Consider the following 144,179-nt stretch of genomic DNA (forward strand, 5'->3'; position numbering starts at 1 on the left):
CTCCCAATTTCGCCTATTTTCTTGTGTTATAGTCCACTATCTTTTTTGGTAATCCAAAATTCCGACGATTTTTTTGCCAAAAATTTGCCTGTACGTCCGTTAATTCCTTATTGATGGAGCTGGTTGGTCTTTACGGCCAAAAAGGTCCATTTTCAAGCTCAAACGAGCCCAGAGCAGGTAAATCTCCTATTTTATTGATTTTCGTGTGCTATGATCGAAGAAATTCTTGGTCATCACGAATTTCGACGTGATTTTTGCAGAAAATTTACATGGACTTTCGTTAATACCTTATCTATGGAGCCAGTTGGTCACCATAACAAAAAGATTCATTTTCAAGGTCAAACGATCCTAGATAGGTAAATCCCCCTATTTTTATCAATTTTCGTGTGCTGTAGTCCATTATCTTTTTTGGTGATCCAAAATTCTGATCGTGATTTTTGCCAAAAATTTTCATGGACGTGCGATAAGACCTTATATATGAAGCCACGGTAAAAACAACCCAATTTACAGGTCAAACGAGCCCAGAGCAGGTAAACCCCCAAATCATGCCAATTTTCATGTGATATAGTCGACCATCTTTTTGGTGATCATGAATTACAATGTCTTTTGTAAAACAATTTACCTGTACGTACGTCAATACCTTAGCTATGGATCCGGTTTGTCACCTTGGACAAAACAACTAATTTTCACGGTCTACGAGCCCATAATAGGTAAATCCCCCATTTTGTTATTTTTCGTATGATAGTCAATGAGTTTTTTGGTGATAAAAAATTCTAATGTAATTTTTATCAAAAATTTACATAGACGTCCGTTAAGACTTTATCTATGGAGTCAATTAGTCACCATGACAAAAACAACCTATTTTAAGGTCAAACGAGCCCTAGAATAGGTAAGCCCCCATTATACCAATTTTTGTGTGCTATAGTTCACCATCTTTTTTGGTGATCTGGAATCTTGACGTGAGTTTTGCCAAAAATTTACATGGACGTCCGTTAAGACCTTATCTGTGAAGCTGGTTGGTCATCACGGCCAAAACGGCCCACTTTCAAGGTCAAACGAGCCCTAGATCAAGTAAACCCCCAATTTTGCCAATTTTCTTGTTTTATAGTCCACGTTTTTTGGTGATATGGAATTCTAAAGCTTTTTGCCAAAAATTTACATGTACGGATGTTAAGATCTTAGCTATCCGGTTAGTTACCACGGCTAAAACGACCCATTTTAGAGGTCAAACGAGCCCTAAAGCAGGTAAAGCCCCTATTTTGCTCATTTTCGTGTGTTAGTCCAAAGTCTTTTTTGGTGATCCGAAATTCTGAAGTCATTTTTACCAGTAATTTTCCTATACGTCCGTTAAGACCTTAGTTGTGAAGTCGGATAGTAACCATGCCAAAACGACCCATTTTCAAGGTCCAACAAGCCCCAAAGTAGGTAAACTCCCCATTTGGCTAATTTTCGTCTGCTATAGTCCACCATTCTTTTTCATAATATGGAATTTCGACATATCTTTTGCCAAAAATTTACCTGTATGTCCGGTAAGAACTTAGCTATGGAGCTAGTTGGCTCTACGAACAAAATGACCCATTTTCAAGTTCAAACGAGCCCAGAGAAGGTGAACCCCCCATTTTGCCGATTTTCATGTATTATAGTCCATGTGATTTTCGGTTATCCAAAATTCTGATGTGATTCTTACCAAAAAAATTAAATTGACATCCATGAAGACCTTATCTATGGAGCCAATTAGTCACCATATTAAAAACGACCCATTTTCAAGGTCAAACGAGCTCTAGAGCAGGTAAACCCCCCATTTTACCGATATTTTATGTGCTATAAGACATTGAATTTTTGGTGATCCATAATTCCAACTTGATTTTTGAAATTTACATGGACGTCTGTTAAGACCTTATCTGTGGAGCCAGTTAGTCACGATGATGAAATGACCCATTTTAGATGTCAAACGATCCTAAAGAGGGTAAACCCATATTTCGTCAATTTTCGTGTGTTATAGTCCACTATCCTTTTTGGTTATCTGGCATTCCGATTGGAATTTTTACTTAAAAGTACATGGATGTCTATTAAACCCTTATCTATGGAGCCAGTTGGTCACCATGGAAAAATGACTCATTTACAAGATCAAACGAGCCTTAGAGTAGGTCGACCACCCCATTTTGTTGATTTTTGTGTGCTATATAGTCCATGGGTATTTTGGTGACCTAGAATTTCGACGTGATTTTTGCCAAAAATTTACATGGACGGGCGTTGAGACCTTATATAGGGAGCCAGTTAGTCATCATGGCCAAAATGGTCTATTTTAGAGGTCAAACGAGACCAACAGTATGTAAACCCCCCATTAAGTCGATTTTCATGTGTTACAGTCCACCACCTTTTTGGGTGATATATAAATCTGACATGACTTCACAAAAAATTTACATGGGCGTTGGAGAAAGTTGGTCACCACGGCTAAAACGACACATTTTAGAGGTCAAACAAGCTTAGAATAGGTAACCCCCTCCCCCACCCCCTATTTTGCCTATTTTTGTGTGCTATAATCCACAATATTTTTTGGTTATACAGAATTTCGACGTAATTTTTGTAAAAAATTTACATGGACATCTGTTAAGACCATATATATGCGGCCAGTTTGTCACCATGACAAAAATTACCCATTTTTAAGTTCTGACGAACCCTAGAGTAGGAAAACTCCATATTTTGCCGATTTTCCTCTACTATATAGATGATTGAGTATTTTGGTGAACTAAAATTTCGATGTGATTGTTGCCAAAAATTTACACGGACGTTCGTTAAGACCTAATCTATGGAGCCAGTTAGTTAACATGGCCAAAACGACCCATTTTAGAGGTCAATAAAGCCCTAGAATAGGTAAACCTCTCATTTTGCCAAGTTTCATGTGCAATAGTATATCAACTTTTTTGGTGATTTCGACGTGAGTTTTTATCAAAATTAACATGGACGTTTGTTAAGACCATATCTATGGAGACAATTGGTCACCATGGCCAAAACATCCCATTTTAAGGGTCAAATGAGCCCTAGGGAGGTAAACCCTCATTTTTCGATTCTCGTGTGGTATAATACACCATCTTTTTTGGTAATGAAGAATATCAATGTGATTTTTATCAAAAATTTACATGGACGTTCTTTAAGACCATATCTATGTAGACATTTGGTCACCAAGGCCAAAACTGCCATTTTAGAGGTCAAACGAGCCTAAAGAAGGTAAACCCCCCTATTTCGCTAATTTTTGTGTGTTATAGTCCACCATCTTTTTGGTTATACGGAATTCCGACGTGATTTTTGCCGAAAGTTTACAGGGATGTCTGTTAAGATCTTTTCAATGGGGTGAGTTGGTCATCACGGCAAAAATGACCTATTTTCAAGTTGAAACCAGCCATAGAGAAGGTAAATCCCTATTTTTTCAATTTTTGTGTGCTATATATAGTCCATGAGATTTTTGGTGATTCAGAATTATGCGTGATGTTTGCCGAAAATTTAGATGGATGTTCGTTAAGACCTTATCTATGGAGCCAGTTGGTCACAATGACCAAACTGACCCATTTTAGAGGTCAAACGAGCCATAGAGCAGATAAACCCCCTTCCCATTTTACTACTTTTCGTGTGTATTGTCCACCAACTTTTTTGGTGATTTAGAATATCGACGTGATTTTTGCCAGACATTTACATGGACGTTCATTTAGACTCTATCTATGGAGATAGTTGGTCACCGCGGCTAAAACGACCCATTTTAGGGATCAAACGAGAAAAAGAGTAGGTAAATTCCCCATTTTGCCCATTTTTGTGTGCTATAGTCCACCACCTATTTTGGTGATACGGAATTTCGACGTGATTTTTGCCAAAAATTTACATGGACATTTGTTAAGACCATATTTATGGGTACAATTGGTTACCACGGCCAAAACAACTCAATTCAGTGGTCAAACAAGCCAAAGCAGGTAAACCCCCTATTTTGCCAATTTTCTTGTGTTATAGTCCTCTATCTTTTTTGGTTATATAGAAGTTCGACGTGATTTTTGCCAAAAATTTATATGAACTTCAATTAAGACCTTATCTATGGATTTAGTTGGTCACCACGGAAAAACAATCCATTTTCAAGGTCAAACAACCCATAGAGCAGGCAAACCCCCATTTTTTACCGATTTTTGTAGGTTATATAGTATATGGGATTGTTGGTGATCCGATATTCCGACGTGATTCTTACCAAAAATTTACATGGATGTGCATAAAGACCTTATATATGAAGTGAGTTTGTCACCACGACCAAAACGACCCATATAAGAGCTCAAACGAGCCCAAGAGGAGTTAACCCCCCCCCCCATTTTGCCGATTTTCGGGTGCTATAGTCTACCATCATTTTTGGTGATCCAGAATTGTGACATGATTTTTGCTGAAAATTTACATGGATGTTTTTTAAGACCATATCTATGGATACAGTTGGTCACCACAACCAAAACGATCTATTTTAGAGGTTAACTGAGCTCAAAGCAAGTAAATCCCTCTTTTTGCTAATATTTTTATGCTATAGTCCACCATCTTTATTGGTTATACGGAATTCCGATGTGATTTTGTCAAAAATTTACATGGGTGTTTGTTAAGACCTTATCTATAAAGTCAGTTGGTCATCACGGAAAAAATGACCCTTTTACAAGTTTAAACGAGCCCTAGAGCAGGTGAACCCTATATTTTGCAAATTTTCATATGTTATATAGTCCATGACATTTTTTGGTGATCCAGAATTTCGATGTGATTTTGCCAAAATATTAAGTGGATTTTTGTTTGGACCTTATCTATGGGCCTAGTTGGTCACCACGAAAAAAAACAATTTTAGAGGTCAAACGAGCCTTAGAGTAGGTAAATCCCTTAATTTTTTTTTATAATTTTCATGTGTTATACTCCACCAAATTTTTTGGAGATCCACAATTTCGATGTGATTTTGCCAAAAAATAACATAGACGTTTTTTAAGTCCATATCTATCGAAATAGTTAGTCACCATGGCCATAATGACCAATTTTAGAAGTCAAACGAACCCAGAGAAGGTACACCCTCCGTTTTACCAATTTTTTTGTGCTATAGTTTGCCATATTTTTTGATAATCTAAAATTTTGACGTGATTTCTGTCGATAATTCACATGGACCTTCGTTAAGACTATATCTATGGAGATTGTTTGTAACCACGACCAAAACGACCCATTTTAGAGGTCAAACGAGCCCAGGGCAGGTAAACCCCAAATTTTGCCAATTTTCGTGTGCTATAGTCCACCATTTTATGGTTATATGGAATTCTGACATGATTTTAGCTGAAAGTTTAGATGAACATCTGTTAAGACCTTTTTTATGGAACTAGTTTGTTACCACGCAATAAATGACCCATTTGCAAGGTCAAACACGAGCCCTGAAGGTAAACCCCTCAATTTTACCTATTTTTGTGTGTGTCTATGGGATTTTTGGTGATCTGGAATTTCGACGTGATTTTTACCAAAATTTTTCAAGGACATGCGTTAAGACCTTATATGGAGACAATTAGTCACCACAACCCATTTTACAGGTCAAATCGAGCCAAGAGCAGGTAAACAACCCATTTTTCTGTTTTTTGTGTGTTATATTCCACTATCTTTTTTCAGTTATATGTAATTCCGACATGATTTTTGCCAAAAATTTACATGGACGTGCGTTAAGACTTTATCAATGGAGAGAGTTGGTGACCACGACCAAATGACCCATTTTAGAGGTCAAATAAGCCCCAGAGCAGGTAAACCCCCCATTTCGACGTGATTTTTGTGGAAAATTTACATGGACGTATGTTAGAACCTTATATAGTGATACAGTTGGTCACCACGGAAAAAATGACTCATTTTCAAGTTCAAATGAGCCCTAGAGCAGGTAAACCCTCTATTTTGCCAATATTCGTGTGCTATATAGTCCATGAGATTTTTGGTGATCCTGAATTCCGACGTGATTTTTATAAAAATTTTACATGTATGTTTGTTAAGACCTTATGTATGGAGCCAGTTGGTCACCATGACAAAGAAACTCATTTTAGAGGTCAAGCGAGACCAGAGTAGGTAAACCCTCAATTTTGCGATTTTCGTGTGCTACAGTCCACCATTTTTTTTGTGATTCGGAATTTCGACATATTTTTGCCAAAAATTTACATGTACACCCTTTAAGACCTTAGGTATAGACTCGATTGGTTACCACATCCAAAATTACCCAATTTCAAGATCAAACGATCTAGAGCAAGTAAATCCCCATTTTACCGATTTTCGTGTGATATAGTCCATAGGATTTTTGGTGTTCAAAAATTTAGACTTGATTTTAATCAAAAAATTACATGGATGTATGATAAGACCTTATTCTATGCATCCACTTGGTCTACACGGCAAACGACCCATTTACAAGGTCAAACGAGCCAAGAGCAGGTAAATTTCTCATTTTGCTGATTTTCGTGTGCTAATAGTCCACCATCTTTATTGGTGATCCAGAATTTTGATGTGATTTTTACCCAAAATTTACATGGCCAAAACGGCCCATTTTAGATGTCAAACAAGCCCCAGAGCAGGTAAGCCCCCAATTTTGCCAATTTTTGTGTACTCTAGTCTACCATCTTTTGATGAATTCGAACATCTTTTTAAATTAACCTAAATACTTAGATATGGATCTAGTTGGTGACTTCACCAAAAAGGCCCATTTTAGAGGTCAAACGAGCCCAGAGCACGTAAATCCCCCATTTTGCCGATTTTTCCTGTGCTATAGTTCATGGAAATTTTGGTGATCCGGAATTATGATGTGATTTTTGATAAAAATATACATGGACTTCTATTAAGACCTTATCTATGGAGCGAGGTTGTAACCAAGGCCAAAACGTCCCATTTTAGAGGTAAAACGAGCCCTAGAGCAGATAAACTTCGCATTATGTCATTTTTCGTGTGTTAGTCCATCATCTTTTAGGTGATCCAGAATTCCAATGTGATTATTATCGAAATTGACATGGACGTCTGTTAAGACCTTGTTTATGGAGTCTATTGGTCACCACGGCTAAAATGACTCATTTTAGAGGTCAAACGAGCCCTAATGTAGGTAAACCCCCTATTTCGCTGATTTTCGTGTGTTATAGTCCACCATCTGTTTTGATGATATGGAATTCCAACTTAATTTTTGTCAAAAATTTTAATGGACGTCTATTAAGATCTTATTGGTGGAGCCAGTTTGTCACCACGGCCAGAATGACCCCTTTTAGAGATCAAACAAGCCACAAAACAGGTAAAACCCCATTTCGCCAATTTTCATGTGTTATAGTCCACCATCTGTTTTGGTGACCTAGAATGCTGACATCTTTTTTGCCAAAAAGTCACCTGTACGTCCATTCAGACCTTAGCTATGGAGTCGGTTGGTCATCACGGATAAAATGGTCCATTTTTAGGATAAACAATTACTAGAGCTGGTAAACCCCCAATTTTACCGATTTTTGTGTGCTATATAGTTAATGAGATTTATGGTGATCCGTAATTCCGACGTGACTTTTGCCGAAAATTTACATGGACGTTCGTGAAGACCTTATATATGGAGTCAATTGGTCACCATGGAAAAAACGATCCATTTCAAGGTCAAAGGAGCCCTAAAGTAGGTAAACCCCCTATTTCAATTTTGATATGTTATATATAGTCCACCATCTTTTTTGGTGATTAAGAATTTGGACGTGATTTTTGCCTAAAATTTACATAGATGTTCAATAAGACCTTATTTATGGAGTCAATTGGTCAACACGGTCAAAACAACCCATTTTAGAGGTCAAATGAGCCCGAGAGCATGTAAAACCCTCATTTCACCAAGTTTTGTGTGTTATATTCCATCATTTTTTTTGGTGATCCAGAATTCTGACATTTTTTTGCCTTAAATTTTCATGTACTACTTTTAAGACTGTAGCTATGGAAACAGTTTATCACCACGGCCAAAATGACCAGCCCAGAGCATGTAACCCCCTATTTTTCCGATTTTCGTATTCTATAGTACATGGGATTTTTGGTGATCCGAAATTTCAGCATAATTTTTACCGAAAATTTACATGGACATCCGTTAAGACCTTATTTGTTGAACCAATTTGTTACAACGGCAAAAACGACTCATTTTCAAGGCTAAATAAGTCCTAGAACAAGTAAACCCCCAATTTTACCAATTTTCTTGTGTTATAGTCCACCATCTTTTTTGGTAATCTTGAATTTCGATGTGATTTTGCCAAAAATTTACATGGACGTATGTTAAGACCTTATAAATGGGGTCATGTTGTCACCATGTCTAAAATGGACCATTTAAGAGGTCAAATGAGCCCTAGAGCATGTAAACACTCGAGTTCGCCAATTATCATGTACATAAGCCACCATTGTTTTTGGTGATCCAGAATTTCGATGTATTTTTTAATCGAAAATTTACTTATCATCCGTTAAGACCTTAGCTATGGAGCAGGTTGGTTACCATGGCTAAAACGACCCATTTTCAAGGCCAAATGAGCCCAGAGTATATAACCCCCCATTTTACTATTTTTTGTGTGCATAGTCCACGGATTGTTGATTATCCAGGATTACGACCTATTTAAGAGGTCAAACGAGCCCCAATGCAGGTAAACCCCCTATTCCCCTAATTTTCGTGTGTTATAGTATACAGTCTTTTTTGGTGATCCAAAATTCTGAAGTCATTTTTACCAGTAATTTTCCTCTACGTCCGTTAAGACCTTAGTCGTGGAGCCGGTTGGTCACCATGCCAAAATGACCCATTTTCAAGGTCAAACGAGCCCCTTTTGCAAATTTTTTTGTGTTTTAGTCCACTATTTTTTTGGAAATCCGAAATTCCGATGTGATTTTGCCAAAAATTTATATGGACATCCGTCAATAGCTTATATATGGAGTCAATTTGTCACCATGAACAAAATGACCAATATTAGAGGTCAAACGAGCCCGAAAGCAGGTAAGCTCCCCATTTGGCTTATTTTCGTGAGGTATAGTCCACCATCCTTTTTCATAATCTGGAATTTCGACATATCTTTTGCCACAAATTTACCTGTACATCTGTTAAGAACTTAACTATGGAGCCGGTTGGTCACTACAACCAAAATGGCCCATTTTAAAGGTCAGACGAGCCCAGAGTAGGTGAACCCCCCATTTTGCTGATTTTCATGTATTATAGTCCATGTGATTTTTGGTTATCCAATATTTTGATGTGATTTTTACCAAAAAAATTAAATTGACGTCCATGAAGACCTTTCTAATGGATCCACTTAGTCACCATATTAAAAATGACCCATTTTCAAGGTCAAACGAGCTCTAGAGCAGGTAAATCCTCCACTTTATCGATTTTCATATGCTATATTACATGGAATTTTTGGTGATCCATAATTTCGACTTGATTTTTGAAATTTACATGGACATCTGTTAAGACTTTTGCTATGGAGCCAGTTAGTAACGATGATGAAATGACTCATTTTAGATGTCAAACGAGCCTTGAGCGGGTAAACCCCATATTTCGTCAATTTTCGTGTGCTATAGTCCACTAACTTTTTTGGTTATTCGACATTCCTATGAGAATTTGTACTTAAAATTACATGGACGTTTGTTAAACCCTTATATATGGAGCTAGTTGGTCACTTTGGAAAAAATGACTTATTTACAAGGTCAAACGAGCCCTAGAGCAGGTCAACCACTCCATTTTGCTGATTTTTGTGTGCTTTATAGTCCATGGGTGTTATGGTGACCTAGAATTCGACGTGATTTTTGCCAAAAATTTACATGGACGGGCGTTAAGACCTTATCTATGGAGCCAGTTAGTCATCATGGCCAAAACGGTCCATTTTAGAGGCCAAATGAGCCCAACAGTATGTAACCCCCCCCCCCCCCATTAAGTCAATTTTCATGTGCTATAGTCCACCATCTTTTTGGGTGATCCATAATTCTGACATGATTTTTACCGAAAATGTACATGAATATTCATTAAGACTATATCTATGGAGAAAGTTTGTCACCATGGCTAAAACAACACATTTTAGAGGTCAAACAAGCTTAGAGTAGGTAACCCCCCTGTTTTGCCTATTTCTGTGTACTATAATCCATAATCTTTTTTGGTTATAAAGAATTTCGATGTACTTTTTGTCAAAAATTTACATGGACATCTGTTAAGATCATATCTATGGACCCAGTTTGTCACCATGACAAAAATTACCCATTTTCATGTTCAGACGATCCCTAGAGTAGGAAAACTCAATATTTTGCCGATTTTCCTCTACTATATAGTCCATGAGATTTTTGGTTTACTAAAATTCCTATGTGATTATTGCCGAAAATTTACATGGACGTTCGTTAAGACCTAATCTATGGATCCAGTTAGTTAACATGGACAAAACGATCCATTTTAGAGGTCAATAAAGCCCTAGAATAGGTAAACCTCTCATTTTGCCAAGTTTCATGAGCAATAGTATACCAACTTTTTTGGTGATCCGGAATTTCGACGTGAGTTTTTATCAAAATTAACATGGACGTTCGTTAAGACCATATCTATGGAGACAATTGGTCACCATGGCCAAAATGGCCCATTTTAAGGGCCAAACTAGCCCCAGGGAGGTAAACCCCCATTTTTCAATTCTCGTGTGGTATAATCCACCAGTTTTTTTGGTGATCAAGAATTTCAATGTGATTTTTAATAAAAATTTACATGGACGTTTGTTAAGACCATATCTATGTAGAAAATTGGTCACCAAGGCCAAAATTTCCCATTTTAGAGGTCAAACGAATCTAAAGAAGGTAAACCCCCAATTTCGCTAATTTTTGTGTGTTATAGTCCACCATCTTTTTGGTTATAGGGAATTTCGACGTGATTTTTGCTGAACATTTACATGGACGTCTGTTAAGACCTTATCAATGGAGTTAGTTGGTCATCACGTCAAAAATGACCTATTTTCAAGTTGAAACGAGCCATAGAGAAGGTAAATTCCTATTTTTCCAATTTTCATGTGCTTATAGTCCATGGGATTTTTAGTGATTCAGAATTACGCGTGATGTTTTCCAAAAATATACATGGATGTTCATTAAGACCTTATCTATGGATCCAGTTGGTCACCATGACCAAAATGACCCATTTTAGAGGTCAAACGAGCCATAGAGTAGGTAAAACCCCCTCCCCATTTTACCGACTTTCATTTGCTATAGTCCACCATCTTTTTTGGTGATCTAGAATATCGACGTGATTTTTGCCAAAAATTTACATGGACGTTAGTTAAGACCATATCTGTGGAGACAGTTGGTCATCACGACTAAAACAATCAATTTTAGAGATTAAACAAGCACAAGAGTAGGTAAACTCCCGTTATGCCGATTTGTATGTGCTATAATCCACCACCTCTTTTGGTGATACATAATTTCGACGTGATTTTTGCCAAAAATTTACATGGACATTCGTTAAAACCATATTATGGATACAGTTGGTCACCATGGCCAAAACCACTCATTTTAGAGGTCAAAAAAGCCTAGAGCAGGTAAACCCCCTATTTCACAAATTTTCATGTGTAATAGTCCACCATTTTTTTCGGTTATACAGAATTTTGACTTGATTTTAGCCAAAATTCATATGGACATCCATTAAGACCTTATATATGGAGTTAGTTGGTCACCATGGGAAAAATACCCATTTTCAAGGTCAAACAACCCATAGAGCAGGTAAACCCCCACTTTTTTATCGATTTCTGTATGCTATACTTTTGGGATTTTTGGTGATCTGATATTCCAACGTGATTTTTACCAAAAAATTTACATGGATGTGCGTAAAGACCTTATATATAAAGTCAGTTTGTCACCACGACCAAAACGAACCATTTAAGAGGTCAAAAGAGCCCAAGAGGAGGTAACCCCGTCCCTCCATTTTGCCGATTTTCGTGTGCTGTAGTCCACCATCATATTTAGTGATCCAGAATTGTGACAGATTTTTGCTAAAAATTTACATGGATGTTCGTTAAGACCATATCTATGGATACAGTTGGTCACCACAGCCAAAATGGTCCATTTTAGAGGTTAACTGAGCTCAAAGCAAGTAAACCCCCTAGTTTCGCGAATTTTTGTATGCTATAGTCCACCATCTTTATTGGTTATACAGATTTCCGATGTGATTGTGTCGAAAATTTACGTGGATGTATGTTAATATCTTGTCTATGGAGTCAGTTGGTCACCAAGGAAAAAATGACCCTTTTACAAGTTTAAACGAGCCCTAGAGCAGGTGAACCCTATATTTTGCAAATTTTCATATGTTATATAGTCCATGACATTTTTTGGTGATCCAGAATTTCGATGTGATTTTGCCAAAATATTAAGTGGATTTTTGTTTGGACCTTATCTATGGGCCTAGTTGGTCACCACGAAAAAAAACCAATTTTAGAGGTCAAACCAGCCTTAGAGTAGGTAAATCCCTTATTTTATAATTTTCATGTGTTATAATCCACCATGTTTTTTGGAGATCCAGAATTTCGATGTGATTTTGCCAAAAAATCACATAGACGTTTTTTAAGTCCATATCTATCGAAATAGTTAGTCACCATGGCCATATTGACCAATTTTAGAAGTCAAACGAACCCAGAGAAGGTACACCCTCCGTTTTACCAATTTTTATGTGCTATAGTTTGCCATATTTTTTGATAATCTAGAATTTTGACGTGATTTCTGTCGATAATTCACATGGACCTTCGTTAAGACCATATCTATGGAGATTGTTTGTAACCACGATCAAATTGACCCAGTTTAGAGGTCAAAACGAGCCCAGGGCAGGTAAACTTCCAATTTTGCCGATTTTCGTGTGCTATAGTCCACCATTTTTTGGTTATATGGAATTCTGACATGATTTTAGCTGAAAATTTAGATGGACATCTGTTGAGGGCTTATTTATGGAGCCAATTTGTCACCACGCAATAAATGACCCATTTTTAAGGTCAAACACGAGTTCTAGAGCAGGTAAAACCCTCTATTTTATCCATTTTTGTGTGCTATATAGTCCATGGGATTTTTCGTGATCTGGAATTTCAACATGATTTTTACCAAATTTTTCAAGGACATGCGTTAAGACCTTATATGGAGCCAATTGGTCACCACAATCCATTTTAGAGGTCAAACCGAGCCAAGAGCAGGTAAACAACCCATTTTTCTGATGTTTGTTTTCTATAGTCCACTATCATTTTTTGGTTATATGTAATTTCGACGTGATTTTTGCCAAAAATTTACATGGACGTGCATTAAGACTTTATGTATAGAGAGAGTTGGTCACCATAGCCAAATGACCCATTTTAGAGGTCAAATGAGCCCTAGAGCAGGTAAACCCCCCATTTCACCATTTTTCTTATGCTATAGTCCATCATCTTTTTTGGTTCTATAAATTCTGACGTGATTTTTATTAAATTTACATGGACGTCTGTTACAACCTTATCTGGTGATCCAGTTGGTCACCACGGCAAAAACGACTCATTTTCAAGTTAAAATGAGCCCTAGAGTAGGTAAACTCTCTATTTGCTAATATTCGTGTGCTATATAGTCCATGAGATTTTCGGTGATCCTGAATTCCAACGTGATTTTTATCGAAAATTTACATGTATATTTGTTAAAACCTTATGTATGGAGCCAGTTGGTTACCATGACAAAAAAGACTCATTTTAGAGGCAAAACAAGACCAAAGCAGGTAAACCCTCAATTTTGCGATTTTTGTGTGCTACAGTCCACCATTTTGTTTTTGTGATTCAGAATTTCGACATATTTTTTGCCAAAAATTAACATGTACACCCTTTAATACCTTAGGTATATAATCGGTTGGTTACCATGGCCAATATTATCCAATTTATTGACCAAACGAGCACAGAGCAAGTAAACCCCCATTTTGCCGATTTTCATGTGATATAGTTCATCTGATTTTTGGTGTTCCGGAATTTCGACTTGATTTTTGTCGAAAATTTACATGGATGTATGATAAGACCTTATCTATGTATCCAGTTGGTCTACAAGGAAAATGACCCATTTACAAGGTCAAACGAGCCAAGAGTAGGCAAATTTCCCATCTTGCCGATTTTCGTGTGTTAATAGTCCACATTTTTTTGGTGATCCGGAATTTTGATGTGATTTTTACCCGAAATTTACATGGACACCCATAAAAACTTTATATTTGGATCCAGTTGGTCACCATGGCCAAAACGACCCATTTTAGATGTCAAACAAGCCACAGAGCAAGAAAAACCCCCAATTTTGCCAATTTTCGTGCGCTCTAGTCTACCATCTTTTGGTGAATTCCAACATCTTTTTTAATTTACCTGAATGTACGTTCAGACCTTAGACATGGAGCTAGTTTGTTACTTCGTCCAAAACTGCCCATTTTAGAGGTCAAACGAGCCCAGAGCACGTAAACCCCCCATTTTGCCGATTTTTCTGTCCTATAGTCCGTGGAAATTTTGGCGATCTGGAATTCTGATGTGATTTTTTATGAAAGTATACATGGACATCTATTAAGATCTTATCTATGAAGCGAGGTTGTCACCAAGGCCAAAACGTCCCATTTTAGAGGTAAAATAAACCCTAGAGCAGATAAACTTCGCATTATGTCAATTTTCGTGTGTTAGTCCATCATCTTTTGTGGTGATCCAGAATCCAACATGATTTTATGGAAAATCGACATGGACGTCGTTAAGACCTTATTTATGGAGTCAATTCGTCACCACGGCTAAAATGACACATTTTAGAGGTCAAACGAGCCCTAAAGCAGGTAAACCCCTATTTCACTAATTTTCGTGTGTTATAGTATATAGTCTTTTTTGGTGATCCAAAATTCTGAATTTATTTTTACTAGTTATTTTCCTTTACGTACGGTAAGACCTTAGTCGTGGAGCCAGTTGGTCACCATGCCAAAACGACCCATTTTCAAAGTCAAACGAGCCCCTTTACAAATATTCGTGTGCTATAGTCCACTATTTTTTTGGAAATCCAAAATTCCGACGTAATTTTGCCAAAAATTTATATGGACGTCCGTCAATAGCTTATATATGGAGTCAGTTTGTCACCATGAACAAAACGACCAATTTTAGAGGTCAAACGAGCCCCAAAGCTGGTAAACTCCCTATTTTGCTAATTTTCGTTTGCTATAGTCCACCATCTTTTTCATAATCTGGAATTTTGACATATCTTTTGCCAAAAATTTACCTGTACGTCCGTTAAGAACTTAGCTATGGAGCCGGTTGGTCACTACGACCAAAATGGCACATTATAAAGGTCAAACGAGCCCAGAGTAGGTGAACCCCCCATTTTTGCCGATTTTCATGTATTATAGTCCATGTGATTTTCAGTTATCCAAAATTTTGATGTGATTTTTACAAAAAAAATAAATAAATTGACGTCCATGAAGACCTTATCTATGGAGCCAATTAGTTACCATATTAAAAACGACCCATTTTTAAGGTCAAACGAGCTTTAGAGCAGGTAAACCCTCAATTTTATCGATTTTCATGTGCTATATTCTATGGGACTTTTGGTGATCCAAAATTCCGACATGATTTTTTCCAAAATACATGGACATCCGTTAAGACCTTATTTGTTGAGCCAATTTGTTACAACGGCAAAAATGACCCATTCAAGGCTAAATAAGTCCTAGATCAAGTAAGCCCCCAATTTTACCAATTTTCGTGTGTTATAGTCCACCATCTTTTTTGGTAATCTTGAATTTCAACGTGATTTTTGGTAAAAATTTACATGGACATACGTTAAGACCTTATATATGGGGCCATGTTGTCACCACTTCTAAAATGACCCATTTAAGAGGTCAAGCGAGCCCTAGAGCATGTAAACCCTCGAGTTTGCCAATTATCATGTGCATAAGCCATCATTGTTTTTGGTGATCCAGAATTTTGACGTATTTTTTACCAAAAATTTACTCATATGTCCGTTAAGACCTTAAATATGGATCCGGTTGGTTACCATGGCTAAAACGGCCATTTTCAAGGTCAAATGAGCCCAGAGTAAATAACCCCCATTTTACTGTTTTTCGTGTACATAGTCCATGAATTCTTGGTTATTTGGGATTACGACGTGATTTTAGACAAAATATTTACAAGGACGTCCATTAGACCTCATCTATGGAGTGATTTTGTCACCACGACAAAAACGACCTATTTTTAAGGTCAAACGAGCCCGGAGCAGTAAACCCCCAATTTTGCTGATATTCATGTGCAATAGTCTACCATCTTTTTTGGTGATCAAGTATTTTGATGTAATTTTTGCCTAAAATTTACATGGACATCTTTTAAGACCTTTTCTATGGCGCCAATAGTTTACCACGGCCAAAATGACATATTTTAGAGGTTAAACGCGCTCCAAAACAGGTAAACCCCCCATTTTGCCGATTTTCATATGCTATCGCCCACAATCTTTTTTGGTAATCTAGAACGTCTTTTTTTGCCAAAAATTTACCTATATGTCTGTTAAGACCTTATATCTGGATTCGAATAATCACTACGGCAAAATGGTCCATTTTCAAGTTCAAACGAGCCCCAAAGTAGGTAATCCCCCCATTTTGCCAATTTTTGTGTGCTATAGTCCATCATTTTTTTGGTGATATGGAATTTTTGAAGTGATTTTTGTCAAAAACTTACATGGACGTCCGTTTAAGCTTTATCTATGGAGCCAATTGGTCACCACAAGCAAAACGACTCATTTTAGAGGTCAAATGGGCCTAGAGAAGGTAAATCCCCATTTCACTAATTTTCTTGTGCTATATATAGTCCACTATCTTTTTTGGTGATCAATAATTCTAATTTCTTTTTTGTCTATAACTTACCTGTACGTACTTTAAGACCTTAGCTATAGATTTGATTTGTCACCACTACCAAAATGACAACAAGCCAATAAAGGTAAACCCCATATTTTGCTGATTTTCCTGTGCTATAGTCCATGAGATTTTTGGTCATCTTGAATACCGACGTTATTTTTGCAAAAAATATATATGGATGTATGTGAAAACCTTATCTATGGAGCCAGCTGGTCACCGTGGCAAAAATGACAAATTTTTTAGGTTAAACAAGCCCAGAGCATGTAAATCCCCTATTTTGCTGATTTTCGTATGCTATATTCAACCATCTTTTTTGGTAATCCAGAATTTTGGCATTGCCAAAAATCTACATGGACATACATTAATACCTTATATATAGAGCATGTTGGTTGCAATGACCAAAATGACCCAATTTAGAGGTCAAACGAGCCCCAAATCAAGTAAACCCCCAATTTCGCCAATTTTCGTGTACTATATTCCACCATATTTTATGCTGATCCAGAATTCCGACATATGTTTTACCAAAAAATTGCCTATACGTGCGCTAAGACCATAGCTATGGAGTCGGTTGGTCACCACGGTTAAAACATCCCATTTTCTATGTCAAATGAGCCCAGAGTAGGTAAATCCTCCATTTTGTCGAATTTCATGTGCAATAGTCCATAGAATTTATGGTGATCCATAATTCCAACATGATTTTTAGCAAAAATTTACATGTACGTCCGTTAAGACCTTATAGAAGGATCCTTTTCGTCAACACAACCAAAATGAACTATTTTAGAGGTCAAACGAGACCTTGAGAAGGTAAACCTCCATTTTACCAGTTTTTATGTGCTATAGTCCACCATCTTTCTTAGGGATCCGTAATTACGACGTGATTTTTCTCAAAATTTTACATGGACGTTCGTTAAGACCTTATCTATGGAGCCAGTTGGTCACCATGGTCAAAACGGCCCATTTTAGAGGTGTAATGAGCCCAGAGTAGGTAAACCATTTTGCTGATTTTTGTGTGCTATAGTCCACCATCTCTTTTGGTGATCAGGAATTCTGATGTCGTTTTTGCCAAAAATTTGCATGGACGTCCGTTAAGACCTTATATATAGAGTCAGTAGTTAAACAAGCTCAAAACATCCCATTTTATAGGTCTAACAAGCCTAGAGCAGGTAAACCCCGTATTTAGCCAATATTCTTGTGTTATAGGCCACCATCTTTTTGGTTATCCGAATTTTTGATGTCTTTTTTGTCATAAATTTACATGTACGTCTGTTAAGACCTTAGATATGGAGCCTATTGGTCACCACGGCCAAAACAACTCATTTTCAAGGTTAAATGAGCCTTAGAGAAGGTAAGCCCCCCATTTTACCGATTTTCGTGTGCTATAGTTTTTGGATTTTTGCTGATCTAAAATTTTCTGACGTGATATTTGTTGAAAATTTACATAAACGTTCGTTAAAACTATATCTATGGAGCCAATTGGTTATACAGAAAAACGTCCGTTTTAAAGGTCAAATGAGCCCTAGAGTGGTAAACCCCCCATTTTGCTAATTTTCGTGTTCTATAAATCACCTTCTTTTTTGGTGATTCATAATCCGAAGTGGTTTTTGGAGAACATTTACACGGACTTACATTAAGACCTTATCTATGGAGTTAGCTGGTTATAATGACCAAAATTGCCCATTTTAGAGGTCAAACGAGCCCTACAAAGGGTAATCCCCTATTTTGCCGTTTTTCTTGTGCAATAGTCCAATATTTTTTTGGTGATCCAAAATTACGACGTCTTTTTTTCTGAAAATTAACATATATGTCTGTTAAGACCTTATCCATGGAGTTGGTTGGTCACCATGGCTAAAACGACCAATTTTCTAAGTTAAACAAGCCCAGAGCATGTAAATCCCCTATTTTGTCGATTTTCGTATGCTATAATCTATGGGATTTTTGGTGATCCAGAATTCCGACATGACTTTTGCCTAAAATTTACATGGTAGTCCATTAAAACCTTATATATTGATTCAGTTGGTTAACATGGCAAAAACATCCAATTTTCAAGGTCAAACGAGACTCAAAGATGGTAAACCCCTGATTTTGCCGATTTTCATGTGCTATAGTCCACCATCTTTTTGGTGATATGCAATTACGACGTGATTTTTATTGAAAATTTATATGGACGTCCGTTAAGACCTTATCTATGAAGTCAGTTGGTCACCATGTACAAAGCGACCCTTTTAGAGGTCAAACGAGCCTAGAGCAAGTAAACCAACATTTCGCTAATTTTCGTGTGTTATAGTCCACCATCTTTTTTGCTAATCCGGAATTCCAACGTCTTTCTAGCCAAAAATTTACCTGTACCACCATTAAGACCTTAGTTGTGTAGATGGATGGTTACCACAGCCAAAACGGTCCATTTTCAAGGTCAAACAAGCCACGAGTAGGTAAATCACTCATTTTGCCAATTTTCGTGTGATATAGTCCATGAGTTTTTAGTGATCCAGAATTCTAACGTGATTATGACAAAAAATTTACATGGACGTCTGTTAAGACATTATCTATGAATCCAGTTGATCACCACGGCCACAACAACTATTTAGAGGTCAAACGAGCCCAGAGCAGGTAAGCCTCCCATTTTGTCAATTTTCATGTGCCATAGTCCACCATCTTTTTTGGTGATCCAGAATTCTGAAGAGATTTTTGCCAAAAATTAACATGGATGTCTGTTAAGACTTTATCTATAGATCCAGTTGGTCATGACGACCAGAACAACCAATTTTAGAGGTCAAACGAGTTGCAGAGCAGGTAAACCCCTTATTTTTGCCAATTTTTGAGTGTTAGTCAATGGGATTTTTGGTGATCTACAATTCCGACGTGCATTTTGCCGATAAATTATATGGACTTCCGTTAAGACCTTATTTTTTGAGTATAGACCTATTTTAGAGCTCAAAACGAGCCCAAAGAAGGTAAACCCCTTATTTTGCCGATTTGTGTGTGTTATAGCCCATGGGATATTTGGAGATCTAAAATTCCAACGGTATTATTTCCACATACTTACTTGGATACCGCTAACAGCATGGCCAAAATGGCCCATTTTATAGGTTAAACGAGCTCAAAAAAGGTAAACCCCCCTATTTTATCAATTTCCGCGTGCTATAGTCCATAGGATTTTTGGTGATCTTCAATTCTGATATGATTTTTTACCAAAATTTACATGGACGTCCGTTAAGACCTTATATGTTGCTAGTTGGTCAACAAGGCCAAAACGGTCCATTTTAGAGGTCAATCAAGCCCCACAGAAGGTAAACCCCTCATCTCGCCAACTTTCGTATGTTATAGTCTACCATCTTTTTTGGTGATACAGTATTCCAACTTATTTTTTGCCATAAATTGTCATGGATGTCCCTTATGACCTTATCTATGGAGCCAGTTGATCACCACGATCAAAACGACCCATTTTAGAGGTCAAACGAGCCCCAAAGCAGGTAAAGACCACATTTTGCTGATTTTCGTGTGCTAAAGTCAATCACATTTGGTGATCTCGAATTTTGATATGATTTTTGCAAAAAATTTACATGGACATCAGTTAAGAACTTATCCATGTATCCAGTTTGTCAACACAGCCAAAACTGCCCATTTTAGAGGTCAAACAAGCCCAAGATAAGGTAAACCTCCCATTTTGCCAATATTTGTGTGCTATGGTCCACCATCTTTTTTAGTGATCCGGACTATCGACTTGATTATTGCCAAAAATTTCTATGGACGTCTTTTAATTCCTTATCTATGCTGTCGGTCTGTAACCACAGTAAAAAAAGGTACATTTTCAAGGTTAAACGAGCCCAGAGCAGGTAAACCCCCAATTTTATTGATTTTTGTGTGATATAGTCTACCATCTTTTTTGGTGATCCAGAATTACAGTGTGATTTTTCTAAAAATTTAAATGAACATCCATTAAAACTTTATCTATGGTGACAGTTGGTCAACACAGCCAAAATGGCCCATTTTAGAGGTTAAACGAGCCCCAGAGCAGGTAAACCCCCAATTTCGCCAATTTTCGTGTGCTATAGTCCACCATTTTGGGTGATCCAAAATTTCAACATGATTTTTGCCAAAATTTCTATGGATGTACGTTAATACCTTATCTATGGAGTTAGTTGGACATCACTGATACTCTCAAACTTACTTCTCAAATGAGAAGTAAAGCGGTCGCGTCAAGTAAATAACCCAACTAGTGAGGTTGGGATCGTTCCCACGAGGAAAATAGTCTAGACTTAACTTTAACTTGTTATTACTATTGTTCGGTTGTGACTTCCTTAGAAAGTAAAAGCATAAAAGGGGGGTTTGTATTTCCTAATGAGCAAAAATAACTAACGAACTTGAAAGAGACACTTAACAGCTTTTAATGTTGGGTTTTAATCAAGTAATCAAAGTAACTAGGGTTTACGTGTTCCTCACAGGTTCATAACTTGATAATTCTAACTATAACAATTCTTTCCTAGTATCTTGAATGCAAAGTGATAAGTTATGTATTTCTAAATCCTTGGTCTGGCATCTAGAAAATCTCACTCCGCACCTTGGTCCGGCTACGTGTGTTGCTTTCCTAACCCTTATCCTTACCTCATATTAAGCATCGTATTCGATATTTGACTAAGTTATTACCTCGTACCAATCAATACTAGCCTATTAGATAGTATACACTAAATCTATGTTAATAATTCTTTTCCTATTATCTACCTCCTTGGTCCGGCAAGTAGCATTAAGGCGAGTTCTAACGTTGATCATCCGTTAAAAGACTTCTAAGCAAAAGAATTATTAACACATGCAAGACACGATTCTAGAATTGTTATTTTAGCTAGGGTTTATCTCATTATTTGCCTATGGTTCCCACAACCCTAGTTATGGAGTTTAGTTCCTCATAGCCATAAACACAATATTCAAATATGTTAAACAAGAATTCATGTACTTACTTCAATGAAAAATAATAAATTCTGAAAGTTTGCTTGATTAATCACCAAAAATCACTTGTAAGAATCTCTCACAATCAAACACTCAAAACACAAAGTCTAACAATATAATGTTTAATATCACAGAGTCTAACCTCAAAAACGAGGTTTTTCGAACTATTTATAAAAAATAAAAAAAAACTAATTAAACAAGGACTCTAATTACTGGAAATCTGTCAAAATGCGGCTGGGTCGACGGACCACGCGACGGACCGTCGTGGTCATGACGGACCGTCGTGGACTCCATCGTCCCATACTTGGTGCAATTCTTCTGTTGCTTTCTTCATTCCCCTCGACGGCAAGTGTGACGGACCGTCATAAGCTCAACGGTCCGTCGAGGGTCTCGTTTCAAAATACTTCAACTCTTGGAATCTGGGTACAGGGATCACTTCTCTGATCTTCACGACGAACCTACAGGACGGACCGTCATAGCCATGACGGACCGTCATAGCCATGACGGACCGTCACAAGCTTCGTAATCCCACACTTGGTCAGACTTCCCCATCTTCCTTCAGCAGCTTCTCTACGCTGCCACCTACGGACCGTCACAGGCACGACGGACCGTCATAAGCTCCGTAGGTGGTCTCTTCTTCATTTTTCGCTCAAAATCTCTGCATTCAGCTTTGGACAGATTTCCTGCAAAACAAAGAGAAACTTATATCAAAATTAGCACAAAAAGGGCTTTCGGACACACTAAACTTAAGGAAAAAGTATTAATTATACCGAGAAACCACGGTATATCAACACCCTCAACTTAAATTCGTTGTTTGTCCTCAAGCGACGCACTATGACTCACTACACAATCTTTGTACAATAGTATTCATGTTTTTATCCTTTGCAATCATTTGGCTATCAATCCCGATTAATCTCATCAAATCTATGCATGCTATCACTATTAGGCTTGAATTTTGTGGGATTCGAACATGACACAGACTCACCACGCACTAACACCTATCCTCTTCAATTTCTCACCGAGGTGCTAACAATTCCGGTATAGCAACTAGTGTCCTCACTTTAGAACAAAATCCTCATTTTTCACACAATGATTTCAGTTTGAGTATAAGGATTACATCGCTCTCAGAACAAAGTCACACTCATTCATACCTATTGCCATAAGCTTGCCCTTATTTTCACTGCCTTAAGTTCGCTATACAACCCTTAGGATCACGATAGGACTTTTTTTAGCTTGTAACGTAGGCTCAGAGTCAGGTAGGGTATATTTAGGTATACTTTAGTGACTTTTTGCCCTCCTTGACATATCGGCTAAACCTTCCACTTTCTATCACTTTAACTCGCCCAGTTTCTCCTATTCTTTCGCCTTGCTGTTTCCCTTCTTTCTTCATTTGTGTAAGTAACTCTTTTCTTTTCTTGTTTGTAATTCTTGAATATTTCTCTTTTTTCTTTTCTTTTTTTCAACGAGTTCTTGAGTCACTTTACTTTTGTTCTTTCTCTCTCTTTGTTCTTTCAACCCCACTTTCCAGAGCATTCCTCAAAACAGCCACCCTCAACTCATGGCTTTGCCATGAGTCAAGGTACACAATATCCAAAGTCGGGTCAGGGCCATAACGAAGGTTGTTTATACATTAGCCACCCTCAACTTATGCTTTTGGCATAAGATGAGGTGCACATGTCCAAGGAGGGACCAGGGCCAACATATTGTTCCCAGAAAAGATCAGTTGGGGTGAAAAAGAAAGGTCTAATTTTAAGCTCAAATTATTTGGATCAAAGAAGGATAACTTTCATTTGGTTTCTTTTATTTAGGCTAGAAATGGGCTATATTGAATAAGGGCCTATGATCCTTTCCTAATTGTCTGTTACAGCTTACTTTTAGTAGGACTAACCAGGCAAGTTCTAGCTCAGTATCAGTAGTGGACTATTCAACTTTCCTCACACTCACTTGACATCTCATCACTATACCAGATTATCAGACACCTAGTTCGACTTGAAGATTTAGGGTAGTGCAATGGTGTAACTCTTATTTCATGTTTAGAGCCACACAATTATCAGTTACTACACCTTTTCATGCAACATTTTCTAATTTTATCGGGATATCATTTTAGCCATCATGCTTTAGAGTTAAACTATGTACAAAAGATATAACGTGCCGGTTCAACAGAAAAAGTAATCAGTCTTTTGGGGAAAAAGAACACAGGCAAGAAAACCCCAAAAGAGGATAATGAGTTGGGCTACTCAGACTTCACCCTAACACTCACTTTCCATTTACCCCACCCCCAACAAAAAAGCATGCAATTGTCCCCAATGCATAAAAAAAATCTAAAGATTAGAGGGGTAGGTGAAGCAAACCTGTGGCGCATAGCGCCGTCGATCAACAAGCTGGTGGGTCTGGTTTCCCAGAACCCACATCCTCTACAATCTGGACACCCTCAGTGGTGTCCTCAGCAATCTGGACACCCTCAGTGATGTCCTCAGCCACAACCGCACCATCAGTAGTGCCTCCTGCTGTCTCTACAGTGCGGGAGCTAGACGCTCTAGCCGCTATCTGCGATGCTCTGATGTGGTGTGCCTCCGCCTCAGCAAGTGAGGCTCTCCTCGCGGCCTCCATCTCTCGGCGCTCCTTCTTCCTCGCTCGCGCCTCATCCTCTGATCGACCCCTCTGCCTCTTGGCACTCTCTCTCGGGGAAGGTGGGGGAAGTTCTGACGTAGCAAACAGGGCCGCCAATATAGTGTCCTCAATAGGCTCGACAGGCTCCGGCACTCTCGCCTCTAGGATCGTGTCGATGTCTGCACGAAGGCTGTCGACTGCAGCCTGGAGAGTCGACACATCTACCGGAGGGGCTGGACGGGCTAAGACTCTCATCTCAAATGCATCGAGGCGCTGGTGAACCTCAGTAATCTTGCGCTGCATCTTCCTCTCCATACGCGCTTCAGACTCAGTAATAGCCTTCTGCATCCATGGCTGGATATGATGCAGAAGGGTGGCCATTTATGCCTCCAATTTTCGGACCCTAGCCAGCGGGGCCGGTAACGGTAGAGGAGTTGTACGAGATGAGCTCAGGGCTGGGCTACTACCCGGGATAGACTCCACCGGGGTAGTGTCAGTGGACGCCTGTGTAGCGGTGCGGGCCTGGGCCACCGTGTCCACAAGATCATCAGCAAGTGGTGGCAGCTCTAGACGGGGCCCACGACGTGGGGCCAACTCATTGGCCTCGTCTTTGATGAGGTCGACATCAACGGTGCCCTGTGGGGTCTTCAACTGATTTATGTGCCATATGGGCACACCTGCGGTCCTGCAAAGAGCAAAAATCATACACAGGAAGGGGTAGGTAGTAGTGACCTTGAACGCCTTCTCGTGCATGACTGCCTGGAGAAGCCATGCGAAGTCGATCTCGAATCCGGCTATCATCGCCGCTATCAGCACTGCTCGATCCCAAGTGACGATGTTATCAGCAGCTGTGGGGGAAAGGCAGTGACGGACGAGCAGCCACAAGAACTTCGCGACGAACGTGAGGTTGGCCTTCTTGATGGCCCCCTTCGGCTCAATGACCCAATCTGCACCCTCTCCATCGACTGATAGATGCAGGGCCATCCAACTCTTGGTGGTCTCTCTCAGTGCCTGCTCGCGCAAGAACTGGCCATCCTTCACGATCTGCCAGCGGTAGTCAAACTCGGCAGTGTGGGGGGTCCGCGTAGCATCTGCACTCTCGCCGTATAGGAACCGGCGGATGGCTGGCAGGGAAATGTCAACCTGCACGCCCCGGACTCGAACCTGCTCCAGTGGGGCCTGTTTAGCGGGAGCAGCCCGCCTATCGATCTGTGATCGAAGAGTCGCTACGTAGTATGCGTAGAACTCTCGGACCACTTCCTCGCTGTATCATCCCAACGGACGGGCTGTCCACTCTAAGCGATGCCTGGTGAATATGTTGTGGATCTCCGGCATCGATGGGAGACTCCCGATAAGTACCCGCCGCTCCAAGGTGAGTGTCTGAGTCATTACCCCTTTATCAGTAAGGAATTTTGCATTGGAGTACACTTGAAACTGGCCTTCGACGCACCACCGGTTTGGCTGGTCAGAGGCTGGGGTGGGGACCTGGGCTGGTGCGCCGGATGTGGAGTCTGAACTGTCAGCCTCATCAGACGAGGCCGACGTTGCAACAGTGGCGGGTGCGGGAACCTCAGCAGATCCTGAAGCTTCCTCGGACCAGGAGACTCCTAAGGAGCCAGACGCTCCTTCCTCGTTTGTGGCTGACCCAGAGGGTGTGCCGGTCAGTGTGCGCTCCTCATCAGACTAGGAGGCAGTGACTACGCCGGACGCCACCGTCTTGGGTGTGGCTCTGGGGGAACGTGCAGCACGGGAAGGTGCATAAGTGCCTGGAGGCACATATTCAGGGTCCCGCTCATCATCAGACCCGATGATCAAGCGTGCAGACGGGGCAACAGACTTGGATCGCCCGCGTGCGTAGGCTCGGTCTTGCTTGGGTGCCATAGTAGATAGTACCTGAAAAGGATCACTATTAGTACGAGTAATGTCAAACAAGACAAGCAAGCCCATACAACATAAAACATTTAACATAGTGTGTTAGTGATAGTGAAACTGTATCACACGACGGGCTGGATGACGGCTCGTCGTGGATACGACGGACCGTCATGAGGTCCGTCGTGTTGTACTTAGTCAATGTATATAGAAAGAACCCTGAAAGAGGCGTCTCTGACCATCATGACGATCAAGCAGGACGGACCGTCGCTGGGACGACGGTCCGTCGTAGGACACTTAGAAAATGTTGGGAGACCCTTATCAGAGGGGTCTCTGACCATCATGACGGTCAAGCAGGACGGACTGTTGCAGGGACGACGGTCCGTCGTAAGAGTCCGTCGTAGGACACTTAGAAAATTTTGAGAGACCCTTATCAGAGGGGTCTCTGACCATCATGACGGTCAAGCAGGACGGACCGTCGCAGGGACGACGATCCGTCGTAAGAGTCCGTCGTAGGACACTTAGAAAATTTTGAGAGACCCTGAAAAACAGGGTCTGACAATCATGACGGTCAAGCAGGACGGACCGTCGATGGGACGACGGTCCGTCGTAAGAGTCCGTCGTAGGACACTTAGAAAATTTTGAGAGACCCTGAGAAACAGGGTCTCTGACAACCATGATGGTCGTGCAGGACGGACCGTCATGAAGACAACGGTCCGTCACAGGCGTCGTTGGGTAGGGTGCTAGGGCTTGTGCGACGGACCCTACGACGGTCCGTCGTGTTTACGATGGGCCGTCATCGGGGTCTCGTTCTGAGTAGCAGTGTTAGAACTGGGGGTACCCTACGCATCCCCGATGAACCCACATGGTTGTGTAGTGTTGTGGACCTATATGTGTCTATCCCAACGACCTAAGAAACTACCAAAGCAAAATCACCTATGCCTAGGGTTATCAACATGGCACATACGAACATTTTGAACCTAGGTTTAGACATAAGCATATAAAGGAAACAGTATACGACTAAGAACTAAGCTAATACTAACTACAAAACCAAAATGCAAGATAAATAAGTATAAATGTAGAGACACATACCTTGGAAATGGAGAAGAAGACAAACGGAGGATGGTTCTGGCAAGGTAGACACCGACAGTAGCAGCACCGACAAGTAGATGATAATGATAAGGCTTAGGTGGTTTTTTTTGGGAGCAATGACCAGTGAGGGGAAGTGTGGAAGTTGAAAAGAGAGGGGAGATGAGGGGAATAAGGAAGTAATGGAGTAGAATATGGAGGGGGGAAGTATAAACGGTCAGATTTTGAAAAGGGTCCAGCCGGGTCGGGTCGGGTAGATTTCATTAATCGCGCGACGGTTCTCCGACGACGGTCTGTCGCACTTGTGACGCCCCGTCGTAGGTTCCGTCGTGTGTGACCTAATTTCAAAAATGACAGAAATACGTACCTGGTGTGACGGATGCCTACGACGGTCCGTTGCATTCGCAACGGTCCGTCGTTGTACCGTCAGTGGCTACTGCGGAGTAGTTTTCTGCAGAATTTCCTGGTGATGTGCCTGCAAATTTAAAACCCATTTATAGAAAAAAATGCTACCATTATTAAAAAGACGATAAGTATTGGGTTGCCTCCCAATAAGCGCCTGATTTAATGTCGCGGCACGACTGGGGCCACTTGATTACTCAGACTTCATCAAGATGGTATGCCTCAATCACTTCATTCACCGATTCAGCATGCCCTAGATAGATTTTTATGCGCTGTCCATTCACCTTGAACCGCACACCCTCCTTCGTTTCCAACTCAACTGCTCCATGAGGGAATAGTTGGGTGACCGTGTAAGGACCAGTCCATTTGGACTTGAGTTTGCCTGGAAACAAGCGCAATCTGGAATTGAATAGAAGCACTAAATCCCCGATCATAAACTCTCGTTTTTCAATTTTGTTGTCATGATACTTCTTCATCTTTTCTTTATATAGGGCTGAGCTTTCATAGGCTTTCAAGTGAAATTCATCAAGTTCATTCAACCCATTTAACCGTTGCTCTGCAGCTTCGCTCCAATCCAATTTTAACTTCTTCATAGCCCACATGGCTTTATGCTCTAACTCAACCGGAAGATGACAAGCTTTCCCATATACAAGTTGGTATGGAGACATACCTATGGGAGTCTTATAAGCTGTCCGGTAGGCCCAAAGAGCATCATCAAGCCTCCTTGACCAATCTTTTCTACTAGCATTCACTGTTTTGGACAATATCTGTTTGATCTCCCGATTCGATACCTCAACTTGCCCACTAGTTTGGGGGTGGTAAGGATTGGACACATTATGGCGAACACCGTATTTCTCCAATAACCCCTTGAACAATCTGTTGCAGAAGTGGGAGCCCCCATCACTAATAATGGCCCTTGGAGTGCCAAAACGGGAGAATATATTCTTTTTCAAGAATGCAGTGACACTCTTCCCTTCATTGTTTGCGAGGGCTATGGCTTCGACCCATTTAGATACATAATCAACTGCTACAAGAATGTACTTCATCCCATGAGAACTCACAAAAGGGCCCATAAAGTCAATACCCCACACATCAAATAACTCAATCACAAGAATAGGGTTTAGAGGGAGCTCTTGCTTTCTTGAAATACCACCATCTCGTTGACATTTGTCACATGATTTAGCAAACCCATGAGCATCTTGATGAAGAGTTGGCCAATAGTAACCACATTGCAATATCTTGTGAGCGGTTCGGATACCACTGTGATGTCCGCCCAACAGGTGAAGAATGGCATGCCTCCAATACACTCAACATTTCACATTCTGGCACACAACGCCGAATAAGCCCGTCGGCACAACTCCTATACAAGAATGGTTCATCCCAAAAGAACTTCTTCACATCGTACATGAACTTTTTCCTTTGATGAAAGTACAAGTCTGATGGAACAATATCACTAGCCAGATAGTTTGCAAAATCTGCGAACCATGGAATCAAGTCTTGTGAAGCAGCCAATACATGTTCATCGGGGAAAGTATCATCAATGTCAGTCTTATCCCCTAACTCTCTCATAGCTTCATCCTCTAGACAAGACAAATGATCAGGAACTTGATTTTCAGTCCTTTTCTATCCAGCACTTCAAAGTCAAATTCTTGCAGCAGTAATACCCAACGAATCAGCCTTGGTTTCGCATCCTTTTTCGCCATCAAATATCTCAATGCTGAATAGTCAGTATGCACTATAACTCTAGTACCTAGCAAATAGGAGCGAAATTTCTCAAAAGCAAAGACTACCGCGAGAAGTTCTTGCTCAGTCACTGTGTAGTTCTTCTGGGCTTCATTTAGGGCTTTACTAGCATAGTAAATTGGGTGAAGGATTTTGTTTCTTCTCTGTCCCAATACTACACCAAGAGCCACCCCACTAGCATTGCACATTACCTCAAATGGACTGTTCCAATCCGGAGAAATAATGATAGGCGCAGACACTAACTTCTCTTTTAGCTCACCGAATGCTTTAAGACAGGATTCATCAAAACAAAATTTACATTCTTTCTCCAGCAATTTGCACAATGGGTATGCAATCTTTGAAAAGTCTTTGATGAATCTCCGATAGAAACCTGCATGCCCAAGAAAGCTTCTCACACCTTTCACAGAGATCGGCGGGGGAAGTCTCTCTATTACCTCAACTTTAGCTCGATCAACCTCTATGCCCTTTTCTGAAATGCGATGACCCAACACAATACCCTCTTTCACCATGAAATGACACTTTTCCAGTTTAGTACCAAATTGCAGTCTTCACATCTCTTAAGAACCTCCGATAAATTGGTCAAGCATCGCTCAAATGAATCACCAACCACAGAAAATTCATCCATAAAAACCTCTATAGTATCCTCCACCATGTCAGAAAATATTGACATCATACATCTCTGAAAGGTTGCGGGTGCATTGCACAACCCAAACGGCATTCTTCTGAACGCAAAAGTCCCATATGGACAAGTGAAAGTGGTTTTCTCTTGAACTTCTGGTGCGATAGAAATCTGATTATACCCCGAATACCCATCAAGAAAACAATACCACCCTTTTCCGGCAAGTCTATCCAACATCTGATCCATGAAGGGCAAAGGAAAATGGTCTTTTTCAGTCCATGAGTTCAGTTTACGGTAATCCATACACACCCTCCATCCAGTAACCGGTCTCATTGGAACAAGTTCATTCTTTTCATTGGGGACCACAGTCATTCCCCCTTTCTTAGGTACACACTGAACCGGGCATACCCAACTACTATCGGCGATTGGATAGATTACTCCAGCATCCAACCACTTGATAATTTCCTTCTTCACAACCTCTTGCATAGGAGGATTCAAGCGTCTCTGGTGCTCAATACTCGGCTTATGATCAGGCATGAGTTGGATTTTATGAGAGCAAATACCAGGAGGGATCCCAATAATGTCCGCAATGGTCCACCCAATAGCTCTTTTGAACCTTTTTAGTACCTTCACCAAACTCTGAACCTGTTGTTCATCTTGGTCTGATGCAATGATTACCGGCAAAGTGTCACCATCTCATAAGAATCATACCTAAGATGAGGTGGGAGAGCTTTTAATTCAACTTTTGGAGCTTCCTCTATAGATGGTTTAGCGGGTGGGGACTCGCGATTCTTCATATCAAGCTCAAATTTCTTCGGTTTAAACTGAACATCACCTCGGTCAAGAGCCGCGACTAATGACTCATACTCTTCAATGCAATCGCTATCAAAGTTCATTATCACTGCCGCTAATGCTTCGACACCTAGACGTTCTATTTGTGTCTCAAAGGTCTCACCCATGTTGTAGGATATAGCAGATGCCGATTGGAGCTCACCACTCTGCCTCATGGACCTACAAATATTAAAGGTCACTTCCTCACTGTTCAACCGAAATTTCATCTGCCCCTTTTCCATGTCTACTAAGGCTCTTCCCGTAGCTAGGAATGGTCTCCCAAGGATAATAGGCACTTCAAAATCAACCTCACAATCAAGAATAACAAAATCGGCCGGAAAGATGAGTGACTCCACTTTTACTAGCACATCATGAAGTATCCCTATGGGCCGTTTTACTGTTCGATCAGCCATCAGTAGCCGCATCGCAGTGGGCTTTGGGTCACCCAAACCCAACTTCTTGTAAATCGAGAGGGGCATGAGATTTATGCTTGCCCCCAGATCACATAATGCTTTCGCAAAATGTAATAGCCCGATTGTATAAGGAATAGTGAACGCACCCGGATCTTCTTTCTTTTGGACTAGAGATCTTGTAGCAATAGCACTACAATGCTGCATTCTATCATCATCCTCAAAAGTAACCGATCTTTTCTTTGTGACCAAATCTTTCATAAACTTGGCGTAACCGGGCATTTGTTCTAGAGCTTCTACCAAAGGGACATTGATAGAAAGTTGCTTCAACATTGTTATAAAACGCCGATATTTGCCATCCTTAGTCTTTTTCACTAATCTTTGAGGAAATGGGGGTGGTGGCCTAGGCATGGGAGTTACCTTTTTAGGCACTTCAGCATCTTTTGCACTGTTATCTTCTAAATTAGCATCAACATTTACCACTGTATCAGAGTCTTTTGTCACCTCATTCTCATTAGATGGCATAGGTGGGTCAATGGTTTGCTTGCCACCGCGAGTAGTGATTGCCATACAATGTCCATCATTTTTCGGATTTTGGACAGTGTTGCTAGGAAGAGTGCCCGGTTGCCGTGTGTTCACAGTTGCAGATAATTGGGCCAATTGTAACTCAAGTTGCTTAATCGATATTGCATGTGTATCAACTTTTTGCCCAATACCCGCTAGATCATTCCTCAACTCTTTATTGTGCTCATCACTAGCATCGAACCTCCTCATCATTTTATGCAACATATCCTCAACTCGCGACATACTACTTCCACCATCCCTAGGAGTAACTTCACGATTTTGAGGAGGAACATAAGGTCCATTTCTGTCGTTTCTGTTACCATAGCTACCCCTGTTGAAGTTCCTGTCGTGATTGTAGTTTCCATCTCGGACATAATGACCCTCACGATTGTAGTTACCATAGTTCCGACCTTGGTTCCCTTGACCTTGGCGCCAATTTTCGTGATTAGAGCCTTGGGCACTTGGTTGGAAACCCCCCATCTGTTCATTTACTGCATAGGAATCCTCCTCATAATAACACTCATCGATTGGAGGTGGTGGTTTAGCCAAGTAGTTGACTGCATTAACCTTTTCTGCACCCCCAGTGACATTTTTTAGTACCAACCCAAGCTCAGTTCTCATCTGAGCCATTTCTTCACGAATATCATCTGTGGCTGGGTTGTGAGTGGACTACACTGCGAAGGTGTTTCTCCCTGTATCGAACTTCATAGTACTCCAAGCTTTGTTGTTACGGGAGATTTTCTCTAATTTCTCAGCAATCTCAGCATAAGGGCATTCTCCATAAGATACACCTGCTATAGTGTCCAATACCGCTTTATTGTTATCATCTTGTCCCCTATAGAAGTATTCCTTTAGTGACTCATCATCAATACGGTGATTTGGGACACTTCTCAAGAATGAGGTGAATCTATCCCAAGAACTACTAACTGACTCTCCTGGTAGTGCCACAAAGTTATTCACCCTGTCTTTGTGGTTTAATTTCTTGGAGACCGGATAGTAGCGTGCTAACAAGACATCCCGTAGTTGGTTCCAAGTGAAAATGGAGTTGTATGGGAGCTCAGTAAACCACATAGCAGCCTCTCCCGTCAGTGAGAGAGGAAACACTCTGAGACCTATTACATCTAGATCCAAATCAGGCCTCCCCACACAACTTTTACACACTACCCTTACCTTAGCTATATGGGCATGTGGATCCTCAGAGGGTAGTCCTGAAAACAAACCTCTGGCAGTGAGCATTTGCATCAGACTACTAGTTACCACAAAAGTGTGGCCTGTGGGTAGAGGAGGCAAAACCAGTGGCCCATCCGAATCTGCTATGTTATCATAGCCTCTGTAGTATGCTTGGGGCCGTGGAGCGGGATTCTGTCCCCTCTGTTGATGTTCACCCGGAGCATCGGGTAACATCTGAACATGAACATCAGCCGGAGCTGGGATGTTCTGGTTTGGATCCTTATCATTGATTCCCAAATTACGATTCATGTTCCGCAGTGTACGCTCTAGCTCGTGATCGTAGGGGAACAACGGTTCTCTTCCTCTCTGTGTATTTGGCATACAAGGAGGATAGTTCTGAAAAGAAATCAAAAACAATAAAACAAAGTAAAATCAAGAAAATATCAACTAAACCATAGTAAGAAGTTCAAGTTAATCTAAAAGCTAAATTCCCCGGCAACGGCGCCAAAATTTGATACGCTCAAACTTACTTCTCAAATGAGAAGTAAAGCGGTCGCGTCAAGTAAATAACCCAACTAGTGAGGTTGGGATCGTTCCCACGAGGAAAATAGTCTAGACTTAACTTCAATTCGTTATTACTATTGTTCGGTTGATGACTTCCTTAGAAAGTAAAAGCATAAAAGGGGGGTTTGTATTTCCTAATGAGCAAAAATAACTAACGAACTTGAAAGAGACACTTAGCAGCTTTTAATGTTGGGTTTTAATCAAGTAATCAAAGTAACTAGGGTTTACGTGTTCCCCACAGGTTCATAACTTGATAATTCTAACTATAACAATTCTTTCCTAGTATCTTGCATGCAAAGTGATAAGTTATGTATTTCTAAATCCTTGGTCTGGCATCTAGAAAATCTCACTCCGCACCTTGGTCTGGCTACGTGTGTTGCTTTCCTAACCCTTATCCTTACCTCATATTAAGCATCGTATTCAATATTTGACTAAGTTATTACCTCGTACCAATCAATACTAGCCTATTAGATAGTATACACTAAATCTATGTTAATAATTCTTTTCCTATTATCTACCTCCTTGGTCCGGCAAGTAGCATTAAGGCGAGTTCTAACGTTGATCATCCATTAAAAAGACTTCTAAGCGAAATAATTATTAATACATGCAAGACATGATTCTAGAATTGTTATTTTAGCTAGGGTTTATCTCATTATTTGCCTATGGTTCCCACAACCCTAGTTATGGAGTTTAGTTCCTCATAGCCATAAACACAATATTCAAATATGTTAAACAAGAATTCATGTACTTACTTCAATGAGAAAGAATAAAGTCCAAAAATTTGCTTGATTAATCACCAAAAATCACTTGTAAGAATCTCTCACAATCAAACACTCAAAACACAAAGTCTAACAATATAATGTTTAATATCACAGAGTCTAACCTCAAAAACGAGGTTTTTCGAACTATTTATAAAAAATAAAAAAAAACTAATTAAACAAGGACTCTAATTACTGGAAATCTGTCAAAACGCGGCTGGGTCGACGGACCACGCGACGGACCGTCGTGATCAAGACGGACCGTCGTGGACTCCGTCGTCCCATAGTTGGTGCAATTCTTCTGCTGCTTTCTTCATTCCCCTCGACGGCAAGTGTGACGGACCGTCATAAGCTCAACGGTCCGTCGAGGGTCTCGTTTCAAAATACATCAACTCTTGGAATCTGGGTACTGGGATCACTTCTCTGATCTTCACGACGAACCTGCAGGATGGACCATCATAGCCATGACGGACCGTCACAAGCTTCGTAATCCCACACTTGGTCAGACTTCCCCATCTTCCTTCAGCAGCTTCTCTAAGCTGCCACCTACGGACCGTCACAGGCACGACGGACCGTCATAAGCTCCGTAGGTGGTCTCTTCTTCATTTTTCGCTCAAAATCTCCGCATTCAGCTTTGGACAGATTTCTTGCAAAACAAAGAGAAACTTATATCAAAATTAGCACAAAAAGGGCTTTCGGACACACTAAACTTAAGGAAAAAGTATTAATTATACCGTGAAACCACGGTATATCAATCACGGCCAAAACAACCCATTTTAGACGTCAAACAAGCCCTAGAGCAGGTAAATCCCCTATTCAGCCAATTTTTGTGTGCTATTATCCACCATCTTTTTGGATGATCTGAAATTTCAACGTGGTTTTTTCCAAATTTTTTATGGATGTACATTAAGACCTTATGTATGGAGCTAGTTGGACACCACGGTCAAAATAACCTATTTTAGAGGTCAAACGAGCATCAGAGCATGTAAATCCCCCATTCAACCAATTTTCGTGTGCTATAGTGCACCATCTCTTTTGGTGATCCCAAATTATAACGTCTTTTTTGCTAAAAATTTACTTGTATGTCTGTTACGACCTTATTTATGGAACCGGTTAGTTACCATGGTCAAAACAACCCACTTTCAAGGTGAAAGAAGACCCAGAGCAGATATAACCCCTCCCCCCCCCCCCCCCCCCCGTATTTTTTTGATTTTTGTGTGCTATAGTCCATTGGATTTTTGGTGATCCAAAATTTTGACATGATTTTTACCAAAAAAATATACATGAACGTCCGGTAAGACCTTATCTGTGGAATCAGATGGTCACCACAGCCAAAATGTCCCATTTTATAGGTCAAACGAGCCTCAGAGCTATGGTCCACCTCTTTTTTGGTGTCCATAATTGCGATGTATTTTTTGCCGAATATTTACTTGTACATCCGTTAAGACCTTAGCGATGGAGTCAGTGGGTCACCGCAGACAAAATGACCCATTTTCAAGGTCAAACAAGCTGTAGAGCAGGTAAATCCCCTATTTTGCAATTTTGTTATGCGCTATAGTCCTTGGATTTTTGGTGATCCAAAATGCCAATGTGTTTTTTGCCTAAAATTTACATAGACGTCCATTAATACCTACTCTATGGATCCAGTTGGTTACTACTGCCAAAACGACCCATCTTAGAGGTAGAAAGAGCCATGGAATAGGTAAACCACCTATTTTGCCAATTTTTGTATGCTATAGTCCACCATCTTTTTTGGTGATCCAAAAATCTGACATGATTTTTGTTGAAAATCTACATGGACATCCGTTAAGACCTTATCTTTGGAGTCAGTTGGTCACCACGGCTAAACAACCCATTTTAGAGGTCAAACGAGACAGACCAGGTAAACCCCCCATTTCGCCAATATTCGTCTGCTATAATTCGCCATCTTTTTTGGTGATCTGTAATTCCGATGTGTTTTGCCAAAAATTTACATGGACGTCCGTTACGACCTTATCTATGGAGATGGTTGGTCACCACGACAAAAACGATCCAATTTCTACGTCAAATGAGCCCTAGAGTAGGTTAACTTCCCATTTTGCTGATTTTTGTGTACTATAGTCCATAAGATTTTTTCTGATTCGAAATTTGGACGTGATTTTTGCAAAAAAATTACATGGACATCCGTTAAGACCTTATGTATGGAACCAGTTGATCACCACAGAAACAAAGACCTATTTTTAAGGTCAAACGAGCCCAGAGCAAGTAAACCCCCCCTTTTGTCGATTTTCATGTGCTATATTCCACCTCCTTTTTATGGTAATCTGGAATTCCAACATCATTATTCGCAGAAAATTTACATGGACTTGTGTTAAACCTTAGATATGGAGCAAGTTTATCACAATCGCCAAAACGACCCATTTTTGAGGTCAAACAAGCCAGAGCAGGTAAATCTTCAATTTCACAACTTTTCGTACGCTATAGTCCACCATCTTTTTTGGTGATATGGAATTTTGACGTCCTTTTTTCTGAAAATTCACAAGTACTTCCATTAAGACCTTAATTATGGAGCTGCTTGGTGCCCATGTCCAAAACGGCCCATTTTAAAGGTAAAACAAGTTCCAAAGCAGATAACCCCCTTATTTTGTCATTTTTCGTGTGTTATAGTCCATAGGATTTTTGGTAATCCCGAATTTCGATGTAATTTTTGCCGAAAATTTTCATGAACGTCCGTGAAGACCTTTTCTATGGAGCAATGTTGTCACCACGGCAAAAATAACCCATTTTAGAGGTCAAAAAAGCCCCAGAGTAGGTAAATCCCTCATTTTATCAATTTACGTGTGCTATTGTTCACCATCTTTTTTGGTGATCCGGGATTCTGACATGATTTATGCAAAAATTTACATGGACGTTCTTTAAGACCTTATCTATGGAGATAGTTAGTCACAACGACCAAAACAACCAATTTTAGATGTCAAATAAGTCCAGAGAAGGTAAACCTCCCATTTTGTCAATTTTCGTATGCTATAATACATCATTTTTATAGGTGACGTGATTTTTGTCAAAAACTTGCATGGATGTCTCTTAAGATCTTATCTAGGATATAATTGGTCACCACGGAAAAATGATCCATTTTAGAGGTCAAACGAGTCCCATAGCAGATAAACCCACTATTTCGCCAATTTTTGTGTGTTATATACCACCTTATTTTTCGGTGATCCAGAATTCCAGCGTCTTTTTTGCTGAAAATTTACATGTATGTATGTTAAGAACTTTGGTATGGTGTCTATTGGTCACCACAGCCAATACGACTCACTTTAAAGTTAAACGAGCCTAGACAGTTAGAACCCCCGTTATGTCGATTTTCATATGCTATAGTCCATGAGATTTTTGGTGATCTGATGTGATTTTTGCAAAAAAATTACATGGAAATCCGTTAAGACCTTATCTATGGAGCCGGTTGGTCACTATGACAAAAATGACCCATTTTTAAGGTCAAACTAGCCTAGAGAAGGTAAACCCCTAAGTGTGTTGATTTTCATGTGCTATAGTCCACTATATGTTTTGGTGATCCGCAATTTCGATGTGTTTTTTTCCGAAAATTTTCATGGACGTCGGTTAAGACCTTATTTATGGAGCCAGGTTGGTCACCACGGCCAAAATGACTCATTTCAGAATTCAAACGAGCCCAGAGCAGGTAAACATCTTATTTCACCAGTTTTTGTGTGCTATATTAGTCTACCATCTTTTTTGATGATCCATAACTCCAACATCTTTTTTGCTAAAAACTTACCTGTACGTCCTTTAGACCTTAGCTATAGAGTCGATTGGTCACCACGGTCAAAACGGCCCATTTTCAATGTCTAACGAGGCCCAGAGCAGGTAAACTCCTCGTTTTGTTGATTTTTGTGTGCTATAGTCCATCATCTTTTTGGGTGATCTATAATTCAAACGTGATTTTTATCGAAAACTTACATGGACGCCTATTAAGACTTTATCTATGGATTTAGTTAGTCACCATGGCCAAAACGGTCCATTTTAGAGGTCAAACGAGCCCAGAGCAGGTAAACCCCCAATTTGTCAATTTTCGTGTGCTATAGTCCACCATCTTTTTTGGTGATTAAGAATTCCGATGTCTTTTTTATCAAAAAATTACTTGTACATCCGTTAAGAACTTAGCTATGGAGCCAGTTAGTCACCACGACCAAAACAACCCGTTTTCAAGGTCAAACGAGTCCAGATCAGGTAAATTCCCTATTTCACCAATGAGATTTTTGGTGATATTTTTGTAATCAATTTGATTGATTAGTATTTTCGATCTCTGATTATTGACTAATGTCAAACGTTGATCTAAATTCACTTAAACTTCCAACCCAAAAGCTCAAATTCACATAAAGACTCCAAATTTGAAACGACAACATTTTCTAATCAAATTTTGCATTCTAAAATTGATAGAATTGATCTAGTTCTAGTCTGAGATTCGTAGTTCAGGATGTTGACTAGATTCACTTATGTCAATTTAAGAGTCTCCAAATCTCTAAAAGTCCAAAAAATACAACTTTTCAATTGGTTACAAAACAAGCTTTATAAACAGATCCAGCATGACTCGGGGGACCTATCGAGAGGGATAAAATGATGATTTTTTAAATATTTCCAAAAATGACCTTTAGGATCATCAAATATACCCAATTCCTATTTCACACTTAATTAGAAACTGTGTTTGGCTAAAAAAAATTCTCCCACCTTTCTCTCAACTATACTACATGTATTTCTCTCATAGTCGTGATTCCAACAATTTAGCACGATTTACTTTTAATTTTTTCAAGTTCAAATAAGAAATTTCCTTAAATTTGTGTTTTTTAATATTATCATTCATATCAGGTAAATATTTTAATTAATGATAAGTGTATCTACATATTTCTTCTTGCAATTGAAAAGACTATTACTAAAGAAAAACCGACCAAACATAAAACATCAAAGAGGTATATGATTCATTAATGTATCTACTATATCATGATACATCGTGTATCAAAAAGATGTTATGATACATAGTATATCAAAAAAGTATCATGATACATTATGTCTCAAAAGATTATCATGATAAATCATGTCTCAAAAAAGTATCATGATACATCGGGTATCAAAAAGGTATCATGATATATCGTGTATAAAAAAGTATCATTATGTAATATGTCTAGAATGTATCATGGTATATCATGTATTAGAAAGGTATTATTATGTAATGTATCAGAAAAGTATCATGGTACATTAATGTATTGAATATGTATCATTATATAATGTATCATAAAGGTATCATACTACATCATCTATCGAAGATGTATCATGACATAATGTATCAGAAGTGTATCATGATACATCATATATAATAAATGTATCATGACATCATCAATTACATAATCTAAGCAATTATTCTTTGTGTTCCAAATTCCAGAATGTCATATCAAAACTTGAATGCTTGACTAGTTGATACACATAAACAATAGATAACTTTGATACTTCAATCCACAACCCCAATAAATAAAAAGATAAAGAAACCAATGAAATAAATAAAATTTTATTTTTGAATTTATTTTGGGATAAATTGTTTCTAGTATCTCATTTACAATTTTACAACAAATCAATAACGTAATTTAGTAAATCAACATAATTAGCCACATTATTCTGTTAATTATTCGCGTCAGTTAAGGAGTTGTGTATTTAATGGCAACAACATGAATTGTATATTTGATACAATTGTGCCAGAACTGTGATACAAAAAAGAAGAAGTGATATTGTTATGTAAATAACAAAAGTCTCAATGAACTACATAATATACACATATATTATAAACTTGAATGAATTTTCTCTTCAATCAAAACATACATATCAGTCTTTTTTCGATTCATTCAATGAGAATAGATTCAATTGATTACTCTCTTCTTCTTTTTTTTAGCGTAGAAGCTTTTCCCTTAGGATTCAAGGTCGTTGTGGAACTTTAGAGAAAGTAAGAATGAGTGTAGTTTTTATGACTAACACCACTGGTATAGTGGTGAAATTGCTCCACTCATAATCAGTCTTGATTCAAATCAAGAATTGGATTTAGTCAAAGCACCAATAATACTAAAGAAAAACTACATGAATTAATATATTTTTAAAAATAATTACTGATTTTAGCGATACTTTTTGTTTATTATCATTTATAGCAATATTGTATAAATCTGAATATGTATTAAAAGTGAATTATGTATTCAATATATTTGAATTATAATTATTTTTGAAATATATTATGTTTGTTTGGTAAAAAATTGTTACATTGTATCATAAGTGTATTAAAATGTGTGATAAATGTATAATCTATCATTAAAACTTGTATTATATTTGAATAATAAATTTATCTTTGTAATATGTATTAAACTTGTATTACAAATAAATTATAAGTGATCAAGTGAAAAGAAATGTTATTGCTATAAATGGTAAATATTTTTTTGTTATAATATATTTATGTAAGTTTTCTAATACTAAACACCAGGTGGAAACCAATTTTTTTTTTTAAATTTTTATGATTGTTTTAAGAATGACTCATGAGTGACATGTGATACCCACGATAGTTTTTAGTCAATTTATGTAAGATCAAATATGAGTATTTTAGCCTAAGAGACTAAAACTTATATTTAAAGGACAAAAATAAGTCAACCCAAGAAAATAAATAATGTTGTCTAAAAACTCAACATTTCAAATCATTCAAGAATGGTCATCCTTCTAATCAGGCAAAGGTTTAGAGAATTCTTGATGACCATTATGTTTTCATTATTGATTTGACCAAAAGTAGAAAGACAAACAAAAGACAACAACTAGGGTCAATTTTTTTCTTCTTCCAAATTCATGTTGGGAACATTATTCCCCCCTCTTTAATTCTTGACAATTTTGATCAACCTACAATTCATTTTGCTCATTTCTACTCAAAATATATATATAATCTTCTTGTTTTTTGAATATGGTGAGCCTACATGGATTGCATGAAGAAAGATTGGTAGCTGTGGCCATTGATAAAAATAAAGGAAGCCAATATGCACTTAGATGGGCTACTGAAAATGTACTTACAAAAGGCCAAAAGGTTACATTACTTCATGTTCCTCAAACTCAAACTACATCAGCACCACAATCTCCAACATATAACAATGGTATAAATAAAAAAAATGATTTATTGATTTTTTTATGATCAATTATATTTCAAATCATAATGTACATGTCCTTGTTTTTTGGATTTGTGTTTTCTTATGTATTAGGAGGCAATGATCCATCAACTGCACAAGATTCAAATAGCCAATGTACAGATTTGTTCCTTCCTTTTCGCGTCTTTTGTTCTTTCAAAGAAGTGAGAAACTAATTTATTTCGCGAAAATAAGATTTTAGAATAAAATGAAAATAATATTATGACATTATTCTTTTACACAAATTTTCAGATAGATTATGATCTAATCATACTTGAAGGTCAAGACATTGCAAAGTCCCTTATTGACTATGTTTCACTTTATAGAGTTCAAAATTTGATACTTGGTTGTCCATCAAAGAATGGAATTTCAAGGTACTTTTTTATTTTTTTTAAATTTTTTAATATATATGCAAACGTTTGCCATTGAGGTAGTAGTCAGGTTTGCATACACTTTACCCTTTTTAGATCCCGCTTTTTGGGACTATACTGAGTATGTTGTAATATCTATGCAAAAGTATGTTAGAGATACTAAAATTTCACATTATAATGACAGACTTTTCACTAAAAGTGATGTTGCAAATACTGTAATGAAGAAGGCACCAAGCTTTTGCAATGTTTACATAGTTTCCAAAGGGAAAATCAGTTCTACAAGAATGGCTTCTCATCCGTTGAAACGAAAATCCTCGAATCCTAGCATATGTATCCCACCACAACGCAATTCCAACTTTGATGCAACGAATTTAATGTAAGTGTAGATTGTAAGTTTGAGGTTAGTCATAGTACAACAATAACGTCCTACTGTAATCCAACAAGTTTGATACATGACATTTCGTGGAAATTAAACAGGTCTCCGTTTCCGAGGGTGAGTATATCAACCAACAAGACATCAGATGAGGTTTATGTGGCAAAAGCTGATAATTCATTTTCAGGTTCTGATAGAATGAGCACAGATACTACTTTGTTCCTGGATTGCTATGATAATTTAGGAAGTGAAGTTCATTCTCATCGTCCCTCAGTATCTATGAATTTTATGGACAGCAAACACGTTGGAGAGCCTACGAGGTTGTCTGGTTTTGGTCCTACAAGGTTGGTTGATCATATGCATTCCGCAAATGAGTTTCTACTATCTGAACAGAACTGTGAAGAAAATTCATTGTCCGCCGATAAAATTGTAAGCTTCAAACTTCTTTCACCTCTGCACTTTGATAGATTTCACAAAAACGATGAAAGATAAAATATCTATTAGAAACTCCGTCAAATATAATCCCATGAACAACACCACAAAAGCTACATCAAAAACAAGAAATATATATATAAAAAAGTAGTAGCGAAAATTTCATCTTTATTATAAGTTGCACCAGACTCTAGAATAGACCAAAAAAACAGAAATTATACTTCTAAATATGAGTTCATATTAAATCATAACAAATTTTTCATGCAAGAACAAGGAAGAGGGAGGATTATGTTTGTTTGACAACTAATGTGAATGTTACCATAACCAACACACACAAATAACAAAAACAGCTAAAGGAGCACCTAATCTCACAACCAACTTCTATGAAGGGTGCTATGAGGAAAATTAGGCATCCATAATAAAGCTAGTTACATATAAGCCTATAAATCAAACTGCTGCAATTATGAGCTTTCCTTCCAGTCTTTAAAAGATCTAATATTTCCACAATATCCTTCTTAATCTGTATCACAACTTTTTCGGTCTATACACTCAAGTGCTTGAATGTAGTCGGTTCCTACCCTTTCAAGTGTAGTAACAATTTCTCTCTCGGTGGCTGCCACAATCTCCTTTTCGAACTGCTTCCAATACTTCCTTTTAGTTCGCTCCAAAACAGTTTTCACTTCACCAGTTTGAAGTTGTTTTCCCAGCCAATTTGATGGATCAATTATCAACCGTTTGGTCCAAACACAATCTGCAAATAAATGTAGTGATGTTTGGGTAGCCTTCATATTGCATAAGCAACAGTCATTAGTATTGATGGGTATTTTCAAGTGTCTAAGTCTTGCTTTAGCAAGTAACCTCCCCTGTACAGCTAGACAGAGAATGAATTCGTGTAGTACAGTGTCTAGTTATAGAATAGCTTCCATTAGTAGCTAGTTAGAATATACATGTCATTTGTGTACCAATTTATCATGTCATTCTTTAAAGAATAGAGCTTGTTTGAGCACCAACTACAGTCATTAGGGGGTCTATGCACCAAGATGTTAATCTCTTACGTCATATACAATCCGTGAATCCATTTGACTCACAGTGATTCCAATTTTGCTGAAATTGCCACAAGAGTTTGCCCGTATAGGCAATGTTCCAGATTCTGCATTTTTCAATGTTCACGCCACCATATTGTTTTACAGTATGAACCTCTTTTATAACATTTAGAGGAGGAATGAACACAACTCCCTAGAAGCTATAAATGGAGAATAAAACATACAGTAATAATTTGTAATCTACCAGAATACGGTATCATCTTAGCATAGCCATTCTTGATCCTATGAGCGATATATTTTATAGCGGTGAGTTGTTAACATTCCAATTTACTCGATTTCTTAGAAGATGGTGACAGACCCAAATATATAACTACTAGGAAATGTGTGATTCTTAAGAGTAGGTGCTTATTCTGCTCATCATTTCCAGCAATGAACATATTTGATTTGTCTATGTTGGCTATCATCCCAGTGACTCTTGTGAAATGGTACACATCAAAAGATTCAAAGATAAGTTTGTGATATTATCATTGTATATAGATGATATATCAATATGTGCAACTGACATTGATTTTGCAAAAGAAATTAAAGTGGTTATCATTTTTAATTGTCATTGGATTCAGTGTCGCTATTGTCTCAAGGGACATTAACAAAGAGTGTTATATGTCACTAAAAAGATGTTTTAATGGCAATTAAGCTATTACCATTAACTAATTGACAGTAAAGATCATTTTTTATGTAGTGTACGACATTATATCCGGATCCTGTAATGCTTATGGTTGTTATTCTTTCATTAGTTTCTGTTTTTTGGATCGGTCTAGCCTTAAGTAGTTATTACTGTTGTGACTTGTGAGTATAGATAAATACTAGCTCTATTTTGTGAGTCACTCCATATTGTTGGATCAAGCTTTCGCGTATCCATTATTTATCACTACTTACCTTGTGAGAATTCGGGCTATGTCCCAGTCCCTGTATGACTGATCATTTGAACAGACTAGCTAATTAAGCATTATTGGCTTAGTCAATTGAATTTTTTATTGATATGCAAAGTGATTTGGTGTATCAAATCATTGATTCTAATGTATAATTTGATCTAATATGGCACAATCCAATCGAGGTGAAGAGTTAACTGAAACTCGTGGTTGTAGGGTTTAACAAGCTATTTGGTGGACTAGTTGTGGTCCACGAAGTTGGTCCATACATACTATCACTAAAGTTGTTAGTGGAAGGTAGTGAAATTGGGTAGTTGAAGAGTTATTCACCTAAAAAAAATGACTTAAAATCAATTGGACTTTCAAAAACACATTCATTAACATCATAAAGAAACTTTTGTCTTGAAATTACTGTGTAAGTGTGTGTATGTATGTATATATATATATATATATATATATATATATATATGAAATCAACATTATCTCATTTTCTTGAGGAATCTTAATATTTGACATGTTAGATTTTTTTTTCCAGAAAGAAATGGAAGAAAAGCTGAGAAGACTAGAGTTGCAAACAATTCAAACTATGGAAATGTACCATGCAGCCTGCAAAGAAGCACTAAGAGAGAAGCAAAAGGTACTGACTTGATTTACTCTTTTTTAATGTTCTTGGAGTTTTGGATTCTTTAATTAATCTGGAGTTGTTTGAGTTACACAACGTTATTAAACGGTTGCATCTTGGAGGAGACAAGTTAAGAGTTATACTACTGTATTCACTTATATGGGCTCCAATCTCCGTAGAAATGGCTAAATATCTGCGCCTTAGCTTGAGTATTTGTTTATCATTTTTGTGATACGTTCACCAATAATTTTAAACCACCTAAGCATCGTACTTGTCCATTACTATAGCTTTTAACTAGGGAACAATATCACAATGTAAAAGAGTGATTAAATACTAATCAAAGTCATATAAATGGCAAAATAAAACTTTTGACTTTGCCCATGAATCAAATATCCTTTTCTAATTAGCAATGTCAATTGTACGTTGTGTACACATTTCCTTAAGTTTTACCATAGTCACACATTTTTAGTTGTAAATCCCATATAATATATGCTTTTACCTAATATTGTTTCCACTCCTTGTTAAGTATATTGCTAGTGTTCCGACTTCATTTTGTACATCCGTTTATCGTAAGATAGTCTTCGAGTACTTGAAGACAACTTTAGTATGTATCTTAACTGTTTTTTTTTTTTTGTTTTTTTAGTTGAAGGAACTTGAAAATTTGAGGAAGGAAGATGTGAAGAAACTAGAAGAAGCAAGACGAGAAAAGGAAGAGGCATTGGATCATGTTGCGAAGGAGAAAGCATTAAGGATTGCATCAAAGGAAGAGGCGAAAGCCGCTCAAAAAAAGGCTGAAAAAGAGGCAGAAAAGAGAAAGCGTTCTGAAAGAAAAGCGCTTAAAAAATCTGAGGCCAAGAAGTCTACTATAAAGTCCTTAGTTTACTCCCAAAAGGCTATAAAGTATCAAAGTTTACTTAGGATACTTGTGGTTTTGATAATTTTCTACCTTTATTTCTTTGAGTTGTGATGATCATTGAGTCATGAGTAGAGAAGAAAATGTGAGGGATATGAGGAGGAAGTTCTTCCGGCAATCTCAGGCATTTTACTAATCGATTATTTGGCCTGGTCATTGATATTGTCATCAATGAGTAAGAAACAAACTAATCCCAATTACTCTATTCTTTTTTATATTTATCAAAATGTTAAGAAATGGATGTAATTTCCTTTTTTGTTGGGTGCAGTTAATCGGGATCCTGATGCATATAGATACAAATGGTTCAATGGAAACAAAATAATCACGTTGGGGTTTGTTGTTGTTGTATATGTGTCGAATCCTTGATTCTGAGAGATGGAGAAACTCAATCCTCTTAATGGAGTAAGAGTCTGTTTGGCTCAGCTTAAAAGTTGGTCAAACTGACTTTAAGGGCCCGTTTGGATGGGCTTAATAAAAGCAGCTTTAAAAAAGTACTATTAAAAGTGCTGAAACTTATTTTTAAAATAAGCAGTTATGCGTTTGGATAAAAGTTCTGAAGTTGTTATGTCAAACGTGAAAAGGGAAAAATGGAAGAAAGAAATGTTAGGGTTATATGGGTAATTTGGAGATTGTATAAAAATATTAAGAGCAAAATGATAAAAATGTGGTCAACTTAAAACAGCTTATAAGCTAAAAAAAAAAAACACCCCTACCCCAACTTTTAACTTTTGGCTTAAAATAAGTTTTTTTTTAACTTAAAATAAGTTATTTTGAATATTGTCAAACAGCTAAATAAGTCAAAAACCAGCTTTTAAGTCAGTTTGACCAGCTTTTAAGCTGAGCCAGACAGGCTCTTAAAAGCTGGTTTTTGACTTATTTAGTTGTTTGTCAATCCTCAAAATAACTTATTTTAAGTTAAAAAAAAAACTTATTTTAAGCTAAAAGTTAAAAGCTGGGGTAGAGGTGCTTTTTTTTCAGCTTATAAGCTGTTTTAAGTTGACCACATTTTTACCTTTTTACCCTTAATATTTTTATACAATCTCCAAATTACACACATAACTCTAACATCTCTTTCATCTATTTTCCCTTTTCACGTGTGGATGATAGACAATTACTATTACTAATGAATGAAAATAAAATAAATCTTAAATCTTTCAAGTTATCTATTCAAATTATATATTATTAAAATGTAAAATAAGTTGCACATATAACTTAAATAAAAATTTATATTCCTCTTATAAATAATTTGTGATAATAAAGAAATATGTGAATGATAGACTATTATTATTACCTATGGATGAAACTAAAATAAAATCTAAATCGTTATTTGATCTATTCAAATTATATATCTTTAAAATCTATAATAAGTTTATATTCCTCTTATAAATAATTTGTGATTAGAAAGAAATATGTGAATGATAGCAAAATATAATTATTTATGGCTGTAAAATATAAATTAATTAACTTTTATTATGTTAACAGCTTTTAAGGGTATTTCAGACATTTTGATTTAAAAAGCTGTTTATCAGCACTTATTTGCCAAACACATCAACAACTTTTTTTTTAACTTCAGCACTTTTATCCAAACGCATAACTGCTTATTTTAAAAATAAGTTTCAGCACTTTCAAAAATACTTTTTTAAAGCTGCTTTTATTAAGCCCATCCAAACGGGCCCTAAATTGAGCTCAAGGATAAAGACAATTATATGATCTACAAAAGGAGAGATAAGAAATTCTCGGATCATTGCAAAATGAATTTGGGGGAAATGAAAGCTTATCTCATTCTGAGTTTGATACACACATACCATGCATTATTAAAAAGGCATAATATATAAATATATATCCTTTAACTTTGCCTCATCTTATGGTTATGTCTTCCAACATTGAGTGTGCACAAGTAGACATTTAAACGTGTATAAAATTGAAAAAACAGACACACGTCCTATGTGATATCCTACATGACAATTTGCATCCTACGTGGTGTCCTATGTGTATTGTGTCACATAGGACTAATGTGTAAACTTATTCAACTTTATACAAGTTTAATTGTCTATATGTGCACACCCAAAGTTGGAGGGTATAAATGTGAAATGAGACTGAGTTAAAGGGCATAAATATGTATTTGGCACACACAAAATTCTCATCACTAAGGCATATAAATTGAAGGCATAAACATATATTGGACCGTTAACTCTTCAAATTTTAGCTTTGACCTCCAACTTTCATAGTGTATAAACAGACACTTGAACTATCAAACTTTTAAATAAATAAACATGCTATTGTTACAACTAAAGAGTGTGATATGCAAACGCTCCAACATGCCTTAGTGATCAACTCATGACTGTTAACTAATTAAATATTTTACACATCAATTTTAGAACTAAAAAACTCAAAATCAATTTCAATTTAGTTTCATATTATTGTCTCTCAAAAGTTCAAACCATAACTAGGTTAAACAATCAAAATCTTGTGAATCAAAGGGAAAAATCTTGGTTTGAAAGAGGAAGAAAAAAAAGAGATTTTGATTTGAAATATAAGGGAGGGTTTTGAGAGAAAGAAAAAAAATGGCTTCTTTATCGCTGGGAAGTTGGGTTTGTTCAGGAATTGGAAAACATGGGTCATCCGCTCGCTTTCTCTAAACGTACTAGTTCTTGAAGAATAACAACTTCTGTGTATTTGAAAATGGCTGGTAATGCCTCAACTCATTCTGGGTTCCTTCACGGCTCTGCTCTTCTGTTTATTGTTTTCGTTGGTAATATCTTATCTTATTCAGAATTTTCTTGTAATCGAGTTGCCTTAATATTCATTTGTTTTATTTAAAAAACTAACTTAATAGTTTCCATAAAAAAATATTTTCAAAAATAAAGATATATATAAAAGGGATTCATTAAGGGTATAATTATCATTTCAACATTTGTTTACCATTGTGGGCCTCAAAAATCACTCATAACACGCGGAGAACAAGTGCACAACACGCATTTCTCCAGGTAGGACTCACATGTTTCATTATTTAAAAGTTGGATAGTTAAAATGCATGTTTTGCACAATTAAAGTTTGAGATCAGAGTTAAAATTTGAAACAAAGATTAGGGTTCAATACATATATTTTGCCTAAATTGAACATTCCAAAATCATCTAGAGACAGGGGCCTTATATTTTGGGTATGCCATAGAGAAATGTTTTTGCAATAAAGAAATGCACATATTAACAATCTATGATGGTTTTATTAAACAATGGTAAAAATTGGCTACAAGTAATTCGAGAGAATTGGCAAAATAGTCACTCTTCAAACATAATTGAATATTTAGACAAAAGTCTCAAAAATTGCTACATTAGACACCATATATGACATTACTGAATATTCTTCCAAAAACATACAATACCCTACACTCAAGTTTTAGATACTACACTTTGGTCCCTACTCATCCAACACAAATGTTAAATTATTTTTTATTTTTTCATTTATTAAAAAGTTTTACTGGAGAAAAGCTCTCTACGAAGAAACCAAAATGCTCCCCTTTTTGCCGCTGATTTAGCTGATTCCGACGATTTTTTCGACAATATTTTAGCTTTCACAGGTGAAATCATCATCATCATTCTAGTAATTTCTTCTATTTTTACACCATTTTCTTTCAAATAGCTTCAAAGAAAAAAATCTCACCATTCTTGAAGCTTGCAAAAATCTTCCAAAATCACTTCATAACTCGTTTTTAGATCATCTTTAGTTGTTTATAAGGACTTCAAATACATTTTATCCATTTAGATCTTGATCTGAACCCATTATCGTTCATTTGCGTTTTGTGCAGATTTCATACCAGTCATCGACCACTAGATACCAATATCATAATCTAGTATATATCAATGTAGTCTACATATGGCAGTAGTTGAATATGTTGGTGGTGGTGATGAATATATGGGAGCATGGGAGGAGACTCCCAAAAGCTGATTTTGGAAATCTTTTAGTAAGACTATAATTCCTATTGCCTTGCATCGCAATGGTTCATATGACGATATTAAAGAAAGTGTAATTGAGGCCAGTGAGCTATCTTGTGAGCCAGGCAACTTGGTGATAAGCTATCAAATGATGGGAGGGGGAAAATCCCACATTCATAAAGAATAATAGGCATGTGATCTTGTACATGATGATGTTGTTGTTGATGGCTCTAGGCCTATGTTGAGGATAAATGTCATTGTGAGTTCTCCGACTAAATCAACGAATTCTTTTAACGATGAAAATGAGAACATGGGTGATTAACCAAATAAGAGCTTTTGTGATCAATGAAATGAAAACTTGGGTGATGATTCAATGAAAGGGCATGATCATTCATTGGATGTTGAAGATCATCCAATAGATGCGGAAGATTTCAAACACTTTGAAGAAGATGAGCAGAACCGGAATTGAGATCACAACCCAACCATACTTACTCAGATGAAACTAATTTATACGTGAATTAAACACTCAGTTCCAAGAGTGAGCTACAATTGTTATTTGTCGAAGTAGTAGCGAGAAAATCTTTCAATTTTTCTACATTGAAGAGTTGTAGTAAATACTTAAAGGTGAAATATGTCTCTTATTTGTGCGTGGATTCTACGGGCACAAAAATATGAGTGTTCGGATAGATTTCATGTGTACAAATATATTGATGATCACAGTTGCAGTGTTGAACATGTCATCAACAGCCATAGAAAACTCTCGACCAAAGTTATTGCGCCGCTTAGTATGAATCTTTATCGCGATAGCAAGGGTCCAAATGTTAAAGAGATTCAGAGGATTGTTTTTAATATTTTTCATTGTATTCCAAGCTATTGAAAATGTAAGAAGGGAGGTGTGACTTCCAAGGAAATGGTTCGAGGGACAGCGGAGCATGGATATTCATGCTTACCGAACTTTTCATATATGTTCGACACTCTTAATGTTGGTCCTAGCTATTCTATCATGGTAAGCAAGGATACTCATAGACTTGTGTATTACTTCTTAGCTTTTGGTGCTTGCATTAGAGGATTTTCTCATATGATAACGGTAATGGCGATCGACGACACTCATTTACATGGTAAATATGAGGGAGTATTGTTGAGTGTTGTTGCACAAGATACGCAGAATCATGTTTATCCAATCGCTTTTGTGTCGTGTACAAAGAGAATGATGCATCTTGGACGTTTTTATTTTTGAAAAGTTGAAGAATATTGTGGTCGATGAATCACATTTATGTTTTATTTCTGATAGACACAAGAGCATTGCCAACGAAATTGCAAAGGTTTACAATCATGCTCATCACGGATATTGCATGAGACACCTCACTGAAAATTTCGGGTAAATCACCAATGTGGAGATTCCCACTACCTATACTACAACGAGGCAAAGTCATATTCTTTGCAGGAATTCAACAATTATTTTTTGGAATTCAAGGATAAATCCCCGAGGCTGTCTTTGTCCATGAGCATGATGTTGGTTTTGAAAAATGGAACAGATCACATTTACCAGGCAACAATTATGATGTGATGACCACAAATATTGCCGAGTCACTTAACGGTATATTGATAGATGAGAGAGAGTACCCCGTTGCATCCATATTTAATTCGATTGATCAGAGATTTGGAGAATTATTTAGAGAGAGACATGCATATGTCCTTAAATCAAAGGGTAATAGTATAGTGTCGGCTGCCGAAAGGATCGCAAAAAAAATAATCGGGGGCGACTCCTTGTACATAAAGAACATAAATGGGGATGAAAATCAATTCACTGTGTTCGGTTCAGGTTCTACTTCCACTATTGACCTATTATAAAAGACATTTTCTTGTAGGGAATATAACTTGGTCAAGATATCATGTGCTCATGCAATGACTGCTTTGAGATTGAAGCATGGCGATGAGTATGGTATGAGCATCTACGAATATTCTTTGCTTTTATATAAAGTTGAAAAATACCTCCTTGCATACTCTGAATGTATAATGTTGTCCCTATCGAATCAGAATGGTGTTTGCCAGAAGAATTGCACCCATTGTCGATACCAAGCTTGGAAGGAAGAAAAGAAAACGTGTCAAGGGTGTCGGGGAGAATTCCAAAAGCTAGAGGAGGAACAAATGTTCAATTTGTAAGAGATCCGGACACAAAAAAACCACATGTATGAACAACAACAAATCTTAGATAGATTTGGCTAATTATCTTTTTGTAACTAAGCTACTAAATGTGAAGGTGTTGTTTATTTTGGACCCCAATATTTTGGTCAATGTAATGTCAATTATTGAATTTATTTATGATCTTATATTGATGACATACATTTTGTACACTGTCTATATTGAGTACACTCTTGTGTAGTAAGGTGTGTATAATTAAATTATGGAAATTTATGGTAATGCAATGATTTTTTCCAAAACATTTATTTTTATATTTTTTTTCTCACTAGAACTGTATATTTTCCTCATGCATATTATTTTTAATGCCCTAAATAAAAAAAGGCATGATAAATAACACGTTAAAGATTTTTTTAAATATCAGACGTTGACATTGAAAAAGTACAATTTTGTACTTTGTCGATACTTGTTCATGTACTTACTTTTTTATGTTCTTGGTGTATATTTTAACAATGACAACTACAATTCAACATTAATAAGGTATATACGGGTTGATATCATGATCCTCAAATGATCTATACTGCACCTACTAGAATATGACGCTTTAATATAGACCGTAAGTAGTATAATTTAAAAGGGAGAATGATTAACTAATATTAAACAATATTATTGAAATTTCTTCAATAAAATAAGTTAAAAAAGTCATTTAAGGGTCCACATATACATTGGGAGTGGAAATAAATGATGTATGAGAAAGAGTTGTAGTTATTAAATCAATATCTTCAATGTATTGTGTGGGAAAGCACAAGTATGAGAAAATGTTGATTATGCAACCTATAATCTTCCAAAACATCATGTAAGATTTCATACAAATTGAGTGTGGTGATCAAAAAGGTTGAACAATCAACATTCGCTCAACATACTTGTGTTCTCTCACACATTACATTGAAGATGTTGATTAAATAACTACAACTCTTTCTCATACATCATCTATATCCACTCTCAATGTATATTGACCCTTAAATGACTTATTTTAACTTAATTTAATAGATTTCAATAATATAATTTAATTTCAGTTAATCATTCTCTCTTTTAAATTATACTAGCTATGGTCTATATTAAAGCGTCATATTCTAGTAGGTGCAGTATAGATCATTTGAGGATCACCATATCAACCCATATATACCTTAATATTGTTGAAGTGTAGTTGTCGTTGTTAAAATATACACCAAACACATGAACAAGTATCGACTATCTTAATTATCTGTATATTTTGATCAACAGTGACTATACTCAATTATTCAAATTTTACAACGGCAACAAAGTGCAAAATGATATTTTTTCAATGTTAACATTTGTTTTATTAGTGTATAAAAAAAGAAGGATTCATGAACCCTCTATCTTATTCTATTTTAAAATACTTAAACATCCTTTTTAACTATGTCTCAAGCATCTCAAATATCTAATGCCAAAAAGACTTACGTTTGTCATTGTGGTAATTTAGCTATTTTGAGGACTTCACACACCGATATGAACCCAGGTCAAAAATTCTTTAATTGTGCAATTGGTGCATGCCTTTTTTTTAAGTGGCTTGAGAATGATTCATCAACAAGCAGCCCATCAAAATTGAGTCTGAGATTCGAGACATCAAATTTTCAAGGTTCTACCAAATTTCAAATATTAGAAAGGCTTTGAAACTCCGAAGAAAATAGGGATTTGCTATTGACTTTATACAAAGAAGTAGAAGAATAGAAGCATCATTTTAAAGGATTTCTAAAAGACACCGAAATAGAAAGGGATTAACTAAAATAAAGGTTAATATTGACTGAAGAAAAAGAGAAGGGCCTAAAAATAATGTTATATAGTCTGTTGTCAGTGGTTGCTTTTTGGAAATGTGTAACAAGGATGCAGTAGTATAATCTTATATCTTTTACTCATGTAGTATTACGTCCTATTACTAAAATGAAGTACTTCTTATATATACAATTTCATGTTGATAACTGACAGCAATATCCATCAAAACAAAAATAACACTTACATAATCCAATTGTCTAAAAAAGCACTTCAACAACTAATTGTCTTAATATTCAACCACCAAAAACTAATTTATCAAAAACAAAACCAATTGTCTTAGTCTTCAAAAATCACCGATTTAAACAACCAACTATCTTAATAGTCGACCACCAAAAAACAACCATTTCAATCCCCAATTATCTTTATCATCAACAACCAAAAACCTACAAATTCAAAAATCAATGTCTTAAAACCCACTTAAAAACAAACTGTCTTAATCACCATTGATCTCCATAACAATTCCCATCACATCCACTTCAATTCCTTCTTCTATCTCCTTCTTATCTTCTTTTTCTTGATCTTCTACCTGCTTCTCCTATTCTTTTTCTTGATCTTCTACCTAATTTTCCACTTCTTCTTCTTCTTCTTCTTGTACTTGCTTTTCCTCTTCTTTTTCTTCTTCTACCTACTTCTCCTCTTTTTTTTCTTCTCGATTATGTTTGATCTCCGCTTCTTTGTTATCTTCTTCTTGCTTCTTTTCCAGCTTTTCTTCTTTTTCTTCAATTTTCTCCTTCTCTTGTTTATTCTCTTCCATCTTTTTCTCTTCTTGTTCTTTCTCTCCTTCTTTCATCTTTCTACAACTTCATTGACTTCTTCTGTGAAGTATCGATGTACCGAAAGGTATAGATGATTTGTTGGAAAGTTGAATTATCTCATAGTGACTAGACCAGACATCTCTTTTTCCGTGAGTGTTGTAAGTTAGTTTATGACTTCCCCTTGTGATGGTCATTGGGAATCAGTTGTTTGTATTCTTCGATATATAAAGTCAGCCCCCGGCAAAGGACTACTCTTTGAGGATCAAGGTCATGAGAATATCATTGGATATACAGACGCTGATTGGGAAGGATCACCCTCTAATAGACTTTTGATAACCAGATACTGTATTTTAGTTGGAGGTAATTTGTGTCGTGGAAGAGTAACAAACAAAATGTGGTTGCTCGATCTAGTGCAGAATCAGAATATCGAGCAATGGCGACAGCAACTTGTGAGTTAGTTTGGCTCAAACAGTTACTGGGAGAACTTAAATTTGGCAAAATTGATCAGATGGAACTTGTGTGTGATAATCAAGCGGCTCTTCATATCGCATCAAATCCAGTGCTTCATGAAAGGACTAAGTAAATTGAGATTGACTGTCACTTTGTCAGACAAAAGATACTCTCAGGAGATATTGTTACAAAAATTTTGAAGTCAAATGATCAACTTGCATATATGTTCACCAAGTCTCTCACATGTCCTCTTATTAATTACATTTGTAACAAGCTAGGTGCATATGATTTGTATGCACCAGCTTGAGGGGGAGTGTTAGAATAGGAATAAGTATTTCTTACTTAGAATAGGAATAAGAATAGGAATTCTAGTTGGAAAAGGTTTCCAATTTAGTTTCTATAAATAGGGTCTTCATGTAACAATTTAGATACGCAATTCAATAATATTTTCTCCAATATTTCTCACAAGTGCGTCGCTTGAGGACAAACAACGAATTTAAATTGAGGGTGTTGATATACCGTGGTTTCATGGTATTTTCAATACATTTTACTTAAGAGTTTTGTGTGTCTAAAGCCTTTTTGTAGTAGTTTTAACAAGTTGTGTTTGTTTTGCAGGAAAGATGTTCAGGCGGCTAGATAAGGAAACAAGTTAAAATAATGCAGAATAGGACCTATGGAGGACAGCCACGGTTCATCGTTCAATCGACGGACCGTAGTTAGTGACCGTAAATGGCAACTCAGGACTTTGGAGAAATATTGGAGAAGTCTGACTAAGTGTGGAACTATGAGATGCAACGACGGTTCGTACTGGTGAACCGTAGTTTGGTTCAGAGAACAAAATCTGTTAAACTTGGGTCACCAAAATCCGTGGTCATTTGACTAAACTCGATATATTACTTGTATAATTGTTAAAGAATATATCAAATAAACACCTGTGGAACCCATTATTAAAGTCGATGGATGGTTCACCGGTTTGACAATCAGATTTTAACACCAAATCTCGAGCTAATTCCAACCAGCCACATTTTGTATTAATTTTTTTAAGTAACTAAAAACACACGTTTTTCGGGAAAAAAATGAAATGCACCCGTTTTCTTGTAATTCTTTTCCATATAGTATGTCTTGTGTTAATTAAATATGGTGAAACTAAATGATAGTTCAGCCAATTCATATCTAACTTTTAGTTTAGAAATTTACTCTTATTCTTCAGAAGTCATATATGTAATTAAAAACAGACTAACTCATTTTAATCATACATGATTAAATATAAACTAACAAACAACAACTCTTTATTATCACCACTTTTGACAATAATTATTTTGTAATTTTCTCATCTCCACTTGTAACTTAGACAATATGATCAATTACCTGTGAAAATAGCCAGTTTTTCATCCGTTTGACAAATTTTTTATCCTACACTACATAAAAAGCAACATATGTATATGAACTAACAACAATACGAATTAGGCATAAACCAATATTACAATAATGTGAATTACATCACATGTTATGAGTTCCGTTAAGGGATACAGTGTCATTTAATGTGTAGAAGTGGATTTCATGTTCACTTTCACACTAGATGAAAGTGCTATGGGTAGATAAGGTTATACATGACTTTTTTCTTGCTACTCTATGATATAATGCAATCATTAAGAAATAATTCATATCCAGAGGTGGATTTTCTTTTATTTAAATCTCCTTCCCGACTAACATTTATGTGGCCTTTGCCCTGTAGATCATTTTCTTGATAACACAAGGAATAATCAATTGTGCCTTTGAGATACCTCAATATCCTTTTAACTACATTTCAATGTTGCAATATTGGGTCGGATTAATATTCTAGCTAACGAAACAGCACAACAAATATCTGATTTGATATACATCATAGTATACATAAAACTTTTGACTGCGTTGACCGAAGAAACTTTTCTCATTTATTTCTACTCATGTGGATTCTAAGGGTACATCATCCGGATCAAACCTTCACTTTTATACATTTGCAATTTTTCATATTGAAACGTTCAAGAACTTTCTTAAAGTAAAGTTCTTGTGAAAGAGATAACAATCTCTTTGAACGATCTCTCGAAATATTAACTCCAAGAATATATGTTGAGTCACACATGTCTTTCATCTCAACAGAAAATGATAAAAACTCATTTATTTCTTTTGCAAAATCAATGTCAGTTGCACTTATTAATATATCATCTATGTACAGTGATAAGATCACAAACATATCTTTTAATCTTTTGATGTGCACACAATGGTCTTCATGAATCATAACATATCCATATTATAAAATTAAAGGTATAATTATCTAAAAGATTGTTTAAGGTCATAAATCGACCTTTGGAGAGGAGAAATAACGGGAAGTGTCACGATCCAAAAGTCAAGGTCATCATGACACATACCTCGGGAAACCCATAATGGTGTATAAGCCTCAAGAAATACCACATATGAGACTCTCGAAGAAAAGGCAGGCCACAAACAGTAGAAAATAACAAAGAATTTGCCAAAAATTGGCAACATAAGTATAAAGAGAATATAATACAATTCAAGAATAAAAAATATATCTTAAGTCTTCAAAAGGAAAGTTAAGGACTTGAAATGATAGATGAAGTCGAATGGCAATCTGGAAAACAGGATCTCACCACAACTTCAAAAGAGAGAAATTCGCTGGACCCAATCAACCGTTATGAGTATCATGCTGACAAGAATCTACATCTAAGGGATAATAGAAGTAGGGGGTGAGTACAATTCACATGTACTTAGTAGGTTATAATACCTACTAAGTATAACAACTGAACAGACTTAAGAAATAAACTATCAAACGCTTCACCTACACGCAAAAAAAATCTCATTCTCTATTGGTGCCGCCAATTTATATTGAACAACGTGAATAAAGTAAATACATAAGGGTACAAGTAATATTTAAAGCAACTATAACACCTGGAAATTCAATGACCTAAACTAGATCTTTAAGTGAAGTTTAATAACTTAAAAAGGGTTAAAATAATGTTTTAAGACCTAACCTAACCTAACTAACTTGGTTTGGAAGTGTTAGTGCATAGGCGTCAAGAAACGACCAATGACGTCTGGAAACTAGTGAAAATGATCTAGTGTGTCTTTAGGTCTTGCAAGGGGTTTGGAGAGTCGTATGAGGACTAAATCTTATAAAAATACTTGTAATACATGTTACTGCGTGTTTAGGGTCAAAATGTCTAGGCACAACTCCCCAAGGACCACCCTAAGGGTCCTTGAGGAGGACCCAAACAATTAACCCAAAAGCTGTAAAATAAAACAACAAGGAACCATGAGTGCAATTGACAGCTTGTCAATGAACTCACGCCCCGCCAATGGTGTTCATGAGTCCACACTTAGAATCCTTCCCACCTTGTCCAAAAATTCAGCCTCAGTCCCAACCAACAATTGACCAATATGGTCCGTGGATTGGTTGACACCAATCTCACTGCCTCTACATGGCTCAAGTGGGATTAGTTGAGTAATTAGCTAAGTAATTAATTAACACTTAGAAACGGTAATAATTAGTTGTTTTATGTATATTAAAGTATTTAAGTCATAAAACAAGTCTTACACCTTATAACTCTCAAAACTCAAAAGCTCTCACTTCTCTCTAGATTCACTCTCTAACCAAGGACTCCATTGAAGAAGAAGGTCAAAGAGCTTCAAGTAAGGCTCAAGAACAAGGCTTTCTCCATTAATCCTGAAGGATTTATAAGGTATGGGAACTCTTCACTCTTGGGACTTGTTTCCCTAAGAGGTTCCTTCAAATTGAATTTTAATGTTCTTCTAACTTTCTAGAAATCACTCAAATTTGTGGGTCACCTTTAAACTTGACTTATTTGGTCTATATTTGACTAATAATGATTTATTATGAATTTTTATGAATGGTTTGATGTATTACCTTAATTTTTGACCTAATTCTTGAAGACCCATGAATGTCCATCTTCTCCTAACCCTAACTCTTGAAGTATGTTGATTAATGATTAGAGGTGAGGTAATTGAGTATGTTCTTGTATAACTAATTATTGTGTGATGTTGATAATTGGCTTGATGGATAAACATCATGGATTTGGGATGAAACTTGAAAGAGTTTCTTGGAGGTCCTTAGTAAGATCTTCAAGGTCATGAATATTTTATTGTAGTATTGTAGACTTATCTTGGGTAATGTTGATTAATTAAAGTATGAATGATGAAGTTATGAATGAATGATCATGCTATGAATATAATGGTTGTGAGATGATGATAGGTGTGCTAATATGAGAGATTAAAGGTAATTCCCGTGTACATCTTATGACTATGTTAGGAAGTAATGTTCTCACATTATGTTGGATTTGTGATGAAAAGGCTTTCTCATCTTGAAACCTATGATCTATGAACATGTTATATGAGGGGTTAAACTCCTTAGACTTATGTTATGAATTAATGTTAATGAATACTTTAAAGACACTTCAAAAAGGGAATTTAGCTTAGCACAGAGTGAACTTGACATTGAGAGGTGTTCCTTCACAAAGGAAGGGAGGTTCACACCATGTTCTCTCATGAGGTGGAAACTACAATGCTAGTTAACATAAAAAGTGTTTCTTGTAACAACCTCCTAGTTCCTTAACTATGTGCACCATAGGAAACTTAGTTAGTGGACCTTGGAAAGTAGGATCCCCTCCTTTCGGTGTGAGGGGATGACACTGGATTCCATGTATCTCACATGGTCTATGTTGATTATGATAAATTTTTATGAATGTTAGAATGAATGAATGAAAGTAAGAAGATGAACACAAACTAGGACTACTTGAGAGGTGATACCTAGTGTAGGTAAGGGTATTAAAATTTACCTATACATTGCATAAGTACACCTTGAGGAGAATTCTAGGATGAGTTCTTTATGTGTATATGCTATGAATGAAATGCATGGTGTTGGTCTCATATGATAATGTATGGTATTGGTTTCACTTGATATGTATTGATATTGTTTTCACTTGATATACATGATGTTGGTTTAAATTGGTATGCATGGCATGGACTACACTTGTTATGATGATGTATGAGATAAAAGACAATGCTCGTGATCTCTTTGTTAGTTTACTTGGTTATGTGGGGTTATGGGGCTTCACATACATATTGCACTAGTAGACTTGGATTGGTGTTATGAGTAAAGTTTTGGGATGCATTGATGAACTGGACTCTAAATATGAAATGCTGACTATGGCTCTATTGTGATGTCAAAAGACAATGCTCGTGATCTCTTTGTTAGTTTACTTGGTTATGTGGGGTTATGGGGCTTCACATACATATTGCACTAGTAGACTTGGATTGAGGTTATGAGTAAAGTTTTGGGGTGCATTGATGAACTGGACTCTAAATATGAAATGCTGACTATGGCTCTATTGTGATGTCACTCTTGAATATGGATATGTCTTGTTATTATGATATGAACTTGTATATGATTCTTGGAATATGCATAAATGTTTTTATAGTAAGCATGCTTATAACAAAATGTCCCTTTGTACATGTCTTCAAATGTTTTACTTGCATATGTTTTCATACATAGTACATGTGGTTTGTACTAATCCATATCTCTCCTATTTTCTACATAAATGTAGGTTCGGGCCATTGAGGTGATTCAAGGTCATTTTCTCAAGAAGCTTCGATTGTTTCCCAAGTTGGTGAGTCCTCAAGTCCAAGAACAAAACCTTGTGATTCTAGCTTTAGTTGTTTTCCTTATATTGAAAGACATTGTTCTAATTCTCCTATTTCAAGGACTATGTTGTATTCATTTTATAAGACTTGCAACGATGTAAGGGAGCTTGGATTATTTCCAAAGTTGGTGAATCCTCAAGTCCAAGGACAGAACCCTATGATTCTAGCTTTAGTTGTTTTGCTTATATTGAAAGACATAGTTCTACTTCTCCTATTTCAATGACTATGTTGTGTTCATTTTATAAGACTTGTAACGATGTAAGGGCTAAGTCCCAATTCTCATACTCTTATGTTTAGATGGCAATGTGATATTAGTTAGTTTCTATTTTTGATATATGAAGTGAAGTTGAACTTCAAATGAAAAGTTTTAAATTTTCTGCTTTTACTATCTATGAGGCAATGATGAATGCTAAGAACTTGTCTAAGACTTCTTCGAGGTCGACGACACCGTATTACTTACAGGGGGTACCCTCGTGTCGTAACAGCAACACATATAAAACTTGAGAAATCACTTAGATCCCTAAACTCGACATGCTACCCATTGAAATCGACATTCTATACTCAATGGAATCGTCAGATTTCTAAAAAGAAGTCATATTATGGAATTACCCTCCTGAACCACTCTTAAGAATAAAAACTCAATTTCTCACTCAAACACCCAAGTCTCAACATAAGGCCTCGAAAACCTTACCAACCACCCAACTAGTTCAAACTCAACCTTGTTGACCGAAGTCAACACTATCATGAATTCACAACTCAAGAGGGTCGAATCTCTAAAAACACACCCGATCGCATCGGGAATCACACTGACCATTCTTGAAACATAAATTAAGCATAGAAACACTACGGAGAAGGGCAAAATGGTTAATTCACAATTTATATTGCAAATTCACAAAAAATGGGACATTACAAGAAGCATGGAGGGAACATAAATTTTACAGATATGGTGAGGCAGATTGAAGATATGATGAAAAAACTGATAAATTTCTTATGAAACAGATAACAATTTCTTTGAACGGGTAATGTATCTTGCAAGATTTTGGTGCATCCAGATATATTCAATATGTCTAGATACATGTATATCGAAATACATGGACTCAAAATTAGGTGTGATCTGTTTTAGACATTGTATCCAAGTAGAATCACATGTAGCTGGGATACATTGCGAATCTCACTTACCTCCCTTGCAACTCTCTCATCTCTCTCGCGACTCTACTATGTATCTGGTATCACAGATACATGTGAATTACAACAAATATATATATATATATATATATATATATATATATATATATATATCAGGTGCGGATGGGCAGTGAAGGATCTAAGATTTTCATTTTGGGTGTTCAAAATAAAAGTATTAAACATGTAAATAAGCATACAAAACACAATTCCAATGAAGTAATGTCGTACACGGTAGTATATAATTTATAGGTACAGAAGTTAAAACTATTACATAAAACTTCTTAATACGTTTGAATTTTTGTGGGTTCAAATCTACTATTTTAGAGTGTAAAAAAGATGAAAGATTGGTCCTGAAATTAAAGGATAGAATTTTAAAAAAAATATAATGTTCACAATGGAGCTTGAACCCTAGACATTAGAATCAACTTAAAAAGAGACCTACACTTCACATATATGGTGTAATTTTTTATTGGAAGAGTTAGGTGGGGGTGGGGATGAGAGAGGCACGTAGCATGTTGGGCAATGTATTTTACGTGACTTGTTTTATATTCTCCATTCTCCTGAAAACAAGAGTTCCTCTTTTAGATATAATCCAAAAGAGGAGAAAACAACTGTTCCTTTTCTCCTCTACGCTCTTTGAATCTGCAAAAACAAAAACCTCAATTCCAAATTCAAGAACAGAGAGACCTATATGTGTCTCTCTTTGTTCTTTTTGGAAAAAAAATGGCTGAAGTGAGGGGTCGTAAGAAGATATTATCCATCGATCTTTCCCTTTTTGCCCCCGCTGATATCATTAATTCACCTAAATCTACCAAATCTCCAAACAAATTTGAAGAACCTAATGGTGTTGTTGGCCTTGGTATTGTTGCAGCATTGTCCAATAATCAGAAATGTAATAAACCTCCAATTCTGGTTATTTCGCCAAGACCAACTTCGACGACGCCGATACCAATTTTGGGTAACAATAATTTTTATAATAAGATAAAGAAAAAACCTACTATTGAGGAAATGGAGATGTGTGAAGAGTATACTCGTGTGATTTCTCATGTTGGTACCAATTTGGTTAAGAAAATGGAATATTATGATGATCAATTTCTGGGAAATGGGTATCATGAAACTGGTATTGCTGCTGCCTCTGCTCCTCCTGATCCTTTTAGGGCTGCGGATTTCCTTAATATTTGCTCTTTATGCCATAAGCACCTTGAGGGGTTGGACATTTTCATTTACAGGTTCATTGGAACTCTTCATTTTTGTGCTGTTTTTCTTATCATTGTTCTGTATAATCTGTCATATTCTTGATTCTGTTATTTGAAGGCTTTTAACTGTGGATTTAGATTTCCATTTTCTGAAATTTGTAATGCTCCAACACCATAGTTTTGTACTTTGATTATCTTTGAGAAACTAGTTTATTTTCAATCTTTTGGGGGTGGTTCGAATGGTTTAGCTTGGGACTTCCATTATGGAGATCTCAAGTTCGAAACTCCTTGCCTGCGCAACAAGGATTGGCCTTGTGAGGGCTTGTCTAGTTTAGTTTACCTCTCCTATTTTGTTACGAGCTATTGCATATGAGCCTAATTTAGCATGTGCACATCCAAAAAGTAGCGGTTGTAGGTTATCGTTGTCATCAAAAGAAAGTAGCAGCTTTGTATTTAAGTCAACTTTTGAGCATACAATGCTTTTATTTCCTTTTGTATGGTTTCAATTAAAATGAAAATTCATTTGATAATGGTTTTAATCGATGAAATCTCATTAGTACGAGTAGATCATCGTGAAGTAGTTTGATTAACCCAATAAGAGAGAGTGTCCTAGAGTCCTATCAGTAATGATGTCGATCATATTTGGTAGGTTACTCAATGTGGATAGCTGTTTTGCTTACTTTCAAAATTTAATTCATATTCTTTTATCTGTTCAGTTTTATTTGCAGCAGTTAACGTAAAATCTGAATGAATGTTATTGTTGTGATGGTGGTTGAGAACTATGGTCTGAGACTTATTCATTCAATTCATACTTCTGAACTTTTAAATATAGCTGTCTGTGGACCATAAAATTGTGTTTGTTGGACCTTTCGGGGTGGCCCAGTGGTTTGGGCTTGGGACTTCCATTTTGGAGGTATCAAGTTCGAAACCCCTTGCCAGCGAAAGCAAGGGTTTGCCTTCTGGTCGAGCTGGTCGCACTAGGCTTGCTTAGTGCGGGTTACCTCTCCTACTTGGTTTGCGAGCTATCGCATAGGAGCGAAGGTTTTACCCTGAGCGCACCCAAAGAGTAGCGGTTGCGGGTTTCCCTTGTCATAAAAAAAAAAAAACTGTGTTGTTGGCTCGTCTTTTCCTTAGAGAATTATGATTATCTTTTGACATTTACTTTCTTTTTTAATTTTCTAATAATATGAAGCATGTATTGCAAATGAGAACATGTTGATGCAAATCCATCTGTTCTTTATGCTGCGATCTACTGTCTACACGAATCTGGTTTGAAATTTGTGGATGTCCAAATTTTCTATCTTGTTCTTTTGGTTGAGGAAAATGTTATTCCCATCTGGATTTAGAAGGTTTGCAAATGGAAATGTTCTAAGTCAGTTGGGTAGCAATGCTCTATCTTCATTTTATTGCAAATTGTTGATACTTTCATAGACCCAAGCAATAGATTCTCCTCGGAAAGAGGGAAGCCTTTAAAGGATCTACAGGTCACGTCAAGCTCAATTATCTTAGCATCGCACAATCAAATAATTTGTTTGCTGTCAGTGTGGCTAATCAGTTTCTCCAAATTCCACGCAATAGTCATGTCCGTGTAGGGTGCAGTAACCTTGAATGCTTAACTAGTGGTTTCTCCTCCTCCTTTTGCATTCTGTTTTTGCGTTATTAAGTGTTCTTGTTTTTATAATTATCATCTGACTTAGACCTTTGGTATCTTGTTCCAACTTACACAGTAGTGGACGTGTGCTTCTCATATTTTACTTGTTTAACATGCATATCCTGAAGCAAGGGGAATAAATTCTTTGACAAGTGTTAGATTAGTACATTGTGCTTAATTTGTTCAGTTAGTTTTCTTTGTTGTTAGACTGCTGATGTTGGCTTGTATGACTTTGTTATAGTAATCATGCATACGAACCAAGTCCATACGGAGTTTAATATAAACCTGATTTCTTTAATTCACTTCCTCAGAAACATTGGCAGAGTTATTACTCAATTCTCTGTGGTGATTCTCAATTTTAATTTTCAGATTCATGAAGGACAAATTTCTTGATTTTAGAACTCATCATGAACTATAGTTTTTGTGTGGCTTGTGGCAGATATTGATATTTTTGCATTGTCCGTTAATATCTCTTATTTCTCTGCTTGTAATTTCAGTCATTCTTCTTACACACTTCTTTTTGCTGCTATATTAAGCTTCCTAGTTGGAAATAATTCAGTTTTTCTTCATCAATATATTATTGAAGTTTATGACCTAAGGCTTTTGGTAGGAAAGTACCAAATGGTTTTCATTTGTTTGTAAAATTTTGGCTGTTTCCTCCAGATATTGCAGTGTATCTTGTTGTATAAGCACTGTAGTTTGTGCTTTTGATTTGGAGAATTTTAGGTGTAGAGTAGGACATATATTTTGGAGGGAAAATAGATATTATCCCCGTCTTATCAAGCTTGGGAAATGAAGTACAGGTTTACTAATATCACCTCTTTTCTGTGTGATGCTCATGCAGAGGAGAGAAGGCATTTTGTAGCTCAGAGTGCCGTTTGAAACAAATCTCAATCGATGAACATAAAGAGAAGTGTGGTTCTTTAGCCATGAAATCGCCCGAGTTCTCTGCCTCTCCTCGCTCTGGAACAATGCAGTTTTCCGGTGGTGTTGCTGTGGCATAAGTAAGTTGGTGATACAGGTCTGGGAAGCTAACTCAATGCATAAAAAGATCTTAATATGTTCAATTTTGAGTAATGGAATGTTGTTCTGCCTGCCAAAGGTTCTGAAGTTTTGTTAGAACCTATTAAGAGGGAGAGAGTTTCGTAGTTTGGTTAAACCCGCCGAGAATAGACATCACAATTTTTATATCTAAAGACCACACATATATTTAAATACATAACTTTATACAATTGAAATCTTTTTACATTTTCGATTCCAGTGAACTTGTTGGATATCTCATATAAAAGTGTTCTGCTAAACTTCTGCTGCAAAAGGTCAGTATTCGTTGATTTCTTCCCTAGGATTCGTACCTATAGAGTAGCTTACCTTTTGTTGGCCAGTTTACTTGGTGTTTTAAGCAACCGATATTTGGTTAACGAGTGAAGCTGACACTCTTAGCCATTAATAGCCTGTTTAAACCAAGCAATGTTGGGAGTCCCTGTGATTCATACTTCATAACTGCAACAACTAGATTCATTATGTACAGCAACCTGCTTGTTTTTCTGTCTTTGAGGTCAATCGGGTTGGCGTACATAATATACACTAGGGGTGTCAAAAGTGAACCCAAACATAGGTAACTCATCCAACCCGCCCAGAATTTTAAGGGTTGAGCTCAAAATAATTTGAATTGGGTTCATTCTCAACCCATTTGAAGAGAATTCTTAATTGAGTCCAATTCAATCTCCAATTCAAATCCATTTTAGAACTTTTTACTAAGATATGTTCTTACATTAAAGGTATGAATTATTATCTATTTAACATCTTTTGGGATTTATCTATCCATTTGTTACTTTTTTTAACAAAAAATTCTTGAGCGGGAATTCAATTTGTGATTACAAAAGTTAAATATCAATATGTTAAATTATTGAGATTAATCGGGTCAAATTGGGCGGGCCAAGATCCAACCCATTTTTTAGCTCATTTGAGCCCAAAGTAAACTTGGGCGGGTCATGACCCAATCAGATTTTTGTTGACCCATTATAATATTTCCAATTTCAACTCAACCCGCCCATTTGACACCCATAATGTACACATTTTGTATCAAACACCATAAGCTGTTAAACTAAAGAAAAATAAATATATAGAGTTTGACACAAATAAATTGTTGATTGAACAACATTAGTCTATTTTTCCAAAGAACATTCATAAATAACTGAAATAAAAGTACACGAAATGGATAAAAAAAATGCAACAAATTAAGACACATACCCTGAAAAAAGCAACATGAAAAAACAATAATAGAACAACATAATTATTATATTCTCAATCGAGATCCTTGGAATGTCCATTATCTCCAACATTGGTGTCATTACCTTTTGTTGGTGCAGACGATGTACCACTTCCATACCCTAAGGATGCCATAGTCTCAAAAAACCACGAGTCATTTAATAAATCTCCTGTTGGACTTGCTGGTAGGATGACGTTTTCGTTGTTAGATGGAGGATTTAGAGGTTGTTTCAGTTGTTCCTTTCTTTCATTTATTCTAGTCGTTTTAGCAGCACACACCTTTAACAAACCTTTCATTTGTCTTGCATCAAGTTCATTAATATTCTTTCCCTCCACTAGTTGGTTGAAGAGGAGCTCCATTTCCTTCTCCTCGTTCATTTTCTCTAATTTGCTAATTTCTTTTTCTTTCTTTTTTGCTTTCTTTTGAAGATAGATTTCATGTTTGACAATACTTTTAATCCCATCATTCGCTTCACAACTTAAATACCTTGTTAAGACATCCTGAGCCAGACTTGCAGATTTCCAAGCAATGGGTTGGATACTCCCTGGCTTAAAAATAATTATAGCGACTTCTATATCACACAGAGTAGAGAGTTCTTCTACTTTCTTAAACAAACTTGTTACTCTTCTATCTAAGATGGAGTTCCTAGCGTTTTCACTATAATTTCTAGTATCCCTAAGCCTTTTTGTAGCCATATTTGATACTCAAACATAAATAAACACTTTCTTTTGGAGTAGAATATATGACTTGAAGAGGCGTCTGGCCTTTATAAATGTCAAACAAGAATGGTTAATGTAGTCAAATCAAGAAATATCATAAATTGGGGTCCAAATATTAAATAAATTGATTAGTGTAATCCGATTTTAAGAAAATTGTTTTACTTTTTTTCCTTAAAAAGTTTATAATTGAAATTTTTCGACAGGTCATATTCCATAATTATTTTTGGAGACCAAAAGCGCAATATTTACATTGTGATATTACCTTAAAAGTTGGAGTGTACAAAACTAAATCGAAAATCTAACCAAACCGTAAATCAATTCAAACTATAAAAAAATCGACTAGTGATCTGGTTTGACTTGGTTTGGTGTTGTAAAAAAACCCGACTATATTTGGATTGGTTTGGTTTCAACTAAAAAAAATCAACCCGACATTATATATATAATTTTAAAAATTTATTTTATACGTAAAAATACTTACTTTGATATAATTTTTAAACATCTCTTATACTTTTTCATAGTGTTTATATTTTAATATATTTATTTCATGTTTGGAAGTTAAATTCTTATCTAATAAAGAATATAGTCGTACATGTTGATAATTATATAAAATAAAAATCAAAATAATACTAATGGAAAAAGAAAATCAATTCAACATTAAGAATGACAATAATATTGGATATTTGTTTTTTAGTATTACATAGATTTAGACAATTAAAATAAATGATCTAATTTTACTTTCTTTTAATATTTAGTCATGTAACTAATACTTATTAAACTTATTTTAGTATGATTTAGTACTTTAAATAATGATCAATTTCATTATGACTTATTAATTTTCAATATTTGTTTTTCATGATTTTATTATTTATTTTTTTGTGGATATTTTAGTGTCATTAATCATATCATATTTTTTGTTATTTTCTTGAGAAATAACTTAGATAGTTGAATTTTGGTAAGAGTAAAGAAATATTTACAGTACAAGTAAATTATATGTTTTGTACGAAGAAATCCAAAAAAATCCGAAGTTGAAAAACCTGAATTTTATTGATTTGGTTTGGTTTGTAAATTCAAAAATCCGACACAAATGGTTTGGTTTGATATTTGAAAAATCCGAATCAATCCGGTCATGTACACCCCTACTTAAAAGTATGAACTCTTAATTTGATTGTATATCTCTAATTTAGGTTGTGACTTTTTCAATGAGTTGTGACTTTTCGATAAGTTATACTTTTTATGAAAGGTTGTAATTTTTCGATGAGTTGTGACTTTTCCAATGTTGTGACCTTTTCAATAAGTTGTAACTTTTCCAAAGTGTTGTGACTTATCGAAAAGGTCATGACTTTTGAGATAAGAAACAAGAAACATTTATTCATACTACTATATTTTGACTTTAAATAGAGGGGCTTCCTCTCATTTTTCAAGCACAATTTTTTTTAATCTTCTACTCTTCTTCTTGTTACGTTTTTTAAAAAAAAATTGTGTGATTTATTATTGTTATATGAGTTCGAAGTTTAGCAGAATATGAGGTATCATTGTTATGATGAAGTTAATTGTTCTATCCTAAGATGGTACATGACATAACTTCTAGTACTTGAGGAAATTATTTTGATGATATAATAACTATTTTTTTGTTTAATATATACATTAGTATGTAATGTTCTAATATATGAATTTAACATGATGTAGTCTAAATTTATTTTGTTTTTGTTAACAATTTCTCTTGTGATGTAAATATGTTTGAACATCTTTTTACAAAATTATTAAACTTCTCAAGAGATAGATAAATTGTCTCAATTTATTTTTTATGCTCAAGACAAAAGAATGACTCTATTTATCAATGTTACTTATGGGGGTGTACATGACCGGGTTGGTTCGAATTTTTCAATATCAAACCAAACCATTCGTGTAATAAATTTAAATTTATAAACCTAGCCAAACTAATAAAATTCATATTTTTTCGAGTTTTTCAACCTCGGGTTGGTTTGGGTTTTCAAATACTAAACTAAATCATTGTGTCAAATTTTTGAATTTATAAATGAAACAAACTAATAAATTTCGGATGTTCCAGATTTTTGGATTTTCGGCAAAGTTTGCATACAAACATATAATTAACTTGTATTCCCAATATTTCTTTCATCCAATCAAAATACAATTACTCTAAGGTGTTTCTTAAAAGAATAACACAAAATATGAGATGAGTATTGATGACACAAAAATATTCAATAAAAAATAATAATGAAATCATCATATAAAATAAATATTGTAAAGTCATAATGAAAATAATCATAATTTGAAAATACCGAATCATGCTAAAATAAGTTTAATAAGTATTAATTACAATACTAAATATTTGATAAAAATTAAAATTAGATTACATATTTTAATTGTCTAAATCAATGTAAAACTAAAGAACAAATATTCAACATTATTGTCATTCTTAGTGTTCAGTTGATCTTTTTTTTTTTTGCATTAGTATTAATTTAATTTTGCTTTAAGTTTTATTATAATTATCAACATCTATTAACTATAATATTCATTGGACCATTCTGAATTTTAAGTTTCAAACTTGAAATAATATACTAAAAAAGAAAGACTATGAAACAGTATAAGAAGTATTTTAAAATGATACCAAAGTAAATATTTTTATATATAAAATAAAATTTTAAAGTTATATATACAATGTTGGGTTGGTTTGGTCTCAGATTGGATTCTTTTAGTTAAAACCAAACTAACTCAAACATAGTTGGGTTTTTTTTCCAATACCAAATTAAGTCAAATCAAACCGCTAGTCGGATTTTTTTATTGGACTCGATTTGCGATTTGGTTCGATTTTCGATTCGATTTTCTACTCTCCTAGACTTACTCATGTGATTTAGAATGTTAGGAAGTTTGCTTCAAAATAGTTATTACTATATAATTAAACTTTGCCGTTTTCTTTTATTTATTTAGTATTTCTTAATATTTCATTATTTTAGAAGAAGAAAAGTTCAGATAACGAATGAATAATCAAGTTAACCTATGCCCGAAATCTCAGAGACACACTTATATTATACTAAGGTCCTATTACCCTCCTGAACTTATTTTGTTAATAATATTTTACTCCTTTTCGACCTACGTGGCACTATCTTGTGGACCCAACGATGGTTGACTTTTTTTTCAAACTAGTGCCAAGTAGGCTAAAAAGGGATAGAAAATTACTTATTAAATAAGTTCAGGGGGTAATAGGACCTTAGTATAGTATAAGTGTGTCTCTGGAATTTCGGACATAGGTTGAGGGGGTACTTGTGTATTTTCCCTACTTTTTATGAATTCACAAAGTGATTACATTCATTATTTCTATCTTTCATCTTTTATTACATTAATTTTTTATCAATAATTTTTCATATTATTATACTATCCCTATATATGAGTTACCACAGTGTTATTATTTTTTCTTGGACGAATCATACTTTATTGAAAAATTAAAATCATTCGTAAGTATATGAACATGTGATTGTATATACTTCACAGATAGAATATATTCTTCAAATTTAATTTTTAGTTTTTTCAGTAAAAAGAAAGAAAATAATCCAGTTAATTATGGATAGTCAGATAACTATTTTTTATTATGTACACCAATCTGCTTGATTTTCTGTCTTTGAGGTCAATCAGGTTAGTGTACATAATGTACACATTTGTGTAGCGAGGATCCATTTGTGCCAAACACAAAATGTCCTTGTGATGGAAGATTAAGAGGAAAGAGAGAGTGTGTGTGACTAAAAATGGTGAATATTTTTTTTGGGAAATTCATAAAGATTGAGGTCGCTACATATAGGGTGAAATTCCTAAATTTTAATATGCACATGAAATACCTTTCGTATCAAACATCAAAAGCTGCTACGATTAAAGATAAACTTTGTTCAAACTTTGACACAAATAACTTATTGATTGAATAATATTAATTTAATTTTTCAATAAAACATTCATAAATAATTGAAATAAAGTACGATAACAAGAAATGGATAAAAAATGCAACAAATTAAAACACACTATGAAAAAAGCAACATGAAAAAACAATAATAGAACAACAAATATGTTATATTCTCAATCGAGATCCTTGAAACGTCCATTATCTCCAACGTTGGTGTTATTGCCTTTTGTTGGTGCAGATTTAGTACCACTTCCACCCCCTAATGTAGCCATAGTCTCAATAATCCACGAGTCATTGAATGAAACTCCCATTGGACCTGCTGATACGGTGACATTTTCGTTGTTGGATGGAAGATTTAGAGGTTGTTTCAGTTGTTCCTTTCTTTCATTTATTTTAACCGTTTTAGCAGCACACACCTTTAACAAACCTTTCATTTGTCTTGCATCAAGTTCATTAACACTCTTTCCCTCTACTAGTTGGTTGAAGAGGAGTTCCATTTCCTTCTCCTCATTCATTTTCTCTAATTTGCTAATTTCTTTTTCTTTCTTTTTCGCTTTCTTTTGAAGATAGGTCTCATGTTTGACAATACTTTTAATCCTATCATTCGCTTCACAACTTAAATACCTTGTTAAGACATCCTGAGCCAGACTTGCAGATTTCCAAGCAATGGATTGGATACTCCCTGGCTTAAAAATAATTATAACGACTTCTATATCACACAGAATAGAGAGTTCTTCTACTTTCTTAAACAAACTTGTTACTCTTCTATCTAAGATGGAGTTTCTAGCATTTTCACTATAATTCCTAGTATACCTAAGCCTTTTTGTATCCATATTTGATACTCAAACATAAATAAACACTTTCTTTTGGAGTAGAATAGATAACTTAAAGAGGCGTCTGGCCTTTATAAATGTCAAACAAGAATGGTTAATGTAGTCAAATCAAGAAATAGCATAAACTAGGGTTCAAATTTTAAATAAATTGATTAGTGTAATCCGGATTTAAGAAAATTGTTTTACTTTTTTTCCTTACAAAGTTTAAAATTGAAATTTTTCGACAGGTCATATTCCATAATTATTTTTGGAGACCAAAAGCGCAATATTTACATTGTGATATTACCTTAAAAGTTGGAGTGTACAAAACTGAATCGAAAATCTAACCAAACCGTAAATCAATTCAAACTATAAAAAAATCGACTAGTGATCTGGTTTGACTTGGTTTGGTGTTGTAAAAAAAACCCGACTATATTTGGATTGGTTTGGTTTCAACTAAAAAAAATCAACCCGACATTATATATATAATTTTCAAAATTTATTTTATACATAAAAATACTTACTTTGATATAATTTTTTAAATATCTCTTATACTTTTTCATAGTGTTTATATTTTAATATATTTATTTCATGTTTGGAAGTTAGAATTCTTAATGATCTAATAAAGATTATAGTTCGTACATTTTGATAATTATATAAAATTTAAATAAAAATCAAAACAATACTACTGGAAAAAGAAAATCAATTCAACACTAAGAATGACAATAATATTGGATATTTGTTTTTTAGTATTACATAGATTTAGACAATTAAAATACATGATCTAATTTTACTTTCTTTTAATATTTAGTCATGTAACTAATACTTATTAAACTTATTTTAGTATGATTTAGTACTTTAAATTATGATCAATTTCATTATGACTTATTAATTTTCAATATTTGTTTTACGCGATTTTATTATTTATTTTTTTGTTGATATTTTAGTGTCATTAATCATATCATATTTTGTGTTATTTTCTTGAGAAATAACTTAGATAGTTGCATTTTGGTAGGAGTAAAGAAATATTTGCAGTACAAGTAAATTATATGTTTGTATGAATATTTTACCGAAAAACTCAAAAATCTGAAAAAATCCAAAAAAATTCCAAAGTTGAAAAACCCAAATTTTATTGGTATGATTTGGTTTGTAAATTCAAAAATCCGACACAAATGGTTTGGTTTGGTATTTGAAAAACCCGAATCAATTCGGTACACCCTACTTAAATGTATGAACTCTTAATTTGATTGTTAAATTACTATAATATTCCTAATTTATGTTATGACTTTTTCGATGAGTTGTGATTTTTCGATAAGTTATAATTTTTATGAAAGGTTGTAATTTTTCGATGAGTTGTGAATTTTCCAATGTTATGACCTTTTCAATAAATTGTAACTTTTCCAAAGGGTTGTAACTTCTCGAAAAGGTCATGACTTTTGAGATAAGAAACAAGAAACACTTGGTCATACTACCATTTGTTGACTATAAATAGAGGGGATTCCTCTCATTTTCCAAGCACAATTTTTTTAATCTTCTACTCTTCTTCTTGTTACATTTTTAAAAAAAAATTGTGTGATTTATTATCGTTATGTCAGTTCGAAGTTTGGCAGAATATGAGGTACCATTTTTATTAAGACTGGTCAACGGAACGGGACGTACCGGTACCGTTCCGGTACCATTCCGGTTCGTTTCAGTTCGTCCCGTTTCGGTTGCCTACGGGACGGGACGGAATAGTCTGAACCGGTACACGGAACGAGATGGAACCGTGATTTCGTATCGGTGTACCGGTTCCGGTCCGCTCCGGTCCGGTTCGATTCCGATCCGGTTTACTTAATATATATTAATTTTTTTATATTTTATATAATTTATATTTATATTTTCTATAAATTATATTTTATATTTTATTTAATATTTACAAGACACAAGTTATAAATATAACTTATAAAATAAATATTAATGAATATAAGTAATAACTTACAAAGTATAAACTTCAAAAGATTTAAAATTTTGAAAACTTTATTAGACTTTACTTGCAAACTTAACAACAAAAAAAATTAATAAATATCTTTAAAATAAACTTAAGTAAAAAATTATAGTATAAATTTAAAACTATTAATTTATACTTAGAAAAAAATTATATTTTCATAATCTCAAAAAATATTGTCCCGTTTATCCCGTCCCGTTCCATCCCGGTCCGTTGTGATTTGTTCCGGTTCCATCCCGGTATATAGTGGAACGGGACGAAATCGATTTTCATCCCGATAATTCCGATCCGGTTCATCTCGGTACTGGTCAACATACCAGTCAACAGGTTCTGTTCCGATCCGGTACCGGTTTGTTCCGGTCCGGTGAACCGGTTCTCGTCCGTTGACCAGTCTTAATTGTTATGATGAAGTTAATTGTTCTATCTTAAGATGGTACATGTCATAACCTCTAGTACTTGAGGAAATAATTTTGATGATATAATAACTATTTTTTTGTTTGATATATACATTAGTATTTAATGTTCTAATATATGAATTTAACATGATGTTGTCTAAATTTATTTTGTTTTTGTGAACAATTTCTCTTGTGATATAAATCTTAGGACCGAAAGTAAGCAGGTGTATATGCGGAAGTTAGCAAAGCAAACCTCGAAAGACTACGAGTAAGAAGACAACGAGAAATATAACAAAAGACACAAAGATTTAACGTGGTTCGATCAATCGACCTACGTCCACAAAGGAGATGAACAATCCACTGTAAATATGAGAGTACAAAATACAGAGGGAAAAAACCTCAACCAATTCACTCGGAATACATGGGAGGTTCACACAAGTGATAACGTATCAAACTTGTGACCCATAAATTCTCCTCCTAACCAAAACTCTCAAAATTCTTAAGACTACATTGTGAATGCTGATTAAGTTAGAAGGAGCATTCCTCTATTTATATAGTCCTAACTTTTTCCTACTATATTACATAGAATAGAGACTTCTTCTGCTTTATTAAACAAACTTGTTACTCTTCTATCTAAGATGGAGTTCCTCGCGTTTTCACTATAATTTCTAGTATCCCTAAGCCTTTTTGTTGTCATATTTGATACTCAAACATAAAAAAACACTTTCTTTTGGCATATAACTTGAAGAGGCGTTTGGCTTTTATAATGTCAAACAACAATTGTTAATGTAGACAAATTAAGAAATATCATAAATTGGGTCCAATTTTAGCAAACTGTTTAGTGTAATATATGATTTAAAAGAAATTGTTTACTTTTTTTCTAAAAAAGTTTTAAATTGCTAAAATTTTGAATGGTCATATTCCATGATTATTTGGAGATGGAATGCGTAATATTTACATTGTGACATGGGCATATTTGGTAGAAAAGTATAATGGAAAATATGTTTTACAAAAGATGTTAGTATATCCTTTAAATGTTAAAATTAATGAAAGATCAAAATAGTCCATCATCTTTAGGTTAAGACTCAAAGTGATCCTTGAGTTTTTACCTGGAACACTAATAGTTCCTTATATTTGAATTATTGCGGCACTTATGGTCCTCCCATATAATTTTGCCTTTTTTTAAACATTAATTTTATCCAAAAATTTATATAAAGTGTCCAATCGTCTTTTTGTATATACTAGATATGAAAAGACCCGTTAACGGACCCAACATTCTGGTGATAAGTTGCATTTATACGTTATTTAATCATATTGTTAAAAAATAATGATTTTTTAATATTTTCACGTAAATAAATAAAAGATTAATAATGAGCATTATACTTTGAAGTATTTTTTTTTATTTCTATAAAATTAAAAAAAAAAACTTATAACTTAAACAAGTTATCTGAACTAATATTAAAAGAATATATAATCTAATATTCATTTTAACATCATGTTAGACATTAACATTAAATTAAATGACAATATATGTTGGATATAAAATATGTCATCTTCTTTAATTTTATGTATTTGGCTCATATAAAGAAAAAAAGGTAAACCTAAAGCATGTTCTAATTTGGTGGATGTAGGTATAATTAACTAAGATGACATGTTTATGTGGTTAACATAACTATATAATAAGCATTTGTATTCAGGAGCACATAGTTTTTTTTTTTCAAAATTTGAACAAAAAATGTGTGAAGTGTTTATGTGTCCCATCGAAACAAGTCGTAGTTTGAGTATCAAATAAAATTTAGTGACAAGTTTAATGGACTATTAATATATAAAGTCAAGTCATAAATTTATTTTATTAAATAATATTAAAATCTTAATATCTAAGTTGCACAACTACATTTCCATTCAATTATTTTTTATAGGAAAATAACAAAAATTCAGGTAAAAATACATTTATTTGTCTATCTTAAAGATAAAAATATTTTTTCAATGATAATATTATCTTTTTAATATGATAAAAATATATTTTAAAATTTTTTATTATCATGATGAGATGATTCATACATAAAAGTATTTGTGTCATTTATGTCTTGAATAAAAGATATTACATGTAGTTTCAAAGCACAAGTTACGTTTGTAAGTTTTCTTTCTAGATTCAATTGATAAATCTTTTAATAATCTTCCTCTTTTTATAATTTATCGGTATATATAAAACAATTTTAAAATTTGAATTTGTCAAATAGTATGTTCGTGAAATTGATCAGTACCGGTGAATGGGATAGGATGGAAAAAGGAACTCCATCCATTATAAAAAAAAAAACTCTACCATATCCCTCTATTGTGTATGAAGTTTATGGTTTCCGTTGGTGTAAATCCAATCACCTGAATTTAAGATGATAAGAAATTCTCCATTGGTAACATTTATTAATATTTCGAAAACAAGATAATTTACTTTTAGAAAAATCAATCCCCCCTTTTTATTTGAGACAAGAGGATGGTAGTATTGAGAATTAATTGATAACTTATCAAAATTTGCATTCTACTATTTAAGTTTTTATTTTATTTTAACATTTGAGTTCTAAAATTACCAAAAAGATAATTTCCATAGTTAAAAACATTTTTAAAATTGTACTATTGAAAAAGCTAATTTGATTTTAAACTTTAAAGACTAAATATAGGACATGTGAAAAATATATTGAAGATTGAAAAATAAATGCGGTGCACAAAATATGAATGATGTTGATAATTGTTGATCATTTAAAATTTATAATAGATATAGTAAATTTGTAATGATATAAAGAGAATGGGCCCACATTGTTATGCTCTGAAAATTTTAAAAATTTTGTTCTTGAAGAGCTTGCTCACTGATTGCATTTCTTATGAACTATGCCTTTGAGAATTGCAATTGTGATTTATAATGAATTTTAAGATATTAATTGGTTGATTATCATAATTATTAGAATGTTTGAAAAATGTGAATCAATTAAATTTGGTTAAAATTTGTTACATGGACATGTTCCACAAGTTATGTGTTCACTAAGAAATAGTGAATCTTATTTTTTTGTCTTATAATTGTTTTACAAAAGTAAGGTCATTATGTAGGGAATAGATGGAAAAATGAAGTTCATAATGTTGAAAAAATTGTGCTATTGATCATCCTAATAAGAGATCTATATTAAAATGTGTAATATTTAGGATGCAAATTAGAAACAAAGGATGAGAAATTTATTGGTATAAGACATGAGAGTGGAGAGAATTGAGGAGTGAATGAAATGATAGAATGAGTTAGCGTCTATTTATTTGTGTCATAGACTTGGTTCTAAAAAAATCTTATAATTTATAGTTTCTAGAATAATTATGTAACTTATGGAGGAAATTTAGCTACTTGAAAAAATATTTTTACAAATTTAAAAATAGAATTTATAGAATTTCAAAATGAAATATATATACAAAATAATCATATTACCCTTGATTGTCTTTAACTTCATATTTCTATATAATAGAAAATATCAAATTTTGATCCGATAACTTTAAATTTTAATCAAACTCACATTAATTCAAATATTCAGATTAATATGTTTGGAATCAAATAAAAATAAAAATTTTATTATAGATTTTAATGAAGAACTACTCTTTTATAATCTAGCAAATATGTTTAGTTTCCTTTAAATGTAAATATACCATTCTACTCATTTTATTTGTAAAGTTATTTTTTAACATTTTTTAAAACATATCTGTTAATGTTGAAACTAATTTTATTTATCCTTTGATTCAATCAAATATATGTTATTAATGTATCACACTTATTTCTTTTCAACTATATTAATCAGACCCAAAATAAAAGTGAAATAATTAATTATATTTTAAAATAATGAAATATTATATTAAAAGTAGGGATTTTTATTAAGAATAATGAGTAGAAAAATATTAAGAATTAAATTAAAGTAGTAATAAAATAGAGTAATGAGTAGATATCACAATAACACTTACAAATGTGAAGTAATATAAAATGAGTTAATAGTAATAACAATAATTAAAGATGTTTCTAGAACTATTAGTTTTCTTGTTATTGTTCTTGGTAGATTTTTGTTTGTGTCAAGTTACATTTTTACCTTTGATCACCTTTCACTTTATATATAGAAATATGTTTCTACAATTATTATTTTTCTTACTTTTTTTTTGTTATGGTGAAATTACATTTTAACGCTTGATTGTCTTAATTGCAAATATACCATTCTATTCATTTTTATTTGTAAAGTTACTTTTCAACATCTTTTCTTTAATTTCAATCTAATATATATTATTAATTTCATCACACTCAATTCTTTTCAAGTATATTAATAAGAGCCAAAATAAAGGTGAAAACAATTAAATCCATAATGAATTTTTATATTAAAATAGGCTTTTTTAAATAAGCATAATGAATAGAAAAAAATATTAAAAATTAAATTAAAATAATAGTAAAATAGAATAATGAATAGATATTATAACAACTCACAAAAGAAAACAAAATAAAGTAATAACAAAATAGTGCATGGTAATAACAATAACAAAAGATGTTTCTAGAACTATTTAATTTTATTGATATTATTCTTGGTAGATTTTTGTTAGCGAGAAATTACATTTTTATCCTTGATCATAATTCACTTAACTTATAGAAAGATGTTTCTAAAATATATTGTGCTTAATAGATTTTTATTATAATGAAATTACATTTTTACCCTTGATCGTCCTACCTCTTCACTCTTCAATATAATAGAATAGAAATATGTAATTTTCAAATATGTAACAAAATTAGAAATTAAAACGAACAATTAAAGTTTTCAAATCATTATATTTCTATATTAAAATGTTCAAATCTTTAAAACTCCACATATATGCACAAATTAATAGAAGGAAGTCAAACAATTTAATATATATATATATATATATATATATATATATATATATATATATATATATGAAAGCTCATTTCAATAATAACACATATATATTTCATTTTTAATATATGACTCCCTCCTGTTTTATTTATATGAACTTATATTTTATTTCATTTCAAAAAAGAAAAAAAATTCTGATTTCTAATTTTTTTATATAGCATATTAAATATCACAAAATTAAAAAATATTTCAATGCACATAATTTAATATACATATAAATCTTAATTTTAATTTTGATTGATTCCACCTAATATTATACTTGATGTATACTTATTAAGAGCTAAGCGTAATCATTATTTATTAACTTCATATAATAAATAGATATCACAATAACTCATAAAAAATGAAGAAATAACAAAAATGAGGTAATACTAATAATAATACCTAAAGATGTTTCTAGAACTATTTATTGTTATCATTCTTGGTAGATTTTTGCTTGCATGAGTTACATTTTTACCTTTGATCATCATTCACTTATATATAGAAAGATGTTTCTAATATTATTTATTCTTGATAGATTTTTGTTAGAATGATATTACATTTTTATTCTTGGTCATCTTTAATACACATATATCATCCTATTCACTTTTATTTGTAAAGTTACTTTTAACATCTTTTTCTTTAATCTCAATTTAATATATATTATTAATTTTATCACACTAATTTATTTTCAGGTATATTAATTAGAGCCAAAATAAAGATTGAAATAATTAATTCATGATATTTTTATATAAAAAGTAGCTTTTTTTATAAGCATAATGAATAGAAAAAATATTAAGAATTAAATTAAAGTAATAGTAAAAATAGAGTAATAATAAAATAGATATCACAACAGCTCACAAAAGAATTAAAAAGGAAATGAAGTAACAACAAAATAAGTTAATGGTAATAACAATAGCTTAAGATGTTACTAGAACTTTTTAATTTTTTTGTTATCATTCTTGGTAGATTATTGTTAGCGTAAAGTTACATATTTGTCCTTGATCATTATTCACTTCATATATAGAAAGATAATTCTAGAATTATTTATTATCTTTCTTCATAGATTTTTGTTAGTGTGAAATTATATTTTTACCCTTGGTCGTCCTCCCACTTCACTCTTCTACATAATAAAATAAAATAATATAATAGAAATAATAACTCTATCTGAGAGAAAGTGATAAGAAAAACACATTTATGTTCATTAGAAATATTACTGTAGCTAAACTAAAAACATCTTAATATATGATCACTTTGGAGGAAAAGAAAAAATTATACTATTGCAGGTGAAATTATCGTGATAAACCTCTCGACTTTACCTGCAATACGATTTCTACTAAACAAAGCAAAGTGTTTTTCTTCTCACATTCTTTCATATGGAGTTGTTATTTCTACTAAATATATAAAATGACGATTGAACATCCATACATAGGTTATGGATAAAATTAACGCTAAAAAATAGGTAAAGTTTTGGAAGAGGATCAAAAGTGCACAAATATTACAAATATGAGGAACTATCAGTGCTCCACGTGAAAATTCAAGGATCACTTTGAGCTTTAATCCAAAGAAAGGACCTTCCTCAATAGAATTCTCTTTCCAGGTTGTTAGAGTTCATTTCCCAGGTTCTCAAGATGTTAGTTCTCTAAGGATATACTAATATCTTTTGTATAAAAACATATTCTCCTCGGAACTTTTCTACCAAATATGCCCATGTGACAAGTTAAATATTGTGTTTTCGGTCTCCAAAAATAATCATGGAATATAACCCGTCAAATTTTTAGCAATTTTCAACTTTTTTTATAAAAAAAGAAAAAGTAAAACAATTTTTCTTAAAAAAAGATTACACTAATCAATTTATTTAAAATTTGGACCACAACTTGTTATATTTCTTAATTTGGCTACATTAAAAATTCTAGTTTGTCATTTATAAATGACACGATCCAAAACTATCCCCTAGTCATAATACTGTTCTTAGAATCACAAGCGACTCCAAGCTGAATCTTGATATTAGCATAGTCATGAGCAACTAAATATAAACATGTACAAAAAAAAATATGAAAATGACGGAGCGAAAGCATTATCTTTGGCCTAGTGGCATTTATCCAACCATAGACGAACATGATAATAACGTCATAAGTTCCTTTTCCACAACCTGTCGAATCAAAGAGAACAAACAAGAGTATGGTACATATAAACACAAAACAAGCTCATGACTGTTTTGAGAAAATTTAGCAATGTCAATAACCTTAACAAATATAGCCAGAAAATTGGGACACCTTTATGAGAAACTGATTAGCTTGGTAAAGAAGCTCTTTGCAGATGGGAGTACTCAGTTATAGGAAGTAAAAACTACAGTCCTTTAAAATAATCAAAACTACAACAAGAGAGTCACGATTTCATGTCATGCAATGACACTTAATTATCACATCTCATGCTATAGCATATGTAAGCCATAGGACACCTGCTAATTATTTACAACAGAAAAATATTACTTTGAATAAATGAAGAACTAGGGACTGAGACTACACAGCACTGATCTACTTCACAGGTAGAGAGAATTTGCAAACATTATCCCTCGCCGAATACTGTCACTTGCTGCACCAAATTTGTTCTGTAAATCTACTTCTCCCACAGCATGTGCGGCAGCTTTCAACTGTAAATTACCAACACAAAAACATGTGGAGTAGCTGTTTTGTATAAAGGAAAGGGAACTCATAGTTTTCTAAAAAAACACTATATTATCACAAAAGGAACTACAGGTACCATTGACGTACTTGTTTACCGCAGCAGCTCATTCAACAAACAAGTATAACCAAAAGAATATTAACTCATTCAACAAACAAGTATAACTAAAAGAATATTAACTCTTATGGAAGTGCTCTCCTGATGCACCATGTGGATACGGATGACTATTGATAGTCTATATAGTCGACAATTTTCAGCCCATATTTATAAAGCTAGTTCATTTAATCTACATTTTAATGAGTTGGATTATGGATAAAATATGGGTATCCATAGAAACCCACCCAATAGCTGAGCCATTCATCACAACCCGATGATTACTGATGTTCAACCTGATTGATGATGTTCATCAGTTAAAATGGGACGGAGGGAATATTATTCAAAACAGGAGGTACCTAACTATTGCTAACTGCTTAAATTGAACAATGAGCTTGATTTTTCAGGTTATAGTACTTTCTCCATCCCAGTTTAGGGGTCACAATTCAGATTTCAATTGTCAAACTTCTTAATCTATTTATCGTAAATCGGGATATAGAATCTTAAAAATTATAAAATAAAATTCACATATCTGAAAAGTACATAAAAAGTACTACAAATCACAATGATCATTAGTTAAAAGCATTTAAAATGCATACAAAAAATATACTTAAAAGCTCATTTGACACAATTCAAACACCATTACATAAATAGAGACAAAATTGAAGGTTGTTGTATGAGTTTAAGTTGGGGATACGTAGTATATATAGTGTAATTTCAATTTGACATAATATCTAATCAACTTCATATAAAAAGTTCATACTGAAGTAGATTATGTGGATTGTTTTTATTTAAATGATATGTGCTACTATAATAAGTATTGAGTTGATAACTTAGAAAAGATAACCGGGTTATTTGGGATGACCCCGCCTATATTAGGATTTGTGGAAAAATTAAGTTAACAATCGATACTTATAATCTCAACAGAATAATATTCATGAATAATTAAATATATTATTTTTACTTGGAATATGCATGAACTATGAGCTGTGGTATTCAGAGACAGGCTACAGAACTGTTAACTTTTTTTTTTTTTTGATAAAGTAATTAAATGAAATTAGAAAGCATCATGAAGATGCGAAGTTACAAAAGCACCTTGTGCAAAGAAGCTGCTCCAAACAGAAAATATGGAGCTAGCTTGGCAAAAACTTGTGAAACAGTCAATAGGGAACCCTGCTACTCTACTGTACTAGAGATAGGGAACTAACAAAATCCGAAAGGTTATCCACACTGTTTACATTGGCATAAAAGTGCCAGCTAAATAAACTAACTAGACATTGGGCTTTAAGAGTGCATAAAGAGGTTGATATTCCATTAAAGCATCGGTTGTTTCTCTCTTTCCATATGCTCCAAAAAATGGCTGCTGGGATCATTCTCCAGATCTTTCTGATGGATTTGTCAACTTTCCACAATATCCAGCTGGCATAAGCATCCTTCATGTTGTAGGGCATTACCCATTGTAGACCAAACATAGAGAAGAAATAATACCATAAGCTAATAGTTGCAGGGCAGTGCAAAAAAAGGTGATTAACACTCTCATTGGTTTGCTTGCACATGACACATCTGTTGATGAGGATTACACCTTTTTTCCTGAGGTTGTCTTGTGTTAGACATGCTTCCTTCAATGCTGTCCAGGTGAAACAAGAAACTCTGAGGGGTTGCCTAGTTTTCCAGACATGTTTCCAAGGCCAAATTAGTAGAATGCCATTCTGGTAGCTCAAATTTTTGTAACATTCTTTCACCGTGTAGGTCTTCTCCTTAGAATTACCCCAAAGAATCTTGTCTTGATCTTCGACCACCAATGTAGTGTTTTGCAGAGTTTCTAAGAGGGAAAGGAGGTCATTAATCTCCCAATCCTGGAAGTTCCTTCTGAAAATAGGTGTCCAATGGTTGTTGTCTCTGTACTGGGCTATAGTTGCTTCTTTGTTGGAGGCTATCTGGAACAAGGAGGGGAAAGAGTCTTTTAGCCTAGAGTTCCCAAGCCATCTGTCTTGCCAAAATCTGATCTTGAGTCCATTACCAGCCTTGAAGGATACTTCCTCAAAGAAATTATCTTTGAAACTGCTTATGTGTTTCCAGACCCCAACACCATGGGATTCAGTGCTTTCCATTGGATACCAGTGATCTTGAAAGCCATATTTAGCCTTGATGATGTCTCTCCAAAACCCAGCCTCAGTTTGTCCATATCTCCAGAACCACTTCATGAGTAAGCTCTTGTTTTGAAGTTGGAGATTTCTGATTCCCAAGCCTCCTTGAAACTTAGGTTGAGTTACTGATTTCCATTTAACTAGAGAGTACTTGTGAGTGAGACTATTTCCTTCCCATAGAAATCTCCTTCTGAGCCTATCTATTTGTTTCAAAATTGAACCTGGTATTGGAAATAGAGACATGAAGTACGTAGGAATACTATCTAGTACACTGTTGATGAGAGTGAGCCTACCTCCCATAGAGAGGTGTTGCATTTTCCATGTAGCAAGTCTCTTTTCTATTTTTTCAATAACTCCATTCCAAATTCCAGAAGATTTGAAACTTGCCCCCAAGGGAAGACCTAGATAGGTGGTGGGTAACGATCCTATTTTGCAACTAAGTATGCCAGCAAGTTCCTCTAGATTGTCTACCTGATTAACCGGATATATAGCACTTTTGAGCATGTTAATATAGAGTCCGGAGATAGCTTCAAAAACTATAAGGGTGGTGTTTAGATTGGAGACTTGTTGTTTGTCAGCTCCACAAAAAATGATAGTGTCATCCGCATAAAGAAGGTGAGATACATTGACAGTGGTGGCTGGATTGCTGCCTACTTGAAATCCTTGAATCCATTGAAGTTCTTTAGCCCTAGCTAGTAACTGAGATAGTCCTTCCATAGCCAGAATGAATAGATAAGGAGAGAGTGGATCCCCCTGCCTCAACCCTTTTGAGTAGAGAAGAATCCAACTGGACTTCTGTTGATCAAAACTGAGAACTTCACTGTTGAAATGCAGAAGTATATCCATCTTATCCACCTATCACCAAATCCCATTTGATTCAGTATATTAACTAGATAGGCCCAGTTAAGTTGGTCAAAAGCTTTCTCTATGTCCAATTTACATAAGATCCCAGACTCACCACTCTTGATTCTCCAGTCTAGCACCTCATTAGCAATCAAGGATGCATCAGTTATTTGCCTATTCTTTAAAAAAGCACTCTGCTGCCCTGAGACTAAAGAATTCATCACCCTTTTCATCCTTTCTGCTAGGATTTTAGCCAACAACTTATAGACACTACCTATGAGGCTTATAGGCCGATAGTCTTTAAGCTCTGCAGCACCTTTCTTCTTTGGGATTAGAGCAATAAAAGAAGCATTACAAGACCTCACCATTTGGCAATTCTGGTGGAAGAAATTGAAAGCTGCTAGTATATCCTCTTTAATGAAGCACCATGATTTTTGGAAGAAAGCCATGGTATAACCATCAGGTCCTGGGGCTTTGTCAGGGGCACAAGCCATAAGAGCATTAGAGATCTCCAGTTCAGTGAAAGGAGTTGGAAGAAGTTGTTTCTGAGAGGAACAACTGAGCGCTCAAAAGAGAATAAAGTGGATTAAGATTATCTCACTCAATCCATATCTTAGCCAATCCAATGGTTACCAATATTTATATGGGTGGACTGAAATTCAAACAGATCCAATTCGCTCATTTAGCCCCACTAACTGACACTTAATATCTCAAATTATTCATAAACTCAACAGAAGTTCTCATGATTTTACCTGGTTTAAAAATTCATCAAGCCTTCTAGCCAGCCGTGTGATGCTACCTTCAAAGATATCTGTCATTTGTATAACCTCCGCAAAAGATGCACCCTAAGCGAAAGCAATATGCAGATTAACAACTATTAGAGGAAGATGAAATCTCCAGTTGTTTCTTTCGTTAGTTTTATATTGGGTAAGTGAAAGAACTCAGGTCAAATTCGAAGAACTCAACGCAAATCATTTTGTTTCTGTAAAAGTATTTCAGATAATTGGCAACCTTATTCATTTTAAACAAAGATGGAACTCGAAAGCAAAAAATGATGCCTTCGAGGATTGAATAGCTTAAACATCCGACACGTACTAAGACTGAAGGTAGCTTCCATGTATATGATAAACTAGCATGATTACCATTTCCTTCTGACTGGTTTTCCTCGCCAAGAGTATCAGACAACCTATTAGCTATTTGGGAGGGAGAGATGATGATAATCACAGGAAAAAAGTATTTCCCTCGTAGCAATTGAACATTCGCGGAAATCTTCTATGTAAAACATGATCCTGAACCTTGAGCAAAAAGATAAACAAAACAAGAATACCACAAGAAGTAACAGCATAACCACAACCAACAACATCCCATGTTTACTCGAGATGTCCACTAGATATACTGGGTATGGTACCTATTCTGATGACACAGCACTAATCCCAGAAGTAATTGCAAGTAATATGGAGTTGAAAGGCAATGGTTGGGACGTTATGGATCTTTGCGTAGTCTTTTTGGTGTAAATGGTTGCCATCCTCCCCCCCCCCCCCCCCCCCCCAAAAAAAAAAAATCTTCTAAAGGGATGCTTTACAACAACAAAGAAAGAGGGAGACCTTGAAATGCAATGGTGCAGCAAGATGATGTCTTATTTATATCTAGTCTTCATTGAATGGAAGAGAATGACAAACAGGCTTAAATCTCTAACCGCCTAGAGAGCTTGACTTGCAGAATGATGTTAACACTTAAAAACATTTAACAAGACAAATCTACAATACTCGTGCTGGGAATGAAACATGAATTATTGTGGGTAATCAACATGAAATACAACTAATTTACTCACCATTGACCAACAGTAAATAACATCCATTAAGAATGGTTGAACTGATGCCACCACATATTCATCAACATCTATTTCCAGCTTGCATTCATGTTGTATCTGAAATGTTGTGGGTGTTATCCATGCTTCTGAAATGTAAATAAAGAAGGTCATATTCATCTTTCAACTCACCTCTGCTATTCTTCTTGCACTATCTTGTAACTGTTGCAATGGTTTTTCAAGCTCATCTCTTAATTGTATTTTCTCCTCTGATCTATCACCTGGGATAAAGCAGCTTGCCAGAGCCGCAACTTGATGATGATTAAGATCATTGAATGTACCTGTCACAAAATTTATTAACGATATCAGATATAACTACCCACTCTTTTTGCACCACCAAGGGAATTCCACAAGATTTTCAAAGTCTGGCCATGTGTCACTGGAAATTAAACAACATTGAAAGAGCCTGATTGCCCAAGGAGAAGCAACAGTAACCAGAGTATTCTAAAATCGAGCTAGCAAAAGTATGTAGGGATGACAAATGATCTATACTATAAGGCTATAAAGAAATAAAAGAAAAGAATAAAACACATTTTTTGTTTGGCGTCAGCAGGTCTGCAAGTTTAAGTTTCAGAGCAACCAACCATAATTGTATATATATTTTCAATATGATCCAAGAGACTCGAGTAAAATCATTCAATTTTATCTTCAGAGTTCTATCAAGTTTAAGACCATGGAATACACCAGAACTGTATATAAATCTCTAAAATGCAATAACACTCTGTTTAATTTGATCTAGTTTCCATTTCAAGCTTCAAGGTTCAAAACAAAATAGCATGTCTCTCATATTTTAAATAAAAGCAATTTGTTTCCACATGAACAAAGAAGTTAGTATTGCACACAGTTTTCAAACAGCAATTACATTACCATTAAACATCAATTCAGTTACGAGAAGTTCGTCTCCAGTTTCTATCAAGCAGGCTGCCTGCCCCTTCAACTGCACAACACCGTCAGTGTCAATGTGACCCAGCTTTTTGAGGACTCGGGAGCGGTTCCTAAGTTCATCCCGAAATTTTTGAAGCTGAAAACTTGCCAAATTTAGTTACAAGTAAATAAAACAGCAAAAATCCTGTTATAATTGTTGAATACTCCAAGGATCAGTTACTTGGAAATTCAAGACATAGGGAAAGACTCGAAACCAAATCTTAATAAGATGGATAAGCAAAACAGAAAACAATGATTATTAAATACACTAACCAAAGAAGAATGAATGTTAATGATTGTGTGCAATGAGATATATAATGCAGTATTTTAGATGAGAAGAACTTAAACCTAGCACATCTAAGAGATCAATGAAGAGAGAAAAACAAATAAAAAGAAAAAAGAAAAAAACTGTGTCAACAAGCAAGCAACATAGGAAATCTACCTGTGATTCACGCATTTTTGACTTGAGCTGTTGAATCTCATGGTTCACTTCAGCCTTCCTCTGGAAACTCCTAAGCTGATGTTCATTTTGTGACTGCCCCACATGTGTTCAACAGCAAATGGTAAAAGTAGAGACAATAAGTAAACCATCATCCATGGAGGAAAATGGCAAAAGCCTCTAGTTGAACTCCTCACTGAATAAACAGATCATTCAAAACCAAACTTCTTGTCAAACCTTATGCAGTTGATAAGAAAAGAACTTCTTCTCAAGTTCTTCAATCTGGTTCACCATATTAACAACTTCAGGATCTTCAATGCCCATGTCCTACAAATTTAAAAATTAGGAAAGCAACAAACCCTTGTGTCTTTTTTTGGTCTAATAATCAAATCATATTAGAAAAGAAGTTGCTTCAAACAAAACATGAAGCAAACTTAACTGTAGAACGGCCAAAAAAGTTCCCTGAATATTCTACTAAGCTAAAGAAAGGGAGGCTAACAAAATCCAAAAAGTTATCCACATTGTTTACAGGGAAAGAAAGTGTCAATTGAATAAACATTCCAAATGTTAAAAAATGACAAAAGTCCCACATCGATGGTTAATGAGATGGGTGGACTCCTTATAAAGCTTGGGCAATCCTCCTCCCTTTGAGCTAGCTTTTGGAGTGTGAATTACGTCTAAGACCTAATTTCACATGGTATCAGAGCAAGGCCTGTCTCACTCGATATTGGGCCCCCATGAGATGGGGTGTTAAAGAATGACAAAAGTCCCACATCGGTGGTTAATGAGATGGATGGACTCCTTACAAGGCTTGGGCAAATGAGAGGAATAGACTCCTTATAAGGCTTGAGCAAATCCTCCTCCCTTTGAGCTAGAATTTGAGGTGTGAGTTAGGCCTAAGACCTAATTTCACACCAAACATCTAGCCTTGAGGGTGCTAATAGCAACAAACCCTTGTCTTGACTAGTCGCCTTAAGTTGAAGAATGAACAATAGTAAAAAGATAAAATAAACAGACTTACTTCTGGTGAACCTATACTTATGTGACAAGTAAAATGATAAATAATACAGAATTTGACCCATATAACAGAAGAACTGTTACTCAGCAACATATAATAGTCAAATTGTATATTTTTGCTTTGCTTATAGTGTAGGATGGAACATGTAAATTAGGCTGAAACAATTCTACAAACATTATAATCCCTACAAGATTAGACAGGGCACACTTCTGTTGTTTGTTCTTTTCGCTACATTGTACAGTCCCAATAGTGCATCCATTGTGCTGTTATAATTTATAAAATTATTTTACCTTCTAAAAAGATATTCCTATTACTGACCTGCAGTTTTTGCATACACATCACAAGCAATGTTCCTGACACATACTCTAGTCAGATAAATATTCCCCCAGGCAAAGAAAGAGAACATGGCTATTTAATATGGAAATCTGCTGCCAACATTAGGCCTAAGGTTTCTGCTATTCATGCTAACGGATACAAGGTTTTGGCACTTACTTGACAACCATTGTTTATGATCAATGACCTGATACTTTTTAAAATGGCAAATTTCAAATTCAGAGAAGAAAAAGAAACAGTAAGTAAAAAAAATACCTTTACAGGGTTGAGCTTTGGGAGGCCTTCAGGGAACCGTTTTTCAAGCTCCTTTACTGCAAGAAAAATACTCTGTCTTGCTTCCAAAGGCCGAAGATCAGAAGGAACAGATATTCTAAGCTTGCTGAGAGAAGAAATTAAGGGTAACTGAACAGGAACCTACAAATATTAATGGTGTGTCCCAGAAACAGCCATTTAGGCTCAAAAATACAACTAATGCTCATAACCTAATTCACTTGTGTGCAATGAATTGAGTGTTTCAAAATACAACACAGCAGTATAAGATACTCACAACATGCATTTCACACTTTTCCCCGGGACGAGGAGGGCATGGTTTTGGTCGAGAACCATTTTCACTGGAACCAAGAGAGCAGTGAAGTAATGTATCCACAATATAGCCAGCAGCACATGAAGCAGAGAGGGTAGCAGGCAAAGAACCCAATGCTGCTGGAGGCTTCTTCACCACATTGACTACAACACCCCAACCCCAATCCTTTCCACCTTCGCGTACCTTAACCTACCATAAATTATGCTCAGTGTATATGCAAAAAAATAAACATGAACCATCTAATGGAGTTGTCGAAAAAAAGTATTAAGTGAGTGAATTCCAATCAACACAAGCAGCAAAACAAAAAAAATATACCATAGAAGTAACTTTAGCCTGGACAGTTACCATTCATGTGGTACACAATCTGTACAATGTTGGGAATGAACGCAAACTAGCAGCAATGCCATTTCCTAGGGAGAAATGAACTCCTCTATCTATTTATGCAGTTTCTTTTCTCAATATTAGTGTGTGACTCAGACATAATTAAATATACAGGATCTGGAAATTCAAATTTGATCCATCATTTAAAAGTTACAAATTTTAAGCCTTATCAACACATAAGATGTTCTAAACTTCTACATTACCCTCCGCATGTCCCAACTCATGTTCAAACAGGTAAAAGGAGCTGCAAGCCTGCAACTAAATCTATCTACCAAACAACAGGTAAATATGGGTAAAAATCAAGAGAACTGGATTGATTAATAGCATACCCGAAGGGCTACTTATAGGAGTCTTGAGCTATGTAAATAAGTAGCCATTCGCTATGCCTAACAAGGAATATATTCTATAATTAAATAGAGACTATTACAGAATATCCTAAAGGTATCGCATAAAATATTCTTTTTTATACAAGGTGAGATTTTGTTGGGTATAATACTCTAGAATATTTCTTTAATGTAGTAACAAAAGGCAATGCAAGGTTCCTTCAGCTCATTTCCCATTGAAGAAGAGTCAATCCGTGCAGAAGGTTGAAGCTAGAAATAGTAAGTAGTATAGTAACATATTTCGTTCCAAATTTTATATAGATATGGCAGTATAGGAAATGCCATGTACACTTAAAAAGAGAGGGGAGGCACAGCAATGTCAAAAAGATATATTTCGAGAGACTAAACAAAGTTCACCCATGAATGAATTACCTCAAAAAGAAAAGGGAAGTCAACCAATCATAGATTGAGTCAAAAAGGGCTAGTTATATGTCCTGATTGAAACAGAACTGATAGAATAATAGAATAGATGCCTACAACCACTTACCAGCCTACCAGGAAGAAGAAAATACAGAACCCTTTCAGGCCTTGTTATTTCAGCCATCAATTTTTTCTCAAATTGGGCTATCTCAAGCCTTAGTTTATAATATCCTGCAACCTCAGCCTACAAATTGAACAGATGCAATTTTAGGATATACTGCATAAATAAATGTCATTGAAAAAAACTGGAAAATAAACAATATACGTCTCCTGAGGCATCAAGCAATGCAGCTTCTTCTTCCAACTTGGAAACCCTCTTCCCGATGTCAGGTAAATCCTAACAAAGAGACAATATCACTGTCAATCATTTAATATAGAGTAGTGACATAGAAAAGGGTATTCTTCTCAGTATGAACCTTCTCATACTGAAACTGGTGAAATGAGTTTTTGATAACATGCTCGGCGGTAAATTGACCTTCAGTGCGGCTCAATAGATTCAAAATTGAGTAGTAAGTCAGCCTAAAGGAGCTGACCAATGGATCTGGTTTGCCCGAAACCATGTCCTTGAGGTTATCCATCTCCATCTGAAACAATCTCACTGTATGTAAGTTAATCACTACCGAGCTAACACCATCAGATAAGACTGCACTAGGCATAGTAAAAAAAATGTCAAAAGCATAGGTGTACCAAGCAACACAAATTAACTGTGGCTGCAGTAAGTGAAAAGAAGAAATGAATTGACCAGATATCCATATCTGTTTAGCGTTACTAGAAGCAAGCAATCTACAATATCGCAGTGTAGAGCAAATGAACAGAGGGATTTGACTTGCAGAAGAAATTTAATGACTGGGAGCTTGAAAGGTTGACTCAATTCCTGAGGAGTTACATATTTTCCAGCTTCAGACCTTAGTATAAAATACTCTCTACTGGATTGGGGAAAGGGTGTAGTAATATCAGCTTTTAGATTTGGTATCGAAAATGATTTAGAATTCTTCTCTTTTTTTCTTGATAATCAAAGAAAAGCCCAAAGAGCCAATGGTGCATTGTTTGAAACTCGGTAGGTAATTAGCCCACCTTTCTACCCTTCTCCACTTACATTTTGTAACAGGATTCGAAACAACGACTAGTGTTGTGCATCATGCATATTGCTCTTACCACTAGATCAAAGCCCCTTTTTAATAAGGTAAGAACCACTAGACCAAAGCCCTGGGGGCAAATGATTTAGAAGTGGGTGGCCCAGCTGTTTGGGATTGGGACTTCCATGTCGAAGGTCTCATGTTCGAAACCCCTTGCCAGCAGAAAACAAGGGGTTTGCCTTCTAGGTCAAGTTCGTCGCATCGGGCTTGCCTAGTGCGGGTTACTTCTATTGAGTGGTTTGCGAGCTATTGCATAGGAGGTAGGGTTTTAGCCTGTGCACACCCAAAGGATATCGGCTACAGGTTTTTCATTATACACACACACACACACACACACACACACACACACACACACACAGGACTTGTATGAAGGAACAGTCGCTAGCGTAAAACACTAGTGGCGAAATATGAAGGTGTTTCCTATAACCATGGGTTTACACCAATATGCAGCATTCAGCTTGTATTTGTTTACCCTAATTATGGATGAGCTAATCAACAGAATACAAGATAAGATCTAATAGTGTATGCTATTTATCAATGATATTTTGGTAATTGATGAAACTAGTAATGTTGTCAACCAAAAGCTTGAACTATGAAGAAGCACAAAAAGAACAAGGGATTTATGACAAGTTGTAAAACTGAATAATATGCACTGCAACTTTTTTCAACATAATAAAAGTGAAGTTGAGATGAAATTAGACTGGATTGTAGTGTCTAGATGTAGGCCATCTAGATATCTAGGTTCATCTTTATAGGAGAATGGAACGATAGATTAAGATGTTACACATAGAATTAAAACTGTATGACTGAAATGGATAAGTGCTAAGGGAATGTTATGCAATAGAAGGAGGCCTACCAAAGTGAAAGGTAAATTCTCTTGAACAAAATAAGATCATATTGCTATATGAGATTGATTGTTAGGCTGCTAAAGTCCAACACATGCACAGGATCAGTATCGTAGAGATGTGCAGTCATACAAGATCAGTATCCCAAATACTGCAAGTAGCACATTGAGGATAAAATGAAAGGTCTTTTGAGATTGTTTGATCATGTCCTACATCAACCACCGGGGATGTATCAATCTTTAGGTGTGATACCATGGTGACAAAGGTACTAAAAAGGGACAATGTAGACCTAAAGTCACATGGAAGAAAGTTATCGGAAAGGCCTACAATTTCTTGAAGACCATGCAAACTTATAAAAATATAGGGCACAACAGAAGAAAAAAATTTATACAAGTGATATGAATTACCTGGGAATATACTTAAATCATGTTAATATGTTTACGTTTAAGTCTTATACTTTCTAGGTGCCTTTTAATCCTACCAGAGATTTTTATAGGGATATAAAATATATGAGAACCTCTAGTACTTCTTTTTTTCATTATTTTGTATAATTTAGTCCTGAGATGAATTTAATAGAGAGACATGGTCAACGAGTATACACATAGCCGACCCTAATTTGTTGCAACTGAGGCTTATTTCTTGTTGTTTGACAAGGATGATTTGGAACTCTTGAAAAAACTAAAATGGCTTGTTTCAGCTGTTAAGTCTCCAATGAAACTATATTGACATGAAGCAACCTGCAGAGCAGAGGTGGAACCTATGCAACAGATGTTATTGGAGAAAGGGAGGAGAAGACATAGACACTTATTTATCCCTTGTACAGAGACTTCATCACTATTGGATCTGCTTTTCAGTATTTTTGACAGGACAAAATGCCAAAAACTAACAGAGAGCTGTTATAAACTTATAGTGTTGGATAAGAAAGGTCCTACTATCAAGAAAATCTGGGATACAATTCTTGTGTGTGTCTGATGGAAGATCTGGCTAGGATGGAAAAATAGAGGTCATGAAGAAAAGGAGAAGCAATTCTTTACTGAATTCAAGATGTATTCTTATGTTTGTTTCCTGGTGTAGATAGGTCAACGTCCATGATGTAAATAGTATGTTCAATATTTTCCAAGAAAGGTAACATGTGTATACAACAGCAACATGTTGGTACAGCTATCCAGTGGATAATATGTTCAATTTCATTGGTTAGTTACGCTGCACTCCCTTTGTTTCATTTATGTCTCTTAGTATGACTAGGCAAAAAGTTTAAAAGAGTAAGGCAGACCGGAGATTTGTGAATATTGTGGTCTTATACTAAAGATGTTCATAATGAACCAAAATAACTTTTGAATCTTGTGATCTTAAACATAACTTGTGGGAAGTTGGGATTAAAGAGTTGCTAAATCTGTAAAGTGGCCTTCTTTTCTAAATGAACTAAAAGGGAAAGTAAGACACGTAGCTTGAAACAGAGGAAGTACTAGTTAGAAGTAAGTGTTTCTTTTATATTGGTGTAAGAGTATCCTACACTGAAAGTTGTATTTTCTACATTGTCTGCACAACCTTTATGTTGTTTTCACTAACAAAATTACTTTTATGATAAAAAAAAAACAAGACTGAAAACTTTATCAAAGAAACAGAAGAGGGACTGGCAAATCTCCGCGAGCACATGCAGAGTTTGAGCTTGTACTTTAATTTAAGCTTAATTATATGGAAACATGAAGTAAGATCAAGGTTTCAGTATAGTGGACTCCAGACCCCACAGAAAACTTCATGAACACTGCTATCATTGCAAAGTTTAAACAGAGGCAGCAACCATGCCAGCATGATTCCCCAAACCTCACTTGTGGGATTACAATGGGCATGTTTAAATAAAAACATACTCTTGACAATGCCTAGAACTCTGCTGAAGTTATGACAAGCTGGAGTATGAGAAAGATGTATGCCAGGAGGAAAGAAGCATAAAAATTCTTTTGTATTTTTGGTGTAAAAAGGGATATTTTTTGTTGTAACTATCAGAAAACGGATAATCTTTTGGTTGTATAGATAGTTGAATTCTTAGAAGTGAGATGTAAAACCTCATTTTGTAAAGTGACACTGACAATCTTGGTGTGAAATCAAATAATTGTAGAACAAAAGAAGCATACATTTTAAGAAGGGAGTAGCAGGTAGTAAAAAGGATGCTTGTTAAGCAGATAATACTATTATTAACTCACCTTCTCATCAATCATGATAATGCAAATACCGCGCTCGTCTTTGCCACGACGTCCTGCTCTTCCACTCATCTACATGAAAGAGAGACAAACTATATCAAAATATGAAGACTAAATAATGCTAATGTTATGTTATATTTAAACTCACACTCACCTGTATATACTCACCAGATCCAATGTAACGATGAGCATCACCATCCCATTTTTTTACACTGGTAAAAACTACTGTTTTTGCAGGCATATTTAGTCCCATGGCAAACTGTTAAAAAAGTATTTGGAGGGAAGACAAAAGGGGAAGATTCTCAACGACTTGTAATGATACATTCAACAAAAAGCTAATAAGATATGCAAAGTCACGGGCTTACCGTCTCCGTGGCAAAAAGGGCCTTTATTAGTCCTTCTTGGAAAAGAAGTTCCACAAGTTCCTTGATAACAGGAAGCAAACCAGAGTGGTGAACAGCAATCCCTCGCTGAAGCAGTGGCAACATTAATTCAATTGCTGGCAAGTTCCTATCTTCCTCGCTCAAGCACACCACTGCACTATGGAATACCTGCTCCACGGCTTTTTTTTCCTCTTCAGTATTAAAATCAAGTTTGGTCATACACATTGCATGTTTTTCACAATCTATTCTACTAAAACTGAATATAATGACAGGCTGAAACTTCCGTGCCATGATCATCTGAAACAATGAGAATAAACCACTTAAGTGATATTAAAGACAAGTATCACTCCATTTTAGCTAATCATTTGATAATACCTTGACAATTTTGTAGATGTCAGACACACCAGAAGCATTGCCACCTTTTCCACTTCTTCCACTAGCATTTGCATTGGAGCTCCCTGGCTTCTTCTTGGTGAAAGTTTCCTGTAATTTCAAGAAATTGTCTTCCCTAAACTGGTCTTTGTCATCAACAACGAGATACAATCCAGAACCACCCTTAGGGAACGCATAATGCTGCAAAGGGGTGGGTCGAAAATCAGTGTAAACCACATGGCATGGCTGCTTATGAATATTACAAATCCATTCAGCAAACTCCATAGGATTTGACATTGTTGCTGAAAGAAAAACCATCTTAATAGCTGGTGGCAAGAATATAATACTCTCTTCCCAAACAACCCCTCTCTCGCGATGTTTCATGTAATGTATTTCATCAAATATAACCCAAGCAACCTCTTTCAATACCTCAGAACCCCCATAAAGCATAGCTCTCAGAACTTCAGTCGTCATTACCAAACAACTCGCATTTGGTGAAATTGAAACATCTCCAGTCAATAAACCCACATCAGAAAACTCCTCACTCAACTCCCTGTATTTCTGATTACTCAAAGCTTTCAAAGGTGAAGTATAGATTACCTTTTGCTTATCCCTAAAAGACATAGCAATTGCATACTCTGCAACAGCAGTTTTACCAGCAGAAGTATGTGCAGATACAAGAACTGATTCCTTTCGCTCCAAACACGCAACTGAGATTTCCTGAAATGGGTCAAGCTTAAATGGATAAATTTTCGCCATTTTACCATTATAAACAGGATTTGAAAGGGTTCCATGAAGTGATTCATCATTGCTTGAACCGTAACAACTGGGAATTGCTACCTCGTGTAAGCAAGTTCTTGACCTTTTCGAAGCAGATTCTGCTTCATTCTCCTCCTCTAATCTCCGTTTCAATGTCGGAGACTCCACCATTTTCAACTCTGAAACCCTCCCCAAGCAGCCCTTCTTTTGTGAAAGAAGGAAATACACACAGTAGATTAGCAAATTGAATCTCCCGAATACCAATTCGCATAGCCTCAAAGAGTTGAGATCTCTACTCAGGCCCTGAATTTCATTTTTTTTTTCTTTGCATAAGGAAAGAAAATTAAAGTTATTTCTATTGTAAATTTGTAATTGAGATTTTTGTTTACCCTCTTATTTTGTTTTTGTAAAATTTGAAATTTAGGTAAGTGCATTTTAAACCTATGTATAAAAAAAGGGAAAATGACAAAAAAATCTCCCCTACAAGTTCTCTAATTATCATCGTCCCCTATTAATTTTACAAATTCCCAAAATTTCTCATTTTTTTGCTTCAAATTAATATATCAGTGCATCAGATTAATGTATCTCGCACATCAAATTAGTATATCATGTGTAAAATGTACATCAGATTAGTATATGATGTATAAAATGTAATGTATCTTACTTAATGATTAATGTATCTCGCAAATCAGATTAATGTATCAGCTCTTATGTTATTGTATCAATTTGAGAAATTTCTGTAATTATAAACTTATAAGGGACAAATTGTAATTTTGCATCAAAAGTATGTGATTTTTGTCTTTTGCCCATAAAAAGATATATCTTTCATTTAATTTTGTTTTAATTTAGTGGTGAAGAGAAATTTTATCGTATATTAATTAAAAAGATTCGTCAGTTACTATATTGATAAATGAGGTAACTACTTAAACTAAAATGGGTCATTAAGGTCAAGCAAAATCAAAAGAATCAAACACAACAAAGAAATTTGAAATATAACGAAAATACAATACAATGCCGCTCAAATCACTATTTGAAAACTACAATTAACAAGAAGGTCAATATAATCACAACTGACGTACGAGATCCACAACAGACGTCTACAATGAAGAACTGCGAACACCTAATAAGGGCAGGGCCTCGACATATTCCTCAGCTACACCAAGCAAAAGAAGACTCTAGACTCAGCAATTCGATAAAGAATGAGATATATCAATCATCAATTGAACCCGACCATAGACACGAGGATTAATTCAATCCTATTGATTACTCCATTTGAGTTACTTTACCACAAATATGAAAGTATATTATTTGAGTTATTTTACCAAAATAAAACGTTAACTTTAGTTTGTAAGTAAACATCAATCAGACCCACAAAGGGTGAAGGATAGTACTTCACAAATATTTAGTTGTATCTAATGTGAAGATTTATGAAGGCGAGGTGGTTATTGGTGGCGGCCGGTGATTGTAAATAGGATACTGAATATTATCCGCATAAAAATACCTTTAAATGATATTAAGACTATTCTATATCTTAATAATTTACCTTTTCGGATATTTAAATAATTATTTTATTTGGGACCAATTTTAAAGTGATAGTCCAACTCATAGGGAGTAAATTAACCTTTTGAAAATTGTTGTATAAGAGTGATTGAGATAGTGTCAAACATTATAGAGGTAAAGAGTTAAAATTTCTTCCCTTTTCCATAAACATATCCAATGATACAAATGGTACTTACATTACATGTAACAATCAACACAATGTAGTAGGAAGAAATTAAATCGAACCAAAAAGAATACAAAATGTCACACAAACTTTAACATACAATAAATCAACTAAGACACACCTCGTGAGAGCGATAAACATGTTGAATTTTATTAAACTCAGTTGATAAAATGACAGTTCTTCCTGATCTCACCCTTGTTACCGGTAAGGATTTCAATTGATCCCATGTGAACCATTGCATTAGCAAACTTACGTGCCCAAGTCGATCGAAACTTAATATTATTCAACACCAACTTAGAAGTTAAAGGACTTTGATACAACGTCTGATCAGATGTCAATAGTCCTTTATGGTTCCTCAAATTGAGATAATACTTGTTGTCAAGATAAATAGGTGATGAAACATCAAGATTCACAATAGGATCATTTTGAGTATCACTCATTGGTCTAGGACACTTGTGTTTCAAATATGAAGCATATCTAGGATCAAGTGAAGGATCTTGAGGATGTGTAGTATTGAAACCATAAAGCCTATTAGAGAAAGAAGAACAATGAGAGACACCAATAGAATGAGCTCCTGATAAAGTCACCATTTCATCAAGTGACAATCCTTTAGCTTTGAAGTTGTCTTCGAGTTGCTTGGCATCGAAAAAAGGTGGAGGGAGGTTTTGAATGACTTCAGAACTCAATGAAACACGTCCATCACGACGTCCTCCTGGTACAGCATACTTTATACCACCTACAAAAAACGCGCTATCTCTAGCAGCATAAGCAAGTATGTCTGCACACGAAACTGTGTGTGGACATACTTTTTCGAGCAATACCTTTGCTTCATCAATAACCCCAAAACCTCGAAGGCTCGGGTTGTTTATTGGACTATCTTTCTCAGCTGTTTCTTTTCCAGGAATTGAATCCAGCAACACTGAACCATCACAACCCTATAACAAAAAGTTAATTAACATAAATGCAAGTTAGCATTCAACAAATAAATAAAAAAACGTTGCATAAAAAATGACCTTTAGCGACATTTAACACTCTTTGTAAATGTTAATAAAGTCTGTAGTGACACTGGATCTAATAACAAATAACTAATAATGTTTATAACGGTTTTATCACTCGTTGTTAATGTGTATATTTCTTACTGCTAAAAGTTATTTTTGTTATTGTGAAATTCTCAGAATTTCACTACATTTTATGTATATCCCTAACATGACAAAAAAACTCCTAGAAAACATAGGATCTAAAGTAAATACATTAACATGATTATTCTTTAACAAAAGCAATGGAGTCGGGATTTTTACTTAGTATTTTTAAAATTAAAATAAGTAAACACATGAAAAAAATCGAAAAAGGTTCAACATCTACTGTATACACATAATATATAATTTTATTATAATTTTAACTATATGTAAAAGTGTTAACCTGACAAAGCAACCATGGAAATTAAATGCATATGAAGAATGCCAGCAGTTTTCTAGTCATAGATCTAAAATAAGTCGTAAATATACTAGTATTTCACTACATTTTATGTATATCCCTAACATGACCACAAAAGAACTCCTAGAAAACATAGGACCTAAAATAAATACATTAACATGATTATTCTTTAAAAGTACATAGCAGAATCAAGATTTTCACTAAGTATGTAACACACGTCGAAGAAATTCAATATCTACTATATATACATAAAATATATAATTTTAACTATATGTAAAAAGTGTAACGTACCCTAATAAAACAATCATGGAAATGCATACGAATAATGCCAGCAGCAATGCCAGGATTCATAAGAACAGCTTTGAATACAGCTTTTTTTATAATACCTTCAGCTTGTGGACATGATTTTGAATAGAAACCAATACCAAACGTTGATTTTTTTGGTGGGTGCTTTGGATATCCCGACTTTTTTGGGGGTGGTGGTGGTGGAGACGTATAATCGTAATTATACTTGTATGAAGCATCAGTAAATACAGAAAAACAAAGAATTAAGCAAGAAATTAGCGCCAATGAATTCATTTTGTTGCTCTTAATTAATTCTTGTATATATAAAATTGTTAGTTACAATTCGATTTTTATAGGCAAATTATCATATAACCGCGTAGTTAATTAATTAGTTATACAAGGTCAAAGACATTAAAAAGAATAATATCGTATCTTTTATGTAATGTTCTGACTTTGAATTATTCTGCTTCTTTAATTAATTAAATGAAGATCACGTAAAATAGTAAATATTTAGCCTATAAGAAAATTGTAATTCGTAGTATAACTTTTTCAATTTTTGCTATTCGCCTGATTTGTATACGTTCAGATTTTTGATTGTACAAAATTCATAATTTTGTATATGTTTATCCTAGTTATTTGTATGCGATTTATGAAAAATTCATAATAAATTACTCTGTTAGTATATTGGCAAGCGAAATATACAAACAGAGTTTTGAAAAATTCGAAAATATATAAATATAGAATTTATATATATATTTAATATATTGTATATCTGTAAGCAAAATATACAAACAAATAGAAATATACGAATAACAACTTTCATAACAAACAAAACTATAATTATAAAACGTGATTATTGAAATTATAACTATAAAATCTTATTATATCTATTATATTTACTATTTCTGAAACTTTGTGCTTGTTTAATTAATTAATCAAGGTTAGCACGAATTGGTATATGAAGGTCATATACATGATCTCCACTAACTCATTCCAGCTTTGCATGATAACATTTTTTATGTAGCTTGAAGGTGATAGGGCTTTGGTTTTATTTTTATACCTCTCCAAATGTCAAAAGTTTCAACAACAAATTCTTCATCTTTTGCTAGCTGGCTCAGTAGACTTATTACCAAGAAAGAAAGAAAATGTCACATAGCCACTAGACTACAGTTGGCTTTCCTAAATTTGGAAATTATAAAGATCTTCGTTAAACATTGTCACGTGAATTGAGAGCGAGCTAAAATATTTTGAAGCGAGAAATTTTAATTAGTGAAAAGATATTTTAAGCTTATTTACCTTAAGTATGAGTAAATTAAAAGAGAAGTGTACTTAACAAACCAGAAATAAATTTTGTTTGATGTTATATATAATTAGCTACCATGTTGATATATGTGTCAAATATATATAATTAAATAAATTATTTTTATTACCAAAGGATGATAATGTTAAAGTGTATGACCATCCAATCTAAAAGTTTAACTTGTTAGAGAGAGCACATTTTTATTAATTATATTCACAACACGCCTTCTCACATGCGGGCCTGAATCTTTTTCATGGGTCAATCATGCGAAAATTCTTTTTAATATGGGTCGCGGTGTAATTCAATCACATGACCTTTATCTGCTTTTATACCATGTTAAATTAGGTCTTGAGTCTGACTCACACCCTAAAAGTTAGCTCAAAGGGAGGAGGATAGTGTAACCCTTATAGCGAGTCAACTCATATCATTAACTTTTGTCATTCTTTCGAACCCCTACTCACGGCCAGTGCATAGCATATGGTGCGTGGACAATTTTGATTTTGGAACCCCAACACTGAGTGAGATGAACCTTGCTCCGATACTATATTGAAGTGTGCTACCATCTCATCTAAAAGCTTAAACCGTTAAAAAAAATACACTTTTATTAATTAATTACATTCTCAATAAATAATTCTTCTTCGGCATGATATATTTTTTTGAGAAAATGAGTAGCAATGGTGAACAAGTTAAGATTCTTTCATGTTGAAATTTTTTATAGAATAACATTTTAAAGATCTTTCAGAATGTTCTCAAGATGATCATTCCTACAGTTTCACCATGTTGTTTATAACATGGGAAATGGATGACACGATTCTCGAAATGATCATATATATTTCAGAGATAATTTTAATTTTAAAAAGTTTGATCAAAGTCAACATTTTAAATTAACGAGGTTGGGTTTGGATTTTGATAATTTTATTATGTTTCGAGAGTAATTTACGACTTGATCAAATATTTTACATGGACCTCGAAGTATTTCAGAGTTATTTTGGTTATTTGATTCTAGTTTATTTTAAAAATTTGAAGTTGACCATGATCAATATTTTATTAAAACTACCTCATATCAATGATTACAACAGATTCAGACTGCATCTTAGAGTGGTATACATTTTTGGTTGGTGTTCTAAGGGTTCCAGATGAGTTCCGAAGGGGTGAAAATGAAGTGTCGGTCATAGTTGGGTTTTCATTTGCTAATGTAGTCATCGCGATCATGAGGTGGTCATCACATAAATTTTGGTTTTCATTTGCTAGTGTAGTCATCGCGATCACCAAGTGGTCATCACATAACTTTTGGGTTTTCATTTGCTAGTGTAGTCATCGCGATCACCAACTGGTCATCACATAAATTGAGAGAAAGAAAGTATTTTAAAGACTACAAAATTAGGTAAGAATAAAGTTTAGAATAAGGTAAGAATGTAGATAGAAAGAACTAAGCTAAATAAATTACAAGGTGTCACTAGAAAAATGAGTTAAGCATGAAGATCCAAATTAAGCTAGTGTTTTTAGATTCACAAGAACTTGACGTAATGATCAAGTTAATATCTCATATGGTCACTCAATTATGCATTTCTCTCTTAGAAAGTCACTTAACTTTTAATTTTAACTCAAAAGTCATTCAATTATGCACTTCTCTCTCAGAAAGTCACTTAACTTTGAATTTTAACTCAAAAGTCACTCAACTATCCACTCATCTCTCAAAGTCACTCAATCTACTTAATTGTTTTTTAATTAAAATTTGATAATATTAATTGTTTATATAACAAACCAAAACATAAAAAAAATAAAAAAATATCATTTAAACCATTTAATGAAATACTGCACTTGACCCGACCCGTTAAGAATATAATATTGACCCATTTTATGACTATCCATCTGAACCTGATCTGAGATTTAAATCCCACCCGAGATCCAACCCAACCGAAGATCTAACACCAATATTTGACTCAAGATCCAACTTTTGAATCGGGATCTGATCACCACTCCCATTCCCGACCCCAACATTTAACTCGAGATCCAACTTTTGGATCGGGATCCTATCCTAGAGATCCAACCTTGACCGGAGGACACGACCCTGACCCAACACCTGACTTGAGACTTGACCACAACATTGACTTTTGACCCCAAACATGTGATTCGATATCTGACTTTGGATCAAGATTCGACCCCAACATTCAACACCCGAGACCTAACCTCGACTTGGGACCTGAAACCCGACCCCACCTAGAGATCTGACCCCAATCTCAACTCCTGACCCCAACATCTGACTCAAAATTTATTTTGGATCAAATCTGACCTCGACACTTGATCTTAGATCGTATCCGACCTCGACAGTCTATCCGAGACCTAATCCTGAATCCTGACTCTAACATCTAACTTAATATTCAATTTGTATTGAAATCTGTGTTCAACACTCAATTCGAGACCCGATATAGACCCAAGACTCAACAACAACTCGAGATCTGACCCTAAGAACCAACTTGAGACCTAACATTGACTAATTTTGACTTAAGATTTGACCCCGTGACTGGACTCCATGCCAACTATGGACCTAACCCCAGGCCTAACCCCGATTCCCCAACGCTTGATTTTGGATCGAATTTCGAATCAGGATTCGACCCCGACACTTGATACGAAACCCTACCCGAACCAGAGATCCGACCTTGACCCTAACTCGACACCCAACCTCAACTCCCCTTGACTTTGACCCAAGATCCTAATCTGAGACCTGACCCTAACCCAAGACCCGACTTGTGAATGGACCCCAAACATCCAAATCATGAATTGACTTTCGAACTGAGATTCGACCACGACAATCAAGTAGAGACCTGAAAACCGAACCTTAATCCAACCCTTACGTCGACACTTGACTTCTGAAACCTGGTCCGACACAGACAATTAAATTGAGATCCAATAACAAAATTGGAACTCGATTTTTAATCAGAATTAGACTTGATACCCGATCAAAGACCTAACTTTCAAAATGGGATTCGACTCCATCTGAACCCGACATGTGACTAAGACATCCAACCCCAATTATCGATTTGAGATCCAAATCTGGCTCATGACATAAGACCCGACATCGGCTCTCAACGCAAATCCAGACTCGAAACCCCCATCTTAACATAATTTAAAATCCAACCCCAACACTTGACCAAAAATTCAACCTCTAATCATAATCTGTGATCTGATCCCGATTCAATTCGAAACTTGAGAATTGGGTGTCGAATCGAGGTCGAGAGTTGGATCTAGAATAGAGAATTAAGAGTCAGATTTATGATAGAATCGAAAATTGGCACTTAAGACTTGAGTTTGGTTGAAAAGTTGAGATGCCAGGTTTCAAAATGAGCTTTGAGAAAATGTTTTCTTTACTTTTTTAAGTAAGTTTTTTTCTTAAAATTTTAGGAAAATAAGTTGATTTGAAAATTATTTTCCAAAACATTTAAGCCAATCAAACATGAGAATATTGAAAAACATTTTATATTTTCCTTAGTAGCTAACACATAATAGTTTTGCTTGAAAAGAACTAAGGTAATTGTAGTTATAAATACTGGTGCTATTACTGATCATTTTTCAATTGGAAAACTATTTAAAAATAGTTGGAAACGGATAACGTATATTTGTGACAACAATGTTGATAGTAGATTAAATCAAGCTTCAACGAGTATCAAATATCGAATACAAAAAATTAAAAAAGGAAAATATAAAACGATAGTAGAATACAATCCTTCAGAAATCCCAAATATGCCTCTACATTCTACCACAAAAAGATGTAAAATAACCTTCTAACACAAACTTACAATTGAACAAAACATAGTAGCAATTAATTATCAGCTCTTATTGGTGTTTCACTAGGTTGAACTTGTGATTGAGCTTTTCCATCTTTTTTTGAACCTTTTTTCTCATTTGATTCCTTATTTGGTATGCATTTGGCACATAAGATCCAAAGCCCAAACTTATCACACAAAAATTTGAACCAAGATACTATTTCAAAAACAAGAAAGATGAAAGCCAAACAACTAACTATTCCTAAATAAGTTGGTTTCCAGGATGTGTAGTCCAGATGTATTATATGTATCCCTTTCAATATGTTGATACAGATCCCAATCATTAATGAATATCCAACAACATGATGAAACATGTTCCTATACATACGATATTTGTCGCTTTCGCCCGGTTTAAGTTTGAAAAACAGCATCTGCATTCACAAATATTTGATGTTATACTTGTATGAAACTCTTTTAAGTATCATTCATGTTAAAGTAAAGTTGTAATTTTTTGGAGAAAAATGACTAAGGAGTCATTTAGATGGTTTCCACAAGTCATTTTACATCATCAAAGGTTAAAGGTGGCCAACAACAATATGTGACTATATAAGTCCTGTTCTAACAAGAATGATACGTTTTCTTATTTCACACATATTGAGTGATACTATCAACGTTTTACTCAGGTTGAGTCCTGCAAAAACCATTAGATTAAAAGAAATTTAGATATATTCTACATATATCGTTAATTCTAGACCACAAATTTTTTTTGAAAAATCTTTTTATTTTCTAAAACTTCATATCAAACTAAAAATAAAACAAATAAATTGAAATATCGAGAATGTGGGTCTTACTTGTATAGTGGCAAAAGCAAATATTAAAAGGCCATAAGTTCCATGTTTGGGAAAGGAATAATATTTTGATGCTTTACCAAGCCATATTCCAACAGCCCATCCTGTTGTTCCCACAAGGTACCCAATTGTTTGGCATGAAATATGACATTTTTTCCAACCCAACCAAGGTAATGGAAACTCTCTAAAATTCCTTGCTATAATCACACCAATAGGAAGCACTACACCCCACCCAATAATATTTAATATCCCATGAACCTGCACATAAATAAATATTCTTAATTCATCATTATGAAATAAATTATGTAAAAAATAAAAAAAACAACTAAATTTTTTACCTCTCAAACAATAGATTCATATTTTATATTTGTGGGTCCACTTTTTGTGATAAAAATGAAGCCTTACTAAATTTTTTTATTTTTTTCAAAATGAAACACACATTTCTTTTAAGGCTGGTATGATATATATGCAGGATGAGATAAATAATAATGTCATCTCATCCTACACCCTGAATGCATCCCTATTCCTCACCTTGTCTCCTACAATAATAATTTATCTAGATTATATAGAGACATTTTATGATAATATATTTTACTTATATACCGAATACAAAAAAGGAATATCTTTTCTTCCTACCAACGCCCCCTCAAAGTGTAGTAAGAAAAACTTCATGAAAAGCATATAGTATGCATGAGCATTATATATATATATATATATATATATATATATATATATATATATATTATATGTCTCAATTTATTCGTTTAATTTTTTTTTATTTGACAATTTTTTTATATTAATGTTCCAACTGCTATGTTTAAGACTAGATAGTAGAATATTTTTGACATATCATACACATTTTTGTTATATAACAATAAAAAAAATTGAAAAGAATTATAGAAGCTTGACTTACTTTTCTTATTTTGCTAGATTTATGAATTCTATTGCCTCGACCTTTGCCTGTCCTCAAGTTAATTGTTTCACTACTATCATAATTCATGAGGCCTTTACCATGCATCTTTAGTTCTTTAGTCTCTACTGCCCCAATATTAATTCCAACTTGCCACACTTGATTCAGCCTTGACAAATCGTATTGATTTGGAAGAATAATAGTTGCTAATATAACATGATATTCAAGTTCAGTAATATGAATAAATTTGAAATTACTTATGTTTAAGTCAATAGGAGAAGGCAATAATTGACAACCTAACTTTGTATAACCAGTAATATTGTATGTATCCTTAAGTAGCCCTTTATTCTTAGTCTTTATACCTATAAGAGCTTGTGTTCCAATCATTCTAGCTTCTTCACCAGGATTCAAACCCCATGCTAGCCATCCTGTTTCTTCTTCTTCTTTTAACTTAGCTCCCACCATTATATCAATTTTTCGAGTGTTTTCGTGTAGATGTATGGCTACTTCAACTCCATTGCTTTCCGTGTATCTCTTGCAAAATGTTATGTTGATTAGACTTCTATTCTTCGCCTCGGACAAGAAATCATTACTACAATGATGAGCATGAGTATTTGTGAAAGAAAATATCGATAAAAATGATAAAATGACTAATAACATCATAGAGAAAGATGGTGGTCGTGATGTTTCTATCATGTTGTTTATATTTTGTGTATACTAATTTAATTACTTGTAAGTGTATGTGTATATGTATATATATAAAAAATTATCAAGGAAACAAAGTATGGATAATTTTCCATGGTGGAGTTGAAAGGAAGAAATGGATATATTCTTTTTTTTTCTTTTTTCATTTTTCATCTAAAAGATGAAAGGTTGTTTAACCATTACAATTCCATTTTTGCACAATTTTACTTCTTTTTTTCATGGCCTTTCTTAGCTTGCTTACAAAGCAATTAACAAAGTGAGATGCCTCACTTCTAGTTTTTGCATGTTGTACAAATTAAAGACGATCTTTAAGAAATAATGTGTTTCATGTTGTAATTCTTCAACCATACAATACAAATCAATACTACCTCTCTCCTATTTTATATGTCATTCCTTTATATAAATTGCTGGATTACAATACTTGTCATTTTATAAAATTTATGCATAAATTATCATATTTTGTATATTATACACTTGATAGAGTAGTTAATTAATCTTGAAAATGTATTCATCATTTATTATAAAATTGACTTAAGAGAACATTAAATAAAGATAAAAGAGTAAAATTACATTATCTCTTAATATAAATACAAAATAAAAAAGTGACATATAAAATGAAACTGAAAAATAATACAAATTGATCATAAAATAGAATTGTACCTATTGAAAATATCAAATCACTATTCCAAGGTCATTCCGACAAAACGTTGACCATAGTCAATTCAAAATTTAAAAGAAAATAAAAAATCTAACAAAGATCTAAAATACCATTGAAAGACTCAAAAATTCGTATCGAACGTCCAACTAGGTCATAAATAATACTTCATATATGGTGGAATCACTAAATTTTGATTCAACCTTGCCCATCTCAAATATTGTCATTGGTCAATTTTTTCAAATTTTCAACTTTTAAAACTAAATACATCATCAAAACGTATCCAATCATTTCGAGAATTGCGTCACTCATCCCCCAAATCATAAACAAATAAGCAAAATTCACTTATTGTTTCTCTTATATATATGTTGTTTCACTTTTGTTTAAATACTAGAAAGGGGAAGCTTGTGCTTTGCACATGCCTAATCATTGTTATTTTATATTCGTAATGTTTATTTGTGATATTATTAATTTTTTAATTCAACAATATTTTTTTTATAGATATAATATTAATGATCTACCATTAATATTTGAAATAAAAGACAATATTTTAATAAAAAATGGACAAATAAATAAAAAAATTAAATTTATAACATCGCAGATATCTGCTATCTTAATTAAGTATCTTCTACGCTTAATTAAGTAATACATATTTAATTTGTTTTTTATAGTAAAAATTCTTTTATGTGGATGAGTTTCTTAATAATAATATTTTAATTATATAAAACAAATTCTTTTTGATGAAATTTAAAAATATGAAATATTTTAATTTTAAAATGAAAGATGGAATAAATAAAATACGAATACAAAATATAATTAGTTAATATGAAATTACGTGAAAAGCTTCAAATCAGTTGAAATAAAAATAAAAGTAAAAAATAAAAAAAGGATGTTGCTTAAAAATGTTTTTAAGTACAAGCCCCAAATCTTTTTACTTAGAAAGTTAGGCTTAAACCAGTAAGACAAGCAACTCAATGAAATGATAAACACATAGCTCATGTTCAAATGTGATAGTCTGGTGTGTGCTTTTTCTCTTTTCTTATATAGTAATAGTAATAGTTTAGTAAATTTATGTAACGATTAAAAAATGGACGTGATGACACTCGTCTTATCCCATCAAGACAAGTCAGTTTAAAGCTCAATTATTACAATAAAATGTGAAAAATTTACTATCAACTTAAATTATACTCCCAAAACCTGATTGTCATGTGTACAAACCTCTAAACTATTACAATTTAATTAAAAGAAAATATAAGTCTCATATGACATTGTTTTGAGAGTAGAACAAAATCATAAACATGAGTAAGAAGGTCTGCTGAGATAACAAACAACTACTCACAAATCTCCAAAAAGCCTCAGAAAAAAAGAGAATATATATCACAAAGTTCCATGTTAATAATCTACAAAAAAATTATAGAAGCAATACGTGAGTACCAAACCACACGGTACTCAGCAAGTAAACCTCTAAACACAAGCTAAGGGGATGAAATACGGGTACTCCTACCACCCCAACCGAACATTCACAACTACAACCTGCATAAAAATCAGCCCAACCTAACAACTTACAGTTTACAGCGCATATAGTTCAACAACAACACTTAGACAAATTATGTATCCTCAACAACAACACTTTGACAAATTATATGTCCTCAACGACAACACTTTAACAAATTACATGTCCTCCACGACAAAACTTTAAGAAATTACATATCCTCAACAAATAATACTTTAACAAATTACATATCCTCAAAAGCAAGCTCAGTATTCATCAATCACTAATTCCACAAAAAAACGTTCACAAAATCAACAAAACACAAAATCAAGTTCACTAATGATAAGTATGTGCAATGCAATGGAATGCTATGTCAAGTATAATGATGCATGTATGACCTAGTGAGACACACCCGCTGTCTCTCAGTTCGGGACCCATGGGGGACATATCAGTCCATGCATCTATCGCGGCGTGCGATACAATCCTTGATAATAGTAACTATCGCAGTGCGCGATACGTCCCTTAATATATAGTATTCATCACGGCGTGCGATACGATCCTTGAAATGGTACATCCTCTTTAATTTCTCATTCTTTCTCAATGCACATAACACTTGTCATAACCATGTCTCACAATAATGCAAATGACATGTTCACAAATATAACAAGGAGATGACCATTTTCATAACATTGCACAATTCACAACAACATCAACAATGATTCAACAAGCCTTTCAAATCATTCTCCATTATCAACAAATCACACACAAGCAATTATTCACATTGCCTTTTATTGCCCTTTGTTTTCATCACTAGAATTAATCAATGTAGACAAGTCAACCCATCACCAAGTCTCATTACTCCCAAACATATACCACAAGGAAATATAAGCATTCCATACACTTAGCAAGGATTTAGTAATTCACTTGCCTGAATCCAATAACAATTTAATCCGAGACTTGAGCCTTTCCCATTTGTTGAACTTCCAACTCAAAGCAATCAATTCACATACATAATCACAATAAGCTTTCAAAACTAACAACACTCATATTACTATATGAAGCCTAGACTCAAAACTAACTTAAATTTATAATCAAGTTTGTAAAACTTGATACCAATTAACATATCAACCTTCATCTTTTCAAAATTTCAAGCGTAGGATTAAGTCTCAAAATTTCCCCAACTAATATCAATATAGAAGAGTGAAAAGTGATTTCAACAAAATTGATTGTTGATGATTATCAACCTAACTTTACACTTTCCAAGATATGGTCAATCATACAAATGACCAATACTTTTAATTAATTATTGTTGCCAGTCTGTGTTTTAAAATCAGAATTACTGATTTTGATAAAACTTTACAGAAACACAAAGTAACTAAAGTTTACAGAATCAGTACAAGAGATGAACAGAAATTAATTAAGGAAAAAAATTATAATTTGCAACGTACTAGAATCTGGAAAAATTTGAACAGAAAAAGATCAAGTCCACTGAACTCACAGTGTCCCCTTAAGGAAATTATTTCCCTCTAGTATCCGAGGTTTGATTTTGGAATATGACTTCCCAGGGAAAAATGATCTCAATCACCAAAGTATAGATACCAAAAACTCCGGTGTCAGCGAACCAAACAACAACAGTAAAATACACGAAGTAATTTTTTTGCAGAAGAAGAAGAGATCAGAAAAATTCTAAAGAGTGAATGATATATATAGGCAAGAGGAACAGGTTCCAAAAAGTTGCAACCCTTTCAGAATCCACACGAATATTAATGAAAGTTTGCAACCATTCAAATGGTACTGACTGTTCCTGAAAAGTTGCAACCTTTCAGAACAGTCAGTTTCAAAAATGGCCGAAAATTTAAATAAAACGGGAAAATTTTTAAATCAAACGGGTCGCGCACGGATTCGAGTCAGGTCGAGTTAATCAACTAAAAAATTGAAACATTTTGGTTAATTTCAATTAAATAACTGAAAAAGTTTTTCTTATCAATTAATTAATTGAAAATATTTTGTCCATTTAATTAATTAATTAAATAAATAATTCATTAAATAATTAAAACAAACTTTGTCCAAATATAATCTCTCGATCAATCATTTGCTAAAGCCGAAGCCGAAGTCGAGATGAGCGAGCGACGACGACGGCGGCGCAAGGGGGGTCCCTCTTAATATGAGTGTTTATATATTTTAAGTCTCCTATTTTTCTTTCCACTACTAATGAGGACAAATGCCTTTTTCATCAAAGCATAAGAGGACTTTTCAAGTTCCCAACTCTTCAAGTTCGCAACTTTTCAAGTTCCTCTCTTTCCCTCTATTTCCCATCTATTCTTGCTACATACCCAACAATCCCCCACATTGATGGGGAATTGTTATAACATTAGAATGCACAGACAAGTGTGTATTTTATAGGCAAGGATTAATTGCATCTGGATTAGTAGGTTTCCCTTTGGACTTTTCGTAGTGAACATATATCGGATATACTCGGTCAATCGGTAGTTGTGATATCTTTGAACCGTCGAGATTTGGTGTATACCTAGATAACCATATGTCACACAATTAACCCTTTACTATTTATGGTTCATACAATTATGTTCATTTCAGCCATTAACATCTTCTGGTTTCATGAGTGTATAGAGAATAGACTTTTGACATAAAATTCTCTTTGAAGCGGCTTTCACTTTACACTTACATAGGCGATTTCTAACCATGTCATCTCGTAGATACACTATTTGGTCAAATCTACTAAACTTAGAAAATCATTAAAAACTTTAAGCTTTATTACCTCATTAACAAGCCTAAAGTCTTAACCTTGTTCCCGAACATTTTCTTCACATGAGAATGAATTGAGTTAATTGATAATTTTGAACCGTCAGCCAGAACTTTATTTTCTCCTTGATGGGATCTCCTGTCTGCTAGATAGAGTTACCGTCATGCTAACTTGTCTAAAGCCGTAAACCCATTCCCTTAGATGATCTTTGAATTATCTCTCTCACTATGCCTTTCATTAGTGGATCTGACACATTATCACTTGATTTTACATAGTCAATTGTGGAGCGAGCAATACATGTCTGTTTGATCGACTTCCAAGAGACTGCTCCTCCACCAACTATGAACACATAACCACTTATGGATTTTACTTCATTTGACACAGTGATCCAATTTTCATCACTATATCTTCCAATCGCAGCAGGATATTTATTATACTGCAAAGCATAGTGTTGTGTATATTTCAGATATCCCAACACATGTTTCATTGCCATGCAGTTAGTTTGATTCGAATTATTAGTTAACTGACTCAGTTTGCTAATAGAACATCTGCTCGTGTATAATTCATAATATACATCAAGCTTCCCAATACTCTGGCATATTCCAATTGAGAATCACTTTGACCTTCATTTTTTTGAAATGTACAACTTAAATCAATTGGAATTTTGATAATATTGAAATTCAAGTACTTGAACTTATTCAATACTCTTTCAATCTAATACGATTGAGATAATGCTAGTCCCTGAGCAGTTTTGATAATCCTAACCCCTAAGATCAAATCAGCAACTCCTAAGTCCTTCATATCAAACTTGCTGGACAACATGCGCTTAGTAACATTTATATCGTCAACGTCTTTACTCATTATTAACATGTCATTAACATTCAAAGAAACAATGACTTCATGATTCATAAAGTTTTTAATGTAAACACATTTATCACATTCGTTAATCTTGAATCCATTTTCTAACATAGTTTGGTCAAATTTAGCATTCCATTGTTTGGGTGCTTGCTTGAGTCCATAAAGTGACTTCACAAGTATGCACACTTTCTTTTCTTTACCAGGAATTATAAACCCTCCAGGTTGTTCCATGTAAATTTCTTCCTCCAACTCTCCATTTAAGAAGGTTGGCTTTACATCCATTTGGTAGATTTTAAGATCATGCACTGTTGCTAGTACTATTAACATCCTAATTGATGTTATCCTTATTACTGGAGAGTATGTGTCAAAGTAATTCAGACCTTCCTTTTTTTTATACCCTTCGACTACCAGTCTAGCCTTATATTTGTCAATAGTCCCATCAGGTTTCATTTTCCTTTTTAAAGATCCATTTTGATCCTAAAGTTTTATTTCCCGGAGGAGATCAGCCAATTTCCAAGTATGCTTACTTAAAATTGATTCGATCTCATTATTGACTGTTTCCTTCCAATAAATTGACTCAGACGAAGACATAACTGCTTTAAATGTTTGAGGCTCATTTTCAAGCAATACTGCCACCAAATCTGGTCCGAAAGAAACATGTTTCCGTTAACGAGTACTACTCCTAAGATCCTCACTAGTTAGTTTATGTTCTGTTGATTTTTCTCATTGTCGTTTAGGTCTTTCACTTGTCGACTCATATTCAGTTTTATACGGATAAATATTTTCAAAAAACTCTGCATTTTTTGACTCAATTATCGTATTAACATAAATCTCAGGATTATCAGATTTGTGAACAAAAAACCGACAGGCCTTACTGTTCACAACATAAATGATAAATACACAGTCTATTATGTTGAGTCCAATTTTAACCCTCTTCGGTAAAGGAACCTCTACCTTGTTTAAATACCATCACACTTTGAAATATTTCAAGTTGGGTTTCCTTCCTTTTCACAAATCATATGGAATTGATTGTGTTTTTTGATGGGGTACCCTATTGAGTATCTTATTAGCCGTAAGGATGGCTTCCCCCCAAAGTTTCGTGGTGCTCCACAATTGATCATCAAGGCATTCATCATTTCCTTTAATGTTCTGTTCTCTTGTTCCGCCAAACCATTTGACAGTGGTGTATAAGGTGCAGTAGTTTGATGAATTATACCATATTCCAAACATATCTCTGCAAAAGGAAATTCATATTCTCCGCATCTATCACTCCGAATTATTTTTATCTTTAGATTCAATTGGTTTTCCACTTCATTTTTGTATTGCTTAAATGCATCAATTGCTTCATCTTTACTATTAAGCAAATATACTTTAAAAAAATTGAGTGCAGTCGTCAATAAAAGTTATAAAATACTTTTTTCACCACGAGATGGTGTCAACTTCATATCGGATATATCTGTGTGAATTAATTCTAAAGTTTTGAAATTTATTTCAATAAACTTATAAGGATGTTTAACAAACTTACTTATCACACAAATTTTGCATTTTAATTTATCGCATTTAAAATCAGACAATACTTCTAGAGTAACCAATTTCCGCAAGGCTTTGTAATTTACATGTCCCAAACGAGCATGGCATAAATCATTTGACTCCAATAAGTAAACAGAAGTAGAATTCTTATTAATAGTGTCGACAACCATTACATTCAGTTTGAAAGACCCTTATAGAGGTAGCCCTTTCCTATGAATATTTCATTCTTACATATTACAATCACTAACTAGGATACACATAAACCCCTTCTTAAGGGTAGTGCAACAGAAACTAAATTCTTCCTAATAGTAGGACATACAGAACACTGTTCAAAGTCAACACCTTACCGAATGACATTTTGAATATTACTTTCTAGTTCCTGCAATCCTTGCTGTTGCTGTGTTTCTCATGAACATATCTTCATCGTACTCAACAGGATTGTACGTTGCAAAGGCTTCTTTCGCAGAGCAAATGAGTCGATTGGCATCCGAGTCGAGATACCACTCCTTGAGATTTCCAATCAAGTTACACTCCGAGATCATTGCACACAATTCATCTGCATCTTCCATCTTTTCCACAATGTTTGCTTGACTTTGCATTTGCCTGTCTTTGTCCTTTCTTGAAGCAAGACAATCAGAATACCTATGACCGACCTTACCACAGTTGTAACAGTTTCCTTTGAATTTCTTCTTGGCCTATTCTGACTTCTGCCCATTGGACTTATTTCTCTTTTTATCTTCGGTAGGAGCTTCTTCAACAATATTAACTCCAATGAATGTTGAGCTTTTACGAGACTTATTTTCGGCGTTTTTGTTATCTCCTCAATCTTGAGCCGAATCACAAGATATTCAAGCTTTTTTAAGCTTGTGCTTTAGATAATTCTTGAAATTGCCACAAAGGAGGCAACTTCTCGATCATTGCAGCGACAAAAAAAGCTTCATTTACTACCATATCTTCAGCAACAGATCATGGAGAATAAGTTGAAGTTCCTGTACTTGTGATCCAATAGTTTTACTATCTACCATTTTATAGTCTAAAAACTTTGCGACCACAATTTTTTTTTCAAGCATGCATCTTCTGTTTTATATTTCTTCTCAAGTGCAACCACATCTCTTTTGAAATTGTTATTGCACTATAGACATTATATAAGTCATCCTCTAAAACACTCAAGATGTAGCCTTTACATAGGAAGTCTGCCTGTTTCCATACTTCAATAATCATGAATTTTTGTCTGTCTGACATATTATCAGCAGACACCGGAGTTTCTTCATTGGTAAATTTTTGGAGACCAAGAGTGATAATCCAGAAAATTACCTGTTGCTGCCCTCCTTTGAAATTTACACCAGTGAATTTACCCAGTTTTTCTGCTTGTGGTACAACAGTTTGGTTTGGTGCAACAACAATCACTGTAACACCGTTATTTGCCATTTCTGATAAACAAAAATCGATAGTCTTAGTAAGCAATAACTTATAATTGCAGACATCAAGGAGTATAAAATCGGGAAGATTTTTGTCTCCGTCAAAAACACAGATTTGTATATAATAAAATAATTTCCTTAAGATTGTTGCTAGTCTTTCTTTGAAAACAAGAATTTCTGATTCAGATAAAACTTTGCAAGAAACACGAAGTAACTAAAGTTTACAGAATCAGTATAAGAGATGAATATAAATTAATTAAGAAAAAAAATTAAAATCTGCAACATACCATAATCTGGAAAAATTTGAACAGAAAAAGATCAAGTCCACTGAACCCACAGTGTCCACTTAAGGAAATTATTCCCCTCTAGTATCCGAGGTTTGATTTAGAATATGACCTCCCAGGGAAAAATGATCTCAATCACCAGAGTATTGATACCAAAAATTCTGGTGTCAACTAACCACACAGCAACAGTAAAATACACGAAGTAATTTGTTGTGCAGAAGAAGAAGAAAAGATCAGAAAAGTTCGTAAGGAAAAATTCTAAAGAGTGAATGGTACTTATAGGCAAGAGGAACATGTTTCGAAAGGTTGCACCCTTTCAGAATCCACACGACCACTAATGAAAGTTTGCAACCTTTCAAATGGTACTGACTGTTCCTGAAAAGTTGCAACCTTTTAGAATAGTCATTTTCAAAAATGACGGAAATTTAAATAAATTGGGAAAACTTTTAAATCAAAAGGGTTGCGCGCGGATCCGAGTCAGGTTGGCTTAATCAACTAAAACATTTCAGTAAATTTCAACTAAATAACTGAAAAAGTTTCTGTTATCAACTAATTAATTGAAAATATTTTGACCATTTAATTAATTAATCAAGTAAATAATTTATTAAATAACTAAAACAACTTTGTCCAAAAAATAATCTCTTGATTGATCGTTTGACGATGGCGGCGGCGCGAGGTGATCCCTTTTTCCAACCCTTTTTAACAATTAATAGGAGTTTTCTATATTTAAACTCTCCTATTTGTCTTTCCACCACCGATGAGGGACAAATGCCTTTTTCATCAAAGCATAAGAGGACTTTCAAGTTCCCAACTCTTCAAGTTCGCAACTTTTCATGTTCCTCTCTTTCCCTCTATTTTCCATCAATTCTTGCTACATATCCAACAGTTATTTATCCCAAAAATAAATTAAAACTACATACTTAGCAATCTGTGATAAAAGAACTATTTAGAATTAATTATTTTCCTCCTTTTATCAAACCCAATCCTTGTAACTACTCTATCATTAGACTATTAATGACCAATCATTTGTCGTAATTCTCCATTAACATTTTCATATAAAATGAAACAACCGTAATTCTCCATTAACATTTTCATATAAAAAGAAATAACATTAATTATTAATCTGAACCAAATCCAACCTTCCAGATCGTTAGTTTCATATACCAATCAAACTTTTCTCTTCCACTTTTTTTGCTTTTACAAATTAATTGTTGTCATGATATAATAATACTCCTATAATGAATAATTTATTTAAGACTACAGAAAAGTTGAAATTGGGTAAAAGAATTTGTTTGCTTGAAGCTCTTCGTGCTTTTCTGTTGGACGTCATCATGCAAAATTTGTTTCTTCCCTCTCTTTATTTTTCTTTTCTAAATTAATTATGTACTAAAAGTGATAATTTTTATTTACTAATTTATTATATATGGGTTAAATGGTATAGAGGTTTAATAAATTTCATATTTGGCCTGTTATTATCAATTAAATTAATTATTTTATAAATATTCGTCAATTAACTAACCGTATTTAAATAAATAGTTTTAAATTTTCAAACCAACTTTATCAATTGATCAAAAATAACTCGAGGCAACTATCGAGAGGGGTAAAAATACTTATTTTACAAAAGTTTACAAAAATGACCACCCGGGTCATTACAATTTATATGTAATTTTTAATTATGTATTAATTAAATTGATGATAGAAAGTATGTGGATCCAGCATTATCAGAATTAGGGGTGTACAAAATCGATCGAAAAAAATTGAATCAAACCGCAAATCGAGTCAACCCGAAAAAACCCGACTAATGGTTGGTTTGACTTGGTTTGGTATTGATAAAAAACCCGACTATATTTGACTTGGTTTGGTTTTAACTAAAAAAATCAACCCGAGACCAAACCAACCCGACATTGTATAATTTTAGAGTTTTATTTTACACATACAAATATTTACTTTGATATAACTTTTAAATATGTCTTATATTTTTTCGTAGTATTTATCGTTTAATATATTATTTCAAGTTTAAATCTTAGAATTTTGGATAGCTCCATAAAGATTTTAGTCCACAAGTGTTGGTAATTATAATAAAACTTAAATCAAAATCAAATTAATACTAATGCAAAAAGAGAATCAATTTAACACTAAGAATGACAATAATATTGAATATTTGCAAAAAGGAAATCAATTTAGTGTCATTAATCATATCATTGTTTGTCATATTCTTCGAAACACCTTAAATAGTTGTATTTTTGGTAGAACTGAAGAAATATTTGAATTACAAGTAAATTATATTTTTGTATGAATACTTTAGAGAGAAACTCAAAAATTTGAAAAAACCCGAGGTTGAAAAACCCGAGTTTGATTGGTTTGGTTTGGTTTATAGATTTAAAAATCCGACACAAATGGTTTGATTTAATATTTAAAAAATCTGTACCAACCCGACCATATACACCCCTAACCAGAACTTGTACATGTGTGATTCGTTATTCTCTATCATTGATAACCATGGATGAAGATCTTCCAACTAGTGACATCAATATTGATAGTCAAGGTCTTTGTTCTTGGAGAAAAAAAAGGGTCTTATTTCTTGTTTTATACCATAGGGCTTTGATTTTTGTAAACATAAACATTATTCCTAGCACTTCAATAAAAAATGTTTCCACAAATTATCATCAAAATTATTAAAATATTTTAAAATTATCTAATTGTTATAAATTCAAGCTCAAAATAACATAAGTATTAAGATAAGAAGACAAGAGAAGTAAGATGGAAGATATAACTTTTCTTCTATTCAAGTGTATCTACCAAATGGTGAGTGATATCTCTATTTATAGTGATGAGATATCACTCCCAAAGGTCACAAATTAGGAGATACATAGTTATCCAAATGATTTTTATCACCTTGGAAACATGTATACATGAATACAATTAAGTCCTGAGTATATCTAAAGTACTATCCACACAATTCAATGGATTTACAACACTCCCCCGTGGTGTCCGTAGATAATGTGCCTCTTTAAAATCATACTAGAAAAAATTCAGTGGGAAAAATTCTAGTGAAGGAAAAAGAGTACACATATCTTTTGATACACATTATTTGTTGCCTCATTAAAAACCTTGCCAGGAAATTCCAGTGGGACAAAATCTCGGCCAAGGAAAAAATAGTGCAACACGTATTATACTCCCCTTGATTAAAACATCTTTTAATTTCTTTCGATGTTGTCATCCAATCTTATACACAAGATTTCCAAATGTTGATATAATGATAATGCATGGTTGAACTCATCCTGATATATCATTGTCTGATTTCATGGATATGACGAGGCTTTGAGCTTAGCTGAATACATTCTTGAATATTATTCTATTCGTCATGACCTCGTAATTTCAAGTAAATTGTATCATGCCCCGAGCCTACACCCTGGACGTGGCCGGCACTTGGAGACCATTGTTGGCTCCCAAGCAAACCCTTGATATGTCTTACTTAACTCAGCGAAAGACTAAACTCAACTACTTATGAAATAAATTATGTTCAATACCAACACTCATATAATATCTGGCCAAAATGACACTTAAATCTCAATAAGTAAAACGACTTCAGCTGAATCACTAACTGTCTACGAAGCCTATAAATAGATTAAAGAGTGAAGTTGGGACAGACCCCACAACATCATACAACTAAAATACTAATCAAATGAAATAGATGTCCTCCGGAACGCAAGGAGGCTCACTACTGACGGTGGAGCTCAATCTGGATCAATAGAGTGCTGTGGATGATCCTGGTTACCTACGTCTGCATCATAAAATGATATAGGCCAACTGACATCAGTACATTGAATGTACGAGTACGTGAGCTGGAATGCTAAGTACAAGTATAAAGCTTGAAATGGAGTAAGAATGAACTTACGTTGAATCTGCTCAACTCAAAAGATAACATCTCAATATAAAGCAAGAATAATATATGCAATACATACATGTAAAACTGATAAGACAGTGCAATTCTTACTTCATTAAAGATATAACAATAATAAACTTGACTTTACTTATATATGAATGTAATATAGTTTTCTATACGAGTTTTGTCTAATTGACAACCACCACTATAAGCCTAAGTGCTGATACAATATCAAATCCATGCTGCCAGAACTGTCCTATACTTTGCCATGACATAGAACATCCTCTACCTAGTGGATCCACTGTCTAACCTTACGTGATCATCTAAAAAGTATGACATGTGAATACCCATGATGTCTATATGGTTTACATGGGGACTTGAGTTATCTGAACTCTCATTACCACATCGGTTCTCAATACTACTACAAAACATACTTTAGCTCATAGTTTTTAAATAAAAATTTTCTTCCTTTGGGTTGAGATAGTTTACTGAACCCTTTAGCTTTAAAAAGCTTCTTTTTGGAATTGATGTTCCCCTTTTTAGTTCAAAACTCCTTTGGAAATCATAGTTTCCTTAAATGTGAAAAATTTATCAACATTTTGGGAATACTTAGTCCCCCCTTTTATAAACTTTAGAGAAATGAACTCAACTCTTGCTCTTTACTCAACTTGAAATTTTAGCTCTTAGCGGATACTTAGTCCACTTATACTTTTTGCGAAATAAACTCAACTTTTAATATTTTCCTTAACTCGAACTTGAGCCTTAAAACGTATTAAAATGTGTAAGTAAGACTCTAAGAACTTTGAAAACTTTACTTATACTCACCTCATAACTTTAAACTTGACTTCTTACTTTCTTGACTTTGATCCTAACTTCCTTTGAATTTGGATTATGGATCAAGGATCATGATCTCATTTTTATGAATGATTTAATGATGTTTGGATATACTTTATAGGGTTGAAATCAACTAGTAATGAAGGATACATCACTTAGGAACTAGTACTAAAAGATAGGGAAAGAACGGAGTCTCCAGGGGGTTGAGGCACTCTGAGAGGCATGGGGCGCTAGGATCTGTCTGACAAACCATGATTTGGGGCGCTCTGGCTGGCTCGCTACGCCAGGGCCTGTCAGACAGAGCCTTCCTTGAGGCGCTCTGGCAGGCGTGGCGCCCGAAGGTGTGTCTGACAGGACTTTCAACTTTTCTTATTCGTTTTTTCATATCCAAAACCTCCCAACTCCCATGGATCCCTCCCCAAACACCTAGGATCCCTATATAACTTATTACCCAATAGTTTAGACCAAAAAATAGTCCGAAAACATGGAGTAAAACTACAAGAGAAGAATTACAATTCAACCAACAAGGATTTGAAATATTTCGTCAAGAACTTCCATTGTTCATCATTCACTAACTCAACTTTAATAAAATAAAACAAATTGGGTGTGGATGAAGAACCCATCATCGAATGATTTCACATACCTAGTAGGGATCATTCCCGATAAAATCTTCGCAACGAATTCTTGGCGTTCATGCGTCTTCTTCTCCCTTTTCTTCTTTTCTCCTTTAATTCAAAGCCCTAACTTATTTTCTAATTGTGAAAACTGATTGGGATAAACTTTTACCACAACTTAATACCCCAAAATCAAATTAATAATTGATTTACGAAAAGACCAAAATACCCTTAACAAATCTGTATTGGAAGTTTCTCTGCTCAACAACACAACTTTCGAAGGGCATATCTCCCTCATACGAACGTAGAATTTAGCAAACTTGGCATAGTTTGAAAGATTTTACGACGAGATTTCCATCCATATTAAGAAATCATCCAAACTTCTCCTGAGCTGGAATTTATGACCATTTAAAAATGACCAAAACTCACTCCAGAAATCTAGAAACTTTCTAGATTTCCTTTATTTCCAAATTGTATTATTCTTTGATTCCTAGATTATTCTTAGTTAATTCTAATTAGGAGATGTTACAAATTGCTTATTAAAATTGTTCACAACAACAATCATCTTGTGGAAACATTCATTTGGAGTTGATTATCTTCGTAAATTGTGGTTGGTATATTCTTTTTCAAAGAAAAACCACATATTTTAGTAATATAGCGTGTCATTGATCTCAATCATACTCAATCTTGACTTGCTTCATGGAGTACTTTTATATATACATGATTTGAAGAAGTCATTACCAACATTTGCTTCATTGATCGCCAAGATATTATTGTGCCTCCATATGTAAACAAATAGCTTTTTTATACTGAGCTTATACGGATCAGATAAATATTCTGCATCTGCGTAACCAATCAGTTCTGACTTGGATTCTTCGAAATAAAATAAACCTATGTCTATGGTTCTTTGAAGATAGTCAAATAGGTTCTTTAACACCATTTCAATGACCTTTTGTTGAGGAAGAATTGAATCTTGCATGTAAACTTACTGCAAAACAGATAATGGTCGAGTATTGTTAGAAAGATGCATTAGTGCCCTGATTGCACTAAGATATGGAGTTTCATCACTAAGAAACTCTTCATCGTTCTATTGAGATCAAATTGAATCATCTTTTATGTCAAGCGATCTTATAATCATTGGGGTACTTAATAAATGTGATTTATCCATATAAAATTGTATCAAAACTTTTCTGTGTATGTTGAATGATTGACAAATATTTCATTTGTCAAATTATCAATATGTACATAAAGACAAAATTCTATCTTACCAAGACATTTTCACCGTTTCAAACATTCAACAACATTTGAAAGCTCTTAAAGAGTGCTAATGATGTTCAATTTATCAACACAAATAATTATTATAATAAATTCAGACCGTGACCTTTTCATAAATATGCAAGGACAATTAGGGTCATTCTTTTTTGTACCATTTTCTTCCTTGATTATTTCAATCCATTTAAGAATTCTTGAAGCTTTATTGAAAAAGTCACTTTGAAACTTTCATATGCTTCAAACACCTTGAATTCTTCAAGGATTTTCATATAACCTTTAATATTTTCTAGCTAGATAGGATAATTATTTATTATATGTATTCAAGTTATTCATATGATGTCAGATCAAAACAAATCTCATTGCATCCACCGTAGGAGAAAACATCTCTAATAATGTCAGAATTTTTGCGACAAACCTTTGTGCCACAAGGCACAAGCCGTACTTAATATCTTACTGTAATACCATCCCTTAATAATTTATTTGTACTCCAGTAACATTATACCTTGATTTATGGATTATCAATGCCCAAAATCTTACTGTTATACCATCCCTGAATTATGCATTTTACTTGGCCATATATTTATCTGTCCACACTATATGACATATTTGAATTCAAGATCCTCAACATAATTTATATCATTGAGCGCTACTTTATATCAAAGATACAGTAGAATGTTATTTGATATCGATGTCAACATGACATAACTCATTGAGATCTCTTCATTTTTCATCATTTTCAGGTAACTGAACCTTTTCTAAGGTTTTATTAAGTGATATATCGTGTCACTAATTTAGGTTCATCTTGACTGAATGTTAACCATGGTCAAATCAAAACTTAAGAAAATATGAAATATACCAAAGATTCAAAACTCCACTTAAAGACTCGAGAATCATGTCGAACCTCCAACTACACCATATATAACCCTCCAGATCTAATGAAATTATTAAAATTTGGATTCAACCTTGCCAAACTCAAATATTGACATTGGTCAAAATTTAAAGTTTTCACTTATAGAAAAGAAAGAAAAAATTGTCCTGATAAAAATAGAGAATTCTCTATGTGATCGCATTCCAAAAAAATAAGAAAAATCAACTATAATCTTGGCATTCATGAACTTGTTCATGCATGATTTGTTTTTTCTATCCATTGACAAACATGGATAAAACTCTAAATATTAACTTGTATGATTTTCGTAAAAAGGTTCACATTATTCCTAGCACTTCATTAGAAAATGTTTCTACAAATTATCAGCAAAATTATTAGAATATTTCAAAATTATGTAATTTTATTCAAAAGTACCACCATCAATATTCCTAGTAGTCCATCAATAGATACAAATTCTTCAAAATAACTTATTAGATTACCCTTAATAAAGAAGATGACTTCATTATCTAATTTTTTGTAAAGGGAGAAAAGAATGTCTCCATGCTACAAGAGGAAGGAGGAACAAGCAAAATTATACTATAAAAGGAACCCAAGTTACCAGCAAAAAAATTCGATGGTAAATTGATCAAATTGATTGGCAAATTGAGTAATCGACCAAATGACAACATCTATTAATCCATTGTTAAAAAGCTCATTTGTAAATATTTCCAACCGATTTTAATTTGTTGGTGAGCTTATCAACCAAAAATCAGTTTGTAAAACACCGAAGTTGTTGTTACAAAATTTTGAAACATTGCCCCGAAATTTCTGTTGGTAAATTCACTAACTAATTGTTGAAAAGGAGTTAGTAAAAATTTTTCTTCATTATTCGATTCAAACATTAATTGGTTGACAATTTTTTTGTAATATTTTTCTTCATTTATCGATTAATACATTGTGGGGTGGGGGGTGGGGTGGGGTAAAGTGCTCCCTAACAAAGGCGAATCCGTACCCAAGGGGGATCAAGCACAATACCTCTTGATTAAGGATGGATGAGTACTTTCCACTACACCACAACCCTTGTTGATATTAAATTTAAAATACGATTATTCATTTTTTTAATAAATTAACTAATTGATTGTAAATTTGTTGGTAATATATCAGCCAAGTTCAATGTTAGGTTAGTGATTGATTGATAATATGTTCAAAACATTATTAACTGAATGATTATTCAATAGTAAAATATCTATTAATTATTCCATTTAAAAATCTAAGGGCACGAATATAAATCCAAAAACTATTATTATCAATATATAAATCATATTTGAATGAAACATGCAAAATCTATGATAACAAGTTAAATTAATCTCAATATGACACATATCATTCTATCAAAAATATTAAGTTGAGCACTTTTATTAAAAATATTGACTAAATCTAAATTTTTGCAAAAAGTTAGAAGTTTAAACGTCTAACTACACAAACTGAAAATGGACGCTTCAAAACCTGAACCAACCATCCTATTAGATATACAATGACCTTTCGAAACTAATTGAACTAACGGAATTCTTATAAGAGCACGTTAAGAAAAATGTTAAGCAAAGTCAAATTTTGGCCAAAAATTAAAAGTTAAAATTCCTAACAGTACAAACTAAATATGAAAATATGAAAATCCAAATGAACCATTCTATAAGGCAAAAAATGACTTTCTATAGCTAACCGCGCTGAATCAAATTTGAGCATGTTCCTCAAAAAAATTGATCTAATTCAAATTTTAGCCAAACATTAAAAGTTAAAACGCTAAACGACACAAATTGAAAGTAAAATTCTCAAAATCGAACAAACCATCCTATGAGACCAAAATTGAACTTATATAGCTAACCGCAGTGATAAAATTTTAATTTGAGCACGATTACCAAAAAAATATTAACTAAAGTGAAAGTTAGGCCAAAACTTAAAAGTTAAAATGCCTAACGGCACAAACTAAAAACGGAAACCTCAAAACCCGAACCCTCTATCTTATTACATAATAAATGACCTTCGACATCTAACTGCACTGACGAAATTCTAATCCAAGCACGTTTATCAAATACATTGACACCAAAATGTATAATTTAAAACACCTAACTGCACACACTTAAAATGAAAGTCTCAAAATCTAACCAACCATCCTATTAGATAAAAAGTGACCTTTGGAATTAATATGCTGACGTAATTCTCATCTGAGCACGTTCACAAAAATATTAACCAAAGTCAAATTTTGGTCAAAACATAAGATTTACAACACCTAACGACACAAACAAAAAAATGGAAGCCTCAAAGCTTGAACCAACCTTCCTGTTAGATAAAAAATGACCTTTCAAAACTAATGACAATGATGGAGTTCTAATGTGAGCTTGCTTACCAAAAATATTGAACAAAATCAAGTTTTGATTAGAATTAAAATTTTAAACTCCTAATTACGTAAACTTAATATGAGTGCCTCAATACCAAATGTTGATTTGCCAAAACATTTAACTTTTATTGGTGAATTTGCCAACTATTCAAATATAAGTTAGTACGTAATAATTTACCAATAAATTTTATCAGAGTTGGTAATAGTTACTGTTCAACTAAACATTCATACGTAATATTATCAACTAATATTTAATATGTTGGTAAATTTTTTCAATGGATTAATGATCAATTGGTGTATGACCAACTATTTTAGTGATGTTAGTAACTTACTAACTACAATCTTAATTCATCGGCAAAATTTCCAACTAATTGGATATTGGTTGGCAAGTTTATCAACACATTCAAATTTGGTTGGAAAATTTAGCAACGAAATCTTGTTGTTGGTAAATATTTTGTTAGTAATTCATCGGTAATATATTCATGAATTATATAAACAATTTTTGTCATATTTAGCAATCGATATACACTTCGTTGGTAATATTACCAACAAAAGATGTGTGTTAGTAATATTTCAGTTGGTAATCCATTGATTGAATGTTGCTAAATTTGGCGTTATTTTTCTTGTCGTATTTACCAACTAAAATATTTTGTTAGTAAGTTGTTAAATTTTTAAAATAAAATTCAGTTAAAAATATGTTAATAATTTGTTAGTAAAATACTAACCAACTTAATTTGATAGCAAAATCTGTTGGCAAGCTGATCTTTTTTTTGTGAAGGGAGATATCAAGAAAACATTAAAGTCAATGGCTTGATTAGATGCCTAATTTATGGAGGAACAAGATGCCATAGTTAATATTTCAAGTATGATAGAGCAAGAGAACCATAAGACTAGTTACATGATTCAAAATTCTCCAACAACCCATGCTAAAATTCTTGTTTTAAGAAATTAGAAAGAGAGTAGAAATCAAAGTTTAACATTGATCATCCTTTGAAAATTCAAAAAGTACTTCAAAAGAGAAAAAAAACGTTGAAATTTCGGGTATAAGTAGTTGGAAAATCATGTTATTAATCCTAAGGTTCTCTTTCTCCCTCCTACTTGATTATTAATTGTGACACCTTGTTTCTCCAAAACTTTAGGCATAGGGATAAAGTCATTTTAAGATTTTCTTGATTTCTCCCTTCACTAGTACTAAATTTACACGTGCCTTCCTCCTCTACTAGCATGGAGATATTATTTTGTCCCATGAAAAAAATTTAAGACAATGAGAAGTCATCATCTTTGTTAAGGATAAAATGATAAATTATCTTGAAGAATTCTTATCTATTGATGTAATTTATCGATATTCATGTCACCTTTTGAAGCTTCATCCATGTTCACCAATGGATATAAAATTTTATATTGTTTTTTTTCTTTTGGTTTGCGATTTTGTAATGGTCCTTTGGGTTATTTTCTCTAATATTTTGGGATTTTCAACATTTGGAATTTTTCTTTAGTGATCAAAAGTCATTTATGACTTGTTAGGACTGACAATTACAGTGATTAATTCCTTTCTCTTCCTTTGTTATTTTATTTTCCATTTGAGAGTGTTGAGAGCTATTTCTTGTGTAATTCATTTCATTGAGATAAGAGTAGCATGAGAGCATTGTTAAGGTCACTAATCACTCTCCTAAACCCATAAGTTATCATTTTGATTGTTGAAATTAACTCAAAATTGATTTATTGTACTAGTTTCTTGTTGGACACATACAAACCTAAATTGAAAAAGCTTTTATCGAAGCAAAAATGAAAAAAAATCTTCAGCTCATTTGTTGGATATAAGTGATACTATTTTTGTTATTTCATAAGTTATAATGGTTTGAGTATATATATCTTACCAAATATGAATATTTAATCCTACAAAAATAATGAATTACTTATTACATAGTGTTTTAAATTTTTTGATCGGAATAGTTAGATACAACAAACAAAATCGAAATGTTATTTGAAAGTATGAATATTTTAATGGAAATTAAGTGCAAGAGATAGTTCTTTAAAACATTAAAGAATAAATTACTAGTACATCAACAAATAAAAAAAATAAAAAATAAAAAATAAAAAATTAAAAGAAAAAACTTACAACTCGGTGATTCGCTGATTCAATTATGAAGAATTCATGAAAAGAGTTTTGTTGAAATTGAATTCCTTCAACGTCATTGCTATCAACGTTCCCTGCAATGTTGTGAATGCATTTTACGTCGGCCACAATAGGTTGAGTTGTGATTACAATGGCTTAATGAGAGATTGTTCAAACATTATTTTTATTTTTATAGAAGGGACAAGCAACTAGGGTTTTCAAAAATTTGATGAAAACATTGCTAAAATTTGGTTTGCCCTAAATAGAGTTGACAGTTTCGGCCCATATCTATAAAATCAGCCCACTAATATTTTAATGAATTGGGTCACTTATATTTCATTTGGGCAAAATAAACTTCAGTCTATTATTGACACATAAAAATTTGGACAAATATAAGTAAAATGTGGATATCTATTTATGAACTCACATTTGTAAATTAAAAAAAAAATATTTTATGACAACATTTTCAAAATTCATGCAACAGATTCAAATCAAACCCTCACATGATACACCCAGCCCTATCTGCTTACCTCTGCATACCCAACTCTTACCCTCACCCCTCTCTACCCCACCACATTTGAGTTAGAAATCAAATTCTGATGAAGTCTGGAGTTAGGTTTAGGATCGAGAATAACCTAATTTCTTATCTTTATGATCTACTATGTTCTTTTGAAAATGGATATCAACATAAATTAATTTCTCTTAACACAAGCCTTGTTGAAATAAACCTAGGATCTTAAGGTACCAAGTTCCTTAAGCTACATTCGATTATCGGATCAAACTTTAATTTGGGTTGCACAACATCAAGTCATCTCAATTAATACTTTATTCAAACATTACACTTAACTCAGAATATGCTTTACTCAATCTAAATCTAAGAAAAGTAAAATATAACCTACCTCCAATTGAACAACAAAACCTCAAACAATCATAAGATAAATTTTTGCGAACACGATATGTCCTTTGTGAATGCAGCCCTCAAGAATTTCATTTTCCACAAACGCGACCAAGCATCCGTGAGCGCAATAAAAGAATTTGTCCTGCATAAATGCTACTCATAACAATCTTAAAACATATCTTAACTTAGACTCAATCTTCAAAAATTATTTGAATACCTCTAAATATAAATGAGTAGTGAACATTGATCATAAAACACATTTAAACCTATTGACAATATCAAATTACTAGTCCAGGGTCATCTTCACTGAACGCTCACCACGGTAAATTTAAAACTTAAAAAAAATAAAAATCTATGGAAGATTCAACATACCATGCTGAAAGATTCGAAAATAACATTGAACCTCCAACTACGCCATATATAACCCTTCAAATCTAGTGTAATCATTAAAATTTGGATTCAACCTTGCCAAACTCAATATTGACATTGGTGAAAATTTCTAAGTTCACTTTTCAAACTGAAATACATCCTCAAAACATATTCGATCACCTCAAAAAGTGTGCCACTTATTCCCACGTTATAAACAACTAACCACAAGTATGAAGATGGTTAAATAGGGGAAAAAGAAGTTAAAATCATAAAAGAACCTTGAGGGTCATTAGGTATTGTTATTTCTCTTGTATATGTTGTTTCAATTTTATTAAAATATGGTTTAGTGTGTGTATATATATATATATATATATAAAATTTCACGCTAATAAAAATCTATGAGAAAGAAGAAAGATAATAAATAAATCTAGTATTATCTTTCTGTGTATGAAGTGAATAATGATCAAGGGCAAAAATGTCATTTCACGCTAATAAAAATCTACTAAGATTGATAACAAAAAAATTAATAGTTCTAGAACATCTTAAGTTATTGTTATTACCATTAACTTATTTGTTATTACTTCACTTTCTTTTTCTTTTTCTTTTGTAAGTTATTGTGATATTCACTACGCTTGCAAAGCCTACTTTTATATAAAAATATCATGAATTAACTATTTCAATCTTTATTTTGGATCTAATTAATATACTTGAAAATAAATTAGTGTGATAAAATTAATAACATATATTAGATTGAAATTAAAGAAAAAAATGTTAAAAAGTAACTTTACAAATAAAAATGAATAGGATGATATATTTGTAGTGAAGATGACCAAGAATAAAAACATACTTTCATTCTAACAAAAATCTATCAAGAATAAATAATTCTAGAAACATCTTTTTATATATCAATTGAATGATAATCAAAGGTAAAAATGTAACTTCATGCAAGCAAAAATCTACCAAGAATGATAACAAGAAACTTAAATAGTTCTAGAAACATCTTTAGTTATTATTATTAGTATTACCTCATTTTTGTTATTTCTTCATTTTTATGAGTTATTATGATATCTATTTATTATATGAAAGTAAATAAATAATGATTACACTTAGTGTAACGACCTGATTAGTCGCTTCGAGCAGTAGAATTATTTGTGATAAAAACTGACTGGGTCGACGGATCACGCGACGGACCGTCATGGTCCTGACGGATCGTCATGGACTTCGTCGTCCCACACTTATGTAATTTTCGTGTGGGTTATGGGATCAACTCTCTGAACTTCGCGACGGAACTGCAGCACGGACCGTCGTAGGCACGACGGACCGTCACAAAGCTATTTAATGAATTCGACTCTCTGAACTTTGTGACGGACCTGCAGGACGGACCGTCGCAGGTACGACGGGCCGTCACGAGTGGCTAACCTCGACCGGGTCGGATTTCAGCTAAAAGTTTTAAGGGGTGTTTTGGACTATTTATAACAAACTGTATGAAATTAGTGGGTAAGTTTAATAACTTATTTACTTGGGGGTTAAAGGAGGTAACCTTTAAAATAAATAATGGGTTACTTTTATCATCTTTGATACTTGATTATATGATAATTAGGGTAAAAGAAAAAGAATCTGGAGAAGGAAAAATAAAAAGAACAGGAGAGAGGGAGAAACGAGCGAGAGAAGGGAGAACGAAGAGGAAAACAAAAAGGCTTTGGGAAGTAGCTTGCTTGATCACGATTCTCCGGTGGAGGTAGGTTATGGTTTATGCTATTTCATAGTAAACTCTAAATAGCGATTGACATGTATTGGGTAGTATTGTAAAGTCTTCTATATGCTTGATTGTGTGTTTGTATGTTGTGATTGTGGAATCCTAAATCTTATCCCTCTCTATTAAGATGATGCATTGACATAAAAGAAGCTTGATGAACTAAAGAAATGAGATTAGGGGATCGGGTGTCACGTTCCGACACGTAGAAATAGGGGATCGGGTGTCACGTTCCGACACGTAGAAATAGGGGATCGGGTGTCATGTTCCGACACGTAGAAATAGGGGATCGGGTGTCACGTTCCGACACGTAGAAAGAGGGGATCGGGTGTCACGTTCCGACACATAGTATTGGGGGATTGGGTGTCACGTTCCGACACGTAGTATTAGGGGATCGGAGTTTCACGTTCCGACACGATAATAATAAAGAGAATGAATCTTGAATCATGTTAATATACTCAATTCGAAGAACCTATTTCCCAAATGAGTATGGTGTGGAGGCTTGAGTCCTCATGGGTATGCTTGGTGTTGTTGCCAATGATTCTTGTACTTGTTGTTGTCACCAGTTAAGTGTTGTAGTTGATTTTATACTATTATTCGATATATGTTGCTTTCTATTCTGAGTTGGCCGATTATACCTACTCAGTACTTGTTCCTTGTACTGACCCCTACTTGTATTTTTCTCTTTGTTAATTGTGGAGTGCAGCAAACGTGCCATCGACTTCGAATCGTCCGCAACTCTAGCCAGTCTCCAGTATATCAGAATTCAGGGTGAGCTACTGTTCCTAGCTCGGACTGGATTCTCTCATTTCGTCTTGATGTACTTGAAATTCGGACATGGACCATGTGTTTTACTTACTTTAGCGTCTTAATTACTCTTAGATTTTTAGAAACTTGATAATAGATGTTCTTGGTGTGATGACTTCCAGATTTTGGGGATAGTAATTGATAAATTTTAGAAGTTATTAATTGATTTCGTTAATGAGTTTTAAGTCTTCCGCATTATATTTTGTTCATTATGGTTGAAATGTTGGTAAATGTTGGGGTTTAGATTTGTTGGTTCGCTCACATTGTAGGATAAGTGTGGGTGCCACTCGCGGCTCGTTTTGGGTCATGACAAACTTGGTATCGAACATTAGGTTCGTTTGTCTCATCACACAAGAACGAGTCTAGTAGAGTCTTGAGGAACGGTAGGGGGACGCCCTTACTTTTCTTTGAGAGGCTATAGGACTTTAGGAAAAATTCCATTCTTTCTTCCTTTCGTGCTATTACTTGGATCCAATTGGTATCTAGGTGATACAAATTGGTATCTGACATCCTCACTCTATTTCGCAGATGGCTAGAACTAGAGCAACAACTGTGCCAACACCAACACCGGCAAGACAGGGTGCGTCTGAGCCAGCCACTGGGGCTGTAGCTCGAAGAGGAGCAGTGGCAAGAGGCCGTGGTAGAGGTCGCGGGAGGACATCCTCTAGAGGTAGAGGACAAACACCTGGTCCAGCTAGTACTAGGGCGGTGACTCCTCCACCGACTGAGGAGGTAGTAAGTGAGGGTGAGGAAGGGGAAAATGAGCAAGTGCAGAATGAGGAATTACCACCCCAACCTACCCCAGAGATGATTAACCAGGTTCTTACTTATCTTAGCGGGTTATCTGATCAAGGCCAGACACCTCCAGTGTTTTCTTCACTAGCACCTCAGGCTCTGGGGGTACAACATGCAGCTGCTATGGCTCCCCGCATGGATTCCTCATTGGAAGTAGGCATATTTCCTCGGTTAACTATAGAGCCTATAATGACGAGTAATCAGCATGAACTTTTCACTAAATTCTTGAAGTTGAAACCTCTAGTCTTCAAGGGTGCTGAATTTGAGGATGCCTATGATTTTCTGGTTGATTGTCATGAGCTGCTACATAAGATGGACATAGTAGAACGATTCGATGTTGATTTTGTTACCTATCAGTTTCAGGGGAATGCCAAAATGTGGTGGCGGTCGTATGTGGAGTGTCAACCAGCACACGCACCACCTATGACTTGGGCATCATTTTCTAGATTATTTATGGAGAAGTATATACCCCGGACTTTGAGGGACAAGAGGAGAGATGAGTTCCTTAGCCTAGAGCAAGGCAGGATGTCTGTTACTGCTTATAAGGCTAAATTTCGTGCACTATCCAGGTATGCCACCCAGCTTTGCTTCAGTCCACAAGAGCGGATTCGCCGTTTTGTGAAAGGATTGAGGTCTGATTTGCAGATCCCAGCCTTACATGTAGCTGCTGCAGCAAAATCCTTTCAGGAAGTGGTTGACTTTGTGATAGAGGTGGAGGGGGTGAAGCCAGATAACTTCACCATGGCGTCGACCTCTAAGAAGTTCCGCACGGGAGGTGAGTTTAGTGGTTCTTACTCCAGAGGGCAGAACTCAGGAGGTTACCCAGCCCGACCTATTCCGCCTTCACTACAGGCTGTAGCTGGGGGTCCATCGCAGACCGGTCAACATTTATCTGAGTTTGGAGGTTATCTCTAGACTTCGTCATTCTCACAGAGACCTATGCTAGACTTCAAAGATTGTTATGGATGTGGAGAGACTGGACATATTAGGAGGAATTGTCCAAAACAGAGTTACAGACCCCCAATAATTAGAGGTAGAGGTGGTCATGGGAGAGGCCGCCATTCTGGAGGACGCGTTGGTCAAGGTAATGGTGGTCACCAAATCAGCCGAGGTGGTGGACAAGTTGGAACTACCGCAGCACAGCATGGTAGGGGCAACAGACAGACAGGTGATAGGGCCCATTGTTATGCTTTCCCCGGGAGATCTGAAGTAGAGACATCTGATGCTGTTATCACAGGTAATCTTTTGGTTTGTGATTGCATGGGTTCTGTATTATTTGATCCTGGATCCACATTTTCATATGTATCTTCCTCATTTGCTACTGGTCTTGATTTACATTGTGATTTGCTTGACATGCCTATTCGTGTCTCTACTCATGTGGGTGAGTCTGTGATAGTTGAGAAGGTGTATAGGTCTTGCCTTGTGACTTTTGTGGGGAGCAATACTCATGTAGACTTGATTATTCTAGAGATGGTTGATTTCAACTTAATTCTGGGTATGACTTGGCTTTCTCCAAATTTTGCAATCTTAGATTGTAATGCGAAAACTGTGACATTGGCCAAGCCTGGGACAGATTCGCTAGTGTGGGAGGGTGACTATACTTCCACCCCAGTTCGTATTATCTCCTTTCTTCGTGCCAAGAGAATGGTTAGTAAGGGTTGTTTAGCTTTTTTGGCACATCTCAGGGATGATACTTTCCAAGTACCTTCGATTGAGTCTGTTTCGATAGTCTGCGAGTTTCTGGATGTGTTTCCTGCAGACCTTCCTGGTATGCCACCGGATAGGGACATTGATTTTTGTATCGATCTGGAGCCGGGTACTCGCCCCATTTCCATACCCCCTTATAGAATGGCTCCAGCTGAGTTAAGGGAGTTAAAGGGCCAACTTCAGGAGTTGTTAGGTAAGGGCTTTATTAGGCCATGTGCATCCCCTTGGGGTGCTCCGGTTTTATTTGTGAAGAAGAAGGATGGAAGTTTTCGGATGTGCATAGACTACAGGCAACTGATAAGGTAACTATTAAGAAGAAGTATCCTCTTCCTTGCATTGACGATTTGTTCGATCAGTTACAAGGTGCTTGTAACTTCTCAAAAATCGATTTGAGATCTGGTTATCATCAATTGAAAATACGGGCAGCAGATGTGCCAAAGACTGCTTTTCGAACCAGGTATGGACATTATAAATTCTTAGTAATGTCTTTTGGGCTTACGAATGCCCCTGCTGCGTTCATGAGCCTGATGAACGGAATTTTTAAGCCATATTTGGATCTCTTCGTTATTGTATTCATTGACGATATACTGATATACTCAAAGAGCAGGAAAGAACATGAGTTACATTTGAGAATGGTATTGGAAGTGTTGAGAGAGAAAAAGCTTTATGCCAAATTCTCCAAGTGTGAGTTTTGGCTTGATTCAGTGTCCTTCTTGGGGCACATAGTTTCTAGGGATGGAGTGATGGTGGATCCTTCTAAGATTGAAGCAGTGAAGAATTGGGTAAGACCTACTAATGTTACATAGGTAAGGAGCTTTGTTGGTTTAGCTAGCTACTACCGTCGATTTGTCAAGGGATTTTCTTCGGTTGCTTTCCAACTGACAAATTTGACTAAGCAGAGTGTTCCATTTGTATGGTCGGACGAATGTGAAGAAACCTTTCAGAAACTCAAGACCTTGTTGACTACTGCACCAATTCTCACCTTGCCAGTGGAAGGTAAGAACTGCATTGTCTATTGTGATGCCTCCTATTCTGGTTTGGGTGCAGTGCTAATGCAGGAGAAGAATGTAATTGCTTATGCTTTGAGGCAACTAAAGGTGCATGAACGTAACTATCCGACCCATGATTTGGAGTTGGCTGCAGTCGTGTTTGCATTAAAGCAATGGAGACATTATCTATATGGGGTTAAGTGTGAAGTCTATACAGATCATCGCAGTTTACAGTATGTCTTTACTCAGAAAGATTTGAATTTGAGACAGAGGAGGTGGATGGAACTACTGAAGGACTATGATATTACTATCTTGTACCACCCCGGAAAAGCTAATGTTGTGGCAGATGCTTTAAGTAGAAAGGCAGGGAGCATGGGAAGTCTAGCTCACTTGCAGGTTTCTAGATGCCCATTGGCTAGAGAGGTTCAGACTCTGGCTAATGACTTTATGAGGTTGGAAGTACTGGAGAAAGGAGGATTTTTGGCCTGTGTGGAGGCAAGATCTTCCTTTCTTGACAAGATTAAGGGAAAGCAGTTTACCGATGAGAAACTGATCCGGATTCGAGATATGGTATTGCGAGGAGAGGCTAAAGAAGCAAAAATTGATGAGGAAGGCGTTTTGAGTATTAAGGGAAGGGTATGTGTGCCCCGCGTCGATGATTTGATTCACACTATTCTTACAGAGGCTCATAGTTCAAGGTATTCTATACATCCTGGTGCAACCAATATGTATCGTGACATAAAGCAACATTTTTGGTGGAGTAGGATGAAGCGTGACATTGTTGATTTTGTTGCTCAATGCCCGAATTTTCAGCAGGTAAAGTATGAACACCAGAGGCCTGGGGGGACACTTCAGAGAATGCCCATTCTTGAATGGAAGTGAGAGAGAATTGCAATGGACTTCGAAGTGGGCCTTCCAAAGACATTGGGTAAGTATGACTCCATTTGGGTGATTGTTGACAGATTAACTAAGTCTGCTCACTTCATTCCGGTCAAGGTGACTTACAATGCAGAGAAGTTAGCTAAACATTATATCTCAGAAATTGTTCGATTGCATGGAGTTCCACTTTCCATCATATCAGATAGAGGTACGCAATTTACTTCTAAATTCTGGAGAACATTGCATGCTGAATTAGGTACTAGGTTGGATCTTAGTACTGCATTTCACCCTCAGACCAATGGTCAGTCTGAGTGAACAATTCAGGTTTTGGAGGATATGCTTCGTGCATGTGTGATAGAGTTTGGTGGTCATTGGGATAACTTCTTACCCTTAGGAGTTTTCATACAATAATAGCTATCACTCAGGTATTGATATGGCCCCATTCGAGGCATTGTATGGGAGAAGATGTAGGTCTCCCAATTGGTGGTTTGATGCATTTGAGGTTAGACCTTGGGGTACTGACCTTCTGAGGGAATCGTTAGATAAAGTGAAATGCATTTGGGAAAAGATTCTAGCCGCTCAGAACAGGTAGAAAGAATATGCAGACCGAAATGTTAGAGACTTGGATTTTATGGAGGGTGAGCAAGTCTTGCTGAAGGTTTCGCCCATGAAAGGGGTGATGCGGTTTGGTAAGCGAGGTAAGCTTAGTCCTAGGTATATTGGTCCATTTGAAGTTCTGAAGCGCGTGGGAGAGGTGGCTTATGAATTGGCACTGCCTCCAGGACTCTCAGGAGTGCACCCGGTATTTCATGTGTCTATGCTGAAAAGATACCATGGAGATGGAAACTACATTATTCGTTGGGATTCAGTTCTTCTTGATGAGAATTTGTCTTATGAGGAAGAGCCTGTTGCCATTCTAGATAGAGAAATCCGCAAGTTGAGATCAAGGGAGATTGCATCCATCAAGGTTCAATGGAAGAATCAGCCAATAGAAGAGTCCACTTGGGAGAAGGAGGCTGATATGCAAGAAAGATATCCACACCTTTTTACAGATTCAGGTACTCTTTCTTTCCCTTGTTTTTCTTCTTGTGATCGTTCGAGGACGAACAATGGGTAAATTGGTACCTATTGTAACGACCTGTTTAGTCGCTTCGAGTAGTAGAATCATTTGTGATAAAAATTGACTGGGTCGAGGGATCACGCGATGGACCGTCATGGACTCCGTCGTCCCACACTTGTGTAATTTTCCTGTGGGTTATGGGATCAACTCTCTGAACTTCGTGACGGAACTGCAGCACGGACCGTTGTAGGCACGACGGATCATCACAAAACTCTTTAATGAATTCGACTCTCTGAACTTTGTGACGGACCTGCAGGATGGACCATCGCAGGTACGACGGGCCGTCTTGAGTGGCGTAACCTCGACTGGGTCGAATTTCAGCTAAAAGTTTTAAGGGGTGTTTTGGACTATTTATAACAAACTGTATGAAATTAGTGGGTAAGTTTAATAACTTATTTACTTGGGGGTTAAAGGAGGTAACCTTTAAAATAAATAATGGGTTACTTTTATCATCTTTGATACTTGATTATATGATAATTAGGGTAAAAGAAAAAGAATCTGGAGAAGGAAAAATAAAAAGAACAGGAGAGAGGGAGAAACGAGTGAGAGAAGGGAGAACGAAGAGGAAAACAAAAAGGCTTTGGGAAGGAGCTTTCTTGATCACGATTCTCCGGTGGAGGTAGGTTATGGTTTATGCTATTTCATAGTAAACTCTAAATAGCGATTGATATGTATTGGGTAGTACTGTAAAGTCTTCTATATGCTTGATTGTGTGTTTGTATGTTGTGATTGTGGAATCCTAAATCTTATCCCTCTCTATTAAGATGATGCATTGACATAAAAGAAGCTTGATGAACTAATGCAATGAGATTAGGGGATCGGGTGTCACGTTCCAACATGTAGAAATAGGGGATCGGGTGTCACGTTCCGACACGTAGAAATAGGGGATTGGGTGTCACGTTCCGACACGTAGAAATAGGGGATTGGGTGTCACGTTCCGACACGTAGAAATAGGGGATCGGGTGTCACATTTCGACACGTAGTATTAGGGGATCGAGTGTCACGTTCCGACACGTAGTATTAGGGGATCGGAGTGTCACGTTCCAACACGATAATAATAAAGATAATGAATCTTGAATCATGTTAATATACTCAATTCGAAGAAACTATTTCCCAAATGAGTATGGTGTGGAGGCTTGAGTCCTCATGGGTATGCTTGGTGTTATTGCCAATGATTCTTGTACTTGTTGTTGTCACCAGTTAAGTGTTGTAGTTGATTTTATACTATTATTCGATATATGTTGCTTTCTATTCTGAGTTGGCCGATGATACCTACTCAGTACTTGTTCCTTGTACTGACCCCTACTTGTATTTTTCTCTTTGTTAATTGTGGAGTGCAGCAAACGTGCCATCGACTTCGACTCGTCCGCAACTCTAGCCAGTCTCCAGTATATCAGAATTCAGGGTGAGCTACTGTTCTTAGCTCGGACTGGATTCTCTCATTTCGTCTTGATGTCTTTGAAGTTCGGACATGGACCATCTGGTTTACTTACTTTATCTTCTTAATTACTCTTAGATTTAGAAACTTGATAATAGATGTTCTTGGTGTGATGACTTCCAGATTTTGGGGATAGTAATTGATAAATTTTAGAAGTTATTAATTGATTTCGTTAATGAGTTTTAAGTCTTCCGCATTATATTTTGTTCATTATGGTTGAAATGTTGGTAAATATTGGGGTTTAGATTTGTTGGTTCGCTCACATTATAGGATAAGTGTGGGTGCCACTCGCGGCTCGTTTTGGGTCGTGACACTTAGATCTTAATAATTATATATCAAGTATAATATTAGGTGGAACCAATCAAAATTTAAATTTAAATTTATATGTATATTACATTTTGTATATTAAAATATTTTTTAATTTTGTGATCTTAAATATGCTATATAAAAAAATTAAAATTCAGAAGTTATGTTCATTTTGAAATGAAATAAAAAATAAGTTCATATAAATCGAAAAGGAGGTAGTCACATATCAAAAATTAAATATAGATGTGTTATTATTGAAATGAGTTTTCATATATTATCATTTTTTAAAAAATCGTTTGGCTTCCTTCTATTAATTTTTGCATATATGTGGAGTTTTAAAGATTTGAACATTTTAATATACAAATATAATGATTTGAAAACTTTAATTCTTCGTTTTAATTTTAATTTGTTATATATTTGAAAATTACATAAAAAAGAAGCTTAATAACTCAATGTAACAATTTAGATATTTTTAGAAAAACATAGTTAAAAAATATAATAAAATTTGGTTGACTCCCTCATTTTTATCGAAACAAAATTTTTTTGCATATATTGATTGAAAATAACGTAAGAACTAAAAAGTACTATGAATCATAGTAAAATGAAAACTAAAAATATGTGAGAATCATATAAAAGATTTCGTTTATTTTCCTAAAATCACTTGTATCTCATAAAATAAAACAGATGGAATAACATATATTATTTGAAAATAACATAAAATTACATAAATTAACAGTTAAATTTTTTTAGAAAACACATAAAAAATTTAGTCCACTTTTTTCAAATTTCATTTGTGTCATATAAATTGAAAAAAAAAACTAACATACGTTGGGCCTGCGCTGGCACAAGGTATCTAGTATATGAATAAAAACATTGCTAGGGAGTCGAACTCAAGTTCCTGAACAAGAAATTTGGACACTTAACCATCTAAGCCACACACACTCTTATGTAAAGATTTAACACTTTATATTATATATCTTTGTTATTTTTCTGGTTTTGATTACATATATATAACATTTTTTTTCCAAAGAAGCTCTGTCCCAAGACACCCTTAAGACCTTCCAAGACCCCCCTCAATATTGACCGAATCACGTTAAATCTGTCTCTTTTGGTGTATTTCTCGATTGTCTTTTACTCATGGTCTTTCAAGGTTTGATTTGCTAGCTTCCGCACAACACCTGCTTATTTCTGATCCTAACAAGTTATATCAGAGCATTGATTGTTGTTGATTATTTATTTGAATGATGGATCCAGATAAGAGATGGGTGTTAATCTTGGTGGATGTAGTTTTAGCCGCGACCTGTTTTTTTACAGTAATAAAGATCTTTGTTGGAGAAATTGTTTCAAAGAGGTTCTCGATGTCAAGACTTAGATTTGATGGAGGAAATTATGGAGAAAAGATTTAATTTGTTGAAGGTTATGTAAAGAAGATGGGAAAATTGTAAAGAAGATGGGAAAATTTATTTTGTCAGAAGTTCAGGGCAAGGGGAAGATTTGTTTGGTTTTATTTGTTTTGAATTCTTACCATAAAAAGTTTTCCTTTTAGGGAAAAGTTTTAATATATTAAATACTCTTTTTCTTGTATGAAAGGTTTTAGGACTCTATGGATATATGTTTTTTTCCTTCTAACTTAATTAGCATTCACAATGTAGTCCTAGAGTTTTGAGAGTTCGGTTATGGGGGAGAACTGTGTGTACCTTCTGTATTCTGTGTTAATTGGTTGAAGTTGTTTCTCTCTATATTTGTAAAATCATATTTATAGTGGATTTCTCATCTCCTTTGTGGACGTAGGTCGATTGATCGAACCATGTTAAATCTATGTGTCTTTTGGTGTGTTTCTCATTTTCATTCTTACTCTTGATTTTCCGAGGTTCGCTTTGCTAGTTTCTGCATTAAACCTGCTTATTTAAGTCATAACAAGTGGTATTAGATCCATATTTCAATGATGCAACCACCATGTTAGAAATGGGTGTTCATCTTGGCGAGTGTTCTAGCCGCAATCTTTTTGACAGTAATGAAGATTTTTGTTGAAGATATTATTTGTGTGGAGACATAGATTTTATGAAGGATATTATGGAGAGGAGAAGCAATCATTGATTATTATGTGAAGAAGATGGACAAAATTATTTTGTCAGAAGTTCAGGCCAAGGGGGAGATTTGTTGGGTATTATTTTCCTCAAGTTCCATATCACAAATAAATTTTTCTTTCACGAAAAGATTTTGGATTAACTAATATATATATATATATGTGAAAAATCCAAAAGTCAATTTACTTTATCAGAAATTAATAATGTTTCCACCAAAACATATATCTAGACACAAGAAAGAAAATCATATTTCCTTTGTTTTCTTGTCCTTCCCTTTGATGAATTAAACTGCTTTTGAATCTTGTTGCGAAGTTGATTTTGTTTTCTATTTTCCCAATTGAGTTTCTTTTAAGTGGTTCCAAAATGATTTGATTATTTTCCTTCTGTTGAATATTAAGTTAAAAGAAAGAAAAAAAATTATCATGATAAAATAAAGAATTTTCTTTAGATTGCATATCAAAAAAATAAAATAAAAAATTCAACCATAATCTTATTGATGGAGGATTTATTATTTCTATCCATTTACAAATGGATTCTAAAATATTCTCATAATTTTGATGATTATTTGTAGAAGTATTTTCTTGTGAAGTGTAATACAAGAACTAAGACCTGATAATCAATATTCATATCACTATTTGGAGCTTCATCCATGTTTGTCAATGGATAGAAAAAATAAATCCTCCATCAATAAAATTATGGTTGAGTTTTTTATTTTATTTTTTTGATATGCAATTTAAAGAAAATTCTTTATTTTATCATGATAATTTTTTTTCTTTCTTTTAACTTAATATTCAACAGAAGGAAAATAATCAAAATCATTTTGGAACCACTTTAAAAAAACTCAATTGGGAAAATATGAAAACAAAATCATCTTCGCAACAAGATTCAAAAGCAGTTTAATTCATCAAAGGATAGGACAAGAAATAAATAAAATAAAAAATTCAACCATTATCTTATTGATGGAGGATTTATTTTTTCTATCCATTGACAAACATAGATGAAGCTCCAAATAGTAATATTAATATTGATTATCAGGTCTTAGAAACATGGATGAAGCTCCAAATAGTAATATGAATGTTAAAATTATCAGGTCTTAGTT

The 144,179-nt window shown here is 34.6% G+C and overlaps 7 protein-coding genes across 15 annotated transcripts; 2 read left to right on the plus strand and 5 right to left on the minus strand.

The window, feature by feature from the left end:
* Positions 1 to 41,203: 41,203 nt before the first annotated feature.
* LOC101260905 (U-box domain-containing protein 35-like) lies at positions 41,204 to 46,786 on the plus strand. 3 transcript variants are annotated; one of them, XR_002026302.3, is made up of 8 exons: positions 41,204 to 41,579; positions 41,685 to 41,773; positions 41,862 to 41,983; positions 42,165 to 42,356; positions 42,458 to 42,782; positions 45,293 to 45,394; positions 46,023 to 46,467; positions 46,561 to 46,786. XR_002026302.3 is itself a non-coding variant. In XM_019211333.3 (7 exons), the coding sequence occupies exons 1-7, from the start codon at positions 41,393 to 41,395 to the stop codon at positions 46,344 to 46,346; spliced, it is 1,341 nt and encodes a 446-aa protein (XP_019066878.1). In that variant the 5' UTR covers positions 41,204 to 41,392; the 3' UTR covers positions 46,347 to 46,548. The 3 variants fall into 3 exon arrangements, 1 of the variants encoding a protein (XP_019066878.1); XR_003244764.2 differs by having other exon boundaries at positions 41,685 to 41,726; XM_019211333.3 differs by lacking the exon at positions 46,561 to 46,786 and having other exon boundaries at positions 46,023 to 46,548.
* A 15,932-nt stretch (positions 46,787 to 62,718) lies between these two features.
* LOC101261201 (FCS-Like Zinc finger 14-like) lies at positions 62,719 to 66,415 on the plus strand. Its single transcript, XM_004251929.5, has 2 exons — positions 62,719 to 63,551; positions 66,014 to 66,415. Exons 1-2 carry the CDS (start codon positions 63,046 to 63,048, stop codon positions 66,171 to 66,173), a joined length of 666 nt encoding a protein of 221 aa, XP_004251977.1. The 5' UTR covers positions 62,719 to 63,045; the 3' UTR covers positions 66,174 to 66,415.
* Positions 66,416 to 67,473: 1,058 nt separating this feature from the next.
* On the minus strand, positions 67,474 to 68,133 carry LOC138340194 (agamous-like MADS-box protein AGL36). Its single transcript, XM_069291887.1, has one exon. The coding sequence runs from the start codon at positions 68,131 to 68,133 to the stop codon at positions 67,474 to 67,476; it is 660 nt and encodes a 219-aa protein (XP_069147988.1).
* A 4,107-nt stretch (positions 68,134 to 72,240) lies between these two features.
* LOC101256749 (agamous-like MADS-box protein AGL36) lies at positions 72,241 to 72,900 on the minus strand. The gene has a single exon (XM_004252109.4). It carries the CDS (start codon positions 72,898 to 72,900, stop codon positions 72,241 to 72,243), a length of 660 nt encoding a protein of 219 aa, XP_004252157.2.
* A 9,607-nt stretch (positions 72,901 to 82,507) lies between these two features.
* Positions 82,508 to 98,409, minus strand: LOC101261492 (DExH-box ATP-dependent RNA helicase DExH10-like). 5 transcript variants are annotated; one of them, XR_011213096.1, is made up of 16 exons: positions 97,228 to 98,409; positions 96,835 to 97,149; positions 96,624 to 96,728; positions 96,473 to 96,541; positions 92,707 to 92,874; positions 92,556 to 92,627; positions 92,358 to 92,474; positions 91,071 to 91,295; positions 90,779 to 90,937; positions 89,410 to 89,499; positions 89,176 to 89,268; positions 88,677 to 88,837; positions 87,942 to 88,090; positions 87,774 to 87,869; positions 86,695 to 86,787; positions 82,508 to 82,827 (listed from the first exon to the last, which is right to left on the minus strand). XR_011213096.1 is itself a non-coding variant. In XM_026028818.2 (16 exons), the coding sequence occupies exons 1-16, from the start codon at positions 98,152 to 98,154 to the stop codon at positions 82,717 to 82,719; spliced, it is 2,937 nt and encodes a 978-aa protein (XP_025884603.1). In that variant the 5' UTR covers positions 98,155 to 98,409; the 3' UTR covers positions 82,508 to 82,716. The 5 variants fall into 5 exon arrangements, 3 of the variants coding, with proteins under 3 accessions (XP_025884603.1, XP_004251978.1, XP_010313984.1); XM_026028818.2 differs by having other exon boundaries at positions 88,677 to 88,830; positions 91,071 to 91,289; XM_004251930.5 differs by having other exon boundaries at positions 88,677 to 88,830.
* Positions 98,410 to 99,658: 1,249 nt separating this feature from the next.
* LOC101261786 (peroxidase 5-like) lies at positions 99,659 to 101,744 on the minus strand. Its single transcript, XM_004251931.5, has 2 exons — positions 101,432 to 101,744; positions 99,659 to 100,641 (listed from the first exon to the last, which is right to left on the minus strand). Exons 1-2 carry the CDS (start codon positions 101,717 to 101,719, stop codon positions 99,865 to 99,867), a joined length of 1,065 nt encoding a protein of 354 aa, XP_004251979.1. The 5' UTR covers positions 101,720 to 101,744; the 3' UTR covers positions 99,659 to 99,864.
* Positions 101,745 to 106,341: 4,597 nt separating this feature from the next.
* Positions 106,342 to 108,986, minus strand: LOC104644869 (cytochrome b561 and DOMON domain-containing protein At4g12980-like). Of its 3 annotated transcripts, none has more exons than XM_069292562.1 (4): positions 108,544 to 108,986; positions 108,251 to 108,453; positions 107,341 to 107,595; positions 106,342 to 106,920 (listed from the first exon to the last, which is right to left on the minus strand). In XM_069292562.1, exons 1-4 carry the CDS (start codon positions 108,941 to 108,943, stop codon positions 106,546 to 106,548), a joined length of 1,233 nt encoding a protein of 410 aa, XP_069148663.1. In that variant the 5' UTR covers positions 108,944 to 108,986; the 3' UTR covers positions 106,342 to 106,545. The 3 variants fall into 3 exon arrangements, with proteins under 3 accessions (XP_069148663.1, XP_010313987.1, XP_010313986.1); XM_010315685.3 differs by having other exon boundaries at positions 108,610 to 108,985; XM_010315684.4 differs by having other exon boundaries at positions 108,251 to 108,985.
* Between the last annotated feature and the right edge of the window lie 35,193 nt (positions 108,987 to 144,179).

Source organism: Solanum lycopersicum, chromosome 12 (assembly GCF_036512215.1).
Source record: "Solanum lycopersicum chromosome 12, SLM_r2.1".
NCBI lineage: Eukaryota > Viridiplantae > Streptophyta > Magnoliopsida > Solanales > Solanaceae > Solanum > Solanum lycopersicum.

Bases quoted from the DNA above. Each gene is read 5' to 3' on its own strand.
- LOC101261201 (XM_004251929.5), top strand. From the start codon at position 63,046: ATGGCTGAAGTGAGGGGTCGTAAGAAGATATTATCCATCGATCTTTCC. The intron at 63,552-66,013 runs GTTCATTGGAAC...ATGCTCATGCAG, and splicing joins TTGGACATTTTCATTTACAG to AGGAGAGAAGGCATTTTGTA.
- LOC101261786 (XM_004251931.5), bottom strand. From the start codon at position 101,719: ATGAATTCATTGGCGCTAATTTCTTGCTTAATTCTTTGTTTTTCTGTA. The intron at 100,642-101,431 runs GTACGTTACACT...TTTTTGTTATAG, and splicing joins TCCATGATTGTTTTATTAGG to GGTTGTGATGGTTCAGTGTT.
- LOC101261492 (XM_004251930.5), bottom strand. From the start codon at position 98,154: ATGGTGGAGTCTCCGACATTGAAACGGAGATTAGAGGAGGAGAATGAA. The intron at 97,150-97,227 runs GTATTATCAAAT...TCATTGTTTCAG, and splicing joins ACATCTACAAAATTGTCAAG to ATGATCATGGCACGGAAGTT. The intron at 92,628-92,706 runs GTTCATACTGAG...TCTCTTTGTTAG, and splicing joins ACCAGTTTCAGTATGAGAAG to GATTTACCTGACATCGGGAA.
- LOC104644869 (XM_010315684.4), bottom strand. From the start codon at position 108,943: ATGATAGAAACATCACGACCACCATCTTTCTCTATGATGTTATTAGTC. The intron at 107,596-108,250 runs GTAAGTCAAGCT...ATTTATGTGCAG, and splicing joins AATCTAGCAAAATAAGAAAA to GTTCATGGGATATTAAATAT. The intron at 106,921-107,340 runs GTAAGACCCACA...TTGTGAATGCAG, and splicing joins TTGCTTTTGCCACTATACAA to ATGCTGTTTTTCAAACTTAA.
- LOC101260905 (XM_019211333.3), top strand. From the start codon at position 41,393: ATGGTGAGCCTACATGGATTGCATGAAGAAAGATTGGTAGCTGTGGCC. The intron at 41,580-41,684 runs GTATAAATAAAA...CTTATGTATTAG, and splicing joins ATCTCCAACATATAACAATG to GAGGCAATGATCCATCAACT. The intron at 41,984-42,164 runs GTACTTTTTTAT...TTATAATGACAG, and splicing joins TCAAAGAATGGAATTTCAAG to ACTTTTCACTAAAAGTGATG.
- LOC138340194 (XM_069291887.1), bottom strand. From the start codon at position 68,133: ATGGCTACAAAAAGGCTTAGGGATACTAGAAATTATAGTGAAAACGCT.
- LOC101256749 (XM_004252109.4), bottom strand. From the start codon at position 72,900: ATGGATACAAAAAGGCTTAGGTATACTAGGAATTATAGTGAAAATGCT.